General features: G+C 33.4%; 1 protein-coding gene and 1 long non-coding RNA gene across 3 annotated transcripts; one reads left to right on the forward strand and one right to left on the reverse strand.

Moving 5' to 3' along the window:
• Window positions 1-28,995: 28,995 nt before the first annotated feature.
• LOC143198617 (uncharacterized) lies at window positions 28,996-96,444 on the reverse strand. 2 transcript variants are annotated; one of them, XM_076407954.1, is made up of 3 exons: window positions 95,976-96,444; window positions 87,098-88,085; window positions 28,996-31,631 (listed from the first exon to the last, which is right to left on the reverse strand). In XM_076407954.1, the coding sequence occupies exons 2-3, from the start codon at window positions 87,966-87,968 to the stop codon at window positions 31,030-31,032; spliced, it is 1,473 nt and encodes a 490-aa protein (XP_076264069.1). In that variant the 5' UTR covers window positions 87,969-88,085; window positions 95,976-96,444; the 3' UTR covers window positions 28,996-31,029. The 2 variants fall into 2 exon arrangements, with proteins under 2 accessions (XP_076264069.1, XP_076264070.1); XM_076407955.1 differs by having other exon boundaries at window positions 28,996-31,628; window positions 95,976-96,346.
• Window positions 70,449-71,193, forward strand: LOC143198621 (uncharacterized). The gene is made up of 2 exons (XR_013006256.1): window positions 70,449-70,666; window positions 70,968-71,193. It is a non-coding gene; the product is annotated as an uncharacterized LOC143198621 (long non-coding RNA).
• Window positions 96,445-144,179: the final 47,735 nt, after the last annotated feature.

Raw genomic sequence — 144,179 nt, forward strand, 5'->3', positions numbered from 1 at the left:
TACTACCAACTGACTACTTGAAGTCGGTGCCGAATCCACAGTTATATTAATTTAGATCTTTTTTGTTGCTAATTTAATTTTTTGTATATGTCCTAAATTTACATTATTATTTTTGTATTGTTTAGGCTCGGCACCGACTTCAAAGTTATCAGCTAGTAATAGTTAAAATAATATTGTAAATAGATAAATAGGTTTAGGTAGGTATTAAGCTAAAGGGTGTGTATATAGTAGAATATAAAATAAATGTAGTAGATAGGTTAAATAGGGTTTTCATTATTTTTATTTATATATTAAAACGATTATTATGTTCATATTTTATTTTAAAATGTTCCTTGTTTATTTTTTGAAGTCGGTTCAATTTTTTTGTTAAAAATATTTTTTTAATATATGATAATTTATGTGATATTAATTGTAATTATGTATGAGCTTAGCTGTTTCAGTGATTTTTGTTGTGTAACTTTTATAAACATAAAAAGTCCTCAGCCAGGGTGAGTATAACGATGGGAGGAAGCTTTTTGAGGTAAATCATGCCTGCAAGAACATCCTTAATGTAATGATTGAACTTAAAGAATATAACTAGAACGAAGGAAATTAACTAATCGATTTTATGTGTTCGAAATACATTTAACTCTTTATACCGTACGAAATGAGCCAGAAGATCACCCTGTATGCGATTATAATGGTATCCTGTTGGATATAAAGCGACTTCCCCGCCTTGAGTTCATACAGCTCATTCACAAGTTCTCAGCCCATGGGAATCGCGCAAAACGTGGCCACTGAAAAAAATAACATATGCTAAATTTCCTCTCTGTTGTATATACCTCATAAAAATGTGTAATGGATATCTGCTATTTCCGTTGGTACTTCGCTAAATGTCATAATTAAGAGCGATCGTCTGTCGACTGTAAATGGACCATTTTTTATGTATTGTCTGGACCTTGATTTAATCCTATTTTGTCTACTACATTTTTCCATTATACAATGCATAGTCGTTATTATCTATTTTTTGGTGAAAATTAATTTTTAGCAATATCATTAATATTCTAAACGGACAATATTGAGAATGCTGAATTGAGGTGGTTGTAAATTGAATTCATTTCTCTGTCCAATGAAGGTGCGTTGGTGAAATTCGACTTTTTTGATAAATAACAGGTCAATTGACGTGGTGAAATCAGCACCGAAGACGGTGAACGCAGTGGACGCTCAAAAGAGGTTGTTACCGAAAAAAAAAAATAAAAAAAATCCACAAAATTATTTTGAATTACCGTAAATTAAAATTGAATAAAATAGTAGACACTCTAAAGATATCAACTGAACGTGTACATCATATTATTTACAAATATTGGGTGCGCGAGCTCACTTTCGATCAAAACAACGACGAGTTGATGATTCGGAGCAGCCTTTGAAGATGATCAAGCGTAATAAGCTTGAGTTTTTGCGTCGACATGTAACAATGGATGAAACATAGCTTCATAGTTTCACTTGGAAGTCCAATCGAGTCATCCGAGTGGACTGCACACCATGAACCCGCTCCAAAGCGTGGGAAAACGCAACAGTCGGCTGGCAAGATTATGGCGTCTGTATTTTGGAATGCGCATGGAATATTTTTCATTGACTACCTTGAAAAAGGAAGGACCATCAACAGCGATTATATAACGTTATTGGACCGTTTGAAGTATGAAATCGCCGAAAAACTGGCCGCATTTTTAGAAAAAGGAAATGCTGCTTCACTAACACAATGCACCGTGTCAAAAATCCATTAATTGAGCTTCGAATTGCTTCCTCATCTACCATATTCTCCAGATCTCGCCCTCAGCGACTATTTTCTGTTCTCAGGTGTCAAAAGAATTCTCACTGGGAAGAAATTTTCGTCGAATGAGAGGTGATAGACGAAACTGAGGCCTATTTAGAAGCAAAGGACAAAATTATACTACAAAAATGTCGAAAAGTTGGAGGGTCGCTATAATCAGTGTGTCACCCATGAAGGGAATTAAGTTGAACAAAAAAAAAACTAATTTTTCCAAAAAAAAATGTTTTACTATGGTTTTGCCGGGAACTTTTCAATTGAACTCTTATTGTTTTTTTGTAATGAAAACTATCATAAATATATTTATGTCGTATGTTTATAAACAGATTTTAAAATTGATTTTTTATATGTATATATTGATAAATACATTATATTTGTTAAAGTATATATTATTTTATTTTCCTTTTTTTTTCGTATAATAAAAATTATATTAAAATTATACATTTCAAAAATTTCTTGATATTATTCTTAGTATATTATTATGGAACATTTATGCCAATAAATTTATCAAAATTTTAATTTGAACCTAATGAGCCATTTTATGTATCTAAGAAAATATACTCTATATATATTATATTCTTGAAATATACATGTAATTTAAAAGAACTGACAATGTGGCAAAAACCAATTTTGGTACGCTATGTACCAGGCATTGCTATGAATAGACACAAAAGAAAAATTAGAAAAAGAAAATTTTAAAAGACAGTGTATATTTAACAATCTCTTTCAAACTTAATTTTTAGCTTAAAGAAAAAAATCTGTAAAATTAAATTTCCCGATATTTGAAATTTTCTGGAAAATTATCATAAGTTTATAAAACACTACAAATATTCGACCAATTAACGAAAATCAACTATAGGTGGTGGAGCTTTATTATAGCTTAATAATGACATCCTAAAAAAAGCTCAACCAAAGAAAACTCCTGGATACACCCACGGAAACTTAAAAGAAAGTATGAAAGAGAGAAATTGCGGGGGATTATTAAATGAAATGGAAAACAACATTCAGTTCATTTTAGAATCCTGCAACATACGAAGAACAGAAGTAAATACTTATTTTCTTTTACGAAAGTTGTTCGTAAAAAATAAAACAGAAAAGCGAAAAATGAATTACTCAAAGGGAGATTTCTAATGGTTTCCACCAAAATGGGAAATATTAGAGACATGGAAAGTGGATCTCACATATTCACTGGTCAAACATGATCTAGTTATGATAATAATTATTGATTAATCGATAAAAAAGAAGAAAATCGTGATGAAAAGTTTATATATTGTGGAGCAAAAGTACCGCTACCATTTTGATTGCCTATAACTTTGCTCAAAGAAAAGATAAGCAAGTTTGGTTTTCATAGAAAGTTTACTTGTTCATTTTTGTTTTGTTATCATTGAATAATTATATCGGCTAAATGGTGACCGCGATTCGCTATGCAGCTTTCGGCTCTTTTTGAGGCATTTTTCAAGACATCCTCCAACAACTGACTTTCTGGCCATCTGAATTTCTTCAATTTCGTGACGAATATTGTCTTTAAAATGTTGAATCGTTCGACGCTTATTCACATAAACTTTATTTAAACCCCATAAGAGAAAGTCTGGTGCTGTTAAATCCGGAGATCCGGCTGTCCGGAAAAACGTCATTGAATAATTGAATTGTTGAATGAGCTGTATGCTGTGGCCCCATCTTGTTGAAAGCACATGTCCCCTAGTCCTTGCTCTGCCATTTCAACCACAAGAAAGTTTCTAATCATGTCTTGGTACCGTTCAGGAGTAAGAGTAACGGCAACGCCTTGGTCATTTTCAGAAAAATAGGGACCAATGATGCTTCCAGCATGAATACCACACCATACAGTTGTTTTTAGTGGATGCAATTATGTTTCATGAATTAACTGAGGATTCTGTGTTCCCCAAAGCCGACTGTTCTGTTTATTGACGTGGCCACTGGATTTCTCGGTAGCAATTTTAGGACTAATTGAATTTTGTACGGGAACATTTTCAAATCAGTTTTATACTATATTTCCTAGATACTCGTTATTTGTTTCTTTATGATTTAATTTTGCTGAAAAGTATGCAAAAATTAATCTATACGTCAGATATAAAAACAATTATAAGTGTTTTGTTATATCAAGACCTCGAGAAATTTATCTATTATTAATAATAGATCTTTATCGCTTCATTCTAAGTATAGAATAATCTTTTAACGGTAGTTTTCATAAAATGCCTACTTTATGCTGATTGTTCTTCAGTATGTGCGTCAGCATTGTCATTTTTACAGAAGTGTTTTGCTATGGAATAAGCTATAATAAGAGCTATATTTTTTATATTAATAGTTATACATTTTTATGCTATATGTATAAATGAGCGCCCAAATTCAACCGTTTATTGAGTTAATTATGAAGCTTTTATAGAGTAGTATCAATATAAGAGTAAATATTAATATTAAAAAAATATATTAGTTTATCATTTGATATAAATCGCCAAAAATGAAAGTGTTCATAACTAAAACTTAACTGTTTAAATAATAGCATATATTCGGTCTTCTAAACTATCAATCCAAATTATTGTTTTTTCATTTTAAAGAAACTATTGAAAGGAATTGATTTGAAAATTTAATGATTTCAAAATTATTTGTAATTTAGTTCACACACTTTATCTTAACAGCATGGAACTGTTTTCTTCGACCAAAGACCGCAACGTACAATAATGTATTCAAAGGAATATGTTTCATACAAAAATATTCTGAATATCTATAGAATACTTCAATATTAGGGGAGCTGTAAAAGGAAACCGATCAGTTTTTGACAGTTTGTTAGGTTTTCGTCTAAAGTCTTCATTGTCTTTGAACTTCTTTGGTTTTCCAGACTGTTCTTTTAGATATTTGATAAAAAATGGTTCAAACCAAAACCAACAAGTGGAATATAATGGAGCAGCATCACGATAAGTTTCTAAACATTTTTCATGGGTTTAGGCAACAAAATTTGAAATGCGGTTTTGAGCGTTCCATAATATGCATACATATAATTCAATAATACTAACTGGAAAAATATTATTTGATGTAAATAAGTTACCACTATTCGTACATTATTAAAATAAATTTACTGGGAAAATTATGAAGGCGCCATTTAATTTATTATACTTCTCCCATTCGTAATGTTCTTGAAAATTAAATTAAATATCTAAATATAACATGTCGGCTTGGTGGCACAGTGGCAAAGGCGACAAGACGGTCCACCTACTGTTGCGGTAGTCGCGGGTTCGAATCCTGCTGAGGCATGGTCGTAAATTTATGTTTGTGATTGTTTAATATTTGTGATTGTCCTAGGCAAAATCCGACAAGGAAAATGATCCTAGTTACGCCAGTAACCAGGCTGGGTTAGACCGGATGTCTTGTGTCAGTCGGTAGGCTTAATTCTGAGGACCGTGGTTCGGAGCCCGCGTTAAACTTTAGGCCCAGTCCAGATAAACCCCTAGTTGGTAAAAGGAGACTTTAAAATGTATTTAAAAAAAATATGTAACTTATATCCTTATTTTAATTTCTAATAACTTTTTTCTATTGAAAATTATAAAAGATACTGCCGTATTTTCTGAAACCATTGAACTAAATTACCGAAAAATATTACATATGTTTAATTTTCTGGGACCGTACAATTTTAATATACACTGGGAAAAAGCCATAATAGATCAAATAAAAGCAAAACAAGCTAAGTAACTAGGTTAGAACGATGGTTTATCTGCCTATTCTCAATGTTCTCTAGCGATTTTATGACTTCTAGCCTTTTTTTTTTCCTTGACGGCAGCTACACGTGTACTTCCAAATCGTCCGAAATCTTTATTTTATTCATGTCGTTTCCCTCTTTATACAGTCTAACTGATGACTATTAAAATATAAGAGGAAGTAAGTGAATTTAGGGTAAGTCTTTAATAAAATTTTTCCATGGCGTTAATTTAAGTTCTTGGTCATTGGCGATGATGTCGTTTGTCTCTATTTGTGTCACCTCATCGCGTTTCGAATTCCAGAACGACCAAGCGCAACATTAGTCGGAATATCCTGGATTTTATATTCGACACACCTTGGATACATGTGATTTCGTCAGACTTGGGCATCTTGCCATCCGGCTCATGACACAATGGAGTTGAGACATTAATTCTCGGAAGCCTAATTTCTCGATTTGGCTACATCATATGATCAACCGACATTTGTACAATGTTTCAGCGTTACCTATAAATATGGTTCTTTAACTGTAATGACAGTTTGTTTTATATGGTTTAGTGATCTTTTTACATTTTTTATTTGTTTTTCTGTCAGAACAGAATATAAAATGGATCTACATAAAATAAAATACTATATGCATACTACTACAAGTACTCAAAAGATTTTCTATCGTTAGGTATGACTTTTTCTCTCCTATGCAAGAAAAGAAATGAATAGACCCCCCCCCTATCTTGAACAGAAGTATAATCTTAACTTTACACATTTTTGACCTTACGTAAGAAGTATCAAGATCGCCTACCACTCCCTTAAAGAAAAAAACATGGTCGAACCCCTACCCTCAAATCGTCTTACGTAATAAATGAGTGGTTTCTAAATTATTGCTCTTCGTAACTTTTATTTTAAATTAGATAATTTTATATTACTTAATAGGCTATATGATTATTTTTGAAAAATTAGTTTGGGAAAATTCTAAGCATTTACTTTAAAATAGTAAAATTTTAAATGCGCACTAAAACGTTTCAAGTTTGCTCGTGACGTAGTTGTTTTTGTTGACTTTCTAAATATTCGTTAAACTGTACACCCTGTGCGTTCGGGTAAAATCGGAAGTAATCACCAGACGATCGCCATTTTTGATGCTGCCTGCGAGTGATATAGATCGCTGAGAGCATATTTTTAATAATAAAAGCCATAACGATTGGCTTTAAAAATGGAAGTCCAAAAGTAAATATCCTTTTTTGATTGATTTTTGTATTTTCTTAAGCCATTGAACTAAATTACAGAAAAATAGTGCATATATTTACTTTATACTATATATTATTATATCCGAAAGCACAGGGTCTGCAGACTAACGATTGCTTACTTTCTATGGCGCATTGATGGTGTCCGGGTCCCCAATATCAGTGTATTTTTGTTCCAAGATGGATTATGTAACGTAATATCGAGGTAAATAACACTATTGATAACATTTGTGGTTAGGCCTCATATGGGTCTCATTTGTTTCTATATGTGTGTATACTTTTATTCTGTTTTCATTTACCAAATAATATAGAAAATTATATTTAATATAATATGACTGGTTAGGTCGTATAAGTATGCATGTAGACAGAAGAAAGTGGGCTTCTAACTGAACTCACTGAACATTCATTGCTGTTCACTACTGCATGACTATCTCTTCTCAAAATATATAGGACATTATTAATTATTATACATTATGGTTATATTACGAAAAGTCAATATCCAATCTTTGGTATCTTGTATATCAAATAGTGGTATGGGCTATACTTCACCTTCATCTTCTAATTCAACAGGTTAAGGATAAGTGACACATATTTGATTGAACAACGCGATTTTATCAAGTTTTTACAGGCTGGTATATGTTATGGCTAACAGACATTTCAAACATTTTGAAAAATATTTACCTACCCACAATACATGAACCAAATGTCACTGAAGTCAAGTGAAGTAAAAGAAACGTAAACTGAAGAAAAGAGTTTAAGAATACGCAGAGGAACTTGAACCTTTATTAAATTATGGCCATACACAGATTTTGTGAAGTACTTGATGAAGTATTGTAACACAGGCTTATAAGATTGTAAGACTATTATTAAAGTGAATTTCAAAATTATAATTTCTGCATTTTATTTACCCAAATATTACAAGGTTTGAAGCATCATTTTTTCGAATGCCTTTAAGTGAAATAAACGATCAGAATACATGCAGGCCCCCAATAATTCAATAAAATAATGCTTTAAATAGATTTAAATAAATACTAATAACATTTATTTATTACAGATAAAATGAATAACTATGCAGTTTGGTATAGTACTTATTTTCTTTCATCACTAATTAAATCTTTTTATACTTGACATACCACATTATATATTATATCGTTCATGATTGAAAGTTATGGCAAAAGATATATCTCCGCCTAGGGCAATAGAAAAAGTGCAAGTGGCAGTCAACAAAATCTATAAATGGACGAAAGATTGGAAAATTCAACTTAATAGCTCCAAAACAATTATACTGGTTAGTCGGAAGATACTTTCAACTTATCTAAAATCAAAGATGTTGATCTATAATATAATTATAAAGCCAATTTGGACCTATGGGGTGGAAATATAGGGTTGCACTAAAAATTCAAATCAACTAGTCATGCAACGCTGTCAAAACAAGGTTCTTCGATTGATTACCAATGCCTATTGCTATGTAACTAATGAAGAACTGCACAATGACCTGGAAATCAAATGGATTTGCGAAGTTATCCAAGATTTCGCCTTGAAACACGAAAGAAGATTACCAAGTCATACTAACGTGGAAGCAATACAACTGCTGGACAGCACGCAAGATGTCAGGAGATTGAAACGAACAAAACCATACGAATTCATATAAAGTGTATACATTTAGAGTAAACTATAGCTATAAGTTAATAATTAATAAATAATTATAATTTTATAACTGATTATACTGATGACATACTGATGTATTTTCTCACACTCGTCTTGCTTGTTAATTAATCCAAGTACATAAGAAAAGTAGTAATAAATTCATTGTAAATTAAGATTGTACTAAGCGTATCTAATAAAGATGCTATAAAAAAATGATTGAAAGTTGAAAGTAAATTAAACTTTCGAAAAAATCTAAATTGAATGTAAAATTAATTTTTCATTGATCAATCCTTTTCTGGCGTGGGACCATTGATTCATCTAACTGTAACGTTGTATTTTTGTATTTTTTTCTTTGTATCCTTTTGTTGTCACAAGAATAATTTTCTGAGCTTCTTTTTTGCAATCTTTAGGTTTATGTCTGTTACTATACAAACTGAAGGCGCAAAGGAGGTTTTAAATTCAATAATGGAATAGCACAAGTTATACGAAATATAATAAAATAAACTATACCAGTGGCGGCTTCTAGTAAAAATTTTAAGGCGTTCTGATATTATTGCAAAAAAAAACTTACCAACTTTTTTATACATTAAGTTCATTCTCTGTTCGCATATTTGGTAAAAACATTGTCATTAAAATTGTCTATTTCGGAGATAAACTGTTTTTCAATAGATATCGTGGACAGAATTTCGGCCATTAAATTTTTAAGAAACGTTTTGACGCGCTTTAGTGTTGAGAAAGGTCGTTCGGCCTCTGATGTTGTCATCGCACACCTCTAAAGCAGAAATTCGGTGATCAAGTTTACTGTTACCTGGTATGTTGCGTTTATTTCCTGGTGGCTCATTTTCTGATTCTTCACTAATGATGATTGTGATAATTATTCCAGCAGGTTCGATTTTTCTTAGCTGCAGTTAGTTAAAAATGATATCTACATAGTAAATTCTTCACATTAATTAAATTAAAGACCACTTTCATAGTTACGTCGAAAGTTGGGTAAAATTCCGATACAGATAACCGATATCACATACTGGCCATATGGCGCTGGACTAAATGTTTTTTTCTTGTTCCAGAATGACCAGCTAGAACCAAATCGTCTTTTGCTGATGTCGCTTCGGTTTCGCAAAACTCGGATTATTCTGTTTTAAAATTAAATGGAGCCAATATGCGTATGCGCCAAATCCCGAGATGTTGTGGAGCAATGTATCCTGTGGATGGGTAGGGATTTTATCAAGATGTTGTCGTGTTCTAAGGCGCCTAGGGAGAACCTTCCACTGAGCATGTTCGTGAAACTCTTCACGAACGGGATGCCTGATTCGGGGTGAGTGTTGACTCATGAACCATGAGGCATTGAGCAACGCGCAGACCTTTTTGGATTGGAACACTTGGAGTAGTGCAAGTTGTCTCTCAGAGACGTACCACTACCACACCTCTTCTCCGGAAAGGCAGACTCGATGGACTAACCATTTTATACAGAGTAGCTTGCTGGAGGATTGGAAGTTTACTTTTCGGCAGAGAAGTGGGAAGAATAAACTGTACACGCCATTGCCTTTGCAGATAGCGTGTTGGATTTGGGCTAACCAATATAATCTGCGGTCGAACTGGATATCGAGATATGATACCTCCTGCAGCCCAGGGGATAGGGACTTTATCGATTTGAAGGCGATAAGCGCTGAACTCCTTCTTGCGGTAGAACAGAATAGCTTGAGGTTTGCTCGGATTTATGTGCAGCCGCCTGAATTTGTACCTGGTTCAGTTAGACTTGAAGTCTGTCGGGACTGTAACCGGTGGTAAAGAAAGCAGTACTAAATGTAACGAAATCTCCACTTAAATATCGGCCTTGTTTTAGACCGTCTTGACGGACACGTGATTCACGGAGTGCCGCGCGTGTATTTGAAGGAGCTCTCAGAGCACTATCCTGCGGCCCAGATAAATAATAGTGATAGCCTAAGTCGGTAGCCTACCGACGATGACTCGCACTTTCGTTGAAGTTTTTTTTAACATTTCAACATCATTTATTACAACAATAATTCATACATGCTAAGTGGAATTTACTTGTTGATAAGTAATAGAATGTTTTAATGAAATTACATAATTTTTTTTTGATGCTTTAATTTTTTTTGGGAGCTCTGCAACACTGCAGCGCTTATGCCCCAGCCGCCCCTGAACTAGACCATATATTTTATCGTTTAACATTAATATGCGGGGAAAAACAAAGTAAGGCGTCACGAATATCGTAAATTGAAATTGGTCTGGTCACGTGAATGGGTTATTGTTCACGAGATCGGCGGTTTAATAACCGAACTTGTGGCGCGAAATGTGCTGATCAAAAACGAGACGTAATTAAATCATAGAGACGATGGATTATGGCGAAATCTAAGCCATTGACGGATAGAAAGGGGAAGCTTCTGGGTATGTCAATGGAAACTTAATACTCGACGAAATAGGGGAAATTATATGTGCTTATCTAGTTCTGCCATGAATGTGTCATGAGATAGGTACTTTATAAAGATAATTGAAATGGATTAATTTTTTTTATCGTAAATTAATTTTAAAGTAAAGGTTTTTTTTGTCACTCAAAAGACAGTCCACATTATTTTTATGTATCTTCTTAAAGATTTTTTTAAATTAATTACGTCTTACATTAGATATGCTTAGTACAATCCTAATTTACAAAATAATTTGTTACTACAATTCTGTTGTACTTGGATTAATACACTGGTAAGGTGAGTACGGGATTAATACATCAATATGTATTTCCCATATTAAAATAAAACTAAACTACTTAAGCTAAAGTTAGGAATATACACTAAACAAGTTCATGTAGTATGATTCGCTTTAATCTTCTGATTTTCTACATGTTGTCATGTATTGCTTCCACGTTGTTGTGATTTAGCAATTATTTTATTGACTTATTTTATGTTTTAAAACAAAATCTGGAATCGCTTCGTATATCTATATGGTTTCGAGGTCATCGTGCAGCTCTTCGTTGTTTACGTAGTGGTAAGTATTGGTAATTAATAGTAGAACTTTGTTTTGGTTGCATTGGATTACTAGTTGTCTTAATGTAACGCTATATTTGCACTCCATATGTCTAAGTTGGCTTTATGATTGAATGATAACCAATCTTTTGAATTTTTAAATTGAGAGTATGTTCCGAAAAACGAGTACAATTGCTTAACTTTGAGTTTAAACTGCTCTGCTTCTGTCTAAAATGAAGCTTCCAATTTAACCTACCATGGAGAAGTATTCCAACGAATTTAGCTCTGGCATTCGTCAAATTAGATGATTATGTTTTTGTTATTTCACTGCAATGCTGCAATTAAGCTGTATTTTCTCGTCTCTAGTCCATTTATAGTTCTTGTTGACTTCTACTTGTACTTTCTCTACAGCCTTAGACAGAGATACATCTTTTGCCATGATAACTGTATCGTCGACAAATGTTCAAAGTACTATTTTTTTATTGTTAAGGTATCAGCAATATAGAGTAGATACAGGAGAGGTCCCAAGACAATACCCTGTGGAATTCCAGCTGAAATAGGTTTAAGTGTTAACAATGCTCCTTCTTGTAATGTCGCGGTAGTAATTTGCTCATTTTGTATTGTTATACCCGGTCTAACGCTTGTGAGGTCTACTCTTTGTACTCGGTCGATTGTCGAGTGGTGGTTTCGAAATCCAAACTGGAAATTTGGTGTTTCTATAAATTGTTTAATACGTTTTAATAGCAGTTTTAATAGCTGTAAGATCAAACTTGTTCTGTTGGTTAGTCAGGCTTTGTAAGCATAATCCTTCGAGGCATTCAATATATATGTCAACATGATTATTATTCTGCGTGGCAGCTCTTTCAATAATCCAGGTGAAATGCCATCAATTCCAGGAGCCTTTTTGGGATTGAGGTTGTCAATTTCTGTGGCAATTTCCATTGGAGAAATCAGATTTAACTTTTAACATAATCTTTAATTTATTATATGTATTGTATAGAATCTACACTATTCGGCTGGAATACGTTAGCTAAATTTTCCGTGAATAATTCAGCTTTTTCATCGTTGTGTTGAACCAATTCATTTCGATTATTTTTGATAGGTGGTGCTCTAATAATTGGTTCTTCTTGAAGATGACAGTGTTGTTCTATTAAGCCATGCAGTATGGTTTCGAATAAATGATCATCGAAAATAGATAGGTTTTTGTATTGAATTATATTTATATACATTTTTAAAGATTTTGTAACTTGCATACTTTGTTTCCTTTTTTTTTTGATATCACAACCATTTTTGTTCAAATTCTTTGTTTAAACCCGTCAATTGTAATTTATGGTAATCTTCAATAATCTGTTGTATTTTATTTGAGCTATCAATTCAACAGTTTAAATTCTTGATCAGTCATTGTGAGACATCGATAAATTGTATTTTATTGAAAGTAATGTCCAGCGATAGCTTTTACTTTCTTCCATTTTAAATTGGCTAAAATTTACGGATTTCTACTCGAAATAACTATGTATCTTCTGAGGCTATAGTGGATACGACCATTTTTTTGATATCTTGATAAGAAGTGACGCGCTGCTCAGACCGTGGCGATGTCTCGGTTAACCTGACTTTTCTTTGATATACAGCTTTGACTACTTAACAAATTTACCGTTTCGAATTGAATTTGGCTATTTGTTTTTACATTCATTTTGAAAATAAAGTTTTATTATTAGGAACTGCTTCTCAATTTCTTTGGACGTTATTTTTCATGGTGATAACTAAAAACTTCTATATATCAGATCTTTACACTATATCAACTTGCTCTTGCTGGATAATGAAGTCTAAAAATACATTTGCAAGGAATTGCTAAATGCGGACGTCTGAATCTTTCGGAAGAACAAGATATGTGAAATATTGTGACTACTGTAAATCACTGTTCACAAAACACGAGAAAGAAACATACACAACAATTATTTGCAAAAAAGCGTAACCAAAAGTTCACAAATTCATGTGCCTCTTGTAATTGACTGCTAATTTCATACATTTCTCTGTTGTAAATCCGTCAAGTAAATTCACAACCCTGGTAGCTTGATTTTCAAATATTGATCTAAAATTCGAGCGAAATTTTGAAGGACTACCTAAAAAACTGATAAAATTATGAATGATTTCATTGAGAAAGCTATTTTGCAAACATATTGCATAGATACAATCTCATTTATAACTTTATACACTAAAATATAAATATTTATTAGCGTTTAAATCCGCTAACGGTTATTTTTGTACATAGAATATATTAGATCTATGATTCAATTCTTGCAGGTTTGTTCTTTGAACGTAAGGTTTTCATTTGTATTGGTTTTGGGCTTATGTTATGTCTCATGAAAGGTGTCGCTCTTAGTAAGCAACTGACACTTGGACCAACAGCCTATTTTGTTTGAAGATACAAAATTGCAAGTTCTTTTGGATGAAAACTCCAAGAATTTTTTTTGGAACGAATATGTAAAAAAGAAATGGAAAGAACTGGCATTAAAAGAAAAAGAAATTATGATAAGAAAATCACAATTATTAGTACATAATAAATTGAATATTTCATATTGAATTCAATATGAAATATTGCAAATATTGAAACTTATATGGACATACGGAATACAATCATCAAATACAAGTTTTCCATAACAAGGTTTTGAGAAGTATTGTAGATACTCTGAGATAGTACAGGATTGATTACTTACTTTCAGATATCGACTGTCACCCAGGAAATGAAGATAATAGTTAGCAGACATGGTTTGTATAACACCAGAACAGGACACAGACTCAAAATAATCAAACCATTTGATCTTGTGTAGTATAATGTTGTCAGGTGCATTTAATAGAAAACAGTAATGTTAATATATAAACATTACACAAGATACTAAGATATGACCGATTGGTCCTACTAGATATATACCTAGATTTAGGTAAATGTAAAGACAAATTGTAGGTTATTCGACCACGACTAGTAAAAGTGTAATAAATAAATTTCATAAAAAATTATACATTACCTTTACAAATGTTCATCAACTAACCCCATATTTCAAGAGCTTTCCATATTATCTGCAAAATGATCACTATACAGACATAGATTCTTGCAATAAAGAATGGTCTTGAATTTTTTCTGTTTCTTTGTTTTTTCGTGGGATCTTAATAGTCCTCCATCTTGGAAATACTGTTAAGATTATTCATATCTGTACGACTCCTTTGAATTTTATTAGTTGGATTTATATATTTTTTAATGATTTAATAATCATATTTACGTATGTGCCAGGCTGTTACGTGTAACATTACAGATTAAAACAAAACGTAAATAATAAATGGATAATTGAAAAGTCCCAGCCTAACACATAGATGGCGCTACTAGAATTAAATCCATATGTTTTTTAGTTAGCCCTAAACCTCAAAAGATGCATGTGTAAATTTGACAGCCGTCGAATTATTAGTTGTGAATTATAGCATTTTGAGTGAAGCAACTTTTGTTATTGTGATTGAGAGTGAACGCAGTAGGCGCCCAAAAGAGGTTGTTACCGACGAAAACATTTAAAAAATCCACAAAATGATTTTGAATGACCGTAAATTGAAATTAAATGAAATAGCAGACACTGTAAAGATACCAACTGAACGTGTACATTATATCACTCACGAATATTTGGGTAAGAGAAAACACTGTGCAAAGTGGGTACCAAGCGCGCTCACTATTGACCAAAGACAACGACGAGTTGATGATTCGGAGCGGAGAAAATTATCAAGTGTAATAAACCCGAGTTTTTACGTCGATATGTGACAATGGATGAAACATGGCTCCATCATTTCAATCCGAAATCCAATCGACAGTCATCCGAGTGGACTGCATACGATGAACCCGCTCCAAAGCGTAGGAAAACTTAACAGTCGGCTGACAAGATTATGGCGTCTGTATTTTGGGATGCGCATGGAATAATTTTCATTGACTAACTTGAAAAAGGAATGACCATCAACAGCGACTATAACATAGCGTTATTGGACCGTTTGAAGGACGAAATCACAGAAAAACGGCCGTATTTGAAGAAAAAGAAGGTGCTGCTTCACCAAGACAATGCACCGTGTTACAAGTGTGTTTGTCAGTGAAAACGGTGGCAAAGATCCATGAATTGGGCTTCGAATTGCATCCTCATCCACCGTATTCTCCAGATTTGGCCCAGCGACTATTTCCTGTTCTTAGATCTCAAAAGAATGCTCGCTGGGAAGAAATATTAATCGAATGAAGAGGTGATCGCCGAAACTGAGAACTACTTTGAAGCAAAGGACAAATCGTACTACAAAAATGGTATCGATAAGTTGTAGGGTCGCTATAATCAGTTTATCACCCTTGAAGGGAATTATGTTGAATAAAAAAAAACAATTTTGCCAAAAAAAAGTGTTTTACTATGGTAGGCCGGGGACTTTTTCAATTGACCTGTTATGATAGTGTTTGATAAAGGGTAGAATCCGATCGAACGAAGCCAGTGAACAAGAAAAGCGATCCTTTGTGACGTTTTCAGTCAGAGCGTGAAATTTCCCGAATGCTAAAGAGAGTTGGCTATGAACAATTATAAATTATGAATGAAGCACAGTCGGCGGCAACAGGGTATGTAAATGAGGTCATTTGGCCGCGCCGATACAATGATGTAACCGCCCAACTATCTTTAACTACGTTTTCAACTTAGAGCTAATCAGCCCGCGGCAAATTTATGGTCGCCGTTGCTATGTCGTAACGCTACGAAGAAATTGCACTTTCGAATGACCACGCTCTAGAATCTAATTAGAATTACGTACCAGGGATGAACGTTAATTTCTGGTTGTTGGAGTACGTTTTATATTATATATAAAGAAGCTCAATTTTATAATAGAAAAAAGAAAGATCATTCCTGAATACCAATTTGTGTTTCGCAATAAGCATGGAACAATGGTTACTTTACTTGAATATGACTTATTAATAAAATAAATATGGACTTAAAGGCCAAAAGATATTCTTGAGCTGTATTCCTAGGTATATCTCAGGCCTGTGATAAAGTATGGCATATTGGATACCAGTATGAAAGGTTAAATTAAAGAAACTTCTTTCTCGTCCGGATTTCGAGCTTCAAAAATCTTATTACACAGATTGTCATTTTACTGTAAAACAAGGCGATGAACATACCGAATTACATGCAATATATTCAGGAGTTCCGCAAGGTAGTGTACTGGGTCCATTACCACATCTCCTGTACACAGTCAATCTATCTACAACAAAAATAACCACTGTGGCAACATACGCAGACGATACGGCAGTCTTAGTCTCTCATGAAGCTCCAGCCATAGTATCAATTATCACTTAACCTACAAACTCACGCAAATTAAATACAAATGTGGCTGAAAAGATGGCGTATAACAGCCAACGAAACAAAATCCACTGATATAACTTTTACGCGCCGTAGAAGAACATGTTCACTAGTCTATATCAATAATTGTAACTCCCGCAAGCAGAGAATGCTAAATATCTTGGTAGATAACATGTAAGAAGCACATACTTGCCAAACGGAAACAACTTGGACTTAAATTCTACCAAATGTATTGCCTTTTCGGGCGCAAATCCAAATTATCATTAGATAACAACATATTATTGTATTAATCTATATCCAAGCCTATTTGGTCATATGGATTCCAACAGCGACTATTACATAGCGTTATTGGACCGCTCGAAGGACGAAATCGCCGAAAACGGCGGCATTTGAAGAAAAAGAAAGTGCTGTTTCAACAAGACAATGCACCGTGTCATAAGTCAGTGAAAACGATGGTAAAATCCATGAATTTGACTTCCAATTGCTTCCTCATCCACCGCATTCTCCAGATCTGGCCCCCAGCGACTATTTCATGTTCACAGATCTCCAAAGAATGCTCGCTGGGAAGAAATTTTCGTCGAATGAAGAGATGATCGCCGAGACTGAGGCCCCTTTTGAAGCAAAGGATAAATTGTACTATAAAAATGGTATCGAAAAGTTGGAGGGTTACTATAATCAGTGTATCGCACTTGAAAGGAATTATGTTGAATAAAAAAAACTAATTTTGCCAAAAAAATGTGTTTTACTATGGTAGGCCGGGGACTTTTCAATTGACCTGTTTTTATTCAACAATATATATAAGTTAAGTTTGTCGTTTTAGACGATTGTTTCCTTCAGAAGATCCAATTGCCCTCAGTACCTGTTCGAATTCAGAATTTGCCTACAAGAGCACCTTATTTCTTGCCTGTCCTACCAAATTATAAGAGCCGTGCAGATCAATTAACAAAATAAGCCTTTTAAATATTCTTATTTTAGTACTGATTGTAACATTTTTTCTTTCTTTTGCGTTATCGTAAGGAATGAATTTAAATACTTCGGATGTGGGCGTTTCTTTCTTGGGATCTGTTGTTAATATGTTGGCCTTTTCTTCATTTATTTTAAGCAATGGAGGATTAAGTCATGAGGATTGTTTGTGTCTCTGAATTTGTCATCGAACGTCAGTTCGGTTGAGATAAATCTCAACTGTGACTCTATATCAATAAAAAATACATAAACTGCAACCACGTAATTGTTCGCCATTTGAATGAACATCTATTCTGCCTAACAGTGATTGTAAACATCTGGAGGATATGTATCACGTAAAATTTTATGAGCTGGCACAGCATATTTTCCTCGCTGCAGGAGCAATATAAAAATAACACATCAGGACAGGCTTTTTTGAATTAAATTGATATCGTTCTGACAATTTGGTATCAATTAAGTTGCTTGGGGATATGTAAATTGATTCCTTGAATGCGGTGGTGTTCCTTTTATAATTAATCAGTATTATTTTGAGACCAGTGGGTGTATTTCCTGTATTTTTCTGTTTTGATGTTTTAATTGAATTCTGCTCTCTTTTGTTAATAATACTAGGTGTGAAATTTAATTTGTAACGTTTTTCGGATAAATTATAAGATTAATATGCAAAAAAGTATTATAATAAAATTCGTTAACACTTTTTTATTAAAATAAAGTGGTGAAGTAAAACTGCCCTCAAAAATATATTAATTGCCATAAAATCCGATATTATTGTGCATGAATGTACATGGTTTTTAGACATGTAAATCTACTGGATTTTTTTAATGACTGTATCGACTGTTACGAACCACAGTCTTCAGCATTAAGCTGATTACTCTACTTAGAGACTATTTTAGAAGACATCTAGACTGTTTACTGTCATGACTTGTTTTATTTTGTTGATGTTTTGAATCGACTTGTTGAATAACTTCGTATATCCATTTACTTTGGAGGTTATTGTTTAGTTCTCCGATCGTTATGTAGCGACAAGCATTAGTATTAATGTAGAACTCCTTTTTGGCATCACTGATTTCCTAGTTGGTTTGATGGTTTAGTGCAATCTCATTTTTACACTTCACAAAAATATTTTTTTTAATTATCGATTTTTTCTTATAATATTTAAGAAATATATTTAATTTATTTGAGAAAATATCAATATTTTTCAGAAATAACATTTTAAAATAGGCTTTATAACACACCGATAAACAAATCTCTATAATCAAGTTTGGAATATCTTAGTAGATAGAGATTTTGATCGTGTAAATTTGAAATAATTTTGTAGACCGTCTTCGTCTTTATGTTTTTCTTAAGTATCGATATACAAAATGTGATGAGACATGATCAAGTCAAATTTGACTCATTTTTGTATGCCTTGTAAAATTTGAGGCTTAATGAAGATTGTGTTGAATCGATTGAAATATTTTTTTCACTATTTAATTATTACATCGTTATTAGTCGTTATACCTACAATTATACGACTATAGTTATAGGACTAACCTACAATTTGTCTTTATGATAACTTAAATCTAGGTAAATAACTAGGAGGACCCATTGGCCCTATCTCAGTTTCAGTGAAAAAATGTGTATACATATCAGTGCTGTATTTTTTATTATATGCACCTCACTACACAAGATCAGATGGTTTAATGTCCATGGTCTATGTCCTGTTCTGGTGGTATCCAAAAGCTGCAATACGTCAATATTATCATAAGAATGGAGTCTTTCCAGATGCCCCCTTGCAATTCTCTTGATTTCTTGACTGACTGTGGGTATCTGAAGGTCTCGATGTAGGTAATCAGTCCTATAGTATTTGAGTGCGCCCACAATACCTCTCCGGACTTTGTTCTGAAAAATGTGTATTTTGTTTATGTTACTCTTTGCAGAACATCACCATAGTTGGACTCCGTATGTCCATATAGGATTCAGTATTTGCTTATATAATAGCAATTTATTATGTACTGATAACTGTGATTTTCTTCCAATTAGCCATTATATTTTCCTATATTTCAATTCCAGTTCTTTTCTTTTTTTCTTTGTACGTTCCTTCCAGGGAAGTTTTGTATCAAGATTCATTGCGAGATATTTAGCGTTGTTGCTATATGAAATGATAGTATTATTTAATGTTATTGGTGCTTGTACGGTCTGATTATAGGTGAACTGCACATGCTCAGATTTACATTCGTTAATTTTTATTTTCCAAGCCTGTGTCCAATTATTTATATTGTCACTTGCCTGTTGTAATATTCGTGAGACTTCTTCACTATTGTCTTCGACAGCTGTAATCGCAGTATCATCAGCAAATGTAGCCATCGTAATATTATCCATTTGTGGTATATCACAAGTGTAGAGTAGATAAAGCATTGGTCCCAGTCCGCTTCCTTCTGGTACACTTGCTGTAGCTTCTTTTATTGTAGAGTAAAGCTTCTTCTTGTTTGACTCTAAACATTCTCCTTGTAATGCATGATTTTAATAGTTCGGTGTGTTTTTCTGGTAACATTTTCTTTAGTTTATGAACAAGACCTTCATGCTAAGCCTTATCAAAGGCTTGTGCTACATCTAAGAATATATCTGAGCATACTTTTTTACATTCGTAGGCTTTTTCAATAACATTTATTGTTCTGTGGACCTGGTCAATTGTTGAATGCGTGTTAACAAACCCAAACTGGTGTGTTGGTATTCGGTTTTTTCTCTCTGTGATGATTGATATAATTCATAATAATGAATAAGCTTAAATTACTTTATCGACTTGTAGATCAGATCATCACACTTTAATTATCTGATCTTTGAACATGTTTGATTGATTTCAGTGTTCTTTGACCAAACCAATGCTCTCGAGATTGAATTTCGATGCAATTTCTTGAATTAAATAAAAAAATAAAACCCCTATACAAAATACCTCGAAATTCTACATCTTCAGAGTTAATAAATTATGTTGTTAACAGTTCAGCTAAATTACATGCAATAAAACGTAAAACCTAGTGATACAGCTTTAACATAAGGAATTACAGAAGTGTTCGATATAATATAACATACGTAAATCCCTCAAAATTAGTTCACCGTGCACATACCTGACATTATTAAGATTAATTAATTAATTGAGTAGTACTAAGCCGCAACAGTAAATATTACGATATGCTTTGTTTACTAATTTCTTAACATCGACGATGGTATTTGGTATATTAACAATTCCCTATTAGATAACATTTTACATTTTTTTTTGGGACTAGGAATATTTCTAAACGGTTCTAGGTATTTATCCAAGGAATTCCCTTTAATCATTTTATCTCGCTTGAATTTGGTTGTTGTTTGTTTTACGTTAATAGATATTTACATAATAAATAGGGCGCCAGGTATTATTACTGTTGAACATTCACACAGTAAGCAATAAATCTAATAGTTACTCTGTAAATTTATACTGAAAGATGATTAAATGTTAAACATAGCAAGAATTTTGAAAATTTGTCTTGGTAAAGATGAGATCACGCAAGGCTGAAACAGGAGAATATGGCGAGTATGGACAAACGATTTGGTCAACGAAACGAGGTTAATCAATCACAATCGTTTGAGAATTGGATTTTCAAATTCTGGGATGTGTAGTTGCGGGATAAATATGTCAGTATATATTAAAACAAGTGCGGGATAAATATGTCAGTATATATTAAGAGTAACTCTTATAAAAAGTATTATAACACATGGGCTGAAAAGTAACTGAAAGTAAGGTCCCGTGGGTAACAAATTAAACGCTGTTTTTGTTCAAAATTGGCTTTACTCATCAACGTAATCTCCATCAAGAGCTACACAAACATTCCAGTGCCGCTCTAACATTTCATTACCACTTTTGTAGAAAATTTTATCTTTTGGCTCAAAATAGGCCTCTCATCAGTTGCTGTCTGCTCAGATGACGATCCTTTCGATTCCGAAGTGATGGAAGTTTCATCCATTGTCACTTATCGATGCAAAAATTCGTTTAAACATGAAAAAACACTGCTCAAAACTATCTCTAGCTCGAGCTATCTCGTAGTCAAATGCTCATACAATATAAAACCAACACATTTTTTTAATATTTTACGATGTTAATTAATTCACTGAACGTCATTTTTCGATCATTCAAACGATTTTGTGGAAACATCAAAAATTTTCTGGTGTTACCACGCTATTTGAACATCCACTGTTTTCTGCATAGTGGTGTCTCTACGACCACATTTGAAGTCAGCAAACATTTTATTCTTGCTTCTGATGGAGAAGAGCCTTATTACACTTTTCATTCAGCCATTGCGTCGCATGAACGATATTTTTTCCGATCACTCTTATCACGCACAATAACTCATGAACCTATGAGTAGAATATCATGAAATTTTAACAGCTTTCTTTTGAGGGTTAGCACTAACTGAAAAAGCTGTGAATGCATTAAAACTAGCTATGTGTTAGGACTGGGACATTTCAGCCCATGTGTTACACAGTAAGCTTTGGTAAATTATCAAAGAACTTTGGTTCGGCAACGTTGAATTACTACCTGGTTTGATGTCTTAGTGCAGCCCCATATTTGTTTTCTATGAATCAAAACAGGCCTTGTAATTAACTAATAAAATAATCTATTTGGGGCAGTTTTTGTGTCCAGTAAGCTCTGCTTCTTATCTATATGAAATAATTCTATTGAAAATGAATATACATTTCTTGAGTGTCAATGGACAGTACTAGGACATCTTATAACATTATTTTATTACCTATATTTAATACAAAATAATTACATTATATGCAATATGCTTTGGTTTCAGACTTTTTTGTGATAAGGAAACTACTCCAAATTGCTGTGTTAGCAAACAATTTGGTTACTCTTTAATCTCAGATACTTAAACGCAATATAATGTTGTTTACGGCAAGTTACTGTTAATGAAGATTAAATGATTTAACTAATTTGATTTAAGACAAATCCCACCATATTAATATATGTAATTTTATTTATAATGTGCGTAAACTTTGAAAGTGGTTATAGACGTTATAAAATTATTATATAAACTATTATGACATAGTGTATGTAACAGTATCATCAAAGTAAGGAAAATAAGCATAGCCAATAATGAAATATAATAAGCAAGTAAATTGTACAATTGTGCGCATATCTTAAGATGTAATTGAACTGTTTAGCTATATAGCTTCTCCAATAAAACAGCCAATTTCAGGTCCCCAAAATTTTTGTTACAATGTTGTCGTCTCCATTTAGAATTTTGATTAACTACGTTTGCCGGTTTATAACCTCTAATGTTTTAAAAAAAAATTGCAGACAACTGGCAACATAATCCACTAGTAACAACCCAAATTGAATTTTATAGACTGATTCGGTTACATTCTATTTCTTTTTATTTGCGATATTTTTTTGATTAATTATATTTTATATTTCATTTATTTCATGTTTTAGCGCGAAATCTTGGATCGCTTCCATTTGTTTCCGAGGTCATGGTGCAGTTCTTCGTTGGTTAGGTAGCGATAACCATTGGTAATTAATCGTAGAACTTTGTTTTGGCTTTGCTTTGTTTTTAATGCAACCCCATATTTGCATGCTATAGGTCCAAATTGGCATAAATATTGACTGACAAACCAGTTTCTTTGATTTTAGGTCAAGTTGAGAGTATCTTCCGACTAACCAGTACAATTGCTTGATTATGGATATAATCTGCTATGATTTTTGTCTAACATGATCTTTGCAATTTAACCTACCATCCAGATAGATGTAAAGGTATTTTCTGTTGAGGAATCGGGTATCCGTTAAGTGATGAAAAGTCAACATGGAAAGATTTGGAGCTATTTATATATATTTTCCAGTCTTTGGTCCATTTGTAGATCTTGTTTACTGCTGCTATGACCAGCAATTGACAATAGTTACGCGGTAACAATTTGCTCATCTTACACATTAATCTCAAATGCCAAATCCGATCAAAGATATGATTCCAGCAATTTACAGTAATTCCGCGGTAGCAATTTGCTCACTTTGTATATTAATCTGAAATGGCATGGCTGAATGGGAGAAAACGAAAAGATAAATTCGCTCCAGGTTTAAAATAAATATTAGATTTTTATAAACTACAATTGGCAATATATGCGATGCCATTCAAAACATGCGTTGTTTGTTTTATTGGACGGGCATTCATATGTGTTAATAATCCATAGTGTATTTTGGTGACATTTTTTTTACAGTGATTAATATGATAACTATTTAAACATTTTTTTTTAATACGAAGACCACGAAAATTTAGACGGAAACGTTGCAGTTCAAAAGATCATCAAACGCGAATGTTCATTTATAATGATCATGCCATTTTTACTCTATCCTGTAAAAATTCACCCAAAATAATCTAATTTAGTGCAACGCAAAATGAACATTATGCGTTGGAATTAATTCATTGCGATTAGTAAATATTATATTTAAAAGAAAATTGTAAAATTGTATTATTAAAAATAATAATGGATGTTGGATTTAAAAATCTACTATGGTTATCGTGATCTAATCTCGTATTACTATATACAAGAATCTAGCAGTGACTAAGGTCACTATTAAAAGAAGCAGCGGCCATTGGGTCACCAGCACTGATATGCGTACTTAAAAGTCGATATTAAACTCATCTCCAACAACAAACCACTAAAGTATCTACGTGATATTTAACAAAGTCAATAGTAAAAGCCTTAAGGCTAACGATTATAGTTTTACATATTGAAGTTAATTATGTTGATATCGAAAAAATAAAAACAAATTGAATTATTAACATCCATTAACGTTCAAATATTAGTGCTAAAGCGGTTGTAATCCATTTATTAGGATGGCTGAGATCATAGACAAGTTTAACGACCTCATCAGAAATTATCGGGTCTTGAATGGGATATGTGGCCACTCCCATCGTATTCGTTCGACCTTCTACTGTCAAGTTTCCACTTGTTTCTCAGTCTTCATTCTGTTTATATCGAATTAACTTACATGTTTGGATTACATGTATGAGATGTATTTAACCGTTTAATAAAAATGTTAATGGTTCTATTTTGGTTTGCGAGATACTTTGCATTAGAATAAGTGCAGAAATAATTACTCTTCATTACTGTTGGAATTTTCAATAACCTGTGTAATAATCTTACATTAGGTGTGCTTAGTAAAATCTTAATTTACAAATTACTACAATTTGTTACTGCTGTTCTGTTGTACTTGAATTAATACACAAACAAGGAGAGTACGGTATTAATACGTCAGTATGTATTTCCCAAATTAAAATAATACTAAACTACTTAAGCTAAAGTTAGGAATGCACTAGGCATGTAAGATCCAACTTCTTGTGCTAGTTTGTCAGTTTTTTTAAGCATAATTATTCAAGCAACCTCAAGACATTCCAGAACATGCGTCAGTCTCAAACAGGCATTGAATATATATGTTAACATGACTATTGCTTTTTGTGGCATCTCTTAATAATCCAGGTGAAAAATCATCATCTATTCCAGGAGTCTTTTTAGTAGTGAGGTTGTTGTCAATTTCCGTGACAGCTACCACTGGAGAAATCAGAGTTACACCTAGATCGGGCTGATAAACAGAATTTATAACAGGTCAATTGAAAAGTCCCCGGCCTACAATAGTAAAGCACATTTTTTGGCAAAATTAGTTTCTTTTATTCAACATAATTCCCCTCCAAGGGTGATACGCTGATTATAGCGACCCTCCAACTTTTCGATACCATTTTTATAGTACGATTTGTCCTTTGCTTCAAAATAGGCCTCAGTTTCGGCCATCACTTCTTCATTCGATGAAAATCTCTTCCCAGCGAGTATTCCTTTGAGATCTGAGAACAGGAAATAGTCGCTGGGGGCCAGATCTGGAGAATACGGTGGATGAGGAAGCAATTCGAAGCCCAATTCATGGATTCTTGCCATCGTTTACACTAACTTGTGACACGGTGTATAGTCTTGGTGAAGCAGCACTTTCTTTTTCTTCAAATGCGGTCGTTTTTCGGCGATTTCGTCCTTCAAACGGTCCTATAACGTTATGTAATAGTTACTGTTAATGATATTTCCTTTTTCAAGTCAATAGAAATTATTCCATGCGCATCCCAAAATACAGACGCCATAACCTTACCAGTCGACTGTAGCAAAATGTTATAATTCACAAACTAATGATCCGACAGCTGTTGAATTTATATCCGCATCTTTTAAGGGTTAGGGTTAAATAAAAAACATAAAGATTTAATTCTAGTAGCCACATCTATGTGTCAGGTCGGGTATTTTTCAATTGACCTGCTATCACAGATTCTATATAATTCAGTTGGAATACGTTAGCTAAATGTTCTGCGAATAATTCAGCTTTTTCATCATTCGTCGAACTTATTCATTTTGATAATTTTTAATAGGCGACACTAATAATTGGTCTTTTAAATATCCGAGTTGTTTTCCATAGGGAGTAGACTTGGTTCGCTTCTTGTCTTAATTCACTTGAATATATTTTCGAAGCAACTCTGTTTATATTCTTTGATCTTTTGATTTGTCTGGTTCCTAATTCTATTAAATATTATTTTGTCTACCGTATTTCTGTTTCTGTGCCATACTCTTCCAGTTTTTCGTATTTCTTTTATCAGTTCCTTAGTTTCAAGGAAGTATTTATCTCATATTCTGATTTCTCTCTTGATGTCGGGGTAACTTTTTTTGAAGTAGACCGAATTTATTTAATAATATTTCAGGTGTGTAGCTGAAGATCGTGTATACTTTTGAGTCTTACGTTTAAACTGATTTGTTCTTGCATTATAAGTCTAAACGTGTCCTAGTTAGTAAGATTAGGCTTCTTGTTTTTTTTCAGAATTGTCGCGCGTGTCGCGTCGAACAATGCTTAAGTGCGATCAGAGATTCGTACAAGCTCTCGATTTGTATTTATGTAATTTTATGAGATGCCGACAGGAAAATATCTTTAAAAGTCCAGTAAGTCTGGTACTTTATTAGTCGGTGGGCCAGTAAGTGGGTTCAGGTCCTGACTGATAGTTACAATTAGTAATATTTATTGTTGCGAGTGATTCGTTTCCTTTTCCAAGTGTTATTAATCGTGAACCCCAGCTGTGTATTTAACATTAAAGGTCCCTTCAATAATAAACCTTGGGCCTAATTTTAAAAATAAATCTGTATTGTGGTATTACTTTGTATCTTGGTGGACAGTATATACATCCTTTTTTTATTTCAGAGGCGTTCTTTCCAATGCTAACTATCGTTGCTTTATCACCATACTGTCCAGTATGCATCATAATCCCGTATTTTAATGTAAGTTTTTTTTTAGAATAATGGGTCTCTGGTATGAAATCTATACTTATGTTATTTGTTCTCAGAAATAGTTCTAATCCCCGGGCTCTCTGTTTGGTAAATTCTATCCTGTTTGGTAACTAACTGAAATTGTGTAGCATTTCAGTCTAGTGAGTGGATGATTTATACTTTTGCCGCTGGTACTAATTTTTGTAATTCGATACTCTAGTTCATAATTATATTAATTTTTTGTGAATTCAGTAGGCTAGATTACTATTTTTGAAAAACTACTTTATGACAATAGGCTAGATGGCTTTAATTTAAAAATACTTATCCAATGTTCCTCAAAGCGCGATCAACAGGTAATAATACAGTATAGCATTAAGTATTTGAGGAGATCTGCAGAAGAATAACAGCACGTGAAGCCCAAGAGGTTTAACATTATCAATCTCAGCAACAGATTCATGTAGATTTGTTATTCTGAGCTCTTTCATTAAAAAAAGAAACAGTTTAGAAGATTACAGGCAACACAGTGTCTTATTGTTTTGAAACAGATTCAGGATGTACGGCCACTAAAAGCGGACTGAATTAGCTCAGTTGTGAATTATTGGAATTTGAGAAGACTTAAGCTTAGAAAACCATATCAAGGTCTGAAGACCATGAACATTTGGGTAGAAACGTTGAACTTCAGAAGATCATCAAAAGGAAATGAATGAAGTGATGGCAGATGTCTATATTACTGGTTTAAATTTATTTAATCAAATAGTTAACTCTTTGGAATTTCCATTTTTTTTAAATCCGTCATATATCGAGGTTATATTGGTTACTCATATATGATAATTTACTTGAATCGTAGATTTGTCTTAGTGATTTGATACCAGTGGTTGAATAACAAACGACAAACAGATGCCACTACAGGCTGCAAACACTAATCCTATTTGGAATTTCATTCCCAAAACTTATTGCTATAGTGAATATATTTTCAGCAATTTTATTTATTATACCATTGTTAGTAATCATTTCTGACTCACCTACAATTTATTTTTACATTAACTTAATATTAGGCAATTTTTAGCATGTATTCTGATCTTTTTTTCTCTATTTCTGGTAACATGGTGATACCGTGCCCAAAAATATATGTTATTTTGGCAGCGATCCAATCGTTTTTCTTTTTTTGCATTTCTTCGGCATTTTGACACAGTGTGACAGTTGAGCCATACTGCGTCGATCTGAACAACTGGTAATCACAACTCCGATAAGCACGCCGGGTGTAGCAGAATTGCAATAGTGTATCCTTCAGAATATTTGCAATGTATGATCGAGTACTTTTATGCAAGTTTTGCTTTTGATGACATTGCATCGCTAAATATTAAAGAGATCGCTCAAATTGTTTAATGTTTGATAGCCATGAATATTCTGTTTCGATATGGGAGTATCTGGGAGTATTGCAATCGTTTTTCATCATAAATCACAATAAGTCACAAAAAACTCTTTAATTTATTGCCCTTCAAATAATAAAACTACGATGTTGAAACAGCTTGAAAGTAAATTTTTAGTAATTCGTTTACCAATTAGCCATTGTCTCTCATTTCGGATCTTTCCCATCAAATGAAAACAACAGGAAACAATTGACTAATAGTATTCTCTCGGAAGTTTTTGAGAATTTGTGCTAGGCTTTTGTTCAATAAAGCTTGCAATGTATTGTCTTCGACCTTTCTTGGTCCTTCAGGTAGTTTTTTCAACATTGGCAACAAAATCACCGTCTCTGAAACATTGAATTTAAAATAGACAATTGAGATAGGCGTTTAAGCCCATCAAGCAAATTTATTCAGAGTTCATATAAGTAATGAATGCCAAAAATATCATTTTGAGCATTACATTAAGTGCCATTATATAAACAAATAAACAAAGCCATTGAATTTACAGTTGTATCAGCTGTGCATATTCACTAATATTTTTACGATTCTCTAATATACACAGAGGTAAAGGATGGATAAGGAAGGGTACAAATAAAAAAATAATTTTGTTAAGCAAAATTTATTTATTTGCATTTACTATCTATAAAACTGATAATGAATAATAATAGTATAATTACTGTCATATAAGTACAAAATAACAAGTATTAGGGCTAAATAATGATTAATAGTGCATGCTACAAGTGTGAGCAGCAACTTTTTGATGTCGCTAAGGTTATAGAGAATTGCCCTGTTATAAAATCTTCAACATATTCTCATGTCGCAGTTCCTAAGACGAGTAAGAAGTGGCTGTGTCGGCAGTTCCTGTTATTTTGTAACAGTGTTTTTTTAAATATATTTCTATATATTTTTTAAATTCATTTTTGGTTAACAGCGAGGTCAGTCGGCAGGTACAGAATTGGGAATCTCTCAATATATATGTATTTTCGGGTCTATGAAGGAAATTAAAAGTGGATGTGAACTTGTGTGAAGAGAAAAAAAAAACAAAAAAAAATCGTCTTATTCAAATTTATCACATTTGGTTTGCGTATGGTTTTTTTTGTAGTTTTTCGTTTTTTTCTACATTTTTTTTTTCATAGGTTTTGCAGGTTTTTTTCTTAAATCGTTTACATCAATTATCGCTTTTATTTAGTTAATATTTTATCAAAAGTATAAAATACTGTATAATAATTATGAACACAACAATTCTCTCTTATCTCACGACGCTTTTAATGGTAATATAAGTATAATATAAATGTACATATATATGTATATTATACTTACATGATTAGGGGCGATAGCCACTCGGAAGACATAAGAATAAAAGTTGCATATGCTATCGCCCCGCATCATCTACTACTCTAGGTCAATAAAAAATAAGAACACTACATATCATTAACAAAAAAAAATCTGAAATTCAAATAAAACGGCCAATTGTCACCAGGGAAGATTTCGAGACCTTTGAAGAGAGAACATCGGTCGGGCGGGGGGAGAGCCGGGATCAACGATTCCCGTTCCACTCACTCGTTCACGTCCGATAATCTTCGGAGCTTCCTCCGGTAACAAATGTCTCTACAAATTGAGCAACAAGGGTTAGAGTCGTCACCTCCGTAAAAAAATCATGTCCGTGGTACTTTTATGTAACGGTAAAGAAAACTTAAAGGTGAACCGACCCTAGACAGGGTAGGGGTATACAAAAACACGTCCCCATTTCTCTAAATAACTAAATATCGCTTAAGTCACAAATGACTCACAAAAATTATATCGTTTATTTGTTTTACACTTATTTACAGATACAACATTCATGAAGAAATCAAATAAAAGGCTCGTGATTAACTTCATAAACTTATTTACAATCATTAAATCGATAAAGCGCGTTAATTATTTAATAAAATATATCCCTAATAAAAATTATAATATATTTTAAGGCGTCCGCATGAACGAACGCCTTCTGATCATGATGAAGAAAAATAATGAAATCGATGCCGTTTCCATTTGCAACATATTAAGACTATTTACAATTCTTCTAACACGCGTACAACTGCCAAAATTTGAACGAACACCACTTAACCGAATACCAAAAAAGTGTCATTCTAAAAGAAATGTTGCAATTCCAGCGGCTTATTTTACGGAAGAAATGTACATACATACTTATGATGAGTAATGATTAGATTCTATTGTCTGTGGTCGTTCCTGAACGTAAATGATTTAAAAAAAAAAGATGATAACGATACTAAAATGCATGGTGGATTTGTTGGTATCTAGTAATGAAATGAAACAGAGAAGACACGAGGAGGGAAGAGGTTAATGTATATGGTGATATCACAATCGTATGCCACTTCATCACAAAAAATAAACGACAAACAATAATAAGATAATTAAAATAAAAACATTCTATATAAAAATTCTAAGAACCTAAAAAATAACAAGATGTATAACAGAAAAGAAAAAATAGTATTCTGTTTCCCCCTTTTAATATAATTTTATATTATTGAAAAAATCACAGTTAATATCGCTGTTAAAAAAAAAGAAATTAAATGAAAAACTCATATTAGTGTGATTGGTACCGCTCCGAAACTTTATAAGAAACCGCGCAATGATTTAACGCCTAGCGGCTAAATTCCTACGCAGCTGTGAGACCCTCTGTCTGAGCCAGACCTGTCGTTTGCGTAACTCGTCCAGTTGTTTGGTGTAGTTGGTGTTGGTCTTGGTCAAGCCGTAGCAGTATTCCGCGGCTTGCAGCAAAATGTTTACCTTGGCTATCTTCTTAGTCCCGGACACCTCCGGTACGACCGCTTTCAAGTTGTCGAAGGCGATCCGCAGGTCCACCCGCCTCTGTCTTTCCATGTCATTGTGTAGATGCCGCTTGTCGGTGTGCTCTCTCACAGACCCGTCGCCGTTGAATCGCCGCCGTTTGTAACCCAAATTGGTGCGGGAGGCGCGACCCTTCTTGGAACCGCGCCCGGAGCGCGAAGAACTCGTCGAGGCCGAGGAACTGGCCGACGAGTTCGTTCGGGATATAGGTCCCATCGTTTTGAGTCCGGTGCCGCCATCGTGCTTCCTGGATATGGCCGTGGCCACGTGCCGCTGCCACTGGTGACGATCGGAGTTGGAAGGGTAGTTGGGCAACGACAATGTCATGCGGGTTGCAGTCGAGCCGAATTTGTCGTTCACCGATACAACGTCGATCTCCTCCTCTTCTTCTGAAACAAACGAGAAAAGAAAACATTAAAATCGTACCAAGTAAATAACGCAGATTTCATATTATCAGGAAAGATCACAAAAAAAATTATCAGGCCTATGAAACAATTTTAAATAATTGTCAACGGGTGTTGTTACTCTGTATTATATGTGATGACCCAAAGAGATCCGCAAGAGTAGGGCTACAAATACACCTACGATGGATTTAAAGGTTGGTAACGCTAAAGAACTGGTACCATGTGATCCCGGATATAAAAGATCAGCATGATGACGTCTCTTTCTTCTTTCTTCTGTATTACCTAATATCCTTTTACCTATGATCCAACTTCATGTTGAAGCATCACTGGTAGGCTTCACTTATCAATGCGTAATTACGTGCAAGTGTGAAGAAATTTTTTCAAATATACAAGTCTCACTTTGTTACTTGAATCTCCAGAAAAAGGCGACTGAAGATCACTGAATACTGTTGAAATGACGCTTTTGGCAGTCCATCGATTTGGACACGTGAATAATGGTTTCGGCGTTTTAAATCTAGTGATTTCAGCATCGAAAATAAAGAGGGTCCTGGACAGGCAAAAAAAAATTTAAGGACGATGATTTGAAGACATTACTCGATAATGATCGACGTAAATACAGAATTGTTGGAAGTAACACAAGAAACCATTTCCAATCCCTTGAAGAACATTAACGGTAAAACGTAATATTCATGGCGCCAAGCTAACGCTCTGTATTTGGTGGGATCAACCGAATGAAACCATCAATGGGGATCGTTACCCTGCTACAAACGCCGTGTTGACTGTATTGATGTGCGAAAAACAGTCGAAATACGAGCAAAGAGCAATGCTATTCTTTGGCATGACAACGCTCAATCACATATTGTAAAACTAGTGAACACATACATGGAAACATTAAAATAAAAAGAACTACCCCACCCACAGTATTCTCCATACCTTGCTCTTTCTGACTACGACTTGTTCCGACATATAAGTCATGATCTGTCTGAGCAGTGCCTTTATTTCTCACGAATATATTAAAAATGGATCGATTAGTGGATAGGCTGAAAAGATACATCGTTCTTTCGAGATGGAATTGACTGAAAGACGGGAAAAGGCAGCTGCTGTCGATGGACAATACTTTGAATAAAATACATCGTACCGATTCTTCACGATAAAGTTTCAAAATTAAAAAAAATCTTTAAAATGTACTCATGGGCCTAATACTTTAAATGATAAATGATAATTATGTTAATAATTAAAAATGTTGATTATTCGCGAATCGTTTGTGCTACCACTGGAACGAGAGGGAATTTTAATGAATTTTCCAAATGCTAAAATCGTCTCGGTATGTCAGAAACGTCTCCGATTAATGCCTCAATATAATAAAACGTCCAATGATTCAGGATCCATTTCGTGGAATCCTGACGTAATCGTGCATATTACCAGTCGTGAAATTGCCGTGAATCATAAGCAAGTCGGCGACAACGAACGGAATGGGCCCAATTAAACGCATTTTTTAAGGAATTGAGGCTTTTATTTTTAGACGGGCCGCTCAATTGAATGAAACACCATCTCCTTGTCCGGAGAGAACTCTAATTACGGGTTATTTTCCCGCCTTTTTCTCGTTTGGTTGCAATCTATCAATTTTTTGTCATTATTTATGTTATCCCAGATATTTTTCATTTTGGATCATCGAAATGGATCCACTTTTCGTCACCAGAAACAATGCATGCTTACGATGCAAGAAACCTTTCCTATTTTGCTATTGAAGCGTTTCAATGTCTTTTGGCTCCAGTTGATACGGCACAAAATATACAAGCTTTAGGAGGGTTGCTACGTTCCTCAAGTTATTGGGAGTGGTTTCCTGTGTTTCAATTCAACAATTCTGAGTAATGCCTTTACCAATCATCAAAACCACCACTTTTAGTAAAATGTCGAAATCGGTATTGACATGTTGAAATCGATGGAACATAGTTGCCATAAGCTTCACATAACATTTGATCTTCAGCTACTACCTCATACCAGCTGGCCCTAATAGCATTATATACTAATAGTATAGTTAATTAGGTGGATTGGGCCTCCAGGGGATGCCTCCACATAAAAAACACGCCTAGAACTCTACCTCATGGGTGGGGAGGAAAGGAGTTAAATGTAAATATAATAAAATTATAACCTATAAATTACTGTGGCTGTATAATTAAATGTAGTTTAAATTACTCTAATTAAAATATTATTTTAATTAGACTAGAATTTTGTTATATGTCAAAGACAAAATAAACTAAAACTCAGAGTTGATGCGGTAATAATGCAACGTTTTGACGTCATAAACTGAGATGACGTAGATTCACAGATACTGTGGATAGACTGTATTTTAAATACTGAACACGAATAAATTGACTTTCATATCTTCGTAGAGACGCAACGTAACCATTCGAATGGATGATTGGTTTTGGTAATGACGTGTTAACGTTTTTTTTTAAAACTGTTTCTTGATCCGAGTTCCCAGGACGCTAACGAAGAAAATTAAAGCGTGACTGATAACGCTGACACTTTCCACGTCCATTGAGGAGGCCGAAAAGCAAGCGGGTCGACGATAATTGGCCGATTAGTGGTTATATTAACGTATGGACGGCGAACAAGGGCTTTAACCTCGTCGGTGGAATGCCGAGCCATCAGTCGATCCTCTTGCCTTTCACATTCCATCGCGAGTCGACCCCGTAACGGGTCCACCATGGCGGCGCAACGAAAGGGGCAGAGAGAGGAGGCATTTCAGATGGCGGTGGCTGCTTCTCTTTCTCCTCCTTTTGCACATCGTCGTCGTCGTTTCTTTTTTTATTCCTTCGTCGCCTCGAGCCCAACAATTCGAACTCCGCCAATTACCTGAAGGTGAAACACAAAAAATCGCGATTTTTTTTTCGGACGCTTATTCGATAGAAATCGTCAAAACGATCACAAAATTGAGTCATATCATGAAACATTTATACGCGTCGATATATTATCGGGATCTGCTCCAGATATGTCTTCGGTAACCATTTATTTTACAGTTGATCTTTACAAAAGACGAAATCACATGTCGAACATTTTTCGTGATTAAATTTTAATGACATTCTATTAAATTCGATTTTTATTATTTCAATCAAATGGCTTAATTGTTTAAGGAGCAAAACTTTACCCTGATGCGTTGAAAAGCTCGTTCAATAATCATCCATACAGTTCATTACAATAGAAGCATGTTTTGATACCGTGATAGAAATTTTGAACTCATTTTTAGGGAGTTTTCTAGGATCTATTTTTTTCCATCTTTTTGACATCTATTGGATCCATTGAAATCTTTTAAGTAGATGAAACGAAAGTATTCTTCAGTCACTGTTCCGAGTATGTGATATCAATAATAGCAAATCACCAGGTGGGGAATGGTGAATACAACAGGACGGGTAACGCTTCGTATTTAGTTACTTTTGTATAGATTTGCCCAGAGTTGTTATCACTTTGTTGCATTTTGATCTTCACTTATTAATGATTTTATAACTTTATTCCAAAAACCATGTTTTGTTCCCATCCTACTGACAACTATTGAATTAAGTGGTTTTTAGCATTTTACGTATAAAAATGGAAGTTTTGTCCAGCCACTGCTCTGAGTATATGGTATCGATCATAATAAATGGCGAAATCATCGGGGATAATGTCTAGTGAATGCAACAGGACGTGTAAGGCTTCGAATTTAACTGCTTTCGTATAGATTTGTGAAGAGATTACAATTTGAATGCATAGAAAATTGCTTTTTTGCATTTTAATAACTTAATTCCGAACGCTCAGACCCATACACGCATATTTCGATACCATAATAACGATTGTGAATTATTTTTTAAGGAATTTTCAAGTATGTATATGTTCCTAACTTTTTGACATCCCACACGACAGTTTTCAGTATCTTAAAGCTCTTCGTTTATGTGCAGATATTGCAATATGATGCAAAATCAATTTATGGCATTTTGATTTTGTCTGCATCCAATAATAAGAATCTCTAAGATGCTTGGGCAAAGTGACAAATTGTTTTTGTAGATTGACCATAATCTTGTCTATCGAAATTACTACTTCTAAAAGACTGAAATAAACACTGTAAATAGGTATTAATGGTGTTTGTGTGGACAGTATTGGATGACTACAACGATTTAGGCGTTCTATAGCAATCTTGTTGGTGATATATTTTCGAGTCACGCCTAATATAACCGAAGTTTTACTTGACATCTTTTTTGTATTCTCCAAGAATTTCGAAATGCGAAACCTGAGATAAAAATCACGGGTTCTTTCACTCGGAGATAATTCGTCACCGGGTGTCAGTAAGGTGAACGTGCAACAGTCCCACACACAGGAAGTCTTCGGCTTTCACCACGCACAGGTACCCGAACACCGAGCCACACAACAATAACCTTTTTATGTTGTCCTTTCGAGACCGATCATCCTCTTCTGCGAAATTTACTTCGTGAAGACCATGCTAATGCATCCCGTGTTCGTGAGCACCTGGCCCCGAAGCCCGAACAAAGAATTCGTACGGAAAACAAAATAGAAGCGGTTTGTTTGTTTCGCGAGTTAGCGCAAGGGATAAGGTGAAAGTTGGGTAGGGTTAGGGACGACCCGCACGGCATTCCGAATTTGAAAATTAAAAAGATTGATTCTAAAATAGAATTGCGATGACTTTGTACGTTTCTAGAGACCTTGATCGAATTGTCGAGACCAGTTCTTTTGTGATGGGCGATGATTTCGATTTGATAAGATCGTATCATAAAAAATCGGTTCGCGTTACGTTCCTTGCTTCTACGTCGGTTCTTGTCGGCGGTTTATTGAACTCTCTATGCGCCAGATTTTGTAAAAACCCATCGCGTCTCAGTGAAAGGTCAATAGATTTCGGTTTTTGGCAGATGTCCGCTAATTTTTTTCGCGTTTAACGAACTTTAACAAATCGGAAGCGTAAAAATATTTTTAAAACAGCTGTCTAAACGTTCTAGTTGTAAAAAACAAATTTTTTAGAATAAATTTCGGCTTTCAAACGTAGGATTTATACAGTACAGTATCCTAGAACGAATCAAAGAATAGTACCACCATTTTTAGTGAAAACAGATTAAAAATCCATTCCTTTTCATTAAATATCACGCAGATATGAGTACCCCCGTTCTAGAGATTATTTGGGGCTATTTCACGAGAAATTAGCCATATTCACCGCCGGCATTCATAACGTACAGGTACTCGGTCTGAAGAAGGAAATTCTGCGACCTTTCTTGGAACCGTCGCTGAAAGAGATGCCGCCCGAAGATACTATATTAAGGAGAACGCTGATGTGAAAGCTGAGATGCTGTCATTATGTTTAAAAAGGTTCTTTTCGTCATTGAATCTATTTGTGTTAGAGCTTCTTTCGGATTTGTAAAATTAGAAAAATTGGGAAAGAATTTTGTGAAACGCTTTTTATCCAAGGTAAAAAAAATTAGCCTGTGACGTCTATAAAAATACTCTACTACTAATTAGTGGCGTGATATTTCTGGACGAAATTCTATGGAAGATGGTCATTAGGAACACCGGCAAACATTGTCTATTTCGAATACAGTAAAACTTTTTTTTTGGAATGTCGGCCACAGTAGATTTTTTTGGTATCTACTATTAGTTATTTCTAGTATTTTTGAGTTGTTACCCTATCTCTTCTACCAATCTTGTAGTAATTTTGCAATAAATTGACATAAAGTGCATTTGTGACGATTTGTCCACGTTTACAAAACTTCCACAAATGTAATAAAAAAACTTTGAATCAACTTTGTAATGTTGTTTTTTTGCAGTTTAACACATTCCGAAGCAAAAACACAGCGCAATAACCAAAGTTGCAAATAATGTTTAATGAAACATCATCAGTGACAGTCGTTATAAAAGCTCGAAAACTAGAAACAATCTTGACACACGGATTGAAAATTTGAGTTCAGGACATCAAATAAAGTTAAGAACCGTTCTCATCTGCTCTGGTCCTAAAGTTAACCCGAATTTGTAAACTTGTGAAATATAATATACCCAAAAGATCGCAAATTAGAGTGAATTGCCATTTTTTGCCAATACCAGGGTTACAAGGATCCACTAATGACATTAACAGCGTATAAAAGTCGATATAATCAGAGTTGAGGTCTCTGTTGTCAAACTAACGAGAGGACTAAAAGAAGTAAAGTTAAAGAATATGATTATTGTGAAGACCCAATCATAAATTTAATAATCTCTAACATTAGTTAAAACTTCCTAGGAAGTTTCAAAGAATAAGTTTGCAAAAACATATACTTTACTGTGGATTAGGTCAATTTGCTTAATTAGCTTTAAACATCGGCGAAACTGGAAATCCAATAAACGTTTTAAGTCCGACCTTCGACAGCGACACGTATTTAAACGAATGAGTCAAAGCCGGTGAAACGGTATCTCTCCCGAACTACAACTCCCACATTCCAGTCCAGACGGTCTGTAAATAAAATAACGCCCCTCGAAGCGTTATCGCGCGCTTTCTATTTCGACCGGTGATAACCGACTCGTAATTTGCAACACAAATCTCATTGTCCTTCGTGCAGACGGTCCTTGGCCTAGCCACTTTTCGAGCGGGCCTGGACTTTTTCAGCGTCTGAACGAGCGAAGGTCACGAGACGTTTTACCTCCTCCTCCCTCCACTGCTCCCGCGGGAGATCATCGGCACAAACCATCCCCGGCACCTCCCCGCGACCCCTTCGACCAGGGGTGGGGCTCTACGTCAGCACCGGGAGTCGGTCTCTCGTGGAATGAGCCGCAGGTGGCACATAATGATGGAGGGGATATTTTTGGTCGAGTTACGGGATGATTTTTTGTTGACGACTGTTGCGTTCCTATGCTACGGGTGTTTTTTGGTGGAAGATCTTTTATGTTCGATGGCTTAACATATTACGCAAGTTTTTTTTTATAGTTATATATAACTTGGTAGCAAAAGCTTGAACAACGCAAATATAATAGAAGTTTTCCAGAACAAAGGCCTAAGAAGAATAGTAAATCCGTCCAGATGCTTTAGCGCTGATTATTTGCACCGAAACATTGAGATATCGAGTGGCAATCAAGAAATCAAGATCACTCACTACATATACATATACACATAAATACATAAACATAAACACACACACATATATATATATATATATATATATATATATATATATATATATATATATATATATATATATATATATATATATATATATATATGTTACTAGTCGTTACTGACTAACCTATATTTTGTCTTTACACTAAGTTAAATCTAGGTATATATATATATATATATATATATATATATATATATATATATATATATATATATATATATATATATATATATATATATATATATATATATATAAAGACAAAATATAGGTTAGTTAGTAACGGCTAGTAACAATGTAATAAAAAATTTAAAAAATTGTTGATGTAAGATGAGAGTTTTCAGATCTTGTTTTATTAGCGATAATCATCTCCAGCTAAGCCAATTTATCCTTTCGTTTGTCGTCCAAAAGAAAGTTTATAGTTAGTGATACGAAGTTATGTAATCTATGAAGTATTTATCTCTTTGAGGGATGTTCCTTAACCAAACTTCGTGGAAAAATTGCCCAATAAAACGCGACAGAAATACCGAAAGTTCCTGTCGTTATCCGATCAATCATATTACAGTTTCAAACTCGAATATAAATATTCCGTTTTCCCGACAATAGCGGCCGAAAAACCGACCCCGGGGGCCCCAAATTTTTTCCCCGAAAATTAACAAAAGCACAACTACCACGAATGGGATCTCCCGCCAAATTGATAATAACACGAGTAGACGAGCTTGACTAAGGGCGAGGGCGGAGGGTGGTGGTGATTCGATGGCGGCTCGTTGTCGGCATCCCCTTTCATCCGTGAACCGACGATTTTCCCGCCGAGCCAAGGACGCGACGCGATCGATTTTCAAGATGGCGCCAGTCGTGTCTGCGACCTTCGGAAGTCCGCCAAATCCGCCGAGAGCTAAATGGGGCGGTTGCGACGTTGTCACGACTTGCATACGGAAAAAAATCCACGAAATAATCTCATCTGCGATAACACCCACGAAATTATTATCTTATCTCGATGAATAGCGTGGGTGGGAGTATTGGGCGGCGATGACGCGTTTTGTTTAAAGAGGCAGTGACGAGAGCGCTAATAGATTTAGTTTAACGCAACATGGCGTTGGGAGGCTCGACTCGAGCGCAAAGTCTAAACATAGAACTGATGATACACGGGATTCATGTTACTTTGCGGGCTTCTCGCTTTCTAGTTTCGCACGCACTAAACAGAACTAAGTCTGTTCGGAACTCAGTTGTATGAAAATTGAAACAGTCCACAGTCTAGATCAAGGGAGAGTCAGCTCTACTTTTTATCTTGAAAATGTATCATGACTAGTCGATCTAAGGGGGAAGAAAATGAAATGCATAGTATGTTTATACATTTTGTTTCGGCGTAAGATGCATAACAGCCAAGTATGGGTAGATAAATAAAATATATGTCATTTATTAAGTTTTCGAGATATAGGCTCATGAAGAAAATAAATTTATAGACTCAACTTTTAATAGCAGAATTTCCTATATGCGGTACCTTTAAAAAGATATATTATTACTAACTTAAAATGAAATTTATTCTTTTACCAATTGTATATGAAAATTTTTTAAAAATTATGAAAATGCACAATATGGCTCAGACTTTGTTTTCAATATTTCACTTATGAATCCTATATGAAAGAATAATATCATTTACTACCGGAATTTGGTCAGAAGCTTTTAGTCCGGGGTGAATACAAAGGCAACCAAAAGCGGTAGTAGTTCATTTTCTTAGCCGCAGACTATTGGAATTGGAAGTACCATAGAAATTTAGGTTAGAAAACCAACCACCCCAACAGGATAACGACCAAGTACGCCCCTGTAGCCGCTTCTTCAGAAGGGAGAAATTATATCATGCAACCGTTGCAGTCCTGGCTATTGCGGCCATGTGCAAGAGCCATCTGTTTAAAGACTGACTGAATGATGACCTACTGAGATGGGTTTGGTCTGTTATCAAATAGGTAAAAACCCTCAGTTTCGCTTTGTATCCCCGTTCAACAAGTGGCCTTTTCATAAAGTTTTTCAAGTCAATTAATTAATAATTAATAGTTTGGGCTATAAAGGGCTTTAAATTAACTGTTTTTTTTATAAACGACTAATAACAATGTAATGAAAATATATTTTAGATCTTTGATATTGATATTAATATAGGGATACTGTATATTGGACTTGGAAGCAGCCTTAAATCATCTGAACAGCAAGTAAATTTGTCAGACTTTGAAATACTCTAATGAGAAAAATTTCAGTCGTTTAAAATTGTTTCGGTAACGTTTATTATAATTGTTTAAATATTGTCTGAATGAATAAGGCGTATTCAATCCAATTTGCAATCACAGACAGTCTGTCTGTTATTAATACACTCGTACAATGTGGAATAATCATCAAGAACGATCAATGAACATCATCAATCAACAACGAACATAAAAAACCTGCCGTATCCACATTCCCGCGCTATCCCGTCTGGCCGGCAAAGTTCACTGGATACCCGTCGAGGGGGAAAGACCGAACGATCCGTGCACGGGCACCAGGAGGGGCGGGGGAGAAGGGTTAATTCGCCAGGGACCTGCCGGACGACCTTGACACGGCGCTCAAAAAGTGCGTGTACGTGCGCGCATGTTGCCGGATATGGTGGATGTCAATGTCCGGCCCGCTTTGAGCGTTTTTTTGCCTCTCTCGCCGAGACGATTCGCGGAATAGTCCACACGGGGCCAGAAAAAATAGCAGCGCGCCCATCCCGCCGACGTGGGAGGATAGAATTCACGAAACTAGGTTAGAGCATCTAAATTTAGTCGGGCTAAGAGCGAACGGAGACGCGTGACTCGGTCTACCTGTCTTATTTTCGGTGGAAATCAAGAAGGCCACCACAATATAAACATCGCTACTCGTCGGTATCATTATTTCCGACGTAAAAGTTATTAGAGCCACTTTGAATCAAATAAAATTGCTATATATATGTTCGTATATTGCTCGCCGACGTAATTATTTGCTATAATATTCTTCAAAGTGATGATCGAGTTACTCAAATTCACCAGAAGAATCTATATAACACCAATCGAATTTGGTAATGTCTCTCTGGAATCCCTGGAGTTTCGTATTTAAAATAACATCAAAGTTTAAAAAGGACGATTTTTTTTCATTGCATCTTACATGTGATATGCTTAGCACGATCTTAATTAACAAATTAATTTATTACTACTGTTCAGTTGTACTTACATTAATAGGCAAGCAAGGCGAGTACGGGATTAATATTTCAATACGTATTTTCAAAATTAAGAGAAAACTAAACTACCTAAGCTAAAGTTAAGAATACACTTAGAAATTCGTGTGGTTTCTTCTGCGCGTTGCCCAGTAGCCGTATCGTACTGTGTTTGAGAAACCTTATTTCATGTTTTAAGGTGAAATCTTGGATCACTTCGTGTATATTTTTGATTTCGAGGTCATCGTGTAGCTCTTCGTTGGTTACGTATGGATAAGCATTGGTAATAATCGTTGATTTTGTTTTGAACAAAAAAAACCTCTTTCGTAAACATATGATTCCAGCAGTCAACAGTAATTCCGCGGTAGCAATTTGCTCCTTTTGTAGATAAATCACCAATGTTGTCCCCGATCAAAGCTTGTTAGACGTCGAGGAATATTGCAGGGCAGTATTTCTTTTCATCGAATGTCAAGAAAGGACGAATGAAATGAACGAATTACCATTAGTCGCTTGTTTCATTATCCATTTATAAAATATATAAAAAAGCAAAACAATGATTTAAATTATGATACACAAATCGCAAATTGCAGCTGTCAAGATAAGATTAAAATTACAAATACCGTTTTAAGATTAAATTTAAATTTACTTTTATGTTTTGATAACTTTTTTTGTTTTGAATAAAACCAGTTCATTCTCTCAGAAATCAGTCAGAAAGGCGTTTTTTTCGGGATACAATAGAAATATAATAATAGTCGGTCTTTCCTAAATTAGTCACTATGGTCACTATTAAATATGTCACACACAAATGGACCTGCCACATGAAAAAATTACAGTCAAAGAAATTAAACAAACAATAATGAGAGATACAATTTGTAAAAAAGCCCCCGGATATTAATTAATAACTGTGAGAATATTACAAAAAACTCTGAGAAGGGTGTACAATTATAGAATATATGCGAATAATGAAAATTTATATGATAGAGAAAAGGAATAAAAATACGATTCGTCAGCCCCCAAGGCCTTTTCGGAGTTATCTCGCACAAAGAACAGAAGAATGTGCGAAGCTCTGCGGCGTACAATAACAGCGTACTAGTTAAGAAACAGTCTCTCAGACAGGAAATTATTTAAAGTACTTAAACCGTACTTTTAACACAGTATATAAATTTAATAATAGATAACTAAATTAAGAAAGTGCAATTAGAAGTTATCGGAATCAAATTCATTATGTACGCTCTCCGTAACTATATTCTACTCACAACTGTTCGTTATTGAATAGACTTCCATCATTTACTTGTAAATTGTAGCCGAACAATCATTACTGATTCTACCAGGTCTTAACCTGGCGTTTGTTAAATATGCAACAGACTATAAAATGAGTTTTTTTCACGCAAGTTTAAGTCTTTTGTGAGACACGTTTGTCCTCCGTCAAAATGGAGCGCGATATTTTAAAATGTATGCCGCGTGTGTGGTAAACTAAAACAATTACCATTAGAAATAAGGCAATAATGAAAACGTATGGTGATATTTGCGTACAGTTTAGCGGCTACGCCGGTAGTTTTTATTTCAGTCGATTTCGGAACGGTCTGCCGATATCAGGAACGAAGCACACACATGCCAAGGTCACACGCATATTACATGAGCGTAATTCGGCGATCACACGCACCACAAGGCCAAAACCATCCTCGTGTCTTTAACCTTTCCGCCGTCATACTCATAATTCATGTAAATTTTTATCTTACTTAATAGGGCGCCGTTCGCAATAAATGACCCCTTATATTCATTTCCTTAAAAACTATTGTTTTTGGAAGCATTCTTGAATAATTCATCGTTTCACTTGAACCGAAAGCCTTTTTGAATTATTTCAAACTTACGAAAACAAACATCGTGTCATAATAACCAGCACTTATCAAGACAAAGTCCAGCTTCCATTTTTTTTTCCTTTGGTTTGTTCGATTTTGTATGGTTTTCCTCCCATGATTCATTTGTTGCGTCATCTCACAAAATAGTAAATTTAAATTTATTGTCGTAAGGAACATACACATACAATTTAAATTTTTTCCTATTATTAAGGGGGTATACCAATATATACCTCGATTTATTTTTCGTATTTTCGAAGCTCAACCCTTTAAATTATTGTCGGAGATATAGCTGATTTAGTTAATATATAGTGCTGTATAGTTTTACTGTTGACAGGATATCACATAAACTGTTTCGAAAAAAGTGATTTCGAGAAAAATGTGTTTAAAGTTTAATTTCTAGATGCCGCGTCACCAAAACAGCTAGACCTTCGAAAATAATTTAAATTTTGAATCAATATATTAATTCAAGCTTTGCAAAGATGAGAAAATAATAGGAAATAACAGGCTATAATACTTCCCTTAATGCAATTAAAAATTAAAAAATTCTCTGTATTGAATCTATTATATATCGAAAATTATAACGAAGCATATCACAAAATTAATTTATCAATTTTAGAAGTGGAAAGTATACGTGTTCAATTAAAAACAGGTCGACCACCCGATCCACCATACTTGGCTCCTCCAGACCGAAACACGACCGCGTCCGAGCATGATGGATTCATCGGCGATAGAGATCAAGATAATAAACAAAGAGTACGCGGAGTGAGAGTGATTAAATTGCTGGAAACTTTGGGTTTTACGACTTTTTCACTTTCCTTTGATGCTTCACTAGTTCAGCCCCCCCACCAGTCCTCGTTGTCGTTTCGATAACATACGCAACCGTCCAAGGAAAAACGAACAGCCTTGGAATGTATTAGCACTCGCGTCTATTTCTGCTTATGTAAATCACCAATAAATATCGATTTGCCTGTATGATAGTAAGACAGACACCTGAAAAATTCGATTTTATTTTCATTTTTATCGATATTCTTTGAAGGTATGTTAGAATACATTTGAACAAAGATTTTCTTTGATATAGAGGTATTTGGTTTATTTCTATTTTTCGTTTCATTTTTGGCATGGTTCAGTAGCAAAAGTATCAATTTCGTAGCTACAAGAACTATGAGCAATAAACTAATAAAATTAACTTCATGTCTTTCAACGGACTTTCACATAAAGCTAAGAAATTAATTGATTAATACATAATAAAGCCAATTTGGACTCATGAAGTGTAAACATATGATTACTCCAACTAGTAATCCAACAAAAACAAAGTTATTCGAAGTTCAAATATTTACGAATGTTCATCACTATGTAACCAACGAATAACTGGATGATGATTTTCCCATTAAAAGGACCTATTAAGTTATGCTAAATTTTGAAATAAAAAGCAAAGAAAGCTAAAATCATACCATCTTAAAAGTAACAACTTCTGGGACACACACAAAATTTTGAAGCGAACTTGTACAAAATGTATTAATTGTTACTATTAACTATACCTAAATCACTACGCCTAAAACTTACAGATAATTCCCCTCTACATTCTTGCACTATTGATGCTTACCTGAAAAGAAAGAGAAATAATTAATAAAACAATCTACAACACTATTCCGACTATATAAATTAGAACCACAAGAAAGTATTTTCTTTTTCCTGATACCTTTACATAATAATTATCTAATAATTACAATGGTAAAATATCGTTTTAATAAACTAACGGTTCTGCGAAATTACGTTCCTTAAAATGTCAACGGGTTGCCTGCCTGTTAGGTATTTGCATCTGGTTTCCACCAATGTTTCTAAAATGAAATGCGTTTTGATAGCAGTTACGTATGATTGGATATCAAAAAATAAATCTATGACGAAGCAATTATAATTAATAAGTTCGTTCGACTTTCACTTGGATATGATTATAGGCGCTGTAATAGTTCGAAAATGTTGATTTCAAATATGGTTGTTGTGAAACTGCACAATATGCATAACGAAATTGAAAAAAATGGTGCATATTTATATTTATTATTTAATGTTTCTTCTACGTATGTTTAAAAACCTGTGTGCTTTCTCTTCTATTGTAATGAAGCTACTAGACTTGTTATTTTCTCTTGTTATATGGTTTAAATTGATATTTTAGATTAAAATAGATTTATTTCGGGCCAATAAATCAATTATTGGTTTCATAGTATGATATATCGTATCAATTATTCAAGCAGTTGTCGATAGATCCATATGATTTCTGTATAGTGTCAAACTTTAAAGTTTGCAAAGACTTCATTTTGTTTGTTTATTAAATATTATTTTTATGATGGTGTAAAATACTGTTGAAGTTAAGCTGTCATTAGATAATCGAAAAGGAAAAATACTGATCGGTGGACTGAATTTAAATATTGTTATATAATGCTCAATGATGTTGGGCACACACATTTTGGTTGTCCAAAATGTGTGGTTGTTCTGGTTACACATTTGAATAAAAAAGAATAGAAATGATGTAGAACAGAAAAAGTTGTAGGAACATTCGAATAAATGCATCAGGCTTGAAGCCTGATATTGATGAATAAAATCGATTTAAAAAAATGTTTCTTTAAATTAACAGAAAAATATTATTTGATAATTTTGTGTTCCTAAAATAAGATAAAAGCAAATACGTTATTTTGTATAAAGATAACGTTCATATCTTCTTTGAGCGTTTATTGTCATAGAAAAACTTATCTATTTCAAACATTTACACAAAATTTAATGAATCTTAGGTATTATAAATATTTGTACTATCATAAAAAAAAATACAATGACCTATTTGTAGTTAATTTTTATATATATGTAGGCATTTAAACTGTCAATCAATACTAATAGTATTTATTGGGTTTTCAGTAGGCAATAAATTAATTACGGATTTATTAAGTTATTAAGTTTAGAGACATTTAAATGATTTACAAGTTGATTGTTAAGATCTCTACGCTGAAAATTGCTTATAATTACGAAACGGTCACGCTTTTAAAGTTTCTTCTGGCGCGCTGTTATCAGTCGATGATTATTCCGCAATGATCCTTCGAAACTGGCTAAAAATAATTGCGAAAAATCAGCGAAAACATTGGAATCAAGGCCGATCTTATCGGATCCTTAAGCGGCCGATTCCCATTTGATTCGGCCAAAATAGATACTCGACGACGCGCAAAAATGTGCGTAACATTCATGAAATTGCCGCGCGTCTCGATATTGTATAATATAGCATTCGGCCTTGACACATGTTTCTATGGAACGATAGCCGGCTTGGTCGCGCGGTATGTATATCGGGCAACGACCAATAATGTAGTGGAGGAGAGAAAAAAGTCTCACGGCTCGTGCGTAAATTGTTTAATCCAGATTCATTCATGGAATAACGCCAGTATTGACCTAATACGGCGTCCTTCTCGCATGGCTATTATGAGATAATCAGGTCGGGACAATTAACGTCTTCTCGTCATTGATAGAATGACGAAATTGTTATTAATAATACATTTTTCTTTCGTGAGAGTATCGTTTTTAAAATTCCTTAAACATTATTTCAGCATGAAGCACTAATTAGTAGTACCTTTTCAATTCTTTACTTTATTTGAGGGAAATGTGAAGAACAAGATCACACCTATATTGATATTTTAAATAATAGTTTCAGGACAACTGCACATTTAGAGGAGAAAATTTAAAGACAAATATCCCGATATGAAACATTAACTAATGAACTAATTAATTGCACAATTTCAGTTTTTTTTACAGGTATTATTGACTGGTCATCCTGAACTATATATTGATATGATTCTCTCAACACAATTGTTTAATCCGAATGTATCTGATCCCATTGGTTATCATCTTCATTAAACTCAAAAATAATAAATATTAATTAGTAACTTATTAAATGTAACCTCCAGTTCATACCCCGTTATTAAATAGGTTTTTACCAGATGATATTATAATGTTATCATCAGCAAAACTAATTTTAGTTAACAGAATAATTCTGCAAAGTGCTCTGGTAAAATGTTGATCCCTATCTATTGTGAATAATCGGGGTAGTAAAATGGTGACTGAACTAAATGAGGGTGAGTAATAGAGGGTCGGTCTTATAGCGTACGTCATAATATAATATCAAAAAAGTAAAAATAAAATATATACCCTTTAAACATTTCTATGGATATGTGTAGTTTTATCGTTAATCAACTAAACTATATAAATATGACTGATACTAGAACAAATAATTACGCTTTTCCTTGAAAAGTATTTCTATTATTTTGGCGTAGCTGTTTGCATAGTTCTAGATAGGCAGAACAACATAAACAAGAAAATACGAATTTTAGGATCTATCTGCTAAACCATTTTTTTAGATAAGCTTGGTGTTTGCAGCTATTTTTTTTCTAAGAAACAAAAAGGCTCAGGTATAACAGGAAATGTATGCAACAGTCGTCAAATAACATAGAACCATTTCTCGGAATATTTGATAAAACTTCTTTATTTACACTAACAGTTACCCGATATTATTTTTCCTCTTTTTTGTAGAATTAAATGTGAAAATGTAATATCAGAATGTATGAAGTTAATTGGTAAAAATAGAGATTAAAAAAAAACGAAAAGTTTGAGGCTTCATATCTTGGACCTTATAAGGGGATGATTCAAATTAAGGATCGAATTCTATGAAAGATTGCAAGATTGGAAGCTTATAAACAAACAAAAGGTCATGTAAGAAAAGCAAATAGAATATAATTTGAATTAATTGAAGAATAATAAAAAAGAATTGAGTTAAGAATAAGCTTACAATAATAAAAACTTTTTTACTGCTACGAAATATATTCGCATAAAACTGATATAATATCCCTCAATCGACACACCCTCACAGTTCATTTGGCAAAGACACACGTATCCCCAATGCGATGTCCCCCATAAAAAAAGCTCTCGCCGTAATCCGCAGTTTGGAGGACGTAACGATTCTTGGCAATCTCCTTTTTCTATGTTTCCACTCCAACCGATATGGGATTAGTTGTTCTCCAAGACTAAAAATAAACGAACAGTGTAAAACATTGTGAAACCATTGTCGTCGAAACAAAGTTCTTGTCGTTAGCGACGGGACAGGTATTTTTGGTCCAGAAAAAGGCCGCATTACGGATATTTTTAAACGATTTTTATGATGTTTTACTTGGACGAGAAAGGATACGTTTATTCTGTCCGTAGTTTAGACAGTCGTCGACCGCTCGGTATATTTAGAGAATTCTGAATAGATAATCTATACAGGTCTTACATCAATTCTTGCATATAAATGTCCATATATTTTGAAATTCATTACGTGTAGCAGTTTTATTATACAGCCATTTTATTTGAATACACTCGCTATATTCGAGAACCGTTCAATCTTTTTATAGAGTGACTCTTGAAAGCCCATTCTACTACCCAATTTACTTAACAGAACAATGAGTTTCATTTTTAAAATGAAAGAAAGGAAAAAAAGAAACTCGAATAGCGATTTGTTATTCATTTGTTTTTCCCATTGGCGTCTGTACAAAAACGCGGAAATAGACCCGATCTCATCTCGCCATAGGGAGAGATCACCGCTTGTTCCTTCTGATAATGTCATGTAACTGGGTCAAGTCGAAAGGGAAGCCTCGTGGAAGGAACATCATGGGAAACGTTCAGGGGTTGATTGTTAAACGTCAATGATCGGCCCCCGTTCAAATACCACCCCGGGCCCTTTCCCAGGATCGGCGTAGAGTACCGCGGGCATTGTACAAGATAATGGAAAAAGAAGAACTTCACCCAACAGTAGTAGTAGTATTTCAGATGACATTTTTTCGGTTATAACAAAGCTAGTTTTGCAAAGTTTTTTAGCAACCATCATAATTGGCTTCAATTATATATGCATATATTGATGATTATATTTCCTTGAAAAGAAAGTAAATTGTCGAATTATGAATTCGATTAACTTATATAAGATAGTTAAGTAGACAATACCCATAATAATAGAAAACAATATAAGTAACAACTTAAGTAACTTTTTCTATCCTAAATATGAGTTTTGTTTAATTTGAAACAACTATCTAAATTCTAGACATGAAACTACAGATAAATTATGTCCCAATCTGATATAACCATTAAATCGGACATTACTATTTGACTTACAGATTTGTGGAAATATTTACAAGACCCCTCATGTAACACTCGGACATATTTAAACGATATTGGGGTGAAAATGTCTCGTATCCCATCACCATGAGTTGTAAAAATTGTATTTATACGCCTAGGGTCCAAAAAACTGGTCATATTTTGTTCCAGTCGAACTACAACTACACTTCGACCACGAAATAGTGCAACATCATCGTTGGAGTTGATTAAGACCGTACAAAAACAACAAATAATTTATTAATTTCGATATCTTTGACCCAAAGAAACGCTAGGATTCAAATCTAAGTAGCCTACGATAAGAAACACACGACTGCGGTGCGTATACGTAAAAAAAGTATGTGGGAACGCTGGTTTCTGTTGATAGCAGAGTCGTTGACCACAATTAATAAGCGAAAAGAGTCGTGTGAAATAGAACGGTTAAAACAAAATCCATCTGACACGTGTACGACGTATTTCACACCTGATTCAATTAAATTCCAACGGCCACTGCTAAATTGGATAATTGCATAAGCGCGTAAGGAATTAACGGGAGCGGCATAAAAAAGAAGAATAACGCTTTCGTTAAAAATTCGCCCGAAATTAATTTTCGTTTGTGGATCAAGGGCGAAATGCGTGAGTGTCTCGCGTAAACCATTAGCCGAAAAATTATCGATTAAATAAAACAAGAAAAAAACCGCAAGCAATCTCTGTTACGTATAAACAATCGACTTTTTTTGTCTGTCGTAAAAATGTTCTCACGGGCTCTTACAGTAAAACAATTATTTTGTTTGATAGCTTGCTTGATTATTAATATCTAAACTGTTTTTGTTTGTTATGTTTTTAAATTCATACAGTCTAGTAGGCCAAGTAAAATAGTAAAATATGGCAAAAAAATATACTGTTTTGTTCTGGTTCTATTTAACATAACTCAACCGAATGCTAAAATATACCACTGAGTCATTGTGAATGGTTTTAATTGTTTGAACTATTTGCGACGCCCACTGGGTCATTTTGCCTCGGAAATTGTGACACTTTCTTTAAAGGATTGTAGGCGTGCGAAACGAGTAGTAGGCGATGGGGAAGGGGGTGCTAGAGTACAAAGCTAGTTTCCGACTTTATTTCTCTTCGAGATGCGTCATGTCTATCTAGATCATTAAGTCAGCAGTAATCAATGCAATTAATTTACGGGTATTAAATTGTAGGAGACTATATATTTTTATATCAGGACGGTGTTCGTATATAAACGAGATAATTTTGTTTCATAACTTACTGGATTTTCCTTAAAAATTATTGAATGATGAATGAATATTGTGAAGTGTGGCTTTTGTAATATTATTTTAAGCTAACATACAACTGCTCGACAACAGTGCATTGATTTTAACAACATACAACTTGACTTGATGGCAACATACTTGGTAGCGGTGTTAACTGGAGACGAGGCTTGGGCAGTCGATGGCGGCACGTCTAAACCTCTAAAAAAACAATGGTCGAGTACTGAATGATTGGAAATACCCTTCAATAACATCCCAGATAAACGTCTCGGGGTTGCCAGCTATTCGTTATCGGGTTCTAGTTGGCGCTGCTTACATCCCGCCCGTGTTCAACATCTGGGATTATATTTCTGGGTATTTTGTAGACCGTTATTCCACTATGTAAAATTTGACATGCCTCAAGGTCTCTACATATTCTTTAAACATTAATAGATAACTGGAGAAAATTGATAGTAAAATATTATTTATTTTATTTCACTTTAAAAAATGCATGTTTCAACATATAAATATGACTTAATATTATATTGGTAGGCAAAATCATAACAGTTGTAATAAGTGTTTTTTTTTAAACAATAAAACTGAACTGAATAATATGTCCTTAGGGAGCGTCATTTTTTATCTCCCATTTCCATCAGTCTGTAGTTTTTTAGATTTGTAATTTTAACAGCTTTTTCTTTTATATATTATTTAAACATTAATAGATAACTGGAAAAAATGGATAGCAAAATGTTGCTTTTTTAAATTCAGTTGAAAAAATACTTAAAGTTCATGTCTCTAAATTAGAATGCTCGATTACATGACAATAATTATGCCTTAATATTACAATAAGAAACTAATGCGATAAAATAATGCTGAGAATGTTAAATTTCAATAAATTTCAAAACGGATGATGACGTGTCTCGGGGTTGCCAGCTATTCGTTATCGGGTTCTAATTGGCGCTGCTTACACCCCGCCCGTGTTCAACATCTGGGATTATATTTCTGGGTATTTTGTAGACCGTTATTCCACTATGTAAAATTCGACATGCCTCAAGGTCTCTACATATTCTTTAAACATTAATAGATAACTGGAGAAAATTGATAGTAAAATATTATTTCTTTTATTTCACTTTAAAAAATGCATGTTTCAACATATAAATATGACTTAATATTACAAAAGGAAACTGATTTGATATTTATGAAGTACGTATGTGTTGGTAGGCAAAATTACTTCAATATACGGATCGATCTTTAATGTTCCGATGGATTAACCATAAATTCAGATAATTTATCAATGCACATTTTGTTGATAAAAATTGTTTATAAAATATAGGTATTAAAATAACATGCAGTGTATATTATTTCTGCAGTTTTCGGCTGTTCAGCCTGCAACATTCCGTACCAATGGATACAGTTATGTTCTGAATTCGGCCAGCGGCAACCTGTTCGGGAGAGAGGCCGTTAAATCGAAATTCCCATCGTTGCTGGCTGGCCATGTCTTTACCACTACCACGCCCCCCCAATTCCAGTATTCCGTACAGATATGACCCGTTCGAAACGGAACGATTCTCGCTCATTACTGCGTCGAGTTCGAAAGGAAATCTTTTCCCATTCGCTGGAAATCTTTCGACTGACAATAGTCCGTTGGTCAGGGTGCTCGTTAGTAGTAAACGAACCAAAACTTTTTAACTATCGGGTATATAATGATAATTTTTTTCCTTTCGGCTCGACATGAAAGAAACTTCGTCCTCTTCCGACCGAATCTAGAAGCGGTCGTTGGGAGAACCTTATTTTCTTCTTTAGAATTTTTTCTCGTCGGGACGGGTGTGCGCGAGGCGTTGCCGAACTAGGGGGGAAGTTTTACAATGCAGTTGACGAGGAATGACCCAGACAGTATTGTCTGGCACTCGATGCGGTTCCAGACTGGTGGGGGACACCGCGGCGGAGAGCGGCCTTCCTGTATTGTTTACTGCGAACGAACGATAGGGACGATAATTCGCGAAGACCAGGATACACTAAAAATCATTGTGGTTCCGGACATTCTACTACTTTATCCATGTAATATAGTTTAGAAAATAATTTATTAACCAAGACTATCTGAAATTAACATTAGTAATTTCAATTAATCGTCCAATTTGTAAACATTACAAATATGACATAAAATATCAAAGAAGACCTACTTGCCTAAGAAAAAATAAAGGAAAATACTCATAAATTTATTAAGTATGGTGGTGGCTTTGTAATGGGTATGCTCTTTAACCACCAAATATATTTTAATTGGAAAAATGTTTTATCGCATGCATATATGTCATTAATTAATACCGTGCATGTATCAGTTAGAAGTTAGTAGTTATAAATAACTCACAGCGTCACAAGCAATAATGAGAATATTGAAATATTTTTAACATTTGAGACTATCTAGAGGGCTACTATGATTTTTAGTGTATTCTGTGAAGACCCGGCTTTCAAAGAACACCGGCCGCTACAGTTATAATCGATCGTATTCTTCGGCTAGACACAAACAATGAAAAAAAAACGGATCGAAGAGATTGGTCATCGTCTGTTAGGTAGTCGGAGAACTTGTTAAAAAAAGTTACCAGGAAAAAGCCCGAACGAGAAAGAATGGAGGCATAAAAAACCCGAATGTGTCGGTGTTGCCGATAGCACGCCTACAATTTCCGGAACGCTCATACGGCACGAATGGGGTCAGTAGTATCGGCCGTATGGAGGCGAGAAATGTGCTTTTGCATCGTCTTCGTCAGGTATTGTTTTTGGTTTGGTGGGAATCATTTAAATGGACGCAGCAGGCGTACGAACAACGTCGTATTTAGTCATATATGCAACTTTTGAACTTTGAACGGTTTCGAACCGAACCATTTATGGTAAAGGAATAATAATAATGGGTGACGGTATTTGCCTGTAACTCTTTCAAGTATAAAGAATTAGAACCACTGTGACATCAATAATATTCTTGATAAAAACAGATCTCAGTAGAGAAAATTGTAATTTACTAATATGCATGAACTGATATACATTTTCGAGGAGAAAAAATCATACTAATCATAACAGTTGTAATAAGTGTTTTTTTTAAACAATAAAATTGAACTGAATAATATGTCCTTAGGGAGCGTCATTTTTTTATCTCCCATTTCCATCAGTCTGTAGTTTTTTAGATTTGTAATTTTAACAGCTTTTTCTTTTATGTATTATTTAAACATTAATAGATAACTGGAAAAAATGGATAGCAAAATGTTGCTTTTTTAATTTCACTTGAAAAAACACTTAAAGTTCATGTCTCTAAATTAGAATGCTCGATTACATGACAATAATTATGCCTTAATATTAGAATAAGAAACTAATACGATAAAATAATGTTGAGAATGTTAAATTTCAAGTAAATTTCAAAACAGATGATGACGTGAACATGTCAAAGAAATCAAACATCTTGTAAGAAAATACAGAAGAGCGTGGTTGTTGCAGAACTACGTAGACGGTACCTGATGACTCAATCGCTAATTGGGGCGGACGTGCTATCGGGACCGGGTGGTGGGAATGCTGAGATGAACACTTTTTGGATGCAAATGCCGGTATCTTAACTGGAAATCATATAGTTTCTTAGTATCTCGAAGTGTAACTTGTTGACGTTGTTGGTGGACGATAATTGGAATTACCTTGAATATTGCCAAGTTAGTGATCATTACAACGTTTTGATGAATATAGAAGAGAGTAATAAATGTTGATGGAACAGTTTTATAAGATCAGTGGAGTTTAAGCCCGACTTATTTTTCATATAGTCCAACGCACCTAAGAATCGCTTATGTTCAGACATCAGATGGAAGAAACAAGAATACATCACCATCTATTAATAACTTATCAGTCAAAATGAACCGAAACCCAATCATGTTTACGACTAACAATCGGCTCTTCCATTAATTGTTTACCCGAGTTGCATCTAAAGTAACCTCTAAAATCTAACCTTTCGGCTATTCAACTTTGTCGCTGACGTACGTAACACACAGAGACAATACTCACACATGAACGAAATCGTTCTTTTTCTCCCGCCAAATTTTTTCTTCTATCTTTCTCTCTCTCTTTCGTTCCAACCTCGCCGATGAGAAATGGTACCGGCATTGCTTTTATTAATTAACCTCAGCCGGCTGACGTCGTGAAAGTAACCGAAATTTTTTTCCGCTTATTTTACCTCTCGCAGTCTGGTTCTACGTTTTAATCAGCGGCAAATACCGAAACCAGTATCGAGAAATATTAAGAAAAAAAGTTCTCCAGCCAATCACGTCGGATACTTATACGGTCCCGGGAAGCAGTTTCCGTTAAGCAATTACGGGGTCCCACGAAATGATTTTATTTTCTTTTTTCGCGCTCGACGTTAACCAGTTGCCAGTGTTCTGTTGAAATTTTTTCGTTCCCCGAAATCCTTTCATACGGTTTCTCATCATTTATGTTCTCCTATTTAATTCGTATCGTCGATTATATGAACCGTGGTTCTTCTATCCGTTTGCCTAGACACTCTTGGCCGGTAGATTGATGACGGGGACCATTCATTCACCATACCATTCACGGTATTCTTTTATTAATGGGATTCATCGGTTTCTTCAAATTCTTTGATGATGGTAACTTTCTAAGTCAGTTAACATTTGAATAAAATAGAAAATTTAAAGGATCTCAACATTCTACTCGTTTAAAAAATTGATAGTCTAAAGGACCATTGTGCGAGTAGGCTGATTATTTTTATATTAAAATGTATTTCAATTAAAAACAATTATCTATATATTATAATCGGATTATTGATTACGGGGCGATCACTAGATTACATTTAATATGTTACGTCTAAAAGAATGAATATAATAACAAAAATATTCATATAAATTGTTTTAAAATGAGTGCTTATTAGTATATAATTGCTACAAGTCAAAACATGAGGTTGACTTCCATCGTGAGTCTCGTGTGAAAATTAGAAGATGTTCCAAAGGTTAACCACAGCTCAAAGGCATTTTGGGAATCAAAGTAGTATTTAAACCGCAACTGCCTGTCATCGGAGAAAATATATTCCCATCCGAACAAAAAAAAATTGAATAACTGTTAATGATGAGCCTTGATCTCGTTGAAAAAAAGTGAATCCCTTTACCAAATAATCGGTATTTTAAGTACGGCTGAACAGGTGACGCGAAATAAAATACCAAAATGATGAAAACGAAAATGAGGCGGCGGTTCGTACAGACAGTCAAGGCTGGTAGACTTTTCCGATAACCAGGTAAAAACGTTGGCCATGAAAATGTTAGAAATAATACTCGCCGATGGTCGCCTCCAAGGTTGGACTTGAGGCCCCCCGAATATTAAGGTTCCCGTCGCGGTACTACCGTCGCCGGACCGTCTGTCTAGGTGACCGAACTCTGCTTCGAACTACGCTAATTATCACCGATATTGACCATGTCATTAACAAGGAGGTTGAAATTTGCCGAAAAACATCCAAAACGGTCGGTTGCCTCGAAAAATATTAAACGTTTTTGAATCAAGTGTGAGTCAAGGCAAGTTCTTAGGAGAGTACTCAAGCACTGAATCAACATTCTGACCAACACCAAATAATAATCAACTCTGCAATCTTTATAATTCCTTTCAATGGTGTTGTCTCCAGTATTTCAGAGAATCAGAGTTCTTGTTACTGGCTATAACTAATGGTATTGACTTGTAATGTCTCCTTAGAGTTGAATTTTAAGAAATTTAAAAATGTGTTATTAATATTAATAGATAAAAAAAATCGACGCAAATGAAGTTGAACCAGCACGAAAATCCTAAAGAATGTTTTTTAATTATCTTTATTCATTAATTATTAATCAGCTTCTAGGGCTTTTTAGGACCTGTTGCTTTCATAAAAATTAAATATTTAAATATAAGATACAATATAAAAATGATGGATAAAGATGAAGTAAGATAAACATTTTCTTGAAAGGTGTCTCAAGTATTTCAGAGAATCAGAGTTCTTGTTACTAGCTATATCTAATGGTATTAGCTTGTAATGTCTGTTTAGAGTTGAATTTTATGAAATTTAAAAATATTTTCTTACTATTAACAGAGAAAAAAAATCAGTGAAAACGTACACGAACTAGCCAGGACAATCCTAAAGAATGTTTTTGTAAAAATTATTTATATTTATAGTTGACTAATATGCTTCTAGTACTTTTAGGCCCTTTACTTACATTAAATATTTAAATATAAGATACAACATAATAATGTTGGATAAAGATGAAGTGAATAAAATTTTCCTTGAATGGTCTCAAGTATTTCTGTTAGTGTACTTAGTGAATAATTAATTTCTAGGACTTTTAGGGACCTGTTGCTTTCATTAATATTTAAATATAAGTTACAATATAATAATGTTGGATAGAGATAAAACTATGGGTCCTAAAAACAAAATTGATGCAAAAAAAATAGTGTAGAGAAGTGGAAGGATAAACATAAACATAAACATAAAAACTGTAGTGCAGGCCATTATCGGATATTATATTTAATATTTTTGTGGTCTATGTTTGGCTGGGTTTGAAATATTTCCGTAGAGAACGATTTTGCATGTTTTAAGGACCAAGAAGAGCTTCTTTGGGGCTGAACTTGTGAGTGGCAGGTAAAAATGTATTTACCTATTTTGTAATCGTAAAAATAAAGAAGTAAAGGAAAATTTTAAATAATCGAAGTTAAAATTGTAATTTTATTACAATTTCCGAGAAGTCGAGAGCAAAAATGCTGCTATTAATTTTTTTATTGGCGTTCCCAAGCAGTTGTTTTCGTGGAAGAGACAAAAATAACGCTCGCCCGACTGTCAAAGTGCACAAACCTCGCCTAATATAAACTGCCCGGCATCGACCGTCTTTTTTACGCCCGAAAGTTAAGATGGCGTTGACGCTACCCACCGTCTAGCAGGCGAATGTGCATGGTTTCCGATTGAGGACGCAGCCCGATCTCGCTACCGGCGCAAGACAATCGAATGCACAATTTTTCGGACGCCAACTACGTCATCTACGCCGGCAACAACAACGTGCCACATCTCTCACCCCTCTTATCGGTAGACAGGCCGTCGCCGACGGTTAGTCTGCCGCAGTCCACGAGTTTGGCGGGAAATTGGAAATCGACAATACGGGATGCAGATAAACGGGTGGAACACGCGGAGCCCGCAATAGGGTAACGGAGAAATGGGAGGGGGGGGGGAGGTGAGGGGAGGAGTTATTCCGCCAGAACCGTCGTCTGTTTGCGATATGTTGCAGTTGTTCCGCGTTGAGGTAGGTTAAGTCGATAAAATACGATTCACGTTGTCGCATTCCCGTAACGACCGAACTCTGCGATGATTAGACGGGAGGATTTAATTCGCGAGCGTAAAGAGCACGGAGACGAACAAAAAAAAACAATACACGAACCTCGGATGCCGCAGAGAGTAGGAAAACAACGTGGCGCGAACACATGTCGATCGTCTGGAATTTTAATTGGCGTCCACCACGCCCACTGGATCCTGTCAGTTGCACGGGTCGATACGTATCGATTAGGAACGAATTCTGACGGTTTCCCATTGTGATTTAAATAATGTATATATCGAAACCGGGGAGTTGACTTGATTCCGAACTGGTATGATGATTGCGTGGAATATCGCGTGGCGCCATAAGCGGTTAGCATCGTCGTTCAGGTCAAAGAATGCGGAATGAAAAGCTTCAAAACAATGATAGTTGAGTTTGTTGGTTTCATATTTGTAAAACATAATTAAATATTGCTGAATATTGATATATTTAATAGAGATGGCGAAAAAATATCCATACTTTTGGCCGATAGATCAATATTTTCTCAAAAAAATAATAATATCGAATATTGAATTTCAGATTTTTGCTCCATGGGATTATAGTATCGATTTTTTTTGATAATTCTTCCAGCCTTTAAAACATTTTCAACAACTGTTGCAAAGAAATATCGATATATTTGTTGACCAATATTATAGCAATTTTTGTTGTCATTTAAAACAAATCGATAATAAAACCTATGTTTTTTAAATAGAGTATTGAACTTGTTGAGAATTTTTCCTTTTGTCATTAACAATTCTTTTTGATGAACAAAAAAAACTAAAGTGATATGATCGATATTAAAATCTAGGGTTTTTGGAACTAGAATATCGAACTGTTTTTGGGAATTCTCTTCGTGGTTTTCAAAAGAATGCCTTGAAAATTAGGGCTTCCGCAAAGAAATATCGATATTTTTAAAAATATTATGATTTCGATTCACCGATTCAATAATAAATTTACAAACAACAACCAATTATTTGGTTTCATTAGGAAGATTGCCTTTACAGTAAACTTAACCTTGTATAATATATTTTTCCATATACATAACTTATTCGTTAGAGAAATGAGTCCCTAGTCTTACAATCATTATGAATGAAGTTAACAGGAAACAATTAATCAAAAAACACCAACAAAAATGTTTTTCTTACAACAGTTTCTTAAATGTTGTTTATTTCTTATTTTGTCTAATAAAACTTATTCCCGGCATTTGTTTTGTTTGTGTATATTTTATTGTATATGCTCTGTTTGTTTTAGTTCCGCCTGCATACCTATGCTGTTGCGGACTAGAAATACTACACGGCTGAACGTTCTTTTGGGTAATACCGTAAGATGTTAAATTCCTTCTCTTATTTACCTTTCTCGTCTGATAAAACTAATTAATGAATAATTAGCAGAAAACTGTTTTAATAGAATTCTGTGAGGTACATCGAGACTCCCTGATACTGATGTCAAACTGAGTGTGAAACAGCTGATGAACTGTGAAATTGTTCTTAGAGTGAGTTTTATAGAACCATGATAACGTCATAGTTTTTTACATCAGTTTTTCATTAAATCATAATTTTGAATTATAGTTTAATATTTGTTGATTTACGTTTTAACTACGTGTTATTTCGATACATACCGCAATACAAAAGATGTGGTGGTAGAAGACACAGAATTCTGAAGGGGAAATTTTATGGGGTATATATAAAAACGGTCAAAATCAGAGGCAAAGAAGTATTTTTTGTTTGGCCCATTTTCTAAGGAGATATGTTGAGGAACAACCTTGAAACAAGCAAGTTTTTAAACAAAACACCCGCCAAGCGATTTGTGATATTTCACAATTTGCAAGGAGATAAACAGCGATAGCAGTCAGTAATTTGTCAAAAATAAATTGGATGTATCTCGCCGAATAAAAGTACCCAAATAAAGCGACAAGAACAACGTGAAGCGCACACTCCTACTAGTCGAACAAGAGCGCGTCACACAACATTAAAATCGTTTTTCGGACGTTTCGATCTATTCCGCAGCGAACCCAAGAGAAGTGCCGAACATCGCCCGGTCCTCCCAACCGAATATTCTACTCGGTGGCCTTCATTGCGAACGCAGTCCGTTGACCTGGAATTTCGCGAAGGTCAGAATGCCGCGCGAACCACCTAGACCGGATCGCAGACCACGACGGTATGAATGAGTAAGAAAGGGACAGAAACCGTGAGAGCATACGCTGCTATCGCTCCCGGTGATTGCGTAAGAGACCAAGGAGTCCAAGGAGTTACCATCCATGTCGGTGGTGTTTTTGTTATTACCATTGTTTTTCTCGTGGCCTCTATTGCTGTTGGCTCCTTCCTCATCGATCAATATTAAATATCAGATGATGATTTGGTTTATTGTAAGGGTGTGAATAATAAAGGTCATTTTGGGCGTATTTCTGTTGTTGTAGAAAATAAATATATGTCAAAGATGTTTTATTCAAAGACCAATAAACGAAGAAGAACCAAATGTTGAAGGCAATCAAAATTAGCAACTTTTTTGTACGAAATAACTCTATATCAGAGATTTTTTTATTCAAAGATGTTAGCAATGCAATTGATCAAGATATCAGTGAGATAAATTAGTTAAATTCTTAATAATGTTTAGAAATATAATGTTAATAATATAATGTTATAATAATGTTATTTATATCCCGAAATACTGTTTTATAATATCTCCATGTTTGCAGATTTCACAGTCAGTGTTTGCCCACGGTTTATTATCGCTGTCTGACCTCTAGTTCATTTGGTATATAGAATAACCCTTTCTTGCCTTTGCTTTCAGAGTAGGGCGTTCCAGCGTTCAGATTATTATTTACTGCATTAAAATCAAGTAATTCAACAGCTATAAATATTAAAAGCCAAGAAGATGACCGACTAACACACTGTAACCTTATTCCTCAAAACGAGATAATTATAATATTACCATTTAAAGAGCTCATCATTTCTTTAGTCTGCTTATTGAAACTACCGAAGAAGGACACAATATGGACGGTTTATTTCACAATACCAAATCGCAATTACTTTCTCGCCCAAGCCAATAGGATTAAAGGAAACAGCCGATAAATCATCGCTTGTTTGTATAAATCTATTAACGGAATAATAAATTCAAAACAATATGTCTGCGTCCATTCTATTGCCCACGTGAAAACGTGGGTGGCCCGAGACATTCGGCAAATCGACCGAGTCGTTATGGACTAAATACAAGGAACTAACGTTTCCTATTGTATTCGATGTTCCACTCTACCGATAAATAAGGAATATTCGCGGCCAAATCTGTTTGAAGTAACTTAGTGGTCGCGGGAAAAGAGAGACAGCGGACTGCGGTCACCAAATCAACGCCACACATTGTTAAAAAAAGGTCTTTAATTAAAGTTTAACACCACTTATCAGTTTTCGTAAGAAAACAGATCGAACATTCGGTATTTTCCGAGTTTATCGTTAGTCCATTCATAAAAACCTCTCGCAGATTAAAAGTATGGTTTCACTTCCTCTGCGGTAAAGTAGGCATCCTGTTTTGGCTTAATTTTAACAGATTTTTATACCGGTTTATTTATTATTCTTATATCGGGAAAACAGGAACTTTATGAATAACAAAAACACTTACGGTCTAGTTCGCGTCCCAAAATAAGTAGTGCGGTGATTGGTAGCTTACCTGTAAAGAAAAAAGAAAAAAATTAATTATGATTATATAATTGGTTTATCGTTAAGACATTTTTCATTAAATTTTACAGCAGCAGTTTTACCAGATGTCCACCATATAGTTAGTATTTCAAAAATCTCTTACATTACATTGTAATTTATGTTCAGGTATTTATTTTTTTAGTTAACTTATTTTACATTTTATTCCCGAAAAAATAGAATGAGGAGATGGGAATATTGGTAGTTGCACTTTGTAGATACAAACAGGTCTATGAATTAGTTATTTAGCCAATATATTGTTTTGTTTGAAAATTTGACACAGTCACTTATTTGCACACCATAAATCCAAACAGGCTTTATATTTAAGTAATAAATAAATCTCTTTGATCTTAGCTCAATATTAACTTCTTATTAGTACAGTTCTTTGATTTTGAGTCTGACCCACTCTGCTTTTTATTTTTTCCAAATTTGAGAATATATTTCAGAAGTTGGGCGTTCGTAATTTAACCTAGCAGACAATAATTTCAGGTAACCGATAAAAGAAAGCGGTCCTAAATCAGGCGAATATTATGCTCGACCACCACCAGGCGCGGGAAACGAGGTCATTGCCAGCTATTTTTACTCGGTGCTATTTCGAAGCAGAAATTGCAAATTTACGAGACACAATAAAAAATCGGACGCCGTCAGTACGGCCGTAAAAATAGATCGGGTGAAATTTTTTTCGCGTGATTTGCAACGCGCATTTGTATTAATAGACAGTGGAGAAAAAAAAAAGAATGATTTAATTTCGCGGTTTGGCATTGACTTTCGATATGGTAGCCGGTGAAAAAAAAAACGTTAGCCGACGTCCAAATAATTCGCGTTAAAAGTGGAAATTTTTCAAAATACAAAAATGTCGGTATTTTAAGTATAAACAATACACGGAATAAGGATATTCGACGAAGCTGTTCGATGCATGTTTGTTCGATATGGTTGCACCTATGACATATTCTATATATTAGTCATGGAAAATCGTAGAAAACGGTACCAATATTAGTATGCAGCTCGAGAATCATTCTAATCATCAATAACTTCGCTGACGTTTTTATTTCGTACAGAATAACAATTAGTAAACTATGCAAATAAATTATATATTTTAGTCCCATGTTGTACGTTAATAATATTCAATATAATTAGAAAAAACACGACGTAATGGTTGTTAACGTAAAGCGAACTGGCGCCAGAGGCGTTTGGGAAACACACGTTACCGATATCGAGTCAATTATGCATTAATACCGCGAAAATATTTACACTCCTATTCTTACAAATTCGCGTTCAACACAACTCAGGCTGTTATGAAACTACGAAAAAATACTTAGTAAGAAAAACAATTAAATTGTTTAACAATAAATACGCTTGATAATAAAGTAAAGTGCTATAATATAGCAGAAATTATTATATAACAAGTACAGTATCTATTGGTAATAAAATAATTGTAAAAATTGAGACGAAAAAAAATACTGGTAAAAATGATACAATTGTCTTAAATATTTTTTTCTCTAATATAGTAAAATCAATAAGATATAATAATATATTTTTTTTTTTTTTTTTTTTTTTTATAATTATATACATTGTTACTAGTCGTTGCCGACTAACCTACAATTTGTCCTTATAATAGCTTAAATCTAGGTATATATCTAATAGGACTCATCAGTCCTACATAGTCTCTAACATAATAATAATTGTTTTAACACTTTGAGTTTTTTCTAATGCACCTCACTGCACTACACTACAACACACTACACAAGTTCAAATGGTTTGGTCCTTTTGAGTCTGCGTCCGGTTTTGGTGTTGTCCAAGAGTTGTAATACTTCGAAATTAACATGAGAGTGAAGTCTCTCCTCATGTCTCTTTGCAATTCTTTTAATTTCTTGATTGACAGTCGGTATCTGAAGATCTCGATGTAAATAAATGGTCCGGTAATATCTGGGTGCACCTACGATGCTTCTTAGGACTTTGTTCTGGAAAACTTGTATTAGATTTATAATAATATATAACATAGTAATAATATAGATCAAGGTGAGATTAGAAAAATTAATAGTTGAAGAATAATATTTATATAGTCATTATTATTATTACTTTACCTTTATTAATCTTTTGAATATTTTTCATAATATTTTACAAATTATTGTATAACAAGCACAGCATCGATTAGTAATAAAGTAATTTCAAATTATCTATATTAGGTATTATTCCTATTAAAATTCAGAAGAAAAAACTATATAAAAACGAAAAAAAAATATCGGTAAAAACGATACAATTGTTTAAAATATTTTTCTCTAATATAACATAGTAACAAGATAATAAAAAATCGTAATATTGTTTTTTATTGGCAATGATCAAGGTGAAATTATAAATTATTAAAATAATATTTATATAGTTATTACATATTTATATGACAACGTATATATTAATCAAAATATTTTCCACGATTTTCTATAAATTTTTCCAATCTTTCTGGCAATATCACGACACTATGTCGAAGGAATGATGTTGGTTTGACAGCGATTCAATCATCCATACATTTTCGCACTTTTTCGGTATTTCGAAACAGTGTGCCAGCGAAACTATGCTGAATCAAGCAGAAGGCACTATATTTGGCCAGTATGTTGGTTGCGACATCACTCCCCTTTCGAAGTATCTTTCACAAGTCTTGCATCTTTGGGTATGATAATGGCTAACCTTTTTTTTTACAATATAAGTCGCCTAATTTGTCCAATTGATGTTGGTAGGCAACTGTACTAATAACTTCATTCTGTTTTAACAGCTCGCAACACCCTACACCTTGCTAATCCCACCATATGGGCAGCAAGACTTTATGGCCATAAATATTTCTCTTCAATGTAGATTACTCCTGGACTAGCCCACGACTTTTTGCCCTTGGGAGGATTTAATTTTGACCACCAGTCACAATGCATTACCGAAAATTCTTTTTTCGCCTAGTAAGCAATGAAACCACAGTCAATTTGTGCAGTAGTCATTTTTGGATCTTTCTTATTCCATATAAACGCCTGGAAACAGTTGATTCATCAACTGCTGAGCTCGCTGAAACTTCTGTGAGAGTTTGAGATGGGTTTTCGAACCACAAATTTTCCAATTCCTTTTGCATCTTTTTGGTCCTTAAGAGACTGGGTCCTCAAACTGAGATTGACATCAAAATCTTCACTTTCAAATAGTTAAACTCAAAATCGATAATTGAGATATGAGATGGATTCAAGAACAAATTTATTCAAACCAAACAATAAGATTAACGAATATTGAAATTTACACTGAATAACTTTATAATACTAAATGGAAACTGTTAATTTAACTAGAGAAATGTTATAATTAGACATTGAACATATATGTGTTATTACAGACGTATTAGCTATGTGGATATACCAGATAAAAATAAAACCATTGTGCTGTTGCATTTTTTTGAAAGCTAAATTTTAAAATTCTGAATGAACGACTATATTTGGTTATTATGTTCGGTCTTTGCTCGACTCTATCAGACTGTCTCATCGTAAATACGACCTTTAACAACAAAATATCGTGACGTCACCGACGCGCTTGTCTGGCCAATATGGAAATTCGGGTAGCTGAGTTATTCTATTTATTTATGCTTCGAAATTTATTCGAAGCGTTTTAGATAGTATCATATCGGAGACTATACGGTGTCTTGGGCGCCATGTACAATTTAAAGGCTATTGCACACAGGTTTTGTCTCGCTTTGGTGGTACGCTCGAAGCTCGCTGAATATTCAATTCCTCATCATTTTATTACGGGACGGAAAGTGATTTTTTGCCGTTCGTTGGTTAATATCGCTTAAAATATTCCATTCATTTGCCATTCTAAGCGTTCGTTCTCAATGGAGACCTTGAGTCGCGCAATGGAGTCGGTGGTACTTTTACGGTGGTTACGAATTTATTAAATTAATTGCCAGATACGTATTGCGCCTGTTATTCTAATTAATATTTGTCTGTATATGGTTCATTGATAGGGTTTGTGACCATTGGGGGCGTGTGAATCGTGACAATTGACCAACTGCATATTAAGATAATTGCAATTCCTTTTAATCATTGATTAATTCAATCAAACAAGCACCATATGGTCGTCTGACGGTTATTCAGTTCAGTTCAGAACATTTCATGTTAGCGGTTCATTTGATTATTACTGACAAAGTATAAAATCATAATATGGTTGTCGAAAATTGATGAAAACTTTTTAGTTTGTTCATGATTAATAATTTGTTGAAATTGCTGAAGAATATTATTAATTTTAATCTTGTACCCTTGAGATACAATATATTACCCTTTCACTTTTCAGTTGTGTACATGCTTACGTCTGTAACCATTTCTATTGGGCAACTGAAAACCAAGCTCAGTTTTGGCAAATTCGATTTGCACTGTTCCTTCCATCATTTTTAAATGTCGAACATGAATCCTCCGATCGGTATTTGGTATTTCGAATAACGGCGATAAATCCGCGACGTCTCGTCGTGTCGTACTGTAATATACCGAGAGAGTACGGAGATCTAGGTGTACCGCCATTGCAATGAACCTAAATTTAGTTCGGCATTGTTTGTCTCTCGACGAATTTACGTTCTTAACCCAGATTTTTTGATGTACACTTCGACTGGCAGAGGACGAACTTCAAGGCGCAACGTAACATCTGTGGCGGCACCTTTAATCAGTTTCCGCATTTATTTCCCAATTTCTGAAGATGAGAGCATGGCAATTTCTTCTTGAACTTACCCTGATCGGTTAATACAATTTATATTCATTGTTTTTTAATTTCTGATAATTTTATTTAAATCTATATGAATAATAATAAGTTATAATGTAATCACAATATAGTAAATAGATTTCGTGGAAGTATGAACAAAAAATTTCTTTCAGGATGTTTAAAATATCCGTATTTCTACCGAGTAAATCGCATTTTGGATGAAGGTTTTCTTTTTTACTTCAATTTCGAAGAAAAAAGCAGCTGAATGTCATGGAATGATTGATGTGTGCAGCTTATGGCAACTATGCTTAGATCTTGCTTCACCTCCTATGAAGATACTAAAAAAATGGGCCGATTTTTTGTACAGATTGTTCACAATAAATATATAGGCGTAATAAATAAAGAAGAATCTTTGAATACGTAACCATAATTCAACAGTTCCCTCATTAAAATTATCTTGCTGGATTTCGGAGTAAAATAAAACATGCTATTATAATTACTGATCAAACAAATTGAACAATTTATCTATGCTTGATAAAATAAAACTACTTGATCGAGAAAAAATAGTCTACTGATTGATGATAAATAGAAGTAGAATTTTGTGTGGATTTCTTAAGACCTTAAACAAACTACCGCGGAAGTTATTTATATGAAGTTAAATATTTACCCATCGTATCAATGTATTTTTTCTTATCAGTCAATAAACTGAAACTGTGTGTGCTCAACGTACTGAAGCCCGTAATTATCTGAAAACATTTATTTAACGAGTCGATGATTAATAACACATTCTTCCTGGTTTCCTCGGGCATCTGATGCGATAATCCTTTAATAAATATATCAACAGTATATTTACTAGTGTTGACATTACGTTGTTCTTATCAGGTTATATAATGAGAGGTTACGAGATATATATTCAGATATATATACACACACACGAGGAGAGAAGTAAAGTAGGTTACGCATTGTGATAGGATATTGAGCTCGTGGAGATTTATTTTTCCTTGCGTGTGTCGTAATTTTAATTGGTCTTTGATCGAGATAAGATGCGGATTCAATCAACTGATAAAGCGATAGCAATTGTGGTTTTCGTCTTTCCAACTGGACGAAATTTCTGTTTGTTCCTTAAAATTAATTACTTTTTGCCAATTTCAAACTGAAGTAGCAATTGAAATTACCTACTTCAGTTGCTAGTACAATAAATGATAATAATGATAAAAAATAATCGATATATATTAAAATAATAACTATAATTAGAATTGTGATGAGAAGAAATGAGAAGATATTGAACTTGAAAAAGGGTCAGGGATATCAAAATGGTAAAAAAAATACTGTAAAAAGTAATAAAGAAATTTAGAAGGTCAAGAGGATATATGCACAGGAAAAAAAGTTTTCTACTATTTAAAAATGATTTTGGTCAAATCATGTAATTATAACTATCCTAATTAATTGATATCGTTTTTTTGGTGTGAATATTTGTTAATTGTGAATGATTTTAAATCGCAATTAACGTGAATTGATACATTCTTTGTCCGCCAATAGACAAACGCTACGTATAACATCGCAATGGACATTGATTAATGATTTAATGATAGCGAACAATGAATAATTGTGATAATACGGAACACACATACAGTTGGAGGTCCCTTTTGGGTGACCGACGATCGTTTAACATCGGCGCCTTAAGGTAATCACATTTTCTCAGACAAACATTAAACAATTTTCTACACTGAAACGCAGTTCTCGGCGGTAATGCGCAATATCGAGCTCTGTACTCTAACCTTTACGATTTTGTTTCCCATACTATTGTCAAACAACATCGTAAAACTTTGTTTGATGTAAGATATTGTCTGGATTAGCGCTTGCAACTGTTTATGCAGCTATTTTCGATCCCATCCGAGCCTCTACCATCGGTCGTCGTTTGATTCAGACGACTTCAGAAAAAATGGCAGAAATATCCCGGCCATACGTTTCATCTCAGGGAGGCCACATTGCATTATATAACTAGCTTTTTGCGGTGGTGGCGCGACACCCTCGTCTTCCGAGAGGCACGTGACAGGACTCCAAACTAACCCCCAGCCCTTTATCCCCCTCCATTATTTTTTTGTCTTCAGTCAAAGCCCCTTCGAAATTAGTTTCGGTATTGTTGGACAGTTAAAACTCGAAAAAAATCTTTCCTTCGCCATTTTATCAGAATGAACAGAAATTAGTAGTACTGTCCGTGAATATGCGTGCGAGCCGAACGTTTTCTCGATATAATTAGATTACCGATAAAATTTTGGTTCGTGCTAATACAGTTTCGCTTTTTATCTGTCCGTGTTGCGTGCGTAAATACAACGCGAACATGCTGGCGATATTTTCGGTGTTACCAAGCAATTAAACAGTACCGAGAGCATGGAAAAAAATCTTCGCTCGATAGGAAAGGTCGAGGAGAACAATGTTGCGATTTCGATACTAATTTAAAGTCTTAATTCGCGATAACAGCTTGCACTCGCGGGAAACTGCAAGCACGTATAAATATTGTGCTTTGATGATTACCGGTTATTTCACTACGTACACGGTGGGACGACATACGGTCGTCTATAAGCACAGGGGGGAATATTATTCAAAGTGGTTTGTTCATCAATAATTTTGTCTCGTTTAGTTGTGAGTCATATCCTCCCTCGCACAAGCAGACAATCGAATATTAGAAATGCATTTAGCTAGAACGCGGTTTCCCGTTAAACCTATAACGTTAAGACGTCCATGGTAAAACTACAATGGGCGCGGAATGCGCCGATAAAATCGCGACCTTTCGGAGCGGCGGCATATTGGCGCGATTTTATTTCATTCATTTTATATGGAAATTATCGATTGTCTGCGTAGTTACGTCAGCTACACGCGTCGTCACGTGATACCGGCGTTTAATCGAATCTATGCTGTTTACATGTTTCCGATTTATTAAAAGTTCGGACATGCATTAATAAAATAAACTATGGAAAAATTATAATTACGACGGAGGATTCCAAACCTTCATCAGAATGTATGGAAATATTGAAGTGCGAACCCATCGTTCTCTTCTGGCAAAAAGAAATCGAATTTATTCAATTTTCTATAATAGTAAAACGTACACACTCATTCATTCATCTGCGCCATGTATGCGAATCCTACTCAATACGAGAGATAACCTCTATAAATTTGCTTGTGTAAACACACCGATAAAAAATATATTATTTTACGTTTTAGAATAGCACTTTAAAGGTAAATTTGTTCGCATAACTTGAGAATGTAATGCTGATAACGTACAACAGTTCATCTAATCTAATTTAATTTATTGGCGCCATATGTATTTGTCAGTTGGCGCGAAAACTGAGTCATTGAGATAAAATGAAGTACCAAAGTATTACAAGGATGTTATCCAGGAAGTAAACGGAAAGGAGTTTTCGGTAAACCTTTCATCGTACCGGCTTCAGCTGTTTCTTTAAAAACGATAATTTCATGAATGTTTTATTACAGGAAAACACCCATTCAGTAACCGAGGTACCGGTGGATATGAAGACGTAATTTACGACCAAGATAAAGTACTTATAATATTAACACCATTAATGGCTAAGAGTCATGCCCTTGGACACCAAACCCCCTATTTTGCAGCTTAATGACCGACCTTTTCTGTTCGTCGCCTGCTTTTATCTAAAGAGGATTCAAAAGAAGCCAGTGACACCATCTTATCAGCAGGTAAAGCCGGAAAAAATCAACAAAACTAAGATAAATCTGTGATATTTACTCGGATATTAGAAAGGCAAAGCGTGGGATAGTGTCGATTATGAAATCGTATGAATAAAAACAGTTAGGATCTCATTATTTTAACGTTCAGTGAATTTCAGTTATCTAGTTCGACTTTTTAGTAACTTTAATTGAAGACTATAGCAAAATATCTCGGTATCAATCTTGATGGTAGGTTATAAATATGAAACAGACTTTTAGAATGAAAGAAGAGATTGCTTTAACAGTTGTTTTTCTTGTTGGTTGGTTTCAGATATTGGGTTGCATTAAAACACCAAACCAACTAGTAATCGAACGCAAGCTCTGTGATTATTTACCAGTGCTTATCGATACGTAATCAACGAAGAGTTGCAGGATGACCTCGAAATCAAATGGATATACGACGTCATCCAAGATTACGTCTTAAAACTTGATATAAGGTTTCTAAATTACAGCACGTGGAAGTAGTATAGCTACTGGACAACACGCAGGATATTAGGAAGCATATCAAACCACACGAACTTGTTTAGTGTATAAGTGTATTTTTAACTTTAGCTTAAGTAGTTTAGTTTTATTGTAATTTGGGAAATACATACTGATGTATTAATCCCGTACTCGCCTTGCTTATTAATTAATTTGTAAATTAAAATTGTACCATGCATAACTAATGTAAGATATAATTAATAAAACAAATTTGAAACCATATTTGTGAACTTCGGTAAAAATAATGTTAAATGAAGATGAGAAACTTGACAGGTCATCTCTAGTAATATAACCAATTAACTTCACCAGTGCCATTCTAACAAATGCATAAAAATTGCTATTTACCTAAATTATAAACATGTGACTTGGCGATATCTGGTTAAAAAAATCTAATTATTCGGCCTACTTTTTCAATCCCATAAATCTCCGTCTATTGACAGTTCGCATCTAGCAGAGATTCACATTTAACGCCGCGATAAACCTTCTCCTAATCGTTATTTACACGTTTCTATCGTATTCTGAGACCTGCATAATTTTCAGTTCCCATCTCGGCTATAAATAGATCTTCGTCGAATGCTAATTCACCCCATTCGCCTCGCTCTAACAAGTAGGCGACGATTAAGCAATAAAAGTCGATTTTAACGCCGTTGTTTATCCCAGTGCCGCTCGGTATGTTTATCGAAACCACTCTGGATACTTTTATGGGTTCGAAACGACCGTCAGGGTGGATCATCCCCGCGTGGCGTGCCGCGGGAGTTTACCGGGGGAAACAATGAAGGTCGCGTGACTGACTAGGTCACAAGTTCGATTCGGATGGGTTGAGTGAACTTTAGGTGGGTCAGGTGATTGTTTTGGTCGTTTTTTCCCTTGCCACTTTTCATTTTTCCGGCGATTATTTTCATGATCCTTTCAATTACCCGCGCTCTTTATCTCTTTCCATTTTGTTGACATTAAAAAAATCAACGATTTCGGTTCAAGGAGAACTGCGGCTCTTTATCTCAACTATTGACACATGGCTTGTTGAACTTTGAAACTCAAGAAGCACAAACAAAATAGTGGCAATCAAAATCGGAATTTTTCGAATTGATACAGCGCGTGTGATACTATTGAAAATGTATATGACGAAAATCCATCAACGATACCTGGGATGAAAGTAAAATTACGAATTATGGCGAGTCTGTGTACGTAAAATCAAGCTCAACTCAAATAAATACTTTTAAGAAGAATCGATATAACATGGACCAAAGGAACGTTTAGATTACTCACTTCAGACATCGTTCCAGAACCATTCGATTATTATATTATAGCTAGAAATTCATAAAAATTATTATTTTCCTATATAAAGATTGACAATTGTTTTAATTATTAACAATTATTATGAATATCAATATTTTCAGAGTATGTGGAGCTTCAACTTCTTTATCCTTAATTAATATAATACGATTTAAACACTTAAACAAAAGACAAAAAATTATGATTACTTCGCAGAAAATATATTTCTAAATATTTTTATAATACTTATCACTTAATAATATATTTATATTACATCTTAGATAGGACATCCTTGGACATCAAGTGCAATCTTAATTTATAAAATTAATTATTACTATTGATCTGTTGTACTTGCATTAACGCACAAGTAAGGCCAGTGCGGGATAAATAGCTCAGTACTGACTACTTAATACACCCGATACATGTTCTGATATCTTACGCCTTCTCTGTAGCTGCATTGCTTCTACATTGGCTGTGGTTCAGACCTTATTTCATATTTTAACTACTTTTGGATAATTTCGTAAATCCATTTGATTTTGAGGTTATCGTGTAGTTCTTCGTTGGTTACATAGCGATAAGAAATTTGTTTTGCTAACGTTGGGTGTTCAAGATGTTGGAGAGATAAGTTTGTAAAATTGCTCGAACGTATCAGACGACGTTTAAAACGAATTTACAATTTGCGATAGGCAATATATTCGACCACGTCATGATGACGAAGTTCACTGTTAGTTTGAAGACTATATATAATATACTGTAACTGTAAGAATAATTATAATACACGTATTTAAGATGCAGTTAATTTTATTTCAAGTCAGTGAGGAATATGCAAAAACCAATTGACATCAGCTTCGTGTTGTCAACGTTATTATTTATTCAATTATACCAAGCAATTCAACATTAGGTTAATAATTTCATAAATAAATCGTATGTTTTTTCCGAAACTTTGATTTCCTTAGATCGGGTGTGATTCGTTAACGTCATTTCTAATCCCAGAATGTTTAGAGTGCAACAAAAGCGTATCCTATGCGGGCCGGTGCATTCTAACCATACGGTACGTCGAAAAACATACGTCCTCCAAGATCCTGGTCCGGGGTCACTTTTATAAATAGGCCAAACCATTCTAACCGTCCGACTATGAGTCGCTTTCGATTATTTTTTCGGCGCCATCTCTTGGTCACGCCTTTCACCCGAGAAAATACTCGTGGAAATTTCATAGTCCGCATTTTTCTAATCCAAGGTCGCGAGTGGTACGAAAATAAAACAATTAGCGTATTTGCCGCGATAAATATCACACGGCGAATGTGCAGCGGAAACTTCGACGTAGAAATGCATTATCGAAAAGGTGTTTTCGTACATCATCCATTGTTACTAGGATTATTTCGGCGAGATACCACCGAATGCGGTTGATGTGCAAGTAGAGGCGACAGGCGACCGCAGGACTACCGATTATTTCGAGATTAAGAGGCTTTGGTGGTGGTATTACCTTTATTGCCCAACTAATACCAATTAAAATAAAATCGCACGGCAAGCTTATATGTTATTTACCATAACATGGGTACGAAGATAACAAATAATGAAGGCGCCAGTCTGTTGAAAAACTATCAAGACTTAATAATAATAAAGTCCTTTTTAGGAATTATCTATCAATTAGCGATGGAAAATAATTTAAAAAATAGAACGCGAAAAAAGAAAAACATGAAATACATAACAGTTTTCCGAAAAAAAAATCAGAATCTTTTGAATAAATAGAAGACAATGAATTCCAGTTTTGATATACATATTCAGAATCCACACTTTTATTTATAAGAGGGTTATTATAAATAGCAACATTTTGAGTCTTGGAAGTTTTAAGTGTTGTTAGGTTGCATTTGGCGTTTCCAATTTTAAGTTTGGAGGTTATAACCAACATTCAAACAGAAGAAGAAGTTCAAAAAGATGGTCGTGTCAATTTGACCAAAGAAACAAAGTACGACAAAGCACTTCGAGGCAAATGATCACTTATTTCTTGGAAATAACCCGACATGTGGTTACCGTGTCGTTAGACCAACGTAGAACGGTGAATTCTGAATGGTATAAAACCATTTGTTTACCAGAAATGCTTCATGAAATACGAAAAAAGAGACAACGAAGCGATTATTTTTCACCACGACAATTCAAGCTCTCACACATGGGCTGAAAAAACCATTATGGAAAAAAACCATTTTCATTAACAATTAGACTAAAAGGTTGTTAAAAAATCAATGCCCAAAGTGGTATTCCAATCTTTTAACAGACAAAAATCAATACAAATCTGTACTAGATCAAAATTGAATAGCGAGATAAAATATAAATTTAAAGTAATTGAAAATTATTTTCACACGAAGTAACTAATTAACTGCTGATTCATGTTAACTAGAAGACGTTTTTTATGTGAATATATTTACGGCCTCGAATGCATACAGCTGCATTATTAAATGTGCCTCTTTTCCAATAAATAAATCAACGGTTTCTGCATCATTGCTTATTTATAGAACTATTAATATTGCAAGCGGTAGGAGTAGCTCGTTTACCGTATCTGGATGAACATGAAACAAGCCTTATCTCCGTGTTATGTAAGCGAACAATTATGTCAAGTACGTTAGAAATTGTTTTTTTTTCTGGCTATTTTCCCGGTTTATTGAGTGCCGGTACTTGACTATCGTTTTTACCGAAGCTTCGAATTGTATTAAAAATATACCGATTACAGATAATATTTACATAAAATTTCGCTTTTTGCTTTGTTCATGCTCTATTTTAAGAATATTCTAGTTACTTTTAGTTCGGAGTAATAAAGTACCTTTAATTGTATATATTTCGTTATGTTAAAAAAGCTCGAGTTAAACAGTGTCTCTATTTATGATTCTAGAACTCCGATATCTATGGATTAGTTGTCATTTTTAGTAATAACTAATTGTTGTAGGTATTTCTTCAGATTTATTTGTTTGTTTTGTGACTTCATTAATCATCCTTCTTGAAGCAACTTCATTCAACATCAACTTCTTGATCTTGAAACAATTAAACCATTTTGAGTACATGCTATATTGGACACGACTTTTGATTTTATAAAAGTACTAGTATAAAGTTACTAGTACGACACCACAGAAAACCAAACCAAACCAAACCAAAATTCTTCATTTTTAGTTAAAAAATGTTTATCAAGGGGTATCAAATTATAAAAAAATCAATTTTTTATTATTTCGCCATTTTAACCCTTTAAGAATACGCCCTTAGAGGGATGTATCAAAATTTAAATTATTTACGAGTTTATATACGTCTGATATTTTATTTGTTTGATGTTTAGGTTTAAAAACCCAAAATAATAACGAATCGCTGAATTAAATGATAAGGACTTTTGCATCTAAACATATACTAACACGAATTAAATTGCTACTATTTTAGCAGTTTATATTTTTAATGAAGGCCTATTTTAAAAATGGAATAGATATAGCAGATTGAAGTATAAAGAGACTTCGTGTAATTTTACCCGAAATTTTAAAAGCGTTTTTAATCTTCTACTGAATCGATATACTTCAAATTTGGTGTAGTCCTTCTGTATACATATATAAAGTAAAACTAGAACAAAATTAAGATGTCTAAAAATGATAAAAGAATTGATGGTTATTTTTGAACAACCGTAATTTGACGAAAATACTTTTGTTTTTTATTTTGCACATGACATGACAGTTTTAAATTTCACTTGAAAAAATGTGTGAAATTCATGCTTCTGGTCTTAAATACCCCCTTAGTATACTATAAGTATTTGGATAAATACATCACCCAGCGCGCGTATAAAAAGAAGTAAGCAGAGTGCGGCGGATGCAATCTGTCGTAGCCGGCATGGAGTATTCGTCGAAGCGTCTAAATGCGCGCGCTTCTAGGCGGGAAACCGCGAACTAGACGTGTTATTATTCCCGAGATTAGTTTGCGGATATTTAGGAATAACGAACAGCTGGGGAATTCGTAAACCGATACGTACACGCCGCAACGGGGAATGTCGCGAAAAAAATCGTCGAGTATTATTTCTGTGTCGCTGCAGAATGGTCGCGCCATAAGCGAATTCTTCGGTGGACGTTGCACGCCGACCTGGGAGCTGGTGTACGGTTACTTTGCTGCAGTCTCGCAGGAATGTCGGCGGTTACGAGAACTATATGACTTTTTCGTTTTCGATTACCTCGCCAATGCAACATTCTACGGAGGGTGTGGATAGTGGTATCGCAATGCATGATTTATGCGATCGATGCAATTGCATAAACTTGTTATTTAACATTTATTTGTTCTAATTAATGAAAGTTCTCCATTGTTTGCGCCATGACAAGATGTTGTTGGAACTATTACTAAATATTATATGACTCACAACATAATAATCCTGTTGAAACTGTTTTCGACCTCATTTCAGTAGATTCTCACTAATCCGGTAGTATAATATTAAGGGGGTACTCTAGCCTAGACTTTTGAGAATTTTCTTTTTTAATTTTCAAATGATACTTTTTTCGAGAACAAGAAAATCCAAATTTTACTGAACCAATTTATTTGAAACTGTCCTACTATTGGTGATATAGTATTTGGGCTAGATATCATGTTAGAATATCCTGGAATTAACTTTCTTTTCTCAAAAGCTTGCTGTATCTAGCATAATTTAATGAATCACACCACCAGCTTTTGAATTGAATTTGAATACCAGTGTATGTTTGAAACATAGGCCGCTGCAACTTTATATAAAAAAAATATTCATTTTTTCGAATATTAATAATTGAAGATTAATAAAATAAGAAAAACAATCTGTCTTAAGGACTTCTAACAAAAATTGGATGACAAATTCTTGAATATATTTCGGAAAACATAAAATGATCCCGTGGTCAACTCTTTATCTGATATTTATGACGCTCTCATTCATGGTGATTTAATACGACGTCGAGCGCCATTCGGTGTCTCTATTTTCGTGTTCTTTAGCATCAACACGAGAGATTAGTGTAAAATTAGATCCAAACACCATCGAGAATAGAAACGGACTGGGCGAGATGAATTGATGTTAGTGTATGTTCGGATTTTTGGAATTATATTTCTGTTAGACAATAAGAATTAGAAATTAGAATAAGAATTTAAAATAAGAACACAGTATACGTTTGATAACGTAAATTCAGCATTTTTAGGATTATGTCAGCCACATTGAAAACATTTGGAGGTCTGGAAACAGAAACTTTTAAAAATGTAAAAACGATTGAAATGGATAATTCTCTTTAAAAGTGGTTTTTAAAATTAAGAAAACTCTTAATTATAGCGATGAACTACTTTATATATATTGATAGTTCATTTTAGTAAAACATTTATTTATATCAGTTAATGCATTTTTAATTCCGACAATGTGAACTACATTTTGTCTGAATTACTCAGTCACATTAACGTTTGTTTGGTGTGTGAGATTGACCGAATTGTCATTGCTGTTGCATTATATTTGCACTTGCATACAAATATTTTGTCGGCGTCTATTGGTTGTGTCAATAAGAACTGAAAATATTTGAACGAAATTAAGCACACTTTGGTCGGTCATATTCTCATTATCACCGCAACTATAACAGGCTTCGTATTATCACAATTATATTTTTAGAAATCAGGTGGCCGACTCTCTCCCGATATTGATGGTTTTTTTTTCGAGCTCCGACAATGAGGCTGCCTTAATCCATTAAATTCATGTTACGACATACGGAGGTTGTCAGTTCGATAACACGGCGAGGAATGTCGGTTCGCCTTTCGTATCCAGCGGCAAAAATGCCGTTATTAAAATAATTGACTCTGCCCGCCCGGCCATGTAACATTCACCAACTAATTACGGTCCATTTCGGAGGAGCATCCCATCGACGTCTGTTGCTCGGGGGGTCCAACGGCCGAACTTCGATGTCGGCCCCCGTAGTCCGTATCACCATATTCGATAGCCCACTTATCGCAGAACTTAACCTCATCAATGATAAACCGCGGCTTTTGTCCGAGAAAAACCTATCCGGTGTCATGGAGCTTCAAAGCCGTAAATATCCTTTTATCAGTTCAATCCTCTTTTTAACCACATTTAGACTTTGTAACAAGTCATTTTTGTTTCCGTTATTATTAGATTATTATTAAATGAAATAATTTCCGTTATAATTAGCGTTGGGAACTATTGACTGGAAACGACTATCGACTGTTTAGTAATTGATTACTTACTATCGATTGTTTCAGTCGTGTACTTTCAATTAGTATTTTCGGGCCTTCTAGTTTCATTCGACTGATTTTTAACGTTCTGGTTTTGCTGCCCTAGCCGCGACCTTGAAAATGATATACTAAATTTATGTTTACTAAATTTATATTTATATCTAATATATATGGTTTTTTTGTCATGTGATCGTAGGTAACAATACAATGTACATTAATATAGTAGCATTTTGGAAACAAGATTATTTATTAATTCAATAAGGTAAAAAGAACTTTTTGATTGATAAATAGAATAATATTGACTGCAATTATGTTATCTTGGAAAGTATTGGGTCTTTTTTTTATCGACTTTTTCGATTTTCTAAGTATCTCGATGTTCAAGCCTTTTGAACAATGTTAAGACTCCTTTCGTTTAAATTTCAACGAATAATAATAATAATATAATAAAATATTCATTATTAACGATAAATAAAATAATTATTGTGTTTAAAAAGAGTGCGATTGTTAAATAGTTGATAAAGATTGATTGAGAAAATACGATACCAATATTTAGTGGCCATTATTCCATTCCTTTTTACAATCAAGTCAAATATATAAAATACGACTAGATATATTTGCGACCATTCTTTTTTTCACACTATAACTTGCCAATACCCTGAATGAATGAACGAACACATTGCTCGACATAAAAAAAATCATCTGCTATTTTATAGCGGTAAATAGATAAATGAAATAAAGTACGGGGATTTTCAAGACATATCTTAATATGCATAGTCGTTCTAAACATTTTCGCGGAACCTGTGCAACGTAAAGCTTGGCATTTTTATGGCTTCTGTGAACTTTCTCTTCTGTCCAATGACATAATCTGACGATAATTTTATTAATATGTCGCCGGCCAGTCCGGTGTCCACTGATCATGCGAATAAACGTGCCGGCACGACTATGACTCGAGTCATCAAGTGCATCATTAGCTCTGACTTGCATTCGCTATCAAATTTTGCCGCTACAAAATTCTGCACATCCGGTGCTGACGGATGTGTCGACGTTATTTTTTAGTACTACGAATTATACAGGGTACTTCCAATAAATATATCAATTTATGTTACATTTTACATTAGATACGTTTAGTACTTACTATTGTATTACTATTATTTATTCCGTTGCACTTGCATCAATACATAAGACGACTGAGGAATAAATATATCAGGATGAAATTCAGTTCCCAAATAAAAGTTCGCAGTGGTTTTAATCGTTTCTGATTTCCTGCGCGTCCAGTAGCTGTACTGCTACCACATTGCTGTGATTCAGTACCCTTTTATCTTGGATAAATTCGTATATCTATTTGATTTCGAGGTCATCGTGCAGTTCTTCAATGGTTTGGCAATACATTGGCAATTATTAGTTTTGACACCGTTGGATTACTAGTTGGTTCGATTCCTTAAGCGCAAATAGGTTTTTAATTAATTGATAACTGAGTCTCTTTGTTCTTAAGTCAAATTGGCAAGTTTTTTTCCGCCAAGCAGTACAGTTCAATGATTTTTAGTCTGAATTTCTCTGTTTTTTTTGTGTGAATATCTACACTTCAATTGTGTTTTTTTGAAATACTTTGGTATTTCGATCTTTTCATGTTTAATATGTGTTATTAATTTTAACCAAAGTACTGAGATGCTATTTAAATATAGATATTCGAAATTAATTTACCTTTACACAACATTTTACTAATTGTCATAAAATTATATGGAATAACTAACTAGTACAATTCAATAATTTCGAGTCTGATCTACTCTGCTCGTGAATGTCCATGTATAAATTATATTTTGTTTAAATAATTTTGTATTTAGATCTATCTCTTCATCGTTATTAAACTCCCTTTTTCTTATTTCATTTATATTAATCAAAGCAAATATTAAGCAAAATACTAAGGTATTATTTAAATATTGGTAATTGTCATAACATGATATAAAAAACCAATTAATTTATGATAAAATATTTTAAAGTGTCATAGTATACCATCACTCTTTTTTAGATTTTTAGATAATGCTTAGATCTAGAAGAATATTCTAACATTTTTTCAAAATAAATAACACCATTGAAGGCACACTAAAATTACCGATAATTTTACTTCTAATTTTTTTGACTATTTTTTTTAATTTTTGAATTAGTTCACATTAACGAGCGTCTGTTGTTTTTACGAAATGTTATATAATTTATAGAATTATCACGAGCTTTTATCGATCGTAGTAGATAGTCGTGGTTCCGACCTCTTTAACACCCAGCCAAAAGTCATTATGGAAGCTCGTCCAGGCTCTTTTGAATATCCACACCATCATCAAGGAGCGATTAGATCTGTTGACGGACGTTCAAATTCGTTTCTTCCTTATTAGAATGACGGGCGTCCCCTCGTACGACGTACACGACAAGAATTCGACCCGTGTACTTTTTTCTTTTCTTTCACGGCGGTTTTTTTCTCGTCTTTCGTTGCATTCCGGCTTTCAGTTATGCAAATGTACCCGGACGGTGGAATGGAGCGCTCGGTCGGTTCTCAGAAACGGTTCTAATGAATGGTACCGATGACCTTGGCGCTCTCTTGCCGCTATCAGAATTTAAAAGTCTTCAAATACGTCTAGCCCGTTCGAATTTACATTGATGAAGCCCACGCCACGGGGATGTGTCTAGATTATCATCGGTTTTATGTATAAGAGTGTATATTCATAACTAATATTTAAATATATTACCGGACTAGTTAGACATCTTTTTTTTTATTAATGATAATTAACATATTTGTGTTAATTTTTTGACAGATAACCTTCGGGAAAATTCGATGAGAAAATCAATAACATCAATATACAAGGTCTGTTCAATATTTTGTTGCGTTTAACTCACGTGTAATATCTACGATTTCTCTTGAGATTTGATAAAATTACCTTACAATAACTAAACCAAATCATCAATCTTCATTGTTAATAAATGTTCAACAATATAAAAATAATTAACATGTTTATATTAGAGAAAATGGTTTGTAAAATAGTAAGTATTAAAATCAAGAACCAAGGAAGAGAAAAATGATGAATACCTTTCAGGTTCATTAGCTCTATACGTAAATCAATTACTAATTAGTCGTTATTTTGGTCAGGACTTAACTCATTTCTTAACTACAAAGTAATTACGTTAAATACCACCGAAAAAAAATTAAATTCTTCTTTCTCTTGGTGAAAACGGTGGGCCACCTGGTGAGAGTAGACTTCAATCGTCGGTAGTAAACCCGTCCCAAGGAGAGACCCAGAGAGAGAGAGACGGAGAGTGAGAGAAGGAAGAAATCCATCGCCAATGAACCGAAAATACAATTATTGATACGGGCGCGTAACCAGAGAACCGAAATGCGAGGTCATCTGGGCGCTTTCGTCAGTCGATTCGTTTTTTCCTTCTTCAGATCGCTCTCAAGATAGGCGGGCGTTCTCTCGAGCGCACCCCGTACATTATTTCTTTTAAGTCACTTTCGACATTTAGATAGTTTATCGCCTAGACGGTAACTTAATATCGGAGCTCTAATCGAATGTTGGATTTTTTTTTAATTAGTAGTATTTCTCGAAGCTTGAATACCAATAAAGGATGACGTATAATCTGTCTGGCCTTATTAATTTACTTATTATTTCATTTTATCCTCTGTGATAATAAACGAAGCGCGAACAAATAATAAACTGTTTAAAATTCTTTTTATTAACGGTATTTATCTAAAAATGTTTTCATTTTTACCGAATTCCTTTCATCAATTTTCATTTATTCAAAATATGTTAAAAGTAATGTATTTTTAAAATAGCGGTGCTAGTTTGTCAGCGTATTTGTTCAGACATCCAAGGTCCAAGGCGCCTCAGGAATATTTTACTTCTTAGTGATGTTCGCTACTCTTTTATTATAAGAGAGTTCTTGTGTTAAAAATTGTATTTAAATGTATATTTAAATGAAAAACCGAATGTTTCTATATTTTCAAGCGTCCCTGTATATGAATATTATCCTCGTAAAACAGATTCAATATTGAACACCTCATTGCCCAGGTAGTAAACTGACAACCCAAGGACTAGACCATTATTTGTTTTTTCTGTTATGAAGGTTTTTTGTTTAATGTCTGCCTTGTATTTTACTAAAGCTTATTTTATCAATGTTATTTCACTCCTTTTTACGGCCTCTAGCTTAGCAGTTATTCTAAATCCACACAGCAGGGCAATCTACATTTTAAAAATGTATTAAAACAATTCTGATGACATTAATATCGATACATCTAGTGAAGATAGACGAAATAAAACAAAATTAGGATGTGCCAGATATACAGTGACGAAGATTAAAATTAGATCAATGCGATTAAGTAACAGGAAGAAATGTAAGAGGAATAGAGTATTATATTTTTTAATAGCATATATAAAATACCAACAATAATTTTTTGTGACTGTTATGTCTGTATGGAATGGATATGGGATTAAAAACGGTTAGGGCTGATTATTTCTTCGGTTATTGTTAAACGGACAACCTAGTTGGCGCGTCAAAAAGCCTGATCAGAATCCTTGATTTCAGCTAGTTGCCTAAAATGATGTTCATTGCACTCTCATGGTCAAGGAATGGCGTTGTTGGACCGCGTCTATAAAATGTGTTTTGAAGGTTATAGCGTTCGGCTTGGTGCAATAAACTCGAGTTTTCGCGTGGATGCGCATCAACGAATCTATCGGGCCAGTATCTGCGCAAATCTCGCTCCCGCTGGCCGTATTTCCAGTTCAAACACTCAACCCCATTAAGTTTTTATCAAACGAAAAAAAAAACGGTCGTTTTTAAATTTAGATTCGGCTCTGAATTCAATAACAACTTCAGATCTCACTGCGTCTTAAAGAGACTCGATAATGTTCGGAAATCAGTGACGAAATCGCTTTTCACCGACCGCTAAACCCAAAAAGGAACCAAAACAAAGACTTTTTTTACGACCAAAGACAAAACAGCCGAGATGTGGTTTAGAACAATGTTGTCGGGTTACAGTGACCAAAACACGACATTTACTGTTACCAATAACACAGAATTGGTTTGTCATTGCGGAGTTCGTGTTAAGTAACAAGAAAAAAAATGTTTTAACTTTCTTTTTCTCGGTATAAATTAGACGCAATCAACAAAAAGAAAATGGAAACTGCAACTGGTATTAATCGGAGAGCATTTTTTCAGAGTTTTATGAGTTCGTATAATCGAATTTTCAGTTTTTGACATATCCGGTTCTTCATGGTCGATAATTTCTTATTCTTCGCCGGTTTATTGTGCGTAATATTTTTTCGATGGATAGAACTCAATAGTTTTATTCAAATATAATGAATAGTTCTTCCGAGAAACTCAAATATAATGAATAGTTCTTCCGAGAAACTACTCATTGTATAAATCATGGTTAAATGTGTGAGAAAAAGTTGAAGAAACACGATTTATAACAAAAAATATCTATAATACCCAACACATGTTGACGCCGATCCGGAGACACCCAAAAAAAACAACCTGTTTAAAACCCAAACCAGTTGATTTATAATTAATGACCGACCGGCTAGAGAGATTTTTGAAATCCAAGACGCTCCACTTGTTGCAGCGCATCAACGAAAAATATCTTCGGGGTGGGTCTAGGCGAAGAAAAAAAAACCGTACAGTCCCCTTAATTATCGCTTGGTGTCAACATCGATCTCGCACATGTGTCCGTATCCCGAACACACCGAAATCTGTGAAAAGAAAGTCGATTTTTGACTTTGGTTCGATCTTTTTTCATTTATTATTTACGTTTCCCAGATACGGACTGACGCAACTGTAAGATTCGAAACGGTTTTTGGGAATTTCAACTATGCGGCGGCATTTATTCGATCGGAAAAAGGTTATCGAGTGAATGTAGTGAGCTAAGACCGAACAATTAGTCATGAATGAGAAGTAGTAAAAGAGCTGCGATTTGTAAACCGTTAGAAACGTGATTACGGCTCACAATTTCACCGAGTAAAAACTCAATTCCATATCAACACCATATTGTCGGTATTAGAGTTAGGATAAACATGCATATATGAATATATTATTTCCAGGAAATTGAATTATGACTTTTTAATCAACAGTTATCATTAGGGTGCCTTATCTAAGATAATTTTGGTACTATCTGCTGACAGCGAATGCCCACTAAAAGGCTATTATTTCAGGCCACATTAAAAGGAAAATATATTGCACCCACTGGTCTCAAAATGGGTATTTTTAAATCCATAAATCTTTTCGATCATAGAAATCGAATCCTTAAATACTACAATCATAATTATTAGGTGGTTGTATGTATTTCGATCATCGATATACATTGCTAATGTAAACAACTGTTAAAGAACCTTACCTAACTGTTAAATTCGATAGATTTGCCATTAATCTACATAAAATAACAGTTTTCCATTTAGTATTATTGAGTTATTCAGTGTAAACAGGCGCAAATTGCATTCATTACTTTTGTTTTTTGATATGAAGAATTATGCTGCGAAAGACCATGAAATACTTTTACAAACTAGTATCGGTTTTGGTTTCACCGATTTAAAAGCAACAATTTTAATGAAAATCGCAAAGAAGGACTTGAAGGATCAAAAAATCTTTACTGGACAAAAATCCAGATCAACAAAATTTTCAGACAAAATGGTTACCACATGAATTGACATTTCGACATCGCGGTTATATTGTTTTACTAGAACAGTTTCTTGTGATGTATTATGATTGGCGATAAAAAGTGGATCTTCTACGACAATCTCAAAAATAAATATTCATGGGTGAGTTTAGCCAGCCACCCACGTCAACACCAAAACGAAATATGTCACAAAGTTTTACCACCAAGATGGTGCGATAAGCAAGATATAGTGAGAATTACAAGCTGCTAAAACAGAATGAAACGAATTCTGAGAAGGACCACAATAGTCCTTTTACAGTATCGTTAAGTTGCCAGAAAGATTGAACAACGTTATAGAAAATAATGGAGTTTTTAAAGTAAAAAAATGATCAGGATACATACAATCATCTAATACATTCACTGTGGTTTCGTTTTTAAGAAGCTGAGGCCTTAAAAATGCATTGAGAGGATAAGACTATGAATGTTGAGGAATAAATATTACCATCAACAACTTGATGATAATAAATACAAATTAAATAGCTTCGGTCAAATGATCAATAAATATCTATAATAATTATCTAAAGTTTTGCGATTAATTTAAAACCCTATAATAAAAGTTGATTTAATGATTTCACCAAGTGATAAAAAAGACGCAATTTTTTTTCTAACCGCATCACAATAAACAAATTTGGGCAACGAGCAGCCACAGAATGGTTTGAAGTGACTCGGTCAAGTGGCAGTCTGGAGATATTGTTTTGTAACCATCGTCTCAGACGCTATATGACTGAATAACAAATTAATCTATTAAGTAGTGGAGAGGAAATTCACCTCCGCTAGAGCGTGTCTGTGTGTGTGTGTGAGTGCGCGCTATATCCTGTCGTACTATTTTTATTCTTTTTAAAATGTTATCGTCGTTTATTATCTGAAGGCACTGATTAAATTATAAACTGCTGTGGTCAGTTATGTTAAAGATGCGATATCAAAACTAAGATCGGAGCAACTAAAATGTATTAAGGGGCTATTCTAGAAATTAGGAAATCAAATTTTTTATGTTTTCAAAGCCTAATCCTTTGAGAATATGTCCTTAAGAGGAATTTTGAAAAATTCCACTGCATGAATCGATTTACTTTAAATTGGACGTGAGACTTTTCTATTCTATACATTCTTGTATAGGACAAATCGTTTTACTAGTTTAATTTTTTTAAATATTAAAAAGTGGTAAAAAATGTTTCGTTAACAACCATAATTTGGTGAAAAAAAGACGTCTTTGACTTTTGTACGATACAGGCATTTCTCTATATTAAGAAGTTTTCTTTTTTTAGTTCAGATTACTAGGAAGGTTGCAATAGTTCATCAGCCTGTAATTTTTTGTACAATGTAACTATGTTATTTTTTTCCACTTTTATTTATGTATCCTTTAAATTTAAACGTAAACAAATGGACAGTAAAAATATAGTTCTCTATTTTATATTTTTAATTAAAAATGTTTAAAAATGCTTGCCTCTAGACTCCGCCTTTAAACCTACCCTTAAAGATGCGACACCAAAACAAAGATCGACGCAATCACAATTCATTAAAGTTGATTGATGTGTAGAAGAGTATTTGTTAGATAATAATATATTTGTTATCGAATAATCCATCTCCAGTATTTATTTAAATTTAATCTATGAAAACAACTTACTAAAATTAGATATAATAATAAACAATGTTATGTGCGTATTATGCACAGTCACCATAACATATACAATCGAAATATATGTCGTAGTTTTAGTTAAAATTGTAAACCGAATAATATATAAGTTATAAATACAACTAACCTGATTCTGATGGTGTATCCAGACCGTAGTTGTTCAGTCTCATGGCTTCGTTCATATCCTTGTGATAGCTGTGATCATTCTCCGCAGCCAACTGGGTACGTATCCTGAGCTTCTGATATTCCGAATACGCGTCATCTTGTTCCGATTCCGTTTCATCTTCCGTCTTGACATCCAGCGGTTCCTCTTTTATGTCGATCGGTTCTTCCTTGATCTCCACGTCTTTCTCCTTGAAATATTCGCGTAAGTCGTGGTCTTCCTCGAACTCGCAATCCGGCACCTTCCAGCGGAAATTTCGACATTTGTTCTCCTCATCGTCCGATTCCGGAGGTGTCTGAGGCGTATGGATAATATTACCGTTATTACCATTACTGGGAAACGATACCGTGGTCAGATTGTTCGCCTTCACCGACGGTTTCAGCAAGCTCTGCTGATTCTGAACGGAGGTTCCTGTTTTGATAATGGCGGACGGCGATATATCGGCGGTTTTGATAACCGGAGGTTTGGGTATCACGCAGCCGAATGAAGACCGTCTCTCCTCCGAGTGCTCTCTGCTGATGCAGTGTCCGGCCCACATGCAATCGTGGTCGTTCAGGAACACCTCGTTCTTATCGTCTTTGTCGAGCACGTTGAACAGCTCGTCGAACGTACAGTCTGGATTGAAATCCTTGATGATGTCGTCTATCTGCGACAATTCTGGAAAATCGAGCTCGAACTTCTTCCAGTGATCGTCGGACAACAGATAATCGGACTGGGACAGGCCCCTCTCGTCATCGTCGTTCAAAAAATTGTGAATCGGCGACGAACCAGTCATCTGTTCATCCAACAACGGAGGCACTGCCTCGTAATATTGATCAATCAGTTTATCGATCATATTTATAAGTCGATTTATCTTAATTCTAATATTTATTCTACGATTTTCTATCAGCTAATATCACAAATTTGCCCTGAACAAGGGGAGAACTTCTTAATGGATCTCTATCGACAGCTACTGCAAAAGAAAAAAAAATACGTTAAAATTTGTTTCAAGTTTACAACACTAAAAGAGTGTATCAAGCTCATATATCTTCAATCGACATTTCATCAACATAACTACTGTGACAAGAAATATAGGTAACAGTTAATTATAAAAAAGACAAACAAATGATGGGCGAAAGAGAGACGACAATAAAGTTTTCCATTCAAATAGCGTCCGTGGAATGTCATCAGTTATATAAGAGAGACTTTAAAAATGCAGGAATAGCTTCGTAGAACGTTTCGAAATATCTGTTATTTTTAATGATCAGTCAATGAACGGAGTTAATGGTGTTTTTGTTCTCATTACTATTTCTTCTCTATTAAGTGGCTATTTGTGGAGATGATAGAATAGTTAATAAAAATCCAGAGAACCGACAATAAATTTATAGATAGTAGCATTTTATAATAACATTTTACATAATGTTTTATTTTAATTTATATTAAGAACATTTTTGAATTGATTATATTTAATAAAATTAATAATAAGTAATTACAATTTTATATTGTGACAAACTGTGGTTCATTTGGACTGGACCTACTACTTAACATGGGTTTCAAACCACTATTCTTGGCATTAAGATTACTGATTGATCCTAGAAGACATACGATTTTATCCAGCTCGACTGAAATTATTCCCTTGTCGGATTTTGCACTCTTACATTATGGACAGTCACTATTAATTTTAATTCTCAATAAAATGTAGAAAACTTTTAAAACTTTAAAATTTAGAAAATTAAGAAAAATTTGTAAGTAGCAACTTCCAATAATGAAATTAAGAGAAATCATATAAATAATAAAATGTTAATATTCTAGAGCTCAACATCATCTCGATGCAAAACAATATGAATAATTGTGCAGATATTTAAAAATGTTCTACTTATAATCATTTAGTTATTTAAAAAACAAAAGAGCTGCATAATATCACAGACGGAAAATGCAGAACAAACCGCTATGACGTAGAAAGAACCGCACAAATTCAACACGAACCAAATATAGAACTTCGAACACTTCGCCTGTCGTCTGACCACAATGACATTCGAAACTATACTGACCCTCACTGCCATTTGGCAAACCATCACTATAAATAAGGAAGGGTAGTTTTTATAGCGTTTGCCAAGGGCCGAGGTTGGAAATTTTAATTGCAACGAAACATTCTTACCTGGGCCTGAACAATTGATCTGTGATTAAGAATGGAAAGGTCGAAAATTCCCGAAATATGTAACCATTGTTTGAATAGGATAATGGTTATTTTAATTGGACGAACTGTAAATAAGAGTTTAAAAACTATTTGGCAACTTTTGTTTGGGTGAAAATATTACCTGGGCTCTTATCTCCATGGTAATTTTTGCCGCCTTTCTTTGGTTCTCGTCAAAATATTATTGGATGTTTACAGCGAGGATCTTGATAATTTAACAATATTACAGTAACCATAGTAACATTTTATTTACGTATAAAATAATTGTCAATTAATTAATTGTCAATAGATAATAATCGACAACAGTGTAAGAATTTAAAACCATTAGGAAGAGTATAATCAGTTTCCTTCTGTCTGGATATGAGAACCGACAATACCTTGATGTTAATGTATCATTTAGTATTACCTTAAATAATACTTGGACAACACTGAGCATATGTTTATTCTAACGCTGAAGATAATCAATTGCAAAACAGTTCGAAGAGTTCGAGTCGCTTTCTAAACGAACACAATAGGCTTATAAATAGAACAAAAACCAGTTGGTATTTTACGCATATAGAAAGATAATAAATGTTTTAAGAACGTCCATATATTAACATGAATATTTAGTTCACAGTTTTTCCTAGGTAGATACATACATAATGACGTTATTGCGCAATACTTTACAAAACAAACAGGAAAAATTCGGTCCGCTATACTTACCTTTACCTTTACATGGGTACTACGGACTTTTATTTTATGCCTGCCATTTTATTACTGTACCATATTAGTTATAGGTCAAGTTGATCTTGAGATTTAATATTAATTAAGTAATTTGTTAACTGTACTAGTTCCAAGGGTAACAGCGCTGTATATAGTGTACATTTTTATATATAATGACTTAATTTATTGATAGGAACTTAATATTAATACCAAGAAAGCCGATGTAGAAAGACTTGATCGATAATCAAAAGAAAGATCCCATATAATACTAGGCAATTCTGGAAGTTTTAAGTGCACACGTACTAAAAAGTTGTTGTTAGTGCATATGTGCTAAGTGTAAAATCATAAAAATAAATAAATAATAGAACATGAAAATCCTCAATAAAACCTCAATTAGACTATAATTTGATGAAATATTATTATTTCTATATTATTCAATATATAAAAAAATTTATATAATAACAGACTGGAGCCGAAGAATTATACTACGTCCAATTTACTAACAACTAAATGACATAATACAACATGAATTAATATATTATTAAGAGATGCTCAAGACATTTTATTATAATATATAAAATAATATAATTTATATTGATTGAATAGGAGACAAATATAAATAAAAACATCTTAAAAGAATGAATTCCTTGAAATCATAAAAAAAAATAGACAAAGATGCATATTTCCAGCACAACCAAAGATTCCAATTACACCGCGACGTTCACCATTTCTCGTTTTTGTACAACCCCGATATTTTCGATCGTCTTTTTTTTTTAAATTTAGTTCCCGCCACTGCGATAATCTATTTTGAATTTGTTCCGAACGCTGGTTCTATTTCGGTACAGGCTTTTTTCGGTCCCGGTTTCTATTAGCCTCGAAAGAAGTGAATGAAATTATAATTAAGAGGGCCTTGTTTGGGTTCAGTGTTATGGAAGCAGAACAAGTGGAAAAAAATAAATAAATAAAATCGAATAAAAAGGCGAGGAGAGGAACGGTCTTGGATTTTTATGCTCGAGAAAAATGCTCGGAGAGTTGTAAATTTAATTAGCAGGGTGTTTGAAAACCCGTTACGCATGAGGAAATGTATTTATGAATAATAAAAATTATATTTTAATGGGACTAGATATGATATTTCTCGTAAATGATTTTTATTGGGTTGTAATAATAGTTTCTTTACTATCTTTGGGACGAGTCGCAAGTTTATATTCCCATATAAAGGAGAAATTTATTTTTAAATACTAGATTACTAAACCACATATATGGATCGAACATAAAAAAAGCTTGGTGATATTTTGAATAATTTTATCAATATATACATACTGATGCAGATTAGATAATGATTTGTGAGATTTAAAATAAAAGCTTCAAATAGTAGTTTTTTTTTGTTTATTTTACTTATTAACTTTTTAATTATTAATCTTAGTCTTTTTGCTTTAAGATTGTTGCAAATTCCTCAGCGTTTTTCAGATTTTATACGATATAAATTCACGAGAGGAAAAACTTTTGTCCTTATATAACAGAAAACGTACTGAGAATTATTGAAATATCAAGTTCTGATAGAGATAACAATCTTTGGCTAACTATATATTCCTTTCTCTTCGAATATAGTTCCCAAACATTACTAAGAAGATTAAATAAACAATTGATGCCCTTTTTCAGTTTCTACGTTAAAATAAGATAGACATGCGAGGTTCCATGGAAACAATTCCATGTAATATTGTGATGAAAATTAAGATAAACATGAGTCTAATGAAATAATAAAGGCATGTTTGTTTCTTCCAATTAATGTCACTGCAGTTCGTGTGAAAAACTTTAATAATACACCCACTTGGTGAGAAATATGAGGGTCACCTAGTTACGACATAGGGGTATTTCTATATATGTATACTCGTATCTTCATCGTCCACCCTCCGAATAAATATTATCTAAACATATTTAAGAATATAATACTCCCATATGCCGAAAGTAATTTTTGATGAGAATAACAGTAAAATAGGGAAAATAAAAGAAATGGATTCCAATTTTGGTTCTATCCTAGAACTCCAATAAATTGTTTACATTTTATTAAACAATATGGTCAGTGCTTCAAAACTAAAGCGATTAGATATTTAGATATCACCAGCGTCTTACTTTTCCAGAAATTTTATTGCTTTTAGACGGTTATTTTCGAATGCACAATGAGACACATGGAACGCCATTCGAATTGTAATTCTGAATCCAATTTGTGACCAATTTTATGGGTACAGAGATACCGTACAAAATACAATTGTATATGTTTTTTTTTCGGAAATGTATACGGTAAACCGTTGATTTTCGGTAATACGTCACTGTTAACAAAAAAAAATCGACGGAGCGAGGAAATGTCCTCACAAAAAAAAGGCCTGATAATTATCGCCGCCTCAACAGTTTTTTTTCCATCAGTTAGTCGACTTGCGCGGATTTTTGTTATTTTCCGCATAGCAATTGGGGTATGAAGAGACAGACAATAGGGACGCAGTACCTCTGGTAACGGCAGCTGGGCTTAAGCCGATATGGGCCGGGAAAATAATGGGAAATAAATAATATTGAATATAGATGTGGGTTCGCTTTTAGGGCATCGGTCTTCGCAATGTATCGGTGAAAGATCAACGTACTCAGGGTTGAGGCGAGACATTTACCACCACGGCTTTCGACAGAGTAATATGGCGATTTTGAGCTATAACTACCGAATGATTTTTCGACTACATAACCGAACGTATACACATAAAAGTGTACTTGGTTCGCTAGTTTCGTGATGATATTCATTTAAATAATAGAGGGTGTGTGCTGTCTGTTGTGGTATAGGTGTAGAGAGTATAATGGATACGGTCAATCCGTGATAATTGGATATAAAAGTTAGTGCTGAGTCACGTGCTGGCTTGACAGTCACATCTAATTAACTTCGTTAGGACAAATACATTAATATAAATTAATTAGAATAATTGTATTATTAGTATAGACAAGAAGATTAATAGAATTAATATTATTTAATGTTTTCTGGTATCCTAGAACAGATACAGGAAAAAATACTTATTGAAAACTGGAGATCAGAAAAATAACGCGCCACTTTCGTAGAGAGTATAATCGTATTAATTGCAATACTATTATAAACGAATCTTTACTCTGAACGCAGAATATTGTTTCAAATTTATAAAGGGAAGCCGACTGACGCTTATGGTCATCCGACTTTGCCCATGTTGAGAAGTAGTTTTGCCTATTCTTCGGCCTTCCACTGAGTCATCCCCGACTCGGTCCGGGATGACGAGGCAAGAAAAACCGAAAATTATTCTCCGTAGCTTTTAAGTTGTGCGTTAGATTCTTAAGGAAGTCTATTTTGATGGATTATGATGAAGACGCTACCACTTATACGGCTCGAGCCCGAAATACCATTGAACTCTTGATGATTAATTCGGTATCGAAGTCGACAAACAAAAAAGAATCGAACGCCGTCCTTTGTTATCTCTATTAGATGATTTATTACAGCGATAGTAAGGAAGTAATTTCGGTTTTGGAAACCGACGTTCTGGTACGGATCTGCCATAACTTTTTCTCATCTCGGCCATGTTTAGTTCTAATACCGAGAATTTTTTTTTGGGCGCGAGGGTTCACGGGAAAATCAAAAATTTTAAAACATCACAAGACATATCGAAGGATAATCCCTCGTCAGATATCTTGTAATATCGATAAATGCGCGAGATATAATTCCTGTGATGAACGCTGTGTAGGACAGATCGGCCTCTTTGCAGTTCCAGTTACTGATACTGAATGCCGATAGCTGATGGAGATAATGAAACAAGAAGAGAGATCACTGCATCGTTTTAATATGTTCCCGATTTCATGGTAATTATATCGCAACGCACTAGCGATATTTATAGCGCTTAGTTTTGGTGATAGGTCAAATCAATTTATTTATCGAAAAAAAAACCTCCCGCAGAGTCGTATATATTCGATAAATACATTCATAAAATATTCCGTGGCCCCTATAAATTATATTCAAAATAAATCGAAAGAATTTTTCCATTTTAACTTATTTATATACATTTACTTGATGTTCATTAATTAGTTAGTTAACTGTTGAATGCTCGATATGATTTACTAAAAATAATACCACTCTCGCTGGAACATATTCTTAAAAATAACTTATCTAAAAATAACTCGACTAACATTTTATTGTCTCTAGACTAAATGTATTTATTATAGAAATCGGGCAAAACTGCCTACAATTATTTCGAATAAATGTTTGTTTATTATATATATAACAAAAAAAGAAGAGAAAAACAAATATAATTATAAATAGAAGGACATGTCAGTTACGATGTCTATGAAAAAACCATTAGTCATTACATAAATACAAGCATTAAATTGTTTATATTCTATTCAAGGAAAATGTTCATCTTAAAATGAAAATATTTTATTTATGAACAAGCCTTTAACAAGAAAGATATAACAGTATGTAGAGAAGTAAAACTGCACCACCCTCTCTCTAAATGCCACGTAAAACAAGTGATGAGATATACCGCCGCTTATTAATATTAATGAAAAAAAACCTCTATTAATTAAAACGTAATTTTTATTATTTTGTTACAGATATCAGACGAATAATTTTTCACGGCTGTCTGGTCATCTCAATGGCATGAGCCCAAGACCAATTATCCACCGTTCTATCAATTAAAACCGAGTTCACTACGCTAAGAATAAAAACAGTATCGCGCTATTTAAAAAAGTTGAGGCAAAAATCATATTTATTGCGTTAATCGGGGGAACGAAGGTTATTTGCCTTCCTGGGAGGCCTCGAATCATACATATCAATCAAATGTTCAGAAATATATTTAAAAAACTCTTAATTTTAAACTACTTGATTTTGGCGCCAACGTTCAGGAAATACAACGAGAGCTGAAAAAAAGTACACTCGACTTGTGATGCTTTATTAATGAAATGCCAATTATATGATGAATTTGCGGACAGAGTGGCGCTTTAAAAATTCATTGACAAACTAGAAAAAAGCGACAGGCTGACGAAAAAAGAGAAACAATGATACAACGCTATTATATAGACGAAAAATACCCGTCATCGGGTCCTAATGGGATAATCTAATATTAATCGGAACCACCAATATCTCTCCGATGACTTTCGAAAAAGTTATAAATGATCTCGAAATTAAATGCACTTAAATTTCTCTGACTCAATTTAGACAAATGAGTATTTAAATTTCGAAAAATTACCCTTTCGACTAGCCCAAATGGAAAAATTAAATAAGAAATTCGTCTTAATCGTCGTTTGAAATTGAATAGTTGCCATCGGTTTTAATGATTTTTATTAGCGGAACGGTTTAGGCGACAAGCTAAATAAATAAAAAAAGGCCCAAATGGTAAAAGGCCGAGAAGTTGATGGGGCGTCTTGGGCGAACCGACGCCACTATAAAAATGGAGTAGTATCGATTCAATTACACCTATTCCTTCCGCCTTACGATGTCCCCCTGAGCTGCTGGCCACCACAGAATCGTATAAGTCCCCGCATGTGTGTGTGAGAGCGGCTGTGTAGAAATATTACACAACATTGACATGGTTCCCGCGTAAAATTATGTTTAATCGGTAGGAGTAATGCCGAGGATCATTGAAGCATATCGTAAAAGGAAATGAAACGATGATTATCTAAGACAATAAGAATACATCTACTATAAATAAATATAAAATAATTTCGATCGGAAAAATTGACATTAAGGGCGTGGGATATGTACCTTATCCCTGAAAAAATAATCCGTTATATAACAGTTTTATTTATCCGTATAATTGATACACCCCCTATAGTAGTCGAGGAACTAAAACAATATTCATGCCATTCCATTCCATTAACTTCGTTTTAAAATATTCACAAAATCAGCCGAATATTTCGCCGAAAAAAATCGACGTATATCAAAAACAATTTAATCACTAAACGATCAGCACTTACCTTAAATCCTGAGGTAGTCGAAATAATTCAAGAAAAGCACTAAATAATTGTAGATCAAACTGCAGTTCAATTATACAGTTTTTTTCTCACGCAAGGGATGTACAACACGAACGAAATGTTAGAGGACAACGTGGATAAGGCCGAATTGATCGGGACAACACTTTTCTTATTTTCTACGGTCAACTTTGTATACATCCTTAACTTAAAGCAAAAAAAATAAGTCATATAATAACGTCAGCGACGTAGTTTGGAGCGGTCCAAAACTTGCCTACACGAAACGAACGTCAAGAGTAGTCTGCCTCGGCCAAACTGAGTATCGTACAGTCTACCTAACCGGTATACGACTACATAAAGCAATTACGGATCTTTCTGAATATAAAGACTTTTAGCGGCACGACGTCCATACGAAACTTTACTCACGATATATTAATCATACTGACGAACTTTCAGAACGTGTCGAATAGTACTATCAACGAAAATCCCTTTAAAATCGGTTACTACTTTTAGTGGCGTAGCCGCCAGGCGCGGTGTCATGGTTGACGCGGCGTTGCCGCTCTATCGCGTTTTCGCAGGCTCGAGGAACATTTTTTCCTACCATCGATACATATTTGGATTTGTTGTTTAAAAAAACCATCACCACACGTTCGTCAAAATATTTTCGTGCACTCTCAGTTTGGGTGACGAGCAAGGAAAAAAATGAAATATTTTACGTTTGTTCGAGGAATACTTCCCACGATTTCGGCGCGTACCCCCGAAAAAAAGATAAGTCCGTGGAATTGTATCCGAACGGGAATAGTTTTCGGTATATGGGACATCGGTTATAGCGCGTACAAATCCATTTAATAGGTTTTTAAATGCGATAACAATTTTACATTTGTTTATTTATTGTTTGTATAACTCGTGTTAAAATTACTTCATTTCAATGAATTATTATTAATATACATTAGTACATAAAGATGTTTTACCTAATTTAAGAGGCAATTTAAAGTATTGCTTAATGTTTTACAATTGATAACTACATTTTATACGAAATAACTTGTGTTTAATTGACTTTTATTTAGTTTGGGTTAAAACAATATATTAATCAACGAAATTACTAAATTTACAGAAGATATTATATTCGTGGATTTGTTGACTGTCCGGTTTCAATATATTATAGGGGGGGGGGGGGTATATTTCCATACTATAAAATGTCTTAAAACATTATTATAAATTATTTTAAAATATTGAGAGCATCACGGGCAAGAGAGAAAGTTTCGATAATATATTAAATATTTATAAAGTTACAGAATATCAGCTATCTTTACTAAGAAAATATTAAAACATTTTTAACCTATTTCTACGAAACTATGCAAATTCGTTCAACACCATCACTAGTGGCCATATCCAAAACACTAACAAAGCGGATTATTTCGATGGTGTATTTAAAGCTAAAAATTGCTGAATTGTAAGCATCATCCCCAATTATTACCACTCATCATCTGCATCAACATTTTCGCCTAAATAGAAACAGTAACAGGTGTATCGGAAAGGCATACCGTCGAAAAAAAACTACATGGTGTTCAAGAAAATGAAAAAATGTCTTTATTAAAAGTATTAGCCATTTGATTTTATACATTTTTCGGTTAATTTATGGATGCCATCGTAAAAAACTAACTATGTATATAAATTTTTTGTTGTTTTTTTTGGGTTTTTGTCCCACACCAACTGAATTTTGCGTAGTTTGGTATCTTATATGTTTTCTACGTCGCTAAATCGATATAGTTCATAAAATATCGATATTTTATCTGTAGGTGAGATCCATAGGTTATTAAAGGTCTATTAAATGTACCTGTAATTGCAGTTTGTTCGTCAGTGTACCTTTAAATAAATATAATTTCAAAAATGTAAGTATCGCTTTACTTGGATAAACCTTTTCAAAATTTTTTTAGCATTTTATTGGACCACCGATTATTGCCGGTAAATTAAATGTTAGGGATTGAGGTACGGATCCAATATTTCTTTCACAACCTTTCTTGGAGTCTTTGCTTAATATTATATATTACAGAGTTGCTAACAGTAATAAAGAAATACCTATAAAACACCAATAAATGAGTCATAAAAGGAATCCATATTAACTGTCTTATTTGATTTGTTATGTATTTGATATATAATTAATACATATATTTGATAATATATATATATATATATATATATATATATTAATAATAATATATTGTTATTATGTATATTGTATTATATATATATATATATATATATATATATGTATATATATATATATATATATATATATATATATATATATATATATATATATATATATGTATATATATATATATATATATATATATATATATATATATATATATATGTATATATATATATATATATATATATATATATATATATATATATATATATATATATATATATATATATATATATATATATATAAGCAACAACTTACTCTAATTAGTTCTTAGCCGGTTGGGGTTAGTCGAAGTAATTTGAATTAAAAGATGTACCGTGAAATCATTACCGGATTTTTTAACAGATGTCGCTAGGCTTAAATATGCAGTGTTATGATTTGACACATATGTCATTTTATTCTACTGACATCAAACTTCAAAGCTATACCTATTATATAAGGAGAGAAATAGAGATTTAACTTTATAGGAAATTTTGGGGAAATGTTTCGCGCCGTCCAACATGTAGATGTCGCTAGTTTTAACTTATTACTTGCTTTAATCGCTATGCTAAAAGCCGCGACGGGATCTTCGTTGGCTTACTTCGTTTCTATGGTGCGTTTATTGTTTATTTCTTTTGAGCTCCATTTTCAGTATGCCTGAGGTCAGGAGTAGTGCGTTTGGAGTTTTATAACGTTTATTAATTCAGTTATTAATCCATTAGTATATATAAGTCGGTAGTACAATAAGTAAAGCGAATTCTCGATCTAGGAAGTGTTGTGTACCCGGATGCACAGATAGTAAAGAAATGCAGAATCGTTTTAGTTCGAAGAAGTACTTGGCTGCCTTTAAAAAATGATTGATAATGTTAAAAATCCCAAACTGACTGGATTAAACATTAAATACATTTATGGTCGTTGCAGCATATTTTGTTGTATGTTTATACGTATTAATAATCGTATAAAATATTGCCTTATTGCCCAAGTAAGAACACATTTGTTAAAGTGCCATTAATTAAAAATTTAACTATCAGAATGAATATATTGGCTTAGGACTACTTAATCAAGATATTTTGAAATTTGTTGGATCTATTGGGGCTCTTGGATTCAGGAATGTACATCCTTCGCTTAGTATGTTTGAGAAATCATTTAAAGTGCTTATTATCAGTACCTTCAATACTAACGGGGGATGTATTACCAAGAGTTGGGAAGTTGTAATTTGACTCTATACTTTCAATTCCAGATGTTCGTATAAGAACAAACGAGGCAAGTTTTTTACCTGAAAACTTGCATTTGTGGCACGTATTACTATTCTTAGTTAATTAAGAAAAAGCTACTGAAAGTCATCGTTTGCTGCTGGAAATAAACATGTGAGGTGTGGTTTCGAAAACTCAAAAGCGTTGATTTCGATGTCAAGACAAAGAACGGTCAGGTAGACAGAAAAATTCTGAAGATGCGAAACTGTAAGAGTTATTGGATGAAGTCCCAACCTAAACTCAAAAACAATTGGCAGTAGTAGAAGTAGCACAAGAAACGATTAGTGAGCGATTACCAACAATGGGAAAAATCAAAACATGTGAAGAAGGGTGCCCAATCAATTGAATGATAGACAAATGGAAAATTAAAAAATCGTGTGTGAAATTCTGCTTCGAATGTATAATCGGAAGTCATTTCTGCATCGAATAGTGAGGGGTAATGAAAAGTAGACACCCTAAGCACGAAAAATCTTGGTAACTATATTAACTTATCAACAAACAACTACAAATGATCAATTTGAACCATGCATTGATTGAAAATATCCAGATTGGGTCCGAAGGCACGGTAAAGAGGTTACAACACGATAACGAACTCTCTCGTACAGCAAAACCGGCCAAGGAGACGTTGAAGGCACTTGGATGGGGCATATTATCGTACCCGCCGTACTCTCCAGACCTTGCCCCGTCCGACTATCAACTTTTCGCATTAATAGGATACGCGCTTGCAGAGTAGCACTTCGTCAATTTCGAAAAAGTTAAGAAATGGCTCAATGACTGATTGTCTGAAAGATGGGTAAGATGTATAGAATCAAATGGCTAATACTTAATAATGATGTAATTTTTAAAAACATTTCTGAAAAAAACAACCGTAATGAATTTCTGAAACACTTGGTATATCCAATCTAATTTTAATAGCCGTGTATTACAATACGCCATCTATTCTAGCTGTGAATTGCAAGACCAAAAAGTGGTAACATTGATATGACGGTGCCTTATCAACCATAAGCAGACATTAGACATTTCTATTCAAACTGATTATATTGCTACATCCTCATCCTTTGGCACTTGGCTTGGTACCATCATTGGCGGAGTTATTTGGATACATTAGATTTTTCCACTGAAGTTAGTTATTGTATTTTGATATGAAAATAGAGGAGCAGGGGTATTAAAGGAATACTGATGATGTTAACGTTTGAGACGTGGTGCGAGGCATACTAATAATAATTCTCTGTATAAATTAAAAAGAAAAGAAATGTTGTCGAAACCGAAGATTGGCGTTTCAGGAGTACAGTTAAGCATAAATAAAAATGTTTTTTTATTTCATATTCTTGATGATTAGAGTTGTGACAACATATATATCCCCGGGGAAAGCATATAAAACACCAAATATTTTATTTGGAGTTACACCTATGTTACTCTCACTAACTAACATAGATGTTTCTTTCTAGGCATGAATTTATAAAACATTTTTTTTTGATAATTAAGAAGACATGTTTAATTTTATTTCAGGTTATATACTTTACAGCTTTTAACTTTATTTTTTTAATCAAATAATCCGTAAAATATCAAAATATGCTTTAAAGAAATAATGGTAAAAATAAAGACCCTAGACAACATTATTTCCTAGTAAATGTTTTATATGAAAAATAATTAGTTCGGTTGATGAAAAAGAAAGATTTTCGTTCAATTTAAAGTTTATTGATTCAAGGCTCTTGTCTTAACAAAATTAAAATTCTGGAAAGGGAGAAGCCGAAAATCGGTCATATTGGTAGTGATTTAATTAAAATGAATTTAAATATAAGCTACCCCACGTCAATGTTAATATTTTATGTCCAGCAAACTAATATTTCATTTTTATACTAGTAACTAACCTAATGAAGCAGCTTTCATGATATTTTCCAGTCTACATAATAAACAACGAGTTATACAATACAATTTTTAAATAATTTTACATATAATTAAGGATGTTGATTTTTGAAATATTTTGTCTTCGATATATCGGTCTAATATAAATATTTAAAGATGATATTTATTTATGAATTCGGTGGTATTTTTCAAGTTTTTAGTTAATTTATAGGTCATGAGGGTCGGACCCTTACATATATTTTAGTTTAGTAAGCGTTTGTTATTTCCTATTTTACATAGAAAGATACTCTCAACTCGATCTAAAATCAAAGAGGTTGATCTATAATACAATTATAAAGCCAATTTGGACCTATGAGGTGCAAATATGGGGTTGCATTAAAAATTTAAATCAGTCATACAGCGCTGTCAAACAAGGTTCTTCGATTGATTACCAATGCCTACCGCTATGTAACCAATGAAGAACTGCACGATGACCTGGAAATCAAATGGATTTTCGAAGTTGTGCAGGATTTCGCCTTGAAACACGAAAGAAGATTACTAAATCATACTAACGTGGAAGCAATACAACTGCTGGAGGAGTCAGCGCTATAGCAGGAAAATTAATCCGAGCACATAGGAAAAGTAGTAATAAATTAATTGTAATAATAATATTAATTAAGATTGTACTAAGCGTATCTAATAAAAATGTTATAAAAAAAATGTAGAAAATCACTTCATTATGTGATCTCCTGTACAAAATACTATTTTAATTAATTAGCCTTATTTTAAAGCTTATTCCTCTAGTCTATATATGTCCAATAATCAGATCGGATCGTGTTAGAAGATTTTAATCTACGCACTTCACTGTCACTTCGCATATTTATCGAATTAGTGAGTACATTGGGATGTACGACACTCTTTTGAAGTAGTTTACACAAACACCTTGGATTACACTCGTTATTGGTTCTAGAGGAATATCGTGTGATATCACTTCATTTGAAACATAGTACGGAGCATCGACAATGGCGCGCAACACTTTATTTTGGAACCGTTGTATAGTGGATATATTAGACTTGCTAGCGGTTCCCCATAGTTGAATTCCATATGACCAAATAGGCTTGAGTATAGATTTATACAATAATATCTTGTTATCTAATGACAAATTGGATGTGCGGCCGATAGGCTAATACACTTGGTAGAGTTTAAGTCCAAGTTGGTTCCGTTTGGCGAGTATATGCTTCTTGCAAGTTAGGCGTTGATCTAGGTGCATACCAATATATTAACATCCCCTGCTTGGAGGAGTTGACAATTATTGATATAGCTCAGTCTAGATAAATACTGAGAAAAGAGAGTTTCCATTTTATTTATTTCTGTAAATATTAATCAGATAATATATATGATGATGATATAATATAATTAACAATTTTTTGTTGGCGTCTTTCAATCAGCATTAGCTTTTAAATTCGGTGTGTTGAGAACGAAGCAGTATGAAGCTGCAAAATAAGACCACCGTGTAATTATTAGTTCACAAAACGGTTCCATTTTAGTTTTGGCTTAAAGAAACTGCTCCTTGGTCTTGGAGGGGGTTGGCATTTCTGACCTTCCCTGTAAGGTATGTTGAGAGTTGCCAGATGAAAGGAGAAGCCAGTCTTTAATCCGCAAGAAATGAATTCCATTTCTTCGCGCATTAAACCGATATGGTTCTGTCGGTCCACTTGCATTGTATATTGTCCTTTCTTTGCCTGCGAATTTTTCAACAGATTCCCAGATGGAATCTGGGTTTCTATGTCTTCTGTCTTCTATATGTCCATGTGTTAGTTCGAAGAAACAGAAGAGCAGTTCGATTAAGACTTGGTTTGTTTTCTAATGGATAAATACCCTCAGTGTCGTTCTCTATCGCCGTTCGCCAAGTTATATGACCAGTACATTCCTTTGGGTTTGAGTCTGATCTGCTCTGCTTCTTGTCTAACGTCTAATGTTATTTTGATATAATGGGGAAGATTTTGTGTCTTGCTACTGTTTTTTTTTGGAATAACAACACGATAAAAGGCGAAGAGATTTGAAAACAACACAGATATTTTTACGAGTTTGGTTTTCTAAAGCTATCTACACTCTATATTTCAGTATAAAAAGTTGATCGTGATAGATCTGTCGTTAATCTGTAGTATTATGGAAGTTTACTCTAGTATTAACAATGAGACACTGAACTTTGTATTGGAATTTTTGAAGGTTAGCTATATCATATGTTTGTCTCGTCTGTTAATATTTTTTACGTCAACACATCAAATCTGTTCGAAGGTATAGTTCAGGTGTAGCTCAAATTTACGAGACTTACATTAAATTTCGTTAACCTGATGGGCCCAAATTAAGTGGAAATGATATAATGAACTATAAGAATATGACAGAAATGAGAATAATAGAGTACAGATGATTACAAACAACTGTCAACTGGGAAGAATGTTTTACCATTATAGGTAATAATAATAATAAAATATCCTTGTACAACTTATATTACATTCTTTTAATTATCAATCAACTAATTGTTCAGCTCGATAATCGATAGTCGATAATCTTAATTAGTCCGGATTAATGATATTATATTATTTAAATATATAACAATGTTGTATTTATGTATTCCCGTGATTATAATAAATTATTTTGTAGGAGGCTTAATCCTACACTCATCTATGATGCCACGGTCACCACATATGGAGCAAGGAGGTTATTTGTAGTACCAAAATATAGCCAGTCTGCTATAGGTGGGTTTCATTAGATAGACTCATCAAATATTAATAGTTTTGTTCTGTTAATATTAATCATAGTGAGGATTACGCTGAAATATTATCAAATTCAATTGCAAGAATTCAGCTGAAGACTCAATGACTATTTATTATAACGTAGAATGATATTTATGTTGTTATTAGGTTCATTCATTCAGAGTTTATAGACGATTGTTCTGTTACAGCTGCATAAATATGTGTAAAAGATTGCAAAGTAAATAGTTCTTCGTTATATTTTAAGAATACCGAGTGTGTGTTGTCCTGTAACCGCTTTATTCACGCACTGAAAGTTCATTGTTAGTGTGGTTTGAAATATTTTGTTTCAAACAGTTTCATAATTTTCCTTAAGGAAAATTAAATATTTTGATATGAAGCAGTTGATATTAGCAAAAGAGTGATAGCAAAAGTTAGGCCTTATTCTCTGTTACACGCACAATACTACTAAATAAGTCTTGTAAGCTGTATGTCCAACAGCAGCAAGATTAGAATTCATGTTAGAAGAAGAAGTTATGTTATTGACTGGTCAAAATAACCTTAATGATTTTCGGGGATTGTTGGATTACGTATTAGAAATCTAAATTAATTTTATATTAGGTGCATTTTGCTCAGCTTGATCAGCTATATCTGTTGGTGAAAATGAAAAGTATCAAGGTAAACAATTGTTAAACAACCTAAGGTTTATTAAACAGTATTAATTTAGATGTTTATAACATTTCTCCACATAAAATAACAGTTTCATCAGTATTATTGAGTTATTCAGTATAGAAGTGTTGGCCGCAGAAAAAATGTCGATATTTATATCGAAATATCAGTGTATTCAGACGCTAATCCTAGAACCTTTAAAATTGCAGTTATCCTTTGATCTTTGATAAAGAAATTGCCCGATGGATCTATTTTAAATCCTTTTAAGCATGTTTTTAATTTATTTATTACATTATTACTAATCCTTATCGGCTAACCTACAATTTGTCGTTACAAAAACTTAAATCTAGATATATATCTAGGAGGACCCATTGGCCTATCTATCTTCATTTAGCAATTGGTCTATTTTAGACTCTTGTGTAATAACGTTTATGTGGTAAGACTGTGGTTTTTCTATTAAATATATCTCACTAGACTACACAAGATCAAATGGTTTGATTCTTTGGAGTCTGTGTCCTGTTGTGGTATTATCCAGGAGTTGTAATACTTATATTGACATGAGTACGGACTCTGCCCCCACGTCTCCTTCCAATTCTCTTGATTTCTTGAGTGACAGTCGGTATCTGAAAGTTTCGTTGTAAGTAATCAGTCCTGTAGTATGGGTCGCCTACAATACTTCTCAGGACTTTATTATAGAAAACTTTTATTGTGTTTATATTAATTTTCGCGAAACATCCCCAAAACTGAACTCCGTATGTCCATATAGGTTTCAGTATTTGCTTATATAATAACAATTTATTATGTACTGATAATATCCAATTAACCAATACACTTTCCTATAAATGAATTTAAGTTTTTTACATGTTTCTTCCAGCGAAGTTTGCATCAAGATTCATTTCGAGATACTTAAAATTGTTGGTATACGGAATAACAGTATTATTTATTGTTATACGCTTGTGCGGTCTGATTATATTTGAAGTACACAAGCACATATTTACTTTAGTTAATTTTTATTTTCCAGGTTTGGAATTTTTTTTCCAGGATTGTCTCTGACAGAAAAAATCGCAATATGATCAGCAAATGTAGCCATATTTTCCATTTGTGGTTTATCTCACAATATATCAATACATTTCCTTGTAATACAGTTGCTGAGCTTTTGTTATTGTAGAGCAGGCTTGTTAGGCTCTAAGGATTCTGACTGTGATCGAACATTTGAATAGTTCAGTGTGTTGTTTAGGTAACATTTTCTGTATCTTATGATAATGGTCGTCATGCCACATCTTATATGCTTGTATTACATCTAAGAATATAGCTGAACATATTTTTACCTTCATAGTTTTTTCATTTAGGTACATCTGTTATTCTATGCACTTGGTCAACTGATGAATGTTTGTTAATAAATCCTAACTGGTGTGTCAGTATTAGGTTTTCTTCTCTATATTTAGGAACTTTAATTTCTGCTCATCCCAATAGTCGGTTTTGGCTCGGACGATTTGAAAGTGGCGATTTTGATGCCAATAATATAGACACACACCTGAAGGACTAAAACAGTTCGGAGAAAATGAGTTGCAAAATCCAGCCCAAGTTATCAAATAGTTTCTCAGGCAGCTTTAGCAGTTGATCAAAATCAAGTCAAGCAAAATCAACTGTCTCCGGACGTTTATAATCACTAATAAGCTCTTATTTAACATTCTGTGAAAACTTATGTCATAAACAGGTATAGGGTGGCGCAAAAGTCCCGCTACCATTTTGATTAGACAGTATCTTGGTTATGTGACGTTTAGTTCAGTTTCACTTTAACCATTGTGTTCAACTTTAAACATCTATATTTTATTGTGGATGAATATACGCCACGAGAACGAGCAGAATTAGTGACAATAATAGTTGAAAATAATCGTTCCATTATTGCCACTTAACGGAAATGGTAGCGGGTCTTTTGCCTCACGTTGTATATATGTTTAAGATAAGAGGGTAAAAAATATGTTTTTGAATTTGGACAATCTTCATTGTTGTGTATTGTGGCTAATATCGACTTTTTAGTTGTTAATCTTAAATCCTGATATATAAAATTCGAACGTTGACCAAGATAATATGTATTTAAAGTAGTAACTACAGTTAAATTTAATAAAATAAATATCATAATATACCAAACAAGTTTCTTTAAATAAAATGAATGTAACAATATAGCAAACAAGTTTCAGTTACTTATTTCTCTATGCAGTGCATAATATTGTAAATTATGGTTATTCAGAGTATTGTGGATTTTCAGAACGCAAAACACGATATGTTCTCGTGAGGAACAAGGTCAAGGTTCGAAACAGCTCATCAGATAATAAACAAGCTTGCATCCTCCCAAGGCCAAATCCGCAACGTCTGCCCGACCATTGCAACTATTTATTGCCGTTTTACCACAAACGCATCGCGCTGATTTATAGTCGCTCGACTCGGTATAACAATTTTCACGAGACATTTTTGTCACCGCCAGGACAGCAGATCTAGAGTGATAGAGACGGAAGAAAGTCATTTGTTTTTTACCGTTACTCCGTTGTCAGATAACCGATGGGCATCGAGGATCTCTAAACGTGGCTGACAAACAGCTGTGTAATCATCCATTCTGATCTCGGATTTTTGTCTATTTTTTCAGACCATTCTCTGCATCTAAAAGAGTATGTAATTATAATTGTTTATTATCCTTATGTAATTTGTTTTTGCAGATTTGGTTATATAAGCTGTAATATTAACACGATTTAATTATTAGAAAAACATATTTTTAGTTTTATTTTCAAAAATATAATCATTCTTGCTTGTCTATTAATGCGAGTAGAACTGTATTAATAAATTAATTTGTAAATTAAGATTGTACTAAGTAAATCTAATGTAAGAAGAAATTAATAAATAAAAGTTTAATGCTAAGCTAATATTTCGACATAAATTCATTCAAGATTCAAAAACTAATCAATGATATATATGCAGTTTGGTACTTTGTTTACCTTTCTGGTAAAACTATGGTTCTATAACTGCAGTCCTGCTGCCGAACTAATAGTTTCCAATACCGTTCCAATCTCATAAACCAAAACTGTACAACCATCTGTCAAGCTTCTGTGAGTTTAAACTACATTCTCGTCATAGACGATTGTCGTATATTATCCAGTTTCCATTTTCCGTAATCAATTGTTGTAAAAATGGTTCGATTTGTTTGTATTTAGTTATTACAACGATTATTGTGTACATATTTTATTTTAAAATGTTTTTTTTGTACTGAAAATCTAAGTTGCTCTTTTAATATGTTATGTTAATAGAAAGTGATTTCTTTCTTTCTTTGTATATCAATCCTTTTATATGTAAATTAATCTAAAAGTCGAAGTAGCAATTATATTAAATGTCATCATGAACTGTTGGTTATGCTCTTAGGAAAGATGATTCTACTATAGAGAATATGATGGCTTTACGTAAACTTGATGCAATAAGGTTGCTATAAAAAAGTCATTTGTGGTTACTAATCGCATTGTTGTGCACTTATTAAACAATTTATAGATGATTTAAATACACCGCAAAATTACAAAATATATTTCGAATTGTTATGTGTTTGTGTGTGTTTTGATACAGCAATACCAACAGGTGAAAATGCTAAGTATCAATATAAACCACTGTTAAACAACCTAATTTTTAAAAAAATATTTTTTAAACATTTTTTTGTCTAAAATAAAAAAATCGCTTAATGTTATGTAGATATTCAGTGTTGTTGGTGCATGATATTATGCTTTTTGGACATTAGTTGTGTTGTTGGATTTGCAGGAACATGTTGCCGCAGAAACATCATTTTCTTGCTAGACAAAAAGGAGAGTTTTCTGTTTTTTTTTTGTATTGTGGTTTATGAAGAAAAGTGGATCTGCTACGACAACACTAACCACAAGAACTAATTAGTAGTAATTGCTAAAATTACAAATTTCTACTGACAATAACTGGACAAATTTAATGACGTAACATATGAGCTGAAATGTCCTGGTCCTAATACATAGAAGGCGCTGGTTTTATTGCATTCACCGCTCTTTCAGTTAATATATAATATAAAATCTTTAAAAGAAAGCTGTTAATATTTCATAATATTCTACCCATAAGTTTGTGAGTTATTGTGTAAAGAGTGACACTACTTTTGTTATTTTCAAAACTATGGATCAAAAACAATTTCGTGTTTTAATTTCACACTGCTTCTTCATTAGAAAAAATACCGTTAGACCAAAGCAATGGATTGAAATTTGTTATAAAGACCCCGCTCCATCAGAAACAGCAACAAAACGATGGTTTGCTGACTTCAAACGTGGTCGTAGAGGTTTTAACACTAGAAAACATAAAAAAATGCAAAAAATCGTTTCGAATGATCGAAAAGTGAAGTTGCATGAGTTAGCTAACATCGTAAAGATATCAAAAGAACGTGTTGGTTTTATATTGTATGAGCATTTGACTATGAAAATGTTCTGTTCAAAGCGGGTGCTGCGTTTACCCACTATTGACCAAAATGTTGTATTTATTCTGGGTAGTGTTTGGCCATGTTTAAACATGAAAAACCTGGATTTTTGCATCGATATGGGACAATGAATGAAACATGGATCAACCACTTAACTCCGGAATCAAAACGATCAAAAGATAAATCGTGGTAAAATAAAGGCAAAATAAAAAGTGGTATTGAAATGTCAGAGCGGCACTAGAATGATTGTGTGGCTCTTGATAGAGATTACGTTGATGAATAAAGCCAATTTTGAATAAAAAAAGCGTTTTCTTTGTTACGACCGGGGCTTTTCGTTGCTGAAACTAGCGCCTTCTGATAATTGCTTGTTCAGTTTGATGCAGCATGGCTTGCCAGGTACACGGTTTCGAATTACTGAAGAAGTTGGACAATGGATTAATGATTGGATCGTTGCCAAAACAATAACTTTTTTTCGATATGGTATCTCTAGATTACCTGAATGGTAGGAAGTTGTTAAAAATAATGGACAATGTTCTGAATAATATATTGCACCAATTCTTCTCGATAAATTATATTTTAAGTAATGCATGATCAGAATACATGCAAGCACCTAATATTTTGGCATATTCCGACATTTTCTTATCACCATAGGAATGCAACTACTCATTTATATTTTTTAAATAAAATGAATATCGTTTTTATCAGTGTTATCAAAATCTCCTTATAACACTGATATGGTATAGACTGATTACCATATATTTTCATATTGTTTAGTCTAACACAAACTATAATCTACAAACCCGGAATTATTGCCAACCCAATACATGCGATTGTTTCAAAATCCAACGAGATATAATTAGATTTACAGGCGACAAAAGCTGGTTAAACTTCCTTAATGATAATGCAAGTGATGACATCAGATATCTTTGATTCCGAAATATTTCTGAACCGCACTCAGTTCATCGTTCGCGAGATATCACATAGATTTGGGATGGTTTCTAGATAAAAAGTCGAGATGATACATAATAAATACACTACAAAAAGTACCAGTGTTTTTAAATAAAAACAAAGTCCAAACACATGAAATAAATACATGGTTCTTTTTTACTGTGCTGTTTATCGAAAGATTCGCCTATTAGAATAACATAGTACCAGTAAATATTGCATCAAACAATATCGATTTACATTTTCTACATTTTTAATTTCAATTATTTTTAAAGGTTATTATATAAAGAACATATATATAATAATGAAATGTGTTACACTCTTATCATCAATTAATCACTGTAATCTGTGTCTTTGAATTTGTTCCCCAATTCTGCACTAGGTGCATCGTATTTGAAATACCTCAAGTTGTCGATATTAGATTGTAACAGTGTCCAAGTCTTGGTGTTAACAAAGAGCGTGAAAGATGTGAAGATCAGTATTTCCATTAAGTAATATTTCCTCTTTTTCACACGTACCATCTTAAGGAAGCAATAACTCCTGAAGCTTAACCCATTCGGCTTACAACTTCAGTGGAACTACTGATGCCAAGTACTTGAAATTCTGCAAATGCTCTAACTAAATCCTCTTGAGATTTACGGTAGCCGGCGATCCATCAGTTGTCATTAGTTTGGTATCTTCATCTTTAATTCTCCAGAAATATATTTCTCCAGTGCGAACTATATAATGAAGAATTCTAGAAGCCTCATGATCTGTATCATCGTATATAACTCTATCATTAGAAAGCAGTTTATCGCGTCATATTGACGCGTTATTCTCACAAAAATTAAAACGGGATAAAGATTGGGGACGGTATTAAATAAGGCTTAAAAGAATATTAAAAAAATTCTCTGGTACTATTTATTTATTATCATTTATGAAGACAAAACATGGATGGACGTTTAGGACATTAAAATTTACTTTAGTGTCTGTATAGTATAGTCCCGTTTCCATGCCACTGCGGTCTCTAAGTCTCCTTTTTATTAACGAGGTTTTATCTGGGTTGAACCTACTGTTTAAGCTGGACCTTATTCTGCCTGATCAGTCTTTGAATTTGGAATCAAACATTAACCATAGAACAGTTTTGATGCATTTACATGAGGCTCGATACCAATATAAGTTTGATGATGGGGTTCTTGGAAAAATGTAATGAAATCGAGATATTTATGAACGAAATGTTTACGAACCATGAAGAGTATTATCAGAAAAGGCTGTGAGTTAGTGAGTATTTTAAAGTCCTTAATGGTAGAAAGCTGTGTTTAAAAGAAACCTGTGAAAATCAGGTAGCTTGTTTCCTCGCCCAGAAATATCAAGGCAATTGTGGTTTTACCATAATAGTTTTTTACCATAAGTTTATACTTCATGTCATATGTACACCAAGGCTTTTTTAACTATTGACTGGCTGTCACTACACTCAATAATGGCTTCATTGTCATCTTGTTTGCAAAAAGTATGGTCAAATATTTCAAATCAGTTGCAAAACAGCACAAGATCACCGGCGGTTCCAGGATTTTTGTATCTAATCTTCGTTAATCCAATATACATAATAGATAAATTTTATTTATATTTTAGTATTTATTTACTATATTTACTTTTTTACTATCTAATTTTATTCGTTTAAAACTAATAAATTATTTTCGTTGTGACATTTAAAATAAATATAATCGATGCATTTGTACCTTGTATCAAGCTTTATCGTAACTCAATAACTAAATAAACAAAATATATCGTACACGCTTTCTCACTACTGCAATTATATACTTATAATGATACTATAAAAACACTTGTTAAAACAATAACGATACTGGTGCCTCCTATAGCCTCAGATACTTACAGTTTTTTTTATATTTTTTTTCGATTATTATTTTAATTAGAAAACCGGAAGTAGTATTTCAATAATAGAGTAACATTTGATGGCGTAATTGGTTATCAATGAACTAATTAGTTGTAATTGCCGAACAGTTTATTTAAATTTGCGGTCATTAGTTTATCAGTAATGTATTGATTACGATTACGCTATAATTAAAATGTATCACAATTAATTTAAAGGAAAAAAAACTAGATTCAACATAATTAGTCCAGCATTTTTGTAAATTGTGTATCTCCACCAAATAATAGGTTTTCATAAGGCACTTAAAATATGCAATAATTTCAGTGTTGACCTCTTTATTCCATTCAAATCTCTTACCATCCAGTTATTTCTTCACGTTTGGAAATATGAAATAATCGCAGTGGGCTGAATCTGGAAATAATCTGGATGGAGTAGCAGCTCGTAGCCTAATTCATGGATTTTTGTCATGGTGCTAAGTATGTGTGAATCCGCGCATTGTCTCGATGATATTTAATATCATTTCTTTACCAAATGCGGTAATTTTTGCTTCAGTTTAATATTATATCGAGTCGTTTTATCCTCTGTTAAAATTAAATTAGGCTAATTAAAGATAGAGTTTACAATTACAATTAGAGTTACACAATATCCAATAGTTCGTGTGGTTTTGTTCCCTTCAATATTCTGATTTCTAGAATGTTTCTTGTAGTTATATATCATTTTACTCACTGTTTCCAGGTTTATAGTGAGCTCTTTATCCTTTGATCTGAAAAACTGAAATATTTTGATCAAACTGGTGGTATCTTCCAACTAATTGGCAAACTTGTTGTCGAAGTCGAAAGTCGAAAGTCGAAAAGTCGAAATATTCTCAGTATAAGGAAGAATGTCGTTTCAATGATCTTGCATGGAATCTTGCTAGAACTTGCTGCAGAACAAGTACCAAACCAAAACCAATTACCTTGGAGGACATACTGAATTATTTTTGAGAGAAGTCGGAACACGTAAATATTGGAATATTTGTTAATGATGTCGGAGAGATAAATGAGTAAAATTGTTAATTATGTTTGTATAATTCTTATAGCCATTTCCCAAAATACCGCTGTTATATCTGCATTTTTATAGCTTTATGTCGGTACTTTGGTCTCTTTGGCAAATTCTCGGTCAGTATTTGATCATGTTTTCAGACCGCTATCTGGTCTCTGGCTTATTTGGGATATGGAAAAACCTTTATAACTGACCACTAGCTAGAAGAGAAAGTGATGGGCAAATGCAATATACTTTGGGAGTAGGAGTGATATACATGGCACGTTAAATAGTTCGAACCGAGGTGTTCTAATCCTTTTTTACTACTTCAGTCTTTCAATTAAGCCCGTTAAACTCACAATTCACGATAATTTGCTTAAATTCGCAGTTAGCCTAGCTTTTTCTCATTAACAATATTGGGTGGACCTAACAGTAGAAGGAGCATTTTGCTAGTGAACTGTTACTACAAAGGAGTCATTGATCTTTTATGCTTTGTAGCATTTTAATATATTCCAAATGAGCGGTAGCTATTATACCAAAACTTACAGCTCTTTTTTTGTTCTTTATTTGCTCCAATAATATTGTACTTTTAAGTCTTGCAACTTTCCGCATTTTTATAACCTTATATTTGCAATAGTCGTAATATGTGTTGACATTTTTTATATAAACTTTTTGTTTCATCTCAGCACTACTTTCTACAATATATGCAACATACTACTTAGAATATATCCCCTTAGAATATATTTTACTAAGATCAAGGCTTCTTTAATTTGTGAAGAAACAATTTCTTTGGAGCTTGAGGACCGGATATTTGAATTAATACAGTTGACAGAAGTTCGACGGCATTACATCACACGAAAGCAAATGAGTTGTTTGCAATTTTGGAATCTTGATGTTCCTCTGAAGAAATTTATAATTAATAGTAATAATAAATAATGAAAATAGTAGTATATAATTGATTTAAGTAACAGATGTTAATGGTTTCGAAGAACTGTTAGCAGTGAAAACAATTGTTAAAATATCACAATTGCATGTTGCTGGAAACTATCGAGAAACAGTGGCTAGCCATTGACAATGTAAGTCTCCGTTACCACACAATACATAAAAACACGATACATTTCTTAAAAAATATATTCTAAACTATAAATTATTATTTTATTTGGATTCGTTACTTTTACCAATTAAATTCCAACAAATAGATTCGTCTATTAACGTTAACTTAAGCTTATATAAAATAATAGGTAAATTGTATCTTTACTAGCATTCCATCTAGAAATAACAGGTGCTTTTTTACTAATAGAGTAAATTAAAGTACCATAGAAAATGGTTTTACGAGTATTTTTACGACCCACTAAATTATCCTTAATAACCTGCAGGCCTGTACTAGTCAGCAAAAGTAATTGGCGTCTTTGACAGAATGATATAAAATTGAAACGAAGATCCTTCTTGTCATTTATACGCTTTTCGGATTTCCGAACCGTAACAAACCAATATTTTATTCATTTTCAAGGGCACCGCTCTACCCTATAGCCAATTAAGTTGTTTGTTCAATAGGAACACACTATACGCACTATATATACAGCACTGGTCATATATGAAGAAACTTTAGACGTTTATACAACGTTACGATTACAATAAAATTATTTGTGAATTTTTCTAGTACAGTAGTGCTTTATTGTAAGGTTTTATTTAAACAGTTTAGAACCTAATATAACATTTGCGTAATAAAAATTTGTTTTTATTATTATTATTTGACACGGTCTTTTAAAGCATCTCTTAGAAGTCCAAAGCAGGGCACTTTTTAATAGAATAAAATATTTTTAACAAAAAAACCGACTTCAAAAAATAAACAAGGAACTCGTTAAAAAGTAAAAAATAATCAAACTTAGATTTTTAAGAAAAAAAAACGCTTCAAAATAAAATATGTAGATAATAATCGTTATAATAACTAAATAAAAATAAACCAAAACCTTATTTAACCTATCTACTATACGTATTTTATATTATACTATATACATACAATTTAGCTTAATACCTACCTAAACCTATTTATCTATTTACAATATTATTTTAACTACTACCAACTGATTACTTTGAAGTCGGTGCCAGGCCCAAACAATACAATTTTATTATATTATTTAATTAATAAATTGTTACTAGTCGTTTCCGCCTAACCTACAATTTGTCTTTATGATAACTTAAATCTAGGTATATAACTAGGAGGACCCATCGGCCCTATCTCAGTCTCTCGTGAAATAATGTTTATACATGTCACAGCTGTATTTTTTAATATATGCACATCACTACACAACACTACACAAGATTAGATGGTTTGATTATTTTGAGTCTGTGTCCTCTTCTGGTGGTATCCAAAAGCTGCAATATTTCAATATTCTCATGAGAATGGAGTCTTTCCTCATGCCGCCTTGCAATTCTCTTGATTTCTTGACTGAATGTGGGTATCTGAAGGTCTCGATGCAGGTAATCAGTCCTATAGTATTTGGGTGCACCCACAATACCTCTCAGGACTTTGTTCTGCAAAATTTGTATTTTATTTATGTTACTCTTTGCAGAACATCCCCATAATTGAACTCCGTATGCCCATATAGGTTTCAGTATTTGCTTATATAATAGCAATTTATTATGTACTGATAATTGTGATTTTGTTCCCATTAGCCAGTACAGTTTCCTATATTTCACTTCCAGTTCTTTTCTTTTCTTCTTTATATGTTCCTTCCAGCGAAGGAACATATAAATTATTATATATTTGTACCCAAAAAATAATTTGTATCACGATTCATTCCAAGATATTCAGCGTTGTTGCTATATGGAATGATAATATTATTTAATGTCATTGGTGATTGTACGGTCTGTTTGTAGATGAACTGCACATGTACAGATTTACTTTAATTAATTCTTATTTTTCAAGCTTGTGTTCAATTATTTATATTGTCACTTGCCTGTTGTAATTTTCGTGACGCTTCTTCACTATTGTCTCCGGCAGCTATAATCGCAGTATCATCAGCAAATGTAGCCATAGTAGTATTCTCCATTTGTGGTATATCACAAGTGTAGAGTAGATAAAGCATTGGTCCCAGTACACTTCCTTGTGGTACCCCTGCTTTAGTTTCTTTTATTGTAGAGTAAGTTCTTCTTATTTCTGTCTCTAAACGTCTTCTTGTTTGTCTCTAAACATTCTGGTTGTAATGTACGATTTTAATAGTTCGGTGTGTTGTTTTGGTAGCATTTTTTGTAGTTTATGAACAAGGCCTTCATGCCAAGCCTTATCGAAGGCTTGTGCACCTAAGAATATAGTTGAGCATACTTTTCTACTTTCGTAGGCTTTTTTTTTTCGTTATTGAAAACATTTATTATTCTGTGGACCCGGTCAATTGTCGAGTGCTTGTTAATAAATACAAACTGGTGTGTTGGTATCAGGTGATCTCTCCAAATACAAAAATAATAATATAATTTTGTGAGATATGCAAAAAATAAAATTACCAACAAATCAAATCTAAATTAATATAACTATTTCGATACGGTACCGACTTCAAAATAGTCAGTCGGTAGTTAAAATTATATTGTAAATAGATAAATAGGATTAGAATATAAAATATGTATAGTAGATAGGTTAAATAAGGTTTTTATTTATTTTTATATAGTTAATTACAATGATTATTATGTATATATTTTATATTAAAATGTTTTTCTTGCGTTAAAAAAGTTTTATTATTTTTTAATTTTTAGTGAGCTCCTTATTTATTTTTTTAAAGTCGGTTCAATTTTTTTTTGTTAAAAATATTTTATTTTCAAACTAAATTTTTCAATTTTTAGTCTGATTTATTATAATTAGATTGATATATTCGTTGTTGTAACATTACGTAAGGTTATGTTGTCGAAAGCATTTTAAATTGCATCTGTACTGTTTGACCGGGTTCTTTTTGAACGATTCTATTAACTACGTAGTAACATTCATTTTAATCGTAATATAAACATGCAGTGTTTAGATTACGATTAAATGCATCAGTTTGATTAAATATTATATGTTTCGTAACTGCTTGCAAAAATGGATGTTTGTTTGTTAGATTGTACGAAGGCGCTTTCAAAAGTAATGCACACATGCTGATAATATACGAACAAAAACAAATCGGACAAGATCGGTGTTTGAGGTGTAATGATTGATCTATCTAAATATCCAATTATTTAACAATGAGGTGTACGGCTTTTCCAATATGTTTTTGCGACACGATTTTGTCTGATGGTGGCTGTATTGTTGGTCGCAGTGATCGGTTGTTTGCCAATTGTTTCATCAACAAATATAGTTCACCAAAATTTCATTCCCAAAATTTTGTATTGGTCAGTTTAGTATTTCAGTATTCTAGTATTGCATCCATAACCCAACCTTCATAACCTTTGAATGCCAACCATCCCCCCTGAGGCAAAAATTTTCCAAATTCACAAGCAACCTCATTGTTAAACTTTTTTTTATAAAAATTTGTGTCACTTTAACACTATTGTGTTATTTAGTGACTGATAACGATCTATATATGGTATTACAATACATTTGGTTACTTCCATAAAATAAATTAATACAATAATATTAACGTAATTAACTAAATGAACAATTAAAATACAAGATGGAATGAAGGAATAAAACAAGATTAAACAACTAAAATTAAAATACTAGTAGCCGGCTTAGCCTGGTCGAGAGTTCGAATCCTGCTGGAGCATGGCTGTACAATTATGTTTATAATTGTTTGACATTTGTGATCAGATGTGTATCCTTAGGCAAGAGTGCAAATTCCGACAAGGAAACTGATCCCTGTCACGCCAGTAACTAGACTGGGTAAGACCGGATGTCTTCGGGGATGATCTCCGAAGTTGGTCGCCAGACGTTCGGCTTAGCGTTGAGGACCATGGTTCGGGACTGACGTTAAATAGTAGGTCCAGTCCAGATAAACCCCAGTTAGTAAAAAGAAGACCATAAAATGTATATAAAAAATACTAACTTAATACCCTGGGTATTGGGGCGTAAATATATCAGACTCGATATGATATCAACATGACGAATATAAAGCCAAATGTGGTACTAGGTACTGTAGGTTAGTCGGGGTTCAATTCATTTCAATAGTGTCAAATTTTATGGGTATAATTTATTTAGCAATATTTTCCAAAACGAGGATTTTGATATGGTATGCCATAAAAAGTCAATTACATCGAAACACATTAGGGTTGTTAGTTCATAAAAACAATCGTTGGGTTTCCTAGCAGAATCCCAAATTTCACACTACAAGTTAAAACAGAAAGTTTGATTACAATCCTGGATACACTACTTTTCGACAACCCTCATAATGTAATACAGTGTTCGAAATAGTACGTAGTAGTAGTAACAGCTCGATTAATTCCTATATAAATTCATTATTGACGTAGAATATTGATATACATTTTTCAATAGTTTATCATCGTTATGTATTTAATATTTACGTAGTGAATTCTAGAATGCAGTATTATAGTTAAAGTATTCCAGCACGAGCTCATAATTTAAAAAATAAAGTTTAATAAAATTAAGTTTTGCGAAATTTGATAATTTAGAGCACTTTATGGTGAAATTCGGCCATACTTTCGAAGATGTTATCGAGGCAATGTCACAACTAAGAAGATTATTTTCGTATTCTGTTTTCTTCTAATTTGATTAATAAATTAATAAATCTCTCTTTTTAATATAAGTTTTAATATTCTCTATTTCTTTGTTCCTTTGACTATCTTTGAATGTGATTCAAATGAAGACCTTTCTTAGTCAAAATTTTGAAACATTATTGCTTGTATCTCGTGAGGTTTAAAATATATAGACTGTTCAAAGTTTTTTTGTGCATAGGTCATGTATTGCGTGCCGCAATTTGTAAATTCATTCTCATTTTATGCTAGTTAAAAAGAGACACAAAGCTGTCTGAAAGCCGTCCAGTTGTCAGACATATGCAAAATTCTTGAAAGCAATAGTGATAAGAGGTTATAACTCTAACTTATAATCTATTGTAGCTGTATAATTAACTATAGTTTTTGTACTATAATGTTCAAATAAATTATATTTGATAACATTTTTGTTCAAGTATTTTATTTAGATTAGAAATTTGTTGTCTATTAAAGCCTAACTGGACTAAAACGCTGATGCGGCAACATTGCGAAGTTTTGACGCCACAAATTTGGATGACGTATGCACAAAATCACTTTGAATGGACTATAGTTTCTACAACTTGATATATTTAAGAGATATTTTTTAGTGTAGAGTACATATTTTATATATATTGTAGGGCTTCAGGCTGAATTTATTTTGAGATAAATTTATTTTCTTGGATAATTATATTGATGAATTTTGTAGTATGCATTATGTTAGAGGTAGTAGTGATTGTGTTAAGGAAACTAAACAAAGAATCATTTATTGATTTATGGAAGGAATAACTGCGGAATAACTTGTAAATTGTACGATATTTAATATTGATTGATTGATTGTCTAAAATTCGGTTTCGAGAGCCATGTTTTGTCAAAGAGAGATAAGCAGCAGAAATGAAACATTGCAGAAGAGACTGGGTTGTAACAAAGGTGTACATAGTGAGAACTAAATAAATAAGAAAATACGTCAATATAGAATCAGTGGAAGAGTACGTAGAAAGGGAATAACTCAGTTGGTGGAGACACACAGCTCGCGGAGGACGGAAACAGGTAAAGATAACCTGAGAAGCAAGGACAGGAAATGAGAAAGATTAGAGGGACTATTTATGAGGATCTCAAATGAATGCATCAGAGAAATAGTTTAGAAGAGAGGAAAAAACCGGTCTGATGAGGATGACTTAGAATATACAGAAAATGGAATTAATTTATATATAGAGTAAGAGGGAATAGACACTAAATATAACAGATGTATAGTCCTTCCAATAAAACAGCCTATGTTACAGATGATGTCTAGTATACTACTAAATTGTTATACTACTACCCAAATATTTAATTATTTTAGATAATAATGTGTGAAAACTTTGTATGTGCCTTTGAAATTGAAATTGAAATTTGAGGGTTTTTATCGATTTCAACCCCATCAAAATTTGGGAATATACAGCCTTTGAGGGATGTAAGTCATCCCTCTATACACTGTTAGGAAAAAAAATTAAATAGGATCTAAATGACATTTCAGACATTTCTTTTAAAATAATAAGATTTTTAACTTATTATAAATTTATTAAGAAAACATTCGTTGTAACACTCAAAACAACTTATATGCGAATCGTATCGTCATCAAATTGCCACTTCCGATAATTCCACAAGTCATGTGAAGCAAAACGAATTAGCGTTTTATTTTTTGACACAGTACAAGCCAATGAATTGATATCAGGCTCACGATGCAACTTTATAAGTTGTGAGTCAGCCGGAATTCACAAAGAAAAATTACGCCGACGTATTGTTGCAATAACGGCCATAAAAAAACCAAACGAGAACCGAAGGGCTTCCTAACGCGTCTCGGTGCCGTTCGCATTGACAGCTGCACCGAAATCCATAAATCATCGTCGGCCAGAGTCAACTTTTGCCGAATCACGAACCCGGGGGTTTGGATATATTTTTTCTGGGTTTCGAGTGCCTCAATGTAGTGGTGTATTCTTCGAAATGCTCAGAATAGGATAATGATATTTAAGTTCGTGTTGCGAATAGTTGAAGAATGTTTAGACACGTGCGAATATCGGTATTGTTTTCTGGAATTTTATGGAAAAAACACCCGGAAGTCGTTTCCTAATAGTTTTGCATCCCTCGTTTTTAGAAATTGGTCGTGTTTATGTTTAAATATTGAATTTATTGGAACCAGAATTTCTGTAATCGCTTTATAAAATAGGTTTTTTAATAAAAAACTGAAATATATACAGAAACAGCAGCAATAAATATAACAAAAAATGTACAAGAGGCCGCATAGTAGGTAACTTCTAATAGCGTAACATATTAAAGATGTAACTAAATATCATTCACAATTAAACAAAAAATTGTTGAAAAGAGAAGACTGGCAACAAGGTAGAGCAGAAGGTAACAAAAGAGCTGAAAGAGGCAATACAATATAAACAAAATCAGGAAATTCAAAAATACTTAGAAAACTTCACGCTAACTGATACAACGGAACTTAAAATTGATAACAATATCTGGGCTAGGAATGATAACGATAAAGTGGAAGTTTCCTCTAAACACTTTAAAAAAGTATTTAAACAACAGAAGAAAATGACATAGTTGACTCTTTTAATAATTCGTTTCCAATGGACCACATGAGAAATTTGCTGTTAATGAAGTAAAACAAACAATAATGAACTAAATCAATACTAAAAAAGCTAATTATAATGTCAACATTCAAATAGCAAAATGGACTGAAGCATTTATGTAATTAGATTTTATATATTATTATTTGTCGATGAAGTATTCAAACCTTATCGAGAGAAAAAGAAATGTTTTAATCTAACACCACTCAGGTTACTTTCTTGTCATGCATACTACAAATAATCTATCGCATCTAACAGCAGCTGAATTATGAAACTATAACGTTATTATTTTGGTGGAACGTAACTTGTGTAGTCGTGTAGTAGTTGAAGCTAATGTCAATATAATAAAATAACGTATGGATCTAATAAAAACGTTGCATACTTACGGCTAGTGAAATCAGTTACCAAAACCTGAGAGCAATTACCATATATATGGTATATATTTTATGAAATATAATGAAAATCATATTAACCTCTTGCTTATTCTTTATAATTTTGATAATTTTCTTTTAATTCCTCTTAAATAAGTAATTTAATTAATGAAGAATTATAATATCAAAATTCAGATAGCAAAACAGAATGAAACATTTATGCAATTCGATTTTATTTTTTCTTATTTGTCGATGAATTATTTAAACCTAAACGAATCTGAAAGATACGTTTTAATCTGACACTATTCAGGTCACTTTCTTGTCATACATGCTATAAATAATCTATCGCAGTAAATAACAGCAGCCGAGATTGAACCGTTATGACCAAGAATATTTCGTCTATATAATAAATTGGAGCCTAATTCCATTCCCATGCACTTAATTTAATGAAATGCCAATTGTAAAACTGGTCCGGCTGCGCCCAGGCGAAAGTTTCTCTCGGTACCGTTGTTGCCGTTCGATCTTTTATCCACCCGCGGTACTCCGCGGTACTGGTGGAGCGACCGCGGCGGCGGTCAACCTTGCCCAACGCCTGATCAAATATGCATGGGTGCTTCGCGTAGACGGAAATGCAGTCTGACAATGAGGAATTTTGTTGGGTAGGTGTGCGTGGCGATGGTATTCCGACGACGTGTTCGAACATGACTTGTAGAGGATGGTGTCGGGTACCATCGGTAATAACTTAATACGGAGTCATCATAATTATGCGCGGTGTGAGCGTTTTGTTCGTCCGTTGTTCTGTTGAAACGTACGAGACATAATAAGATGAGGTTTTCTCAATGAAAACAATCTAATGGCGCTAATAGGTCCGCTTTTTTAATTCCGATTGATTGTTCGATCGGCGGTCAACCGTAGGTAGATTTAGTAGAAGCCGTAGGCATCACTTTAGACATTATGAGTATTTGCTAACAATGTAACAAAGTACGCTCAAATGTATTGGAAATTATTTAGAAAGTGGTCCTGAGTGACGTATGATCTCTAGAATATCTCTAGAATGATCTTCATATAAAATCATAATGTCACATTACTGACAGAACAAACACATCAAAATTACTAAGACAGAATATTTTCAGAAAAACAACACCAACACCAGGAATTTATATAAAACATTTAAAACAAACTTGAATGGGTACCAGCTAGTTGGGAACTTGCTATATATTTCAAGAAACGTATCACTTGCTCAGAGCTCACAAAAAGGTTTCTACGCTAATATTCCTTAATAATCAACCCAAGTTCACAGGCACTAAATGAAGAAGAAATTGTCAGACAAGTTAAGAGGCTAAAAGACAACAAGGTACCGGGTGAAGACGGAATTGTTGCAGAACTCTTGAAATCACTCGGTCCAGGGATGGTAAGAGAAATCACATTGAACATGCAAAACTTTTGGCACAGTCCATTCCGATATTAATCCCCTGTAACTTCACCTCGGATTTTGTACCAGTCGGAGTTTGTCTGATAATTGCATTGGTTTTCAAGTCCAAACCTTGCTCTCCCATAATTTGGAAAAGAGATTCTAGTCCATGAGTCATAGGCCTTTTTGAAGTCTACAAATGTACACTAATCATGGAACCCTCGTAGTTCTATTGGTTGAGTTGAAGAAACCCATTGCCGAAGCCCGTTAAGCACTTTTAGAAACGTATTGTGATGTGACATATCGCAATAATTCATCAACAAATAATAAAAAATAAAATAGAATTGCATAAATGTTTCATTCCATTTTGCTATTTGAATGTTGATATTATAATTAGCTTTTTTAGCATTGATTTAGTCCATTATTGTTTGTTTTAGTTCATTAACAGTAAATTTCTCATGTCTCCATGTGAATTTTTTTAGATATTGCTCTACCTTTTCTCTAATTCTAATGTATTCTTAATTACATGTAAGTATCTGATCAATAAACAAGCCAATCTTTACGTTCTAATAAAATATTTTAGAAGTGTATGGTTAATTGATGATAATTAGCCTGAATTGATCGACTGAAGGAATTATATGGCCATACCAAGTAAAAAACAATCGATCTTTTACGTATTCAAGTTCGGTTACCCTGTTATCAGTTGTTTTAGAAAGGTTCATTGGCCATAACGGACCCTTCACCCTACATTTTATTTTCTTTTAATGGGTAAATTCTTTGAATTGTGTGAATATTATGGATAACAATTAATTTCTCTTTCATGTTTTTTCTTTATTTTCGTACTTAAGTTAAGAGAATTTGTTTATATATAAGTTAAATTTTAACAAAAAAAGGAGCTTTCAGTTTTAATTACTTCGTTATAACTAAATAATTTGCGAACGTAATTTCTTAAAGATTCCTTAAAATCTCTTTAAATTGCAGGGTTATCTGTTATTATTATTATAGATACTACATTGTGCAATAAGATCGTGGACTATTATTTATTTGCTACTAACTACAAAACTAAAAATAATATTCACACAATCAGTCACTATAATGTAGTAAACATTCCAGTAGAAACATAACCAGTTCGATTTGCAAAAGAAAATATCAGAAAGATAACACTCCAGCTCAAAGTGTTCAAGCAGACAGCTATAGAAAAAAAAATGATAAAATCACTGAATTATGAACTGGCTCATTATCCAGCTTATTAACAAGTTTTAAACCCCTTGGACTTATGAAAAACGATTTTTACTAAATGAAGAGATAATAGCTACCATAGAGGGATATTTTAAGAGGAGTATAGATCACCATTACAGTCATGGGATCCACGTTATCAAGTTTTGTTAAGTTTTTCTAAGTTTTATACGTATTTTAATAATTTCTTTAACTTTAAGAAGGCATTTATTGCATTTTTCAACAATTTTTTTAACAAGATGCGTAGAATGCGTAGAAATTGCATATAATGACAGATATAATAAAAAAAACCTAAGAAGGTAGAGAGGTATGTACAGCTATATTCTTAGATATAACACAAGCTTACGATAAGATATCGAATAACGACCTTCTTCATAAGCTATAAAAAATATTGTCGAAGTAACAGTGAACTATTAAAATCTTATATTACAGCCAGAAAATGTAGATGCAAGCAAGAGGAAGCCTACTCTATAATAAAATAAGTTAAAGTAGTTTTTAGTTAGCCCTAACCCTCAGAAGATGCGTTTATAAATTTAACAGCTGTCGGATTATTAGTTTGTGAATTATAGCATTTTAAATGAAGCAACTTTTGTTATTGTCAAAAAAAAATGGATAAAAAGGAATTTCGCGTGTTGATAAAATATAGCTTTTTGAAGGGAAAATATACAGTTGAAGCAAAAACTGGGCTTGATGCCGAGTTTCCGGACAATGCTCCAGAAAAATCAACCATCTTGGTATGCTAAGTTTAGACGTGTTGAAATGAGCACCAAAGCTGGTGAACGCAATGGACGCCCAAAAGAAGTTGTTACCGAGGAAAACATTTTAAAAATTCACAAAATGATTTTCAATGACTGTAAAATTAAATTGAATGAAATAGCAGACACTTTAAAGATATCAACCGAACATGTACATCATAACATTCACAAATATTTGGGTATGAGAAAGCTCTGTGCAAAGTGGGTGCCGCGCGAGCTCACTTTTCGCCAAAAACAATGACGAGTTGATGATTCGGAGCAGTGTTTGAAGCAAATTTGAAGATGAAGATATATAAGTTTTGATAGAAGATAATAAAGCCGAGTTTTTGCGTTGATATGTGACAATGGATGAAACATAGCTGCATCATTTCACTCTGAAGTCCAATCGACAGTCGTCCGAGTGGACTGCACAGGATGAACCAAAGCGTGTGAAAACGCAACAGTCAGTTGACAAGGGTATGGCGTCTGTATTTTGGGATGCACATGGAATAATTTTCATTGAAAAAGGAAGGACCATCAACAGCGACTATTACATATCATTATTGGACTGTTTGAAGGACAAAATCGCCGAAGAACAGCCGCATTTGAAGAAAAAGAATGTGCTGCTTCATCAAGACAATGTAGCGTGTCAGCGGAACAATGCACAAGTCAGTGAAAACGATAGAAAAAATTCATGAATTGGTCTTCGAATTGCTGCCTCATCCACCGTATTCTCCAGATCTGGCCCCCAGCGGCTATTTCCTGTTCTCAGATCTCAAAAGAATGCTCGCTGGGAATGAAGAGGTGATCGCCGAAACTGAGGCCTATTTTGAAGCAAAGGACAAATCGTACTATAAAAATGGTTTCGAAAAGTTGGAGGGTCGCTATAATCAGTGAATCACCCTTGAAGGGAATTATGTTGAATAAAAAAAAATTGCCACTTAAATTTTGCCAAAAAAATGTTACTATGGTAGGTCGGGGACTTTTTAAACGACCTGTTACGTATGTGATAACCGTAAATTGAAAATATCACGATGGCTATATTTGCTGATGATACTGCTACTGTTGGAGACAATTGCGAAGAAGTCACACAAAAATTTCAATAGTCTGTATGTTCAGTTCACGTATAATCAGATCGCATATGCACCTATAACAATAAATAATACTATCATTCCATATAGCACCAATGCTAAGTATCTCGGAATGAACTTTGTTGTATAACATCGCTGGAAGGATTATATATAATATTATTTAAGCAAGTATTGCCATCTAAACGGATATATGAAACTCAATTATGAGGATGTTCCGCGAAAAGTAATATACATACGATACAAGCTATCGAGAACAAAGTCCTGAGAAGTATTGTAGATAGATGCATCCAGATACTACAGGATTGATTCTTATACCGAGACCTTAGACAGATACCGACTGGCATTCAGGGAATCAAGAGACTTGCAAGGATACATGAGGACAAACTCCATTCTGATGTCGTTATCGAGATAATACAACTCTTGGATAACACGAAAACAGGACTCAAAAGAATCTAACCACTTGATTTTATGTAGTTTAGTGTAGTGAGGTGCATTTAATAAAAAAAACCGCAGTGTTAATATATAAACATTCCAACTTTTTCCCTTTTTTCTGACAATATGACGATATGATGTCTGCTATAACCTCGATGTGGGAGGCTCTATTGGATTAACTCATGACATTTTCCGTTTGGGATTATAATATATACACATTTCATTACTATTTCTTCTCTGATCTGACTATATTCTTGTCTGATCAGCAAAGAAAACTGAAAGAGATACTAAAAGAGTTCGAGGTGGTATTTTTAGTCAGTTGGTGTGGTAGTTCCTTTTGCAACTGCGATTCTGTTTGAAACTTCGTTGAGAGCTTGAGCTATGATGACTCAATGATGCTAAGTGTAAACTTTTATTTTATGTATTGAAACGCCAAAACTATCGGATTTAATAGTTGGGTTAGTTTGTTTAATAGTATTCTACATTGGCACTTTGCATGTTCACCAATAGCTATCACTGATTCAAATACATGTTAGCACCTAATATATTGATTTATATATTCCTTACATTTTTACGATAATACAACGTGTATAAGGAATTCGTGATGTTTTCAAGAAAGTAAATTCCCAGAAAACAAAAATATTTACACATACTATTTTACGTTACTTTCTAGACATTCGAATGTTTTTCGCCAGCATATATTTGTACAAATTATCCTTACCATCTGGTTAAAATGTTATTTTCGCAATTCCATGAAACGATTCTAGTATTTGCCTCAATAAAAGTTGAAATTTCACACTTTATGATCTAGCGAATTGGGGCAGTATATGAGAATGCACAATAAAACTTGACGTTTTTTTAATTAAGATGAATATGATTTGTTTTACCGGCATATTTTCTTTTATCATACACTCATAGTAAATTGATAATTTTATATATGGAGCCACACCTTTACGGGCTCCACGTGTTATGGCTCAAACAAGGTGGTAATATTCTTTAATGGACCTGTTACATGATAATGTCACTGAATTTAAATACTAATTTTATTATTAGCATTTTTGTGCTTTTGCTACCTCAAAATCGGTTTTAAAACACATGATAATGGTCCTTATGGTTACTAGAAACTACAAGTTTCTCACGGAAGTCTCTGATAAAAGTTATCGGTATGCCAAAGATACAGATTAGAGCGTGGAATAGTGTAGACTTTAGTTTAGATAAAAGTGAAAAAATGTTTGATACTCAGTTCTAGTAAGTGATAAAGGATATGTTTTTTTCCATAATAATATTAGTTTCATTGTTTGTTACCAAAACAAAGTTCTTCGATTAATTATCAATTATTATCCCTACGTAACCAACGAAGAACTGCGCGATGATTTTGAAATCAAATGGATTTACGAAGTTATTCAAAATTTCGCGTTAAAAATTAAAACGTGTGATAAGTTTAAATGAGGATGACAGTTACTGGACAATACGCAGGAAATCAGAAGATTGAAGCGAGCCTAACCTCGTGTTATGTTCCTTTTCCTAAAATTGACTATTCCTCTTTTGAAATTAGATTCTTTTTTTTATTATACAATGTTTACTTTTTTGATGTCGTAATTTGATCCAATTGTTATCATTTTGGTGATATAAACGTTCTTCTTTGTCTGGGAAAATACTTCGATAAATATGTATTAAGAATTATTTTGTATTATATAGTAACCACCGAAGAACAACACTATAACCTCGAAATCAAATGGATTTTTGGAAGTTATTCAAGATTTCGTCTTAAAACGTGAGATAAGGTTAAATATGGTATAAGGTTAATGGTATAAGTGTTATGTTCCTTTTCCTAAATTTGACTATCCCTCTTTTGAAATTAGATTCTTTTTTCATTATACAATATTTACATTTTTTGTTGTCGAAATTTGATTTAATGGTTGACATTTTGGTGGTTTAAAAGTTCTTCTTTGTCTGTGAAAATATTGATGTAAATGTGTAATAAATATGACTTGTATTATAAATAAATACAATATATACATAAATACAATTTTGTTTAGATAATACAGTTGATATGAAGATAAAATATCTCTTATAAGTTTTGAAGTATTTTATTAAAAATATGGCTCGTCCAATAAAAAAGGCAATACACGTCATCAAAATTTTTGACGTCAATACGGCGCATCAAATTTGACTTTTGTTTTATTTTAACTTCGACATAACAAAACATTAATGTAATTTAAATAATGAAATGAATATATTATTATCAAATTTAATTTCTTTTAACACTGTAGAATTTCAATCTAATGCACATATTATCGAAGAAATTACATTTAATTATACGGTCACAGCTATTTGTAATGTAGGGCTTATATTACTATTATCTACTCTAAACTCTTTTCCACGCTACCGATGAGGTAGGGTTTTAGGTGCGTTATTTACGTGGTGGTATTCCTTCGAGGGATAATACATCTAATTCATTGTATATCCAAGATGTTTATATTACTTTAATTGAAGAGCTTATTTACTTTTTTACGTTTAGTTCTTGTTTCCTTCGTTTCTATGTTTCCATCTTACGTTTTCTTGATTGATATCACCGTGGTTTTCCTTATTTTCTTCTGTTACTACCAGTATTTTTTTTGATTATATTCTTATATATCTTGTGATTTAATTGCTGCATTCCCTCTAATGTATTGGCCATATCAACTGCAAAAGTAATTAATGGAAATTGACAGCATTGGGTCATAAGCCTACATCTCAAAAGTTTCATTCAGTCACTTTCACATCTGAGTCATTGTTTAAGTTACTAAATTGTTAAATAATCTATTAAAGGCCATAATACTTTGTGGTCATATTGTTCTGCCATCTAATCTACAGTGTATCTTTTTATAAGCCTTTTTTAGAAAAGTAAACTACTTTATGTATTAAGTACATAAAGAGTACAAATTATCGACAAAAGTTATACTTTCCAAATCATTTCTTAATTACATACTTTGTTGGTTCACTTGTTGGGATCATTTTGGTTGTTTTTACATTCTCTTTATTAGCGTCTTGCCATGGGTGGTCTAATGTTCTGTTAGTAAACAAACCTCTTTAATTTTAAAATCCCACAAAACTTTGGGATATTGTATTTTTTTAAGAACAGTGGCTGACATTGACAGCATTGGGTCATAAGCCTACATCTCAAAAGTTTCATTCAGTCACTTTCACATCTGAGTCATTGTTTAAGTTACTAAATTGTTAAATAATCTATTAAAGGCCATAATACTTTGTGGTCATATTGTTCTGCCATCTAATCTACAGTGTATCTTTTTATAAGCCTTTTTTAGAAAAGTAAACTACTTTATGTATTAAATACATAAAGAGTACAAATTATCGACAAAAGTTATACTTTCCAAATCATTTCTTAATTACATACTTTGTTGGTTCACTTGTTGGGATCATTTTGGTTGTTTTTACATTCTCTTTATTAGCGTCTTGCCATGGGTGGTCTAATGTTCTGTTAGTAAACAAACCTCTTTAATTTTAAAATCCCACAAAACTTTGGGATATTGTATTTTTTTAAGAACAGTGGCTGAAAGTTCCAATAATTCTCTTCGGTGGTTATCTCTACATCAGTTAATGATCTACGTCCCTCAGACCGCTTCAGGTTCTCCAGATTATCACTTATTTTGTGGCTTGCAGTATTATTTTTGCTTTTCTTGTTAAAATATATTCAACTTCTTTTACTTATCTGATAAGAAATGTATTTTATAAATGGTCCTGTATTTTATTTATCATAGAGAAATTGTATTCAGTACAGTTGATGATTAATGTGTTATAAATACTTATACGTACTAATTTTGATCTGTTGTTTTAAGTTGATGTCAAAATAATGTTAATTTTATGACAAAAATGCGTCATTTGTGTGAGAATAAGTCGATTCTTTGGTTACCAAGTGGAAAAATATAGTTTTCCCATCACAATAATATGATAATGAAAATACTGCACCGATATTTCTGTAAACATGTATTTTATTACATTACCTACCTAGCTAATTTAACTCCCTCGAATTTTTATATATATTTTATATATATATAAATTATAAATATATTTTAGTCTTCTTTTACCAACTATGGGTTTATCTGGACTGGACCTACAGTTTAACGTGGGCTCCGAACCACGGTCCTCAACATTAAAGCTTACCGACTGGCGAGTGACTAACTTTAGAAATCATCCCAGAAGACATCCGGTCTTACCCAGCCTGATTACTGGCATGACTGGGATCATTTTCCTTGTCGGATTTTACACTCTTGCCCAAGAACAATATCAAATTTTTAAACAATCACAAACATAAATTTACGACCATGCCCCAGCAGTATTCGAACCCGCGGCTATCGCAACAGTAGGAGGACTCTCCCATCGCCTTTACCACTGCGCGACCAAGGCGGCTCCCTCGAACTTTTGCTTAATCCCAAAACTTAAAATTGAAATTCTGATTTTAAACAACAGTTAATTTGAATGGAAATTCCTTTAAATAAAATGTTATATCGAGAATATTTGAATTCATGATATTCTTACCCGACTTCAAAAAAGGAGGAGGTTCTATGTTCTGCTGTATATATATATATATATATATATATATATATATATATATATATATATATATATATATATATATATATGTATAAATATATATATATATATATATATTTGTTTATGTATGTTTACCGATTTTTCCGTCAATTATGGGCCGATTTTCAAATTTTTTTATTCGAAAGAGTGCCATTGGAACCAATTCAGGATCTGTTTCCGTCACATCAGTTTCGTGACGGAAAATCGGAAGCCAATCAATGCAAAAGCCATTCAAATTGCTTTTTAACCACTAACTATATCATATGAGAAGTGGTAGAATTATTGCATGCAACTGCTTCTATCGTGTAGTGGTTTGAGCGTTTAGTTCATACGCGGAGGTCGCGGGTTCTATTCCCGGCGGGGCCAACAACTTTCTGTTGTTCTAGTTTGGTTAGAATATTTGTGAAATCATCTAGACTAGGCAGCGGACTCCGGGACCCGAAGCGTTCCTTATTTTCAATCATTGTTTCAGTTTGAAGTCGGTGCCGAGTCGACACAGTACAAAACTAATAATATAATTTTGTGATATATATACAAAATTAAATTATGTAGGTAGCAATTAAAATAATATTGTAAATAGATAAATAGGTTTAGATAGGTATTAAGCTAAGTTGTGTGTATATAGTGGGTTAAATAAGGTTTTTGTTTATTTTTATTTAGTTATTACAAGGATTTTTATGTACATATTTTATTTTGAAACGTTTTTTTTGTGTTATAAATCTAAGTTTGATTTTTTTTTACTTTTTAGTAAGTTCCTTATTTATTTTTAAGCCGGTTCAATTTTTTTTATATTGAATATTTCTATATATTGAATTGATAAAATAAATTATTTTTGTCACCGAATAAGCCGCATATTGGATATAACCAATAATGTTTTTTTATACCTGTATTAAGTATAACATTTGGTTAACAAATATGGACGTATTTCCATAAACCTGAATACTTATTAATATATGTATTGTTCATTAGTTGTTATACGTTAGAAAATAACACGCAGTTTATTCAGTACCGTTGTTTTCTTGCTCATTATAAATTTGTTTATGGCATATCAATAATGGCGTGCTGCGTATGTCACAATTCGGGTCATGCAACTGCAACTGCTGATGGCGTCAAACTTTCATGTTTTGAATTTGTTTGCACAATAACAATTGAAGCGCGGGGCCGATATTGGATTTTGACCGGAAAGTCAAATTTGCAGAATCTGTGGAATGTGCATATAGCACATTTCTTTGTAAATAACAGGATTTTTTCCAATCAATATTGTTGCAGTTAATAAAAAAATACATATACCAAATGTAGGTCAGGAAATGCATAAATCAAAACATATTGTTATTTTTATGTTAGTGTTGGTTAAGTTAGTACAAGTATATTAGCGAAAAATTAATTTTTGTTATATTTCCTCTAAATTGTTGAGAAAATTATTAAAAAGTAAAATTGTTAAAAAGTATGAGACGATTACCTCGAGTTACAAGCAAACAAATTACCTAACCAGATTAGTCAGATTCTGAAATCCAACATTTCTAATCGTCACTTCAGAATAAGATCTGGTGACAAATATTGAGGTTTGAAACTCAACTATGCGGGTGTACCACAAGGCAGTATCCTTATACCAAAGTTGTACTTATTTTATACCAATGATGTCCCTAAATGTGAAGAAGTAACAATGATGCTGCGTTAGTCACTACAAGTTGACTATGAAATGATGAATAAATCAAAACCTTTGGGTTTTTTATACAAAAATAGATTATCTGTCGGTTCTGGAGCAATTTCTTTTGCGAACAGAGCAAAATATAACGTGGTGCGAAACCCCCGCTACCCTTTTGAATATCTATAAATTTACTCAAATAAAAGATAAGTAAGTTTGGTTTTCATAGTTTCAAAAAGTTTCAAGTTTATTTGGTATCTAAATTGTTTTTGGTTATTATTGAAAAATTATATCGTCTAAATGGTGAACGCGATTCGTTATGCAATTTTCGGTCCTTTTTAATCCATTTTTCATGACATCCTGCAACATCTGAGGCTGATGTTCTTCAATTTCGTGACGAATATTGTCTTGAATATGTTGAATCGTTTGGGGCTTATTCATAAAAACTTTCGATTTTAAAAAACTGGTGCTGTTAAATCCGGAGATCTGGTTGGCCATGCTAAACCGCCACTTCGCGAAGTTAGTCTTCGTGGAAAAACGTCATTCAATAATGAAATTTTTGAACGAGATGTGTGCTGTAGCCCCATCTTGCTGACACAACTTATCTTCTAGTACTTGCTCTTCCATTTCAGGCACAAGAAAATTTCGAATCATGTCTTGGTACCGTTCAGTAGCTATAGTACAACACTTTGGTAATTTTCAAAAAAATAGGGACCAATGGTGTTTTCAGCATGAATATTCACAGTTTTCACCATGCAGTTGTTTTTAGTGGATGCAATGATGTTTCATGAATTAATTGAGGATTCTGTGTTCCCCAAAACCGACTGTTCTGTTTATTGATGTGGCTACTGAGAAAAAAAATGAGCTTCATCGCTCATTATAAATTTAGACGATAAATCTTCTATTTCACCAGACGCCTTAAGCTTGCATTACTGTACTCAGCTCGTTGATCAGGATCTTTCGGTAGCAATTTTTGGACTAAATGAATTTTGTACGGGAACATTTTCAAATCAGTTTTCACATCAGCCTTAAACAGTGGACAGAAATGTGTAACTAGGAACCACGTCTCCAAATTGATGTTTCTGGGGACTCTGTAACACTATAGCGCACCAGAGCTACATTTTCAGCATTACGAGACGTCTGTTGTCTTCCAGAACGAGACCTTTCTGCTGTCGTATTGTACTGTCGAAAATTCACATGTAAACGATAAATTGTGATTTTTTGAGACATTACACGATTAGGATATTTTTAACGCAATTTCCGCTGAGTGGCAATAATGAAACGATTGTTTTCAGTAAATATTGTCACTATTTCTACGCGTTCTTGTGGCGGATATACCCATAATAAAATATGGACGTCTACACAACAGAATGGTTTAAGCGAAACTGGGCTTAACGTCACATAACAAAGATGGCGCGCTATCAAAATGGTAGCAGGACTTTTGTCCCATCTGTTACTTGGATATAACACTAGATGCTAAGCGCAAATGGAAAGAACATGTTAAAATATACAACTTTCTGTATTCACCTAGGACCTAGGGCGTGGAAGTAAGGGGTTGCATAAAGAAATTTAATATCAATATGATTCAAACTTATCAAAGAAAAAATGTGAGATGCGAAAACATAAAAATATCGAATTACTAGAAATGCTTTGTAACAATCCTGGGAATGAAGGGACAAAAAGTCTTTTAATTGAAGTACATACTATATTAGGTCTAGATATTAAAAAAAAATTTAAATAAAAATTACTATATAGTGAATAACTATTAGTGAATAATATGTTTTCTGTCATCAAATGATAAAACATTGATGAATCAATGAAATAATAACGGTCGTAAAAAGCAAAATTACAGAGAAGTTATATTCTGAATGTAAAATAAACCTCAGATATAGTTCAATGTTCAACGAAAACTAATCGAGCTTGCCTAGGAAGTGAATCATCATCATCTGTCATGTAAATCAGACGTGGCGTCACTTATCTCCGTTATCAAGTTTTGCAAAACTATTTTTGTTAACGAAATATGTTTACGTTTTTTTTTTGGTAGCAATTTGTATTAGCATTTGTGATAAAAGTTGTGGTATCTTATCATAAAATATTTTGAGTATATGGCGCTTAAATTTCTTTAAACCCTGCGAATGGATCAGGGTAATCATTTTTTAAATAGCTTATGAAGCTCTATTAATTATAACACAGCAATTATATTTGGGTTTGAGTTTTTTTACTGGGAATTCATAATGTGATATATACAGGCTTCAAGTCAACATGAAGTTTACCTAAGTTGGCTCTTTTCTCATCATTTTATTGATTTTGTTTTCATTTAACAAACACCAATTAGACCCGTGAACATAAATATAATTCTTTGGCGAATTATTTGTTGAATGAAGTTTCAAGTAATGTAAAAGATCAAAATCTGGCCACGCATATAAAATTAAAATCATGTATATTAACCATACATCATCTCTCTAATAGTTTTGTAGATTTGCCAAAAATATATAATCTAGAGTAATAATTAATATTAGAGTTTAGTTAATTTACAATTAAATTTGAAGAATTTATTTGAAATATCAGGTCTATAAATTAGTTTTAAGGGATTTGAGGATTATTGTAGATGATCGGTTCAACATATGGTATTCAAAGTATTGTCCATCTTTATTTGTATCTTTTGATGCTATCCACGTATATCCATTTTTTGGCATACTCATCAGACAGGTCACGACTCATTTGTCGGAACACGTAGTAATCGGAAGGAGCTGGAGTATACGGCGGATGGCATAGCACTACCCACTTAAATGTTTTCAATATTTTAACGGATGTGATCCAGCGTTGTCATGCTGAAGAATAACTTGGTTTTTTCTTAGCTCGTATTTTGACCGTTTTTCGGAGAGTGATCGGGCACAAATGCATCAAGAATTCAATTAAGTTCATAATATAATACACTAACCTGATCCCACCAAATACAGAGCATTAACAGGTCAATTGAAAAGTCCCCGGCCTGACACATAGATGGCGCTACTAGCATTAAATCCATATGTTTTTTATTTAGCCCTCACCCTCAAAAGATGCGTGTATAAATTTGACAGCTGTCAGATCATTAGTTTATGAATTATAGCATTTTGAGTGAAGCAACTTTTGTTATTGTGAAAAAATGAATAAAAAGGAATTTTGCGCGTTGAAAAAATATTGCTTTTTGAAGGGAAAAAATACAGTTGAAGCAAAAACTTGGTTTGATGCCGGGTTTGCAGACACTGCCCTAGGAAAGTTTAGACGTGGTGAAATGAGCACCGAAGACGATGAACGCAGTGGATGCAAAAAAGAAGTTATTATCGACGATAACATTAAAAAAATCCATAAAATGATTTCGAATGACCGTAAATTGAAATTGAATGAAATAGCCGATACTCTAAAGATATCAACTGAACGTGTACATCATATCATTCACGAATATTTGGGTATGAGAAAGTTCCGTGCAAAGTCACTTTTGCTCAAAAACATCGACGAGTTAATGATTCGGAGCAGGGTTTGAAGATGATCAAGCGTAATAAACCCGAGTTTTTGCATCGATATGGGACAATGGATGAAACATGGCTCCATCGTTTCACTCCAAACTCTAATCGACAGTCATCCGAGTGGACTCCACACGATGAACCCGCTCCAAAGCGTGGGAAAATACAACAGTCAGGCTGGCAAGGTTATGGCGTCTGTATTTTGGGATGCGCATGGAATAATTTTCATTGACCACCTTGAAAAAAGGACCATCAACAGCGACTATTACATAGCATTATTGCACCGTCTAAAGGACGAAATCGCCGGAAAACAGCCGCGTTTGAAGAAAAAGAAAGTGCTGCTTCACTAAGACAATGCACCGTGTTACAAGTCAATTGGGCTTCAAATTGCTTCCTCATCCACCATGTTCTCCAGATCTGGCCCCCAGCGACAATTTTCTGTTCTCAGATCTCAAAAGAATGCTCGCTGAGAAAAAACTGAGGCCTATTTTGAAGCAAAGGTCAAATCGTACTACAAAAATGGTATTGAAAATTTGGCGGGTCGCTATAATCAGCGTATCACCCTTGACGGGAATTATGTTGAATAAAAAAAAAACTAATTTTGCAAAAAAAATATATTTTGCTATGGTACGCCGTGGACTTTTCAATTGACCTGTTAGTTTGGTGGCGTGGATATTCAACCTTGCTGTTGATGTGGATGTATGACCAGGTGGTCCCCATGAGATTTTCACTTTGGATAAACGTAATGAATCTATTTTTAATCCTTTCTGATTTTACCGTCGTATCACACATGACTATACACCTTTCAATGTTTCTTGGCTTCAATTCATAGGCCATAAAATATCTAAATTTCTGTACTATACCCTCGTTTTTCAAGGGATTGGAAATATTTTCTTGTATTACTCCCAACAATTATGCATCCTTCTTGCGTTTTACATAGATCGTCATCGAGTAATGTCTTCAAATAGTAGTCTTTAATTTTTTTGGCTATCCAGAGTACTTTGTCTTCGGTGTCACAATCACTTCAATATCCGTTTCCTTCAAGTAAGAAAGTTAAACTTTTCGCAAATGCTATTTGCTCGGTCCGTATTAATTCAATACATTCACAAGATTTCAACGCAGTGAAAAATGGTTTGTTATACAATATAAATGATATGTCATAGCGAAAAGTGTCAGAAGCCTTTCAGTGTGGCTTCAACATGAAATTGTCTACAAATATACCCGATATAAAATGTAATATACAGTAACTCAATCTGTTGTAAATTCTTTAAAATTAATGTATAAATATTTTCGCAAACAAGAGAAACCAAATGTTTCTAACATATTAAGTTTCCATTTAACAATAGAAAGTGATTAATTTTTCCGTACTCTACTATTCGGGTAATAGCAGAATGAATTAGGTTACAAATGTAATAAATCAATTCGCCAATGCGACCTTCAATTTTCAACGCTTTCGGAACTTCGGACGAAATTGTTTTACACTGTCCTAAGATACCCTAATTATCTTTTTCTCGTAAACTATATAAACCATGATTTTTTTTTTGAAATGTCAAGTAATGAAATATATATTATTTGGATCTACTAACGATATTCCAAAAAAATTAAAAAGGCCTTTTCTTGTCAATATAAAATAAGAAGCTTGAATTATAATTGAATACATAAAATATAGTAATCTGAGATAATTTCATTATGTACTGTAAAGATGACGTGATACACTTAGCAACCTTTCCATTAAACTCGATGTTTTGTTAAATGTATTGCACAATTGTAGTTGACTCATAGAGGTAAACTGTTTTTAATATTGTGTTTACAGAATTATTTTTGATTTCCTTAATATACAACGTGGGGCAAAGGACCCGCTACCATTTTGATTGCCCATAACTTTGCTCAAAAGAAAGATAAGAAAGTTTGGTTTTCATAAAAAGTTTATTAGGTCTCTACATATATTTTTTTTCGTTATGATTGAAAAATTATATCGCCTTAACGGTGACCGCGATTCGCTATGCAACTTTCGGCTCTTTTTAAGGCATTTTCCATGACATCCTGCAACATCTGATTCTGAATTCCTTCAATTTCGCGACGAATATTGTCTGTAAGTTGTTGAATCTAATGTTGTGTTTAATAATTTCGAATCATGTTTTGGTACCATTCAGGAGAAACAGTAACGACAACTCCTTGGTCAAAAAAATCACCAGACAGTCTTAGGATTGTATTATTGTACTCAACTCGTTAACCAGGATCTCTTGGTAGCAATTGTTGGACTAATCAAAGTATTGACCATTTGATTCTATACACCTTGCCTATCTTTTAGAGAATTTATGGATGCTTTCAAGGTTTCGGTTCCATTCTGTACATTTTCGATCATAGTTCAAATTGATCATTTGTCACTATTAACTGTTTCACTAGGTTTCAACAGTTCGTAATACACCATGCCACTCTGATCCCACCAAACACAGAGCATTGTAAGCGAGCCTTAGTAGTAAGTTTCATTTGTAAGTGATTTTATTTTTTTCGAGGACACAGAACTCTGCGGCAGGAATAAAACCATTCCTGTTTTCATTATTATCACTAATATTTTGTAGAAGTGGCGCAGTGGTCAAGGTGATAGGACGGTCCTCCGACTGTTGCGATAGTCGCGGTTTCGAATTTACAAATACATTAAACATCATAATGACGAGAGTTCACTGTTATTTGTGATATGGGGAAGCATAAGGTACCACTATAAGTATTTGATGGGCTTTGCCAGCAAATTTCCTCAAATTAAACAATACAAATAATGAATGTTCAAGAAGCAATTGAGCATTTCATAATTAGCATATGTGTACACTTAATACACAATAATAATAAATTAAATTATATTATTTTATACAGGGGAAATATTCTAAACCATCGAAATTAAGAGTTGCTTTTTGATTGTTAACAATAGATATCGCTGATCAAAATACATGCAAGCACTTAATGCAATGTATGCTGTAAATCGTTTAAAATTAATTCAAAAGCTTAGTATAACAGTAATATATAATGCAAAAAATGCTAAACATGTTAAAGGCGTCGTTGAGACAAACTCAAGAAAAAAAGTGATAATCACGTATTCTGTTAAATCAACGAAAACAAATGCGAACACACAAAGCGACTCACGCCGCCGCAGACTGGTACTGCCATTAAATTGTTTCGTTTAGCCTCAAAATGTCACTTTTGAAACTAATCTCGACGATCTGTAAAAGCCGTTCATTCAGATCGTACCGATTTATCATCATTAGCATTGTGCAAATCCTGGTTTATTATTCTTAGAATTTTACTAGCGAGACGTGTTTTTGTCTTTACGCGATCGAAGGTTTTCATAGAGAGCACGGGATTAGAAATGGGTTAAGACAAAGTGCACGTTATCTGTCAAAGAAAATATGGATTGATATTATTAGATTGGAATGAAATAATTGTACACCCATTATTATGAGTTTTACTTAACATGTTTTTATAGAATGCAATGACAAAAGCATTTACTTTTTACGTAATGTAATATAAAGAATTAATAAATATCAATCACAGAATATATAAAATAACAGTTTAATTGAAAAGTCCTCGCCCTACCACAGTTAAACACATTTTTGGCAAAATTAGTTTTCTATTCAACATAATTCCCTTCAAGGGTTGATTATAGCGACCCTCCAACTGTTCGATGCCATTCTTGTAGTACGATTTGTCCTTTGTTTCAAAATTGGCCCCAGTTTCCCCGAGCACCTATTCATTCGACGAAAATTTCTTTCCAGCAAGCATTCTTTTGAGATCTGAGAACAGGAAATAGTCGCTGGGGGCTAGATCTGGAGAATATGGTAGGTGAGGAAGCAATTCGAAGCAAAATTCATGGATTTTTGATACGGTGGATTGTCTTGGTGAAGCAGCACTTCCTTTTTCTTCAAATGCGGCCGTTTCTCGGCGATTTCGTCCTTCAAACGGTCCAATAACGCTATGTAATAGTCACTGTTGAGGGTCCTTTCTTCTTCAAAGTAGTCAATGAAAATTATTCCATGCGCATCCAAAAATACAGACGCCATAACCTTGCTAGCCGACTGTTGCGTTTTCCCACGCTTTGGAACGTGTTCATCGTGTGCAGTCCACTCGCATGACTGTCGATTGGACTTCGGAGTGAATTAATGTAGCTATGTTTCATCCGTTATCACATATCGACGCAAAATCTCGGGTTTATTACGCTTGATCATCTTTAAACACTGCTCTGAATCATCAACTCGTCGTTGTTTTTGGTCAAAAGTGGAATCGCGCTCCACCCACTTTGCACAGAGCTTTCTTATACCCAAATATTCGTGAATGATATGATGTACATGTTCATTTGATATCTTTAGAGTGTCTGCTATATCAATCAATTTCAATTTTCGGTCATTCAAAATTATTTTGTGGATTTTTTAATGTTTTCGTCGGTAACAACCTCTTTTAGGCGCCCACTGCGCTCACCGTCGTGCTCATTTCATCACGCCCAAACCTAGGATACCAATCTTTGATGGTTGATTTTCCTGGGGCAGTGTCTGGAAACACGACATCCAGCCAAGTTTTTACTTCAACTTTATTTTTTCCCTTCAAAAAGCGATATTTTATCAACACGCGAAATTCCTTTTTATCCATTTTTTTCACAAGAACAGAAGTTGCTTGAGTGAAGCAATAATGCTATAATTCGCAAGTTAATAATTTGACAGCTATCAAATTTATACACCCATCTTTTGAGGGTTAGGGCTAACTAAAAACATATGGATTTAATTATAGAACCGCCCTCTATGTTGGGGACTTTTCTATTGACCTGTTATTTAAGACAATATTATTATTATTTTTTATAATTGCTGATGAATATTCTCCTGATTTCACTATATAATATATAACTATATACGTTTTTAAGGCATAATTTTGATTTTAATTTTGATATATTTCTTATATCATAAATATTTTCAGTTAGAGCAATATTCTACTTTCTAAGAAAATTGTTATAAGAATTAATTTTATGAACTTTTAGTTCCTAAATCGTTGCTTTTCTTTTAGTTGCCAGCAGATTTATATTAAAATCTTGAATATTCTGAATTCTGCTGCTTGAGACCAGCAACTGGTAAATTAGAGTTATTTGTCTTTGTGCCACTCATTGCTAGCCTATCCTAAACTACACTAAACTAAATTATTGTTAGTAAGAAACAATCGAAAACTAAATAATAACTAAATAACTAATTTTAAAAATAAACCTTTGGGTGTATAAAAAAATAAACCAAAAATAAACTGAAGTTTTTATCTATATTTATATGAAGTTTTTATTATGAAACAATCCAAGCATTGTTTTAATATATTGTTATTTAACCAATTTCAATTATATTTATTTTCTGTTACTATGTTACAAATTACTACATTACACCTACAGTGTTGTTAATTACTATCGAATTAATAGGGATGCCACGTAATGTCTTTTGACGTTTTATGTGCGTGTTTTTACCAAGGACGAATAGTTGATTATGGAAAATAAAGGACTTAGGACTTGGGCATTACGATGTGAGATCGAATATTTTAATATTCCTCACTTAACATGAACACAAATTTTAAGTGTCTTTCTTCTACGAAATATAAAGCGAGGGAAAATGTTGGATGGAACCCAAAACAACAGCGTTTCAGTTGATTAGAATAATCAAACATAGATATTTAACACAAAAAAAAACATTTTAAAATAACACATATTTTACTTATCTATTATGAGTCAAAATAAAAACATATTTATAAATCTATTTATCTATTTACATTATTATGTTAACTACTACTAACTAACCACTTGCCGAGCAACAAATTAGATTTGTTTTGTTCGTAATTTAATTTTGTGTATATGTCACGAAATTATATTATTATTTTTGTATTGTTTGGGCTCGGCACCGACTTCAGACTGATCAGTTGGTAGTAGTTAACATAAAATTGTAAATAGATAAACAGATTTAGGTAGGTATTAAGATAAATTGTGTGTATATAGTAGAATATAAAATACGTGTAGGTGTTATATAAAGTTTTTGTTTATTTTTATTTAGTTTTTACAAAGATTATTGTGTATATATTTTGTTTTAAAACGTTTTTTTAGTTAAAAATCTATTTGTGATTATTTTTTAATTAGTTAGTGAGTTCCTTATTTATTTTTTTAAGTCGGTTCAATGTTTTGTCAAAAATAGAAGGTGCATGAGAAAAAATAGGAATAACGAAACCAATATTGCAAATAAGGAACGCTTCAGGCCTTGGGGTCCGCTACCTACCCTAGGGGATTTGACAAATGTTCTAACCAAACTAGAACGACAATAAAAAGTCGTGACCCCAGGCGGGAATTTCGTCAAACCCACGACCTCCGTTTGTGTGCTGAACGCTCTGACCACTACACCATAGAAACAGTTGCATATAATATTTCTACGGCTTCTCATATGATATGGTTAGGATTTAAAAAGCAAACTGAACGATTTTTACACTGATCGACTTCCGGTCCGTTATATCAATTCGGCAATAACATTATACACAAATATAAGATTATTTTAGATAAAGAATATGTGAAAACTTTGTACGTGTCTTTTAAATTTGAAGGTTTCCCTCGATTCCCTCCATCCTCCTTCCCACCCATCAGATCCTGACTTAGTTCCAATGGGAACATCTAGGAAGTGCACTCTTTCAATTAAAAAATAATTGTGAAAATCGGTCCAGATTGCCAGAGAAATCGGCAAACATACATTAAAAAATATGTACAGTCGAACGTAGGACTCCCTTCTTTTTTGAAGCCGGTTAAAAAATACAGATAAAGATTCCCACCAATGTCTGATCACTGTTCCCAGAAAAAGTAACAATATTTATTGCAAATAACATAATTTATTGGGTTTAATATCTAAGGTTCGTGTTCGATTTGACTATTATTAAATGGATCTTATCTTTATTTACATTATAAATATTGCACATTTATGGCTTTATTTAATTTACGAAAACTAGCCTGACATAATAGAGAATAACCAGATACAGATTTGACATAGATAAATACGATCGTCCGAAATACGAACCTTAAAGTAGACCAGCTGTCTTTATCCAAAACGACTAAATAAACTCAACTTTTCCCAAATTACTTCTGTGGGAACCAGTTAAGGTTTCCTTTTAATAACATTTCTCATGTACAAAATGACTAATTGTTAGTGTTCCCGTAATATGTATTATTAAAATATATATTGCATTACCTTGTTACCTTGGGTTTCAGTTGTAACTATCCGTTTTTATTACTGACATTAGTCATTTCTACAGATTTATTATTAACGCTTTGTAGTATTTTTATCAATACTAATAGTAAATAATGTTAATTAAAGTAATGTCAATATTTATTTCGTATATGGATAAAAAATTAAAAATAAAATCAGTTCGGTTAATCAAATGTTATAAGTGGTATTTAATTTTAAGATATTGTGATTAAAAATAACTTATCATCGTGTAATTAACTTATTATTGTATTCATTATTGCCTTTTTTTATGAAATTATTTACAGGAGGATTTGTATTTAACAGAAGAAAATTATAACAAGGAGTGATATTTAGCGAATACAATGGGCGAGGTACATCTCGGCTAAGGACCTATAATAAGTTTTTAATTTTTATATAAGTTGAACACCTCAGGTAAAACAGGTAAAAGTGGTTGCCTGTTATGAAAATTTGGTTATAGTACCTTTGACAGGTAACAGCTAAAGTGTAAGGAATTGTTTTTCAAAACAATTATATACATAAATATTTTCAACTAACAAAAATAAAAAAATCTTTACTATTGCTGCCCGTAACTTTTATGTAGTCTATACTATAACTATTAATATATTTTCTATATGTATTATTAATTTGTATTTTTTATATTTTTTTTTG

The sequence above is a fragment of the Rhynchophorus ferrugineus genome, unplaced genomic scaffold (genome assembly GCF_030347505.1).
Source record: "Rhynchophorus ferrugineus isolate W39M unplaced genomic scaffold, kcgeb_rfMv2 rfM6, whole genome shotgun sequence".
Lineage (NCBI taxonomy): Eukaryota > Metazoa > Arthropoda > Insecta > Coleoptera > Curculionidae > Rhynchophorus > Rhynchophorus ferrugineus.

Bases quoted from the DNA above. Each gene is read 5' to 3' on its own strand.
- LOC143198617 (XM_076407954.1), bottom strand. From the start codon at position 87,968: ATGATCGATAAACTGATTGATCAATATTACGAGGCAGTGCCTCCGTTG. The intron at 31,632-87,097 runs GTTAGTTGTATT...CGTTTGTTTCAG, and splicing joins GGATACACCATCAGAATCAG to AAGAAGAGGAGGAGATCGAC.